At 42.1% G+C, this 107715-nt stretch overlaps 1 protein-coding gene and 1 non-coding gene across 3 annotated transcripts; one reads left to right on the top strand and one right to left on the bottom strand.

Annotated features, from left to right (window-relative positions):
- Positions 1–44926: 44926 nt before the first annotated feature.
- On the top strand, positions 44927–101056 carry OLFML2B (olfactomedin like 2B). Of its 2 annotated transcripts, none has more exons than XM_036758301.1 (8): positions 44927–45485; positions 47564–47827; positions 53409–53516; positions 79104–79280; positions 84287–84512; positions 85169–85744; positions 99400–99576; positions 100035–101056. In XM_036758301.1, exons 1-8 carry the CDS (start codon positions 45312–45314, stop codon positions 100634–100636), a joined length of 2304 nt encoding a protein of 767 aa, XP_036614196.1. In that variant the 5' UTR covers positions 44927–45311; the 3' UTR covers positions 100637–101056. The 2 variants fall into 2 exon arrangements, with proteins under 2 accessions (XP_036614196.1, XP_036614195.1); XM_036758300.1 differs by having other exon boundaries at positions 84284–84512.
- LOC118849358 lies at positions 75194–75296 on the bottom strand. The gene has a single exon (XR_005010404.1). It is a non-coding gene; the product is annotated as a small nucleolar RNA U13 (small nucleolar RNA).
- Positions 101057–107715: the final 6659 nt, after the last annotated feature.

Below are 107715 nucleotides of genomic sequence, written 5' to 3'. Positions count from 1 at the left end.
CCCTTGTCTAAATCCTTTATAATTTAAACCCTCCAGAGGCTGGACAAGAGGGAGCCATATGTCCTTTCCAGCTTGCTGTCCTCTTATGTAATAACCTAATAAATTTCTTTCTAAAACTATTTCAGATTCACAAATAATCTAGCAATTTTATTTCTAAAACTATTTCTGATTTGGGGGGGTTTGTTCTCCTGAACAACAATCTTTACAACAACCCTGGAAGGTAGATGCTACTATTATCACCCTCATTTTACAGATGAGGAAACCAGACAAAAAGGGATTATGTGACTTGCCTAGGGTCACACAACTGGTAAGTGTCTAAGGTCAAATTTGAACTCAGGTCTTCCTGACTCCAAGCTGAGTGCTGTATCTACTGTATCCACTATCTATCATCTGGATGACCAGATAAAGGGAATATTTTCATTGAACGTTAGAGCTGGAAGGAACTTTAGAAATCATGTAGTCCACAGTTGTCAAACTCTTTGCCCATAGTCTACAAACACAAAGTTCCAGTGCAGACCAAACCAGATTAATATACATTTTAATTTAATTGATTAATGTAATTTCCTGATTACAGTGGGGAAACGTTTAACAAAATAGGTAAAAAAAATACAGCATAATAATGTTAATGGGAGGTTTTCTGAGTCACTATGGAGCATCAGGGATCCTTTTTATTTAAGTTGGACATCACTACTTTAGTCTATCTCCCTCCATTTATGAGTGAAAATGGGTCCATCAGAGGTAAGAGATTTGGCCAGTGTCCCTCACCTTAGCCAGCAGCAGGTGTGAATCTAGTAACAATGGCTGACTTTTATCCAACATATAATACCTTGTGTCCTTTGACTCTCTCCACAGCCCTGTGAGAATACTCCTACAGGTAGTCTTTTCATTAGAAAAGGAAATTGGTGCTCAGAGAGGTGACTTACCCAAGAGCATAGTTAAGAAATGACAGAGGCAGGTCTCCTGAGGCCTCAGGGCTGGGCTCCAACCAAGTCTCCAGAACAATTATTAAATTTTCAGTGTGAGCATTTACACCTCAGAAATCTTACATCTGGTCTCAACGAAGTGATGGGAAAAATGTTCATTGTACAGATTAAATTTAAGTGCCTTTTTTTTTTGAAAGCCAACTGGTAAAACACTTGCTGGCACACCACTGTTCCAGATCTGGTATTTTTTCTACTGTACCCTACTTCCTGTCTTGGACCACACCAATGTCCAAATCAGCCTATGAACTACAATTAATACACCAGCTGGAAATGCCCATACATCCTTAATTATTATTAATCACTATGTAGGGGGGAATTGGAAAAGAAAATGGCAAGCCACTCCAGTATCTTTGCCAAGAAAACCACAAATGGGGTCATGGAGAGTCAGATGAGACTGAAAATGACTGAACACAAACACACATAGGAGGGAGTACACTAACTCTGGCTTGCTCTTTCAGAATCAGGCTGCTAAATCTGCCCCTGTGGACTCCAGAGTATCCTGAGGTTTGGGGGTCTTCTGATGAGTTTTGGTCCCTACCAGCTGTGTTTCACCACCTGACAAGGGTCTACAACTAGCACTCAGTTCCATTTAACCATGTCACATTGAGTCGCTTTTACAAAAGGATATTTATTCCAAAGATATAACAGGCAAATTGCTTACCATGTTAAGGAGGGAGGGAGAAAATTTGGAACTCAGAATTCTTTTAAAAATGAATGTTAAAAATTATCTTTACATGTAATTGGAAAAAATAAAATACTATTTAAAAATAATAATAATAAATCACATGTTTATTATATATTATGTGAACATATATAATATATATTTTTCTAGAAAACATTTGAAATTTTTACAACCATAATCACTGAAAATTAATTCAATGTTTATCATTATGGCCATACTTTACTATAAGCACAAAAATAAAATTTTATGAAAAACAAAACAAAAAGATGTAGCAAGAAAAAACCACAAACATTTCTTCCAATGCTTCTAGGGCATATGTACTTTCCCCTGCTCAATCTCAGGGAAGGCTTAAATTTTAATTCAATTCCTGTACAGCATTGGCCCCACCTACTTCATTATCCAAAGACTATCACCCCTGGCCAAGAGACCTTGTCTCCGTTCCTACTGGTTTGGGGTCCCAAAGGTCATTCCTGAAAGTCACTCCTTGGGTCTCAAGGCATCGATGCTGGACAAGCTGCAAAACTAACCTCTGGAAGACTAGATGCTCAGGGGTCCTCCCAACCTTCACAATTCACAAGGCTGGAGGCTCCACTCCCATCCCTGCTCTCAGGAAACAGAATGATCAACTGAGGCAGTTGTTGTGGCTGGCAAGCCTTTTGGATGCTTCTGTAGCTGCCCAGAACCAGTTACAGAAGTCCTTGCATACTCTACCATCAAGTCATGTCAATGACATGCTCTGATTCTACGTCATCTCAACTGTCTCAAATCTCAGTAGCAGGCCTGTTGGTTTCTTCTATTTGAAGAGATGCCATCTGAGACCCTTTCCACTTACACCAGACCCCCACAACAACACTTTCATCTAACCCTGATTTGTGTAGATTATTTTGTCCTACTGAACTCAAATCTTTTCACAAAGAGACAAGTTCTCTTCTCCCTCAGGCTTCATATACATTTTAGCAATTCTTTCAGGTGTCTAAGATGTTTCTTTTACTAAAATCTTTAACTCCCCTGGTATAATAACAATAATTCTTTAAGGCTTGTAAAGATCTTTAAATATATTATCTTATCTGAAGCACACAATAGTCCTATGAAGTGGGTACCATTATTATCATTCACCTTTTACAGTACAAGAGAAATAAAGTGACTTTCCCAGGGTCAAATAGCTAGCAAGTATCTGAAACTCAGGTCCTTCTGAATGGACCCTGAACGTGTCCCCTAACTCCATAGAAAAAGTCTTGATTGCCACTGTTATAAGCCTGCAAGTCTCTGCTGAGGGGATTACTTTAGGTCTAAAGCAAGCAGCCAGGCCTAGAGGGCAAATGTTTTCATCCACAGAGAGGTAGTCTTGAATTGTGGATAATGTGCTAGGCCTAAATTGAGAAAGACCTGCATTCAATCAATCTAGCCATCAATTAATATTTATTAAGCATAATAAGACAATTTTCTGGCTTAACTTTCTTATTTCCATTAATTAGCTAGGGTCTACAAAATCAAGCTGAGACATTAGCTCAGGAGTAAATGGTTAGTTTACAAATTCCACCTGTATCCCCAGTGTTTGGTGACTAGTTTACTATTTTACCTGATATAGATTTTACCCTTCTGTTACTTGGTTTTTGATATGTAAATCATTACCTTCCCCCTCTGCCTTCTGTAAAATTCCATTGTGCCTGTCTATGTAACTAAAATTTACATAAGATTGCTAAAACATTGCTCAGGGCTTGCCGATTTTTGTATACAGTCAGTCTATGCTCTGTACATACAATAAACTGGTTTTTCCACATCTCTGTTTCTTTGATGCTTATAATTGGCAATTATACTAATCAACAAATCCCCAGACAATTTCTGTCATGGCATCTACTGTGTGCTAGTCTCTGGGAATATGAAGCCAGACAAAATAATATCCCTGCTCAAGGAGCTAATAGTATAATGGGGGAGAATTCAGATCCTATCCCTGTTTCTTGACCATGACCATAGCACTTAATCTCTTTGACTATTATGGTATGGTATGTTGTGTTGTGTTATTTTATGTTATATATGTCATATTATATAATTTTCTAAGCCTTAGGACTCTTAAGGTATTGACATTTCTTCCCCAATTATAATAGCTGGCCTCAAATGTGGGAAGACCAAAGTTTAAGTTCTGACTCTTCCATATTTAAATATATTGGTTGTGCTTCCATGGGCAAGTCACTTAACATCTCCTAGTCTCAGTCTCCTTACCTGTAAACTCTCTAAGGTTGTAAATCAAGTTAAAGAAAAAAAAAATTTATGTGCCCACTATGTGCCAGGCAGCTAGGTGGCAAAGTAGATAGAGTGCTAGGCCTAGAGGCAGGAAGACCTGAGTTCAAATTCGGCCTCAGACACCAGGCAAGTCACAACCCTGTTTGCCTCAGTTTCCTCATCCATAAAATGATCTGGAGGAGAAAATAACAAACCACTCAAGAATGTTTGTGAAGAAAACCCCAAATGCAGTCACAAAGAGTCAGACACAACTGAACAACAACAACAATGTGCCAAGTGGTAGACTACAAAAAAAGACAAAAATAGTCTTTGCCTCAACACATAGACAACTAGGTAGAAACAACAAACATAGAGGTACATTGGAGATTCTCTTGGAGGGAAGCCACTAGCATTGAGGGGGAGCAGGAAAGGATTCTTATAGAAGGTGAATCTTTAGTTGAGACTTGAAGAGGGAGCCAGGGAGGCCAGCAGATAGTGACAAAGAGGGAAAGCATTCCACGGGTGCCTTTTCACTAAAAGGTACCAAGTTAGGACAGAACCACAAGGAAGCCAGTGTCACTGAATTAAAGAGTATGTGTAAAAAAGTATAAGACCATGTGGAAGGGGCTAGGATCCTGGAGGTAATGGGGAGTAGGAGAGGGATGTGGTCAGACTAGCTCTTTGGACTGATCATTTTGGTAGCTGACTAGAAGATGGACTGGAGTGGGGAGAGACTTAAGGCAGAGAGACCAACCAGAAGGCTATTTTAATTAGCCAGGCATAAGATGATAAGGGCCTGCACCTGGGTCATGACTGTGTCAGAGGAGAGAAAGCACATATCAGAGGCAAAAAATCTCTAAAACTTGGAAACATGTAGAAATGAAAGGTGAATCAGAGTGAGGAATTGAGGACGATGCCTAGGATGTCAGCATGAATTATAAATTTCAGAGAAGGTACCAACCTGTATTAATGGAGTTACTAACCTGAAATTTCACTATGGTAAGGAAATCACAGATCCAGTTATTCACCTTCAAATAGACCTGACTAACAAAGGCATATGGGCAGCTAGGTGGTACAGTGAATAGAGTGCCAGGCCTGGAGTCAGGAAGCCCTGAGTTCAAATATGACCACAGACACTAGCTGTGTGAGCCCAGGCAAATCACTTAACCTGTTTGCCTCAGCTTCCTCATTTGTAAAATGAGCTGGAGAAGGAAATGGCAAACCACTCCAGTATCTTTGTCAAGAAAACCCCAAATGGGGTCACAAAGAGTCCAACATAACTTTCTCTCTATTTATTTTAAAAACAAGTTCGTGGACCCCAGATTAAGAATCCCTGGATGAATGCTAGCCCACTCTCACAGAGAACAAAACCATAGTATTCACACTTGAGTATCCAAATGAGCCAATCAAAGCTATTCAACTTACGATGCTCTCCTAAGGACCTGAATCTCCCCCAATAGTACTATGAAATACACAGGAGCATCTAGCCTGATGTGGCTTCCCATTATAACCCCAAATCTAAATCAAGGCAGATAAGGTAGAATCATCTCATTCTTCTACTTAAAGAAGGAAGAAATGTCATTGGATGACCCTAAAAGGGGAAACTAGGGTCTCCAATGAGACAAAGGATACAAAATGCTCTGCAAACCAAGTGTTAGGTAAATGTGAGTTGTTTTTGTTGTAGATAAAAGTAGAATAAAGTTTGAATTAGTCTGAAAGGGAATTGGAGCTTTGCATGGGAGTCACTGGCTTCAAATCCTTACGCTTAAACCTAATATCTTTGTGACCAGGTCACAGGCAGGTCATTTAATGACCCCTGGGCCTTAGTTTCTTCACCAGTTAAATGAGAAGATTGGAAAAGTGGCCTCTGAGCCCCTTTCCAAGTTTTGTATTTATGATTCTCTGACAGTATAGTTAAAAAAAACACCATTTTGCAGTGTGTTCTAATCCCTCCTCTGAGTTTTACTACTTCTGTGACCTGGGGAGAGTCATCCAACCTCCTTCCTATATGACCTTGGGTGAGTCACTTAACTATGATTTAGCTAGCTAGTTAGTTAGCTTTCTGATCTATAGATCTATGATCCTAAGGCAATCAAAGCCTGAATTATTTTCATTCTTAAATTTCTCAGTTTTGTTTCCTTCTTTCCTTAAGCCTACAAGTGACCCCTACCTTCATTCTCAATGTTATCCCCACCTCACTAGGCAGTGCAAAGCTCATTTGGTGACTCTCTGGGCTAGGTTGCTGAACCCTCAGATAAGTCCTTTGCTTTATGTGACCATGCAAAATTGCCATGGTGGGACAGAATTTCTCCCTTTGGGAGTTAAGACAGTAACTAACCTCCTGGGGCCTTAGATAGTTCCCTTTAAATCTGACTCCATTTTATTTAGGCAGTTTTAAAATCTTTTGTAAGACTCGTTAATCAGGGATTCCAGGGAACTAGTCTTCCCTGTGTCTTTTCATCACTCTCCAAGAGCTCTAGATACTAGTGTGATAGCTGCCTTAGAGGGAGAATAAAAGAGGAGTCCTTTGAACCAAAGATTCTTTATTTCCTCATCTTCCATTTACTGTAATATGGGCTAAGGACTGGCTTATAACTTAGGGTATTGAGTTGGCTTGGCAGCTTCTGTTCTCTTTCGAATTTGCATAAATTGCAATAAAAATTCAGTTGAGAAATGATTAGCAAGGAATGCAGCTCGTCTCTGCAGAAACTCAATATCCTTTAGGTATGATCCTGTCCCAGGCTATTAGGGCGATTTTTTTCCAGTGCCACGAGCGCCACCTGCTGGGCATTTAATAGAGAGCAGTTGTTAACTAGAGAAGGGATTACCAGATTGGGGAAGGAAACGCTCTCCCTCCTCATCTCCATCTCCATGATTCTTTGGCTTCTTTCAAGATTCACCTTAAATATCACCATCTGCAGAGGCCTTTCTCTCACCAGGAACTCTCTACACCAATGAAATCACAAGTCTAAAAAAATCCAAGCCTACTGCTATCCTTCTACAATGAAATAATACTACTACACATTTCTATGATGTTTTTAGGATTACAAAGCACTTGTTCAATAACCCTGCTAGATAGGTTGTGCAAGTATTCTTATTCCCGTCTTATAGATGAGGAAGTGAGAGGCAATGTGGCATTGCAGATAGAGCGCTGGACTTGGAGTCAGGAACAACTGGGTTTGAATCCTGCCTCTGACCCTAACTGGCTTTGTGACCCTGGGGGACCTCTCTGAGACTCAGGGGCCTTTCTAAAGTGGCAAGAGTGGCAGCTGAGGAACAGGAAGATCAAGTGATTTGGCTTTGGCAGCTACTAAGTCCTAAAGCTGAATTTCAACCAGGTTTGTTGGCTCCAAGAGAAGGGAACAAGCGTTGATTAAGCACCTACTATATGCCAGGCACTGTGCTGAGTGCTTCTCCACTATTATCTCATTTGACATTCACAACCACCCAGTGAGGTAGGTGTAATTATTATTCCTGTTTTACAAGTAAGGAAACTGAATCAGACAGCGGCTAAGTGACTTGCCTAGAGTCGTACATTGTCTGAGGTCATATTTGAACTCAGGTCTTCCTGACTCCAGGCATTGCTTAGCTGCTTCCTGTAAGGCATGGGACACCTTCTAGTCTTAAGAAGGTTGTCTAGACCCATGGTGTCAAACTCAAATAGAGAACAGAGCCACTAATCCTTACATGAGGATTCCTGCTAACCACATATTGACTTAGTTTTAAATTTTAATATTATTTGTGTTTTATTATATTTCTGTCTTCTAGCTTTTATTTTGTCAAATGTTTCCTAATTATATTTTAATCCAGTTTGGGCTGCAGACAGGAATGCTGCTGGCTCTACTGGGCCCTGTAGGCCAAGGGTTTTACACCTCCTGCCTTGAGCACTGAGAGGTTTAGCCATTTGCCCAGTGTTGAACAGCCTGACTTAAAACCATATCTACTTGTCTTTGAAGGAATATACCATGTTGCTTCTCTTTATTTCTAACATAAAATGGTTTCCATCATGATAATATTAACATGGTTTTTGTTGTTGTTGAGTCATTTTAGTCATATCTGACTCTTCATGACCCTGTTTTGGGGTTTTCTTGGCAAAGATACGGGAGTAGTTTGCCTTTTCCTTCTCCAGCTCATTTTACTGATGAGGAAACTGAGGCAAACAGGGTTACGATGACTTGCCCAGTCAAGCAGCTAGTAAGTGTCTGAGGCCAGATATGAACTCAGAAAGATGGGTCTTCTTGACTCCAGGCCTGGCACATTATCCACTGAACCACCTAGCTTCATCAGTAGAGAGCCCAATACAATTCTCTTATATTTATAATTTTCTCTTTTAAAGTTATATTGAAAATGTCTGTTGATGAGTCATTGCCTTGAATCAAATCTTCCCTAGTATCAGTTTCAACACCATATCCTACAGGTGATCAAGTATCATTATCTATAGCTCTTCCTTAGCCCACTTGCAATTCAAAATAGGAATGCTCTCAATTAATTAATTGATCACGAAGGCTGTCATATATAGAGGCAATTCTCCTTCCCACTATCTCATCTCCAAGTGGAAACATTGGAGGCTGATTTGTATACAATGCACCAAAGACCGTTCCGACCCTATTGATTCACAATTAATCAATAAACATTTATAAATCACCTACTATGTGTCAAGCATTGGACTAAGGGCTTTACAAATATTATCTCAGTCAATAAATATGTATTAAGTACCTACTATGTACTAGCTGCTGTGCTTAGCATAAAAAGGAGACAGAAAGAGGCAAAAGACAGTCCCTGCCCTCAACAAGCTTAAAGTTGACTTTTGAACAAGGGTGTCTGACACTTCAGAGTTCTGCAAATATCACATATATAGTCATTGAAAAAGCTTGTTTTTGCTTATTAAAGTCATTTCATTTTCTCTGGAAAAAATTCTTTTCCCTCGTGAACGTACTCTGCATTTATATATTCAAGATGTCATTTCAGTTTTTTAGATTTCATAACATCAGCAGCTAAAACTCATAAAAAGCAAACAAAGCTGACAGTTCTCTTTTCTTAGCAATACTCTGAAACCCAATGATAAAAATATAGCGGATTGTATTCTGCACTTGACTTTTTTCATTTTGTGTTTTTCTATTTCTTCTACCTTAATTGTCTCTATTACTTTTACTCATATTAATTTCTGCTGCGCCAGGAGTTTTCTTTTCAAACCAATTATATATTCGTTCATTTTGAAGGGATGGGGTTTTTTTTCATTTTTCACTCATGTTATTCATTTTTTAAAAAAACTAGAGACAATAAAAATAAAGACAAATTTAAATTTAATGCTTGAAAATTATAAACAATTAACTAGTCAGTCAGTCAGTAAAGGAGTACTAATTAAAGAAGCTAGGTGGCCCAATGGTTAGGGAGCTGGGCCAGGAGTCAGGAAGACTTACCTCCCTGAGAGTTCAAATCTGGCTTCAGATACTGTGTGACCCTAGGCAAGTCATTTTAACCCTGTTTGCCTCAGTTTTCTCATCTGTAAAATGAGCTAGAGAAGGAAATGGCAAACCACTCCAATATCTTTGCCCAGAAAACCCCAGATGGGGTCACCAAGAGTCAGACATGACTGAAACAGCAACCACATGTGCCACCGCTGTACTAAGTGCTGGAAATATAAAGAAAAGCAAAAACAATTCCTGATCTCAAAAAACTTACATTCTAGTGGAGGAGGTAACATGTAAATAAGTAGGTACATAAAAACTTTCACCTAGTAAATGGAAGGCCATTTGAGAGGATGAGGCATTAGAAGCTGGAGGCCTTGGAAAGCCCTCTGGCAGATGGTAGGCTGTGAGAAGAGTCTTGAAGGAATGATTCTCTCTTCTTATACTGTAACCACCCTAGGATAGGTCCTCATAGGTAGTGGAATATCATTGTAAATGAGGAGTGTGAGGAATTCAGAGAGATGTGGGATAATATCGTAAACTGATACAAAGTGAAATAAAAAGAACCAAGAAAGGAAACAATATAATTCTCTTACTACAATTGTACAAATGAAAAGATCATAAAGGGAGGTCAGAGCGTAAGTAAATGAAAAAAACCAGTGACAGTCTGGGAGAGGAGGGAAAGATAAGGGAAAGGAACAAGAATTTATAAAACAGGCACTTTTACGAGTATCTCATTTGGTCCTCACAACCACCTGTGAGGTAGGTGCTAAGGTTATTCCCATCTTAGAGTTGAGAAAAGTGAGGTAATCTGAGTTGAAGTGATTTGCTTGAAGTCATACAATTATGTCAGAGGCTAGATTTGAACTCAGGTCTTCCTGATTCCAGGTCCAATGCTCTATCCATTGAACTCCCCACCCCCACCCCAGCTGCCTCCAGAAGAAATAACAAAAACATTCATTCATTCTCAAGACAGAGGTGCAAGGCAGCTAGGACAGGATACTGTATACACTGTCAAATATGTTCACTCTATCATGTTCTTGCTAAATTGTATCCTGTCACAAGGAAGATTCAGTTTGGAAGTGACATTGAAATGACTGATAGAAAGACAAAATTAATCAAGTAGGTGGTTTTTAGAAATCACACCACTTGGGCTCCTGGATGCATAATAAGGCCAGTCCTGCTCTCCCAGTGTTGAATAGGCATCACCTTCTCCTTTCAGCTCATTAGGGCCAACCTCTCACAGCTCAGTGACGGGTTCCCTGTAATGATTTTTTAAAGTGGAGCCAAGAGTGACCTTTTCAGCAGGTCACAAATACACAGAGGAACATACAAATGCAGAAGGAACAGAGGATGAAACTTCAGAAGCCTCGCCACTGGACACTGGACATGAGGTTTCAGTGTGGTTTAAAATAATCATGAGATATTTTTCTTTTTCATGCACAAAAAAATTGAAAACAGAATGGTATAGAAATGATGAGAGAATCAACTAAGAATGATAACATCTCTAGTATAATAAAATGGAAAGAGGCTGACATTCTAAATAGAGCCAAGGTGGTAGGATGCAAAGGGCTGGCTTGACTTGCAATCAGAAGACCTGGATTGAAGTACTGCCTATGCCACTGAGGGTATTGGATGAGCTAAGCAATGCTAGTATTAAGCTAAAGCTTAAAGGTTTATGAAGTTTTCTGTTCACCTGTGCACACACAAAAACATATACTTACGTTGAGATAGAAGATATGAGTATATGAGATGAATATATATTCATATTTCATATATAACATATAACTATTATTTATATATTATTTTGCATGTGACTCATTTATTATTTATATATTATTTCATATCATTTACATATTTTATATGTTTATTATATATCTCACATATGTATTTATTATTTCTATGTATCTGTAAGTAAGGTGGATTTTAGTGTGTGTAAGGTGGATTTTTGTTATTCTTTCTTATAGTTTAGTTCCCAGGATTCATGGCCATAACAATCTCTATTTCCCAGTCTTATGACTTGTAAACATCTCCACCGCACTTATGCAATGTTATATAATGATAAATAATATAAACGTTTGTGCTCAGAATTGTAAATATCCACTACAACTGCACAGTGAGATACAATGGTGAGATAATGTAAACTTGTGAGGCTATTGCTGGCAATATGCCTTCTTTGTCTGTTGCCCTATAAAGCAGGTGGGCACTGTTCAGTGAGTGGGGAACCCTTAGGGTTGAATGTGCAAGCTGGAATGCTGTGTGTGCCCCTCCCATCAAGACTTGGGGGGAATCTGTGTTTGCCTCGACTGGCCCCTACTGAGGCTGAAGGGGATTTAGGAGAGAGCACAAGCTGTGCCTGTTTCAATTGACCCCATCAAGACATAGGGGTGGTTGCCCCCTCTTCTTGTCGGCCCCTGTGAGAAGGTTGATTAGGGAATGCTGTAGGAGATGGTGTTCTCATCATCAGCAACCCCTCTTGAGAAAACTAGACTAGAATAAAGTAAGATTATTAACCTCTTTGAAGATGTCTTCCTGTCCTTCCTGTCTGATCAGATCAAGAGTGAGCCTGTGCTACAATATCTCATACATATTTATATCTCATTTGATCAAAAAGTCCTGTGACATTGTCTTTGTCCTTCCTATCTGACCAGGTCAAGAATGAACTTGTGCTAGCAGCCTTCCTGTGTGTTTACCTGTTTAACAATATCTCATACATATTTATACCTCCTGTGAGATAGGCATTACAGGTACCTCATGAGTTAACTATGGCTCAGAGAGCATAAAGCAGCTCATACCTGGTCGTAGAGTTATTAAATAAAAGATGGGATTTGAACCCAGGTCTTTCCTAATTCATGAGGGTACATATAGAATTTTTGTTAATCTTTCATAAGCATTTTTTTATAAGCTGTCTCTGTAAATGCTCACAGATTCGGAGCATAGATCCAGACTTTAAAAGTCATGTAGTTCAATCCTTTTTCTGTAACAATTCAATTCAATTCTATAAGCATTTATTAAGTACTTACTGAATGCCAGACAGAGTAGGTGAGACAGCCAAAGTGCAAAGAAAATAAATGACTTAAGGTTACCCAAGAAGCAGTATCAAAGTTGGGATTTTAACTCAGGTCCTCCAACTGCAAACCGAATGTTCTTTCAAAGCTTAAATTCCATGGTTCTGCTATGTTGGTTTCCACTGGGGCCCTGTTGTAGCTCGAGGTGTTAAAATCCTAGTGGTCTATGCAGAAGATAGTGTGTCTAAAGCAGAGAGTCACCTGGAGAAAAACATGTGGTCCTGGTTATGATCCTAGAGAAATAAAAGATTTCCAGGTGGGGCCAAGCTTAAGTTCAGTGGATAAGTCAAACCAAGGGGTCCTCCAACAGCAGCAGGAGTTCACAGCAGCCACCCAAAGCCAGGGAAGCCATGTCAGCACCAAGGAAAAGGCACAGGGAAGGGGAGTGCATCAATAAACAAGACAGAGACATTTGGGTCTAGTGACGTCTCTGGTGAAGGCAGCCTTGTTTTATAAAAAAGGAGACCAATAATCACTGGCATTTGCATGGCGCTTTGCATACATTGCCTGGACTGAGTCTCACAGCAGTCCTCTGAGTAATAATCCTATTATTATCTTCATTTTACAGATAAGGAAATGGAAGCTTAAGGAGGCTGTCTATCATCATGGTGTCATTAAGAAATAACCCAATCAACAAGTATTTATTGTGTAGCTGTGCTAGGTGCTGGAGATACAAGGACAAAGAATGGATCGACCCTTACTCAGAGTGAACTCATTCGAATGGGGGAGATAACAAGAACATATAAAAATAAATAAATATGTGTGTGTGTGTGTGTGTGTGTGTGTGTGTGTGTGTGTGTGTGTGTGGTTAGATCCATAGACTCATCATTTAGCTGTGTTTCTACCTAGTTCAGGCTCAAAACTGGTATCACTTCTGGCTTCTGGAGGGCCGGAGTACCAGGATCCTTGTTCCTCAGGGGATTGATTCTACCTGGCTAAAACACTCAGTCTGGATTCTGGGACTTGTGCTTTCAAGTCAGATCAGAGATTCCACTCCCTGTACCTGCAAAGGAAAAGAACAGATGAAAAGGCCAAAGAAGCAGGCCCATTTCTCAGGGCTAATATGGTCTCAGGTATAGAGGAAGGAGACCCTAGGAAAGTCACTTAACCTCTCTCTGACTTCAGCTATAAGATGGGGATAATAGTAGTACCTCTCTTCCAGGGTTGTTGTGAGGATCCAATGAGATAATATTTGTAAAGAGCCTAGCACATTGTAGGTACTTAATAAGTGTTCATTTCCTTTCTTCTTTCCTTCCAATAGAAAAAGCACCCTTCCTGCCCTCAGATAGGCCAATGGAGAATGTCTATGCATGCCCCAGTCTCTTAGAAGCAGCTCTCTACCATCTTCCACATGGATGATACATTCTTAGGTGGTCTGGGCATGTGCTAAATCTCCACCATGTTGTTCTCAAAGCTTAGGGAAGATGGGTGAGGTAGTGGTAGGAACAGCACACCATGCACCATGTATGGTATGCTGTGCAAAGATGGCTGGAGAGCAGCAGTGGTCTGAGTTAGGTTTGTTATGGTGAACTCTCACTAATAGAGATGTAAGATTGAAAGGCAAGAGCTGGAGAGCTGAATGGGAGGCAGGAAGCATGGCATGAGAATGGGAAGAGAGCAGTCCCTAGATCTGAACGAACAGAGGGAGCTTCCTAACTAGGAATTCCCCAAATCAGTGGTGTTGAACTCAAATAGAAAAGGGGGTCACTGAACTGTATACCCTGCAGGCAGCATGATGACCTAGAAAATCACATATAATGCATTCTGTCATACTTTCATTTATTTTGTTAAATATTTCCCAATGTTATTTTAATCTGGTTCAGAGTATTCTGGGCCTTCACCAATGAAAATACATGTTTGTACACATCTTTCTTCTTTTTTTTTTAAAAAAGGAACATCATTGTATGCATAAGTATGAGTTAAAATGAACCTGATGAGAAATTGTCAAGATCAGAAATGGCCCGACTCTAAGCACATCCTGTAAAGTGATGGAGGAGAAAGGTTAGTAGGCCTTTTGCTACTTGGAGAAACAAAGGAACAAAGCAGATGTGCCTCATTTTAGACAGGAGTGGCATTTAGGGCAAGGTCAGAAAACCAAAGGAATAATGTTACTTGAAAAACTCCAAGACCCATCCAGAAAAGTATATGTCTTCTCTTTCCCTTCTATAATGCTTCCAGTTTCTGGCCAGGGGACAGGAAACAATATTCTTCAAGTTTTTTTTTTCTCCAAGGGAGATTAGATGCTTTGGAAAGGTCCCCTGCAATATTCCAAAGGCCTCTGGCTGAGATAATATTTATTTCCTAGCATCATAACTCTGCTCTCTAGCCAGATGGTAAAGTACAATTAAAAAAAAACACCCGATATTGATAGCTTAGTTAAATGAAGGAGGCATGTATGGGAAAGTGGAGTCTGCTGTCTGTAGCCTAGAAAATATTCCCAGCTCATATCTTGACTCAACTTTGTCCTAGTCCATAAATCCTAGAGTTTCCATCTTTTAAATTCCTTTATAATTTATTGTCAGTACCAGTCACTGTGCCCTTCTTACATAATGCTGAATACAAAAGGGTGGCTTGATTCTTTAAGGCTTTTGTCAGCAACCTAAAGCTCAGAACAAACTGAGACTGGCAGTGACAACTCAGAAAAACAAAAAGAGCTTTTCCCCCATTTTTCTTTTCTTTTCTTTCTTTTTTCTAGCTATTTAGGGGCAGCAGGAAGATCAAAGAAGGGATAGGACTAGAGTTGATAGAATGATGTTAATGGACAGTGAATAAAAGGCTGAACCACTCAACTCTTATTTTGTTTTTCTTTAATTAAGGAGAATTCTTCAGACTGGGAAGGATAGAATAGAATGGTTTCACAGGGAGCTGAAATCCAAGATAAGTAAGAGGGCACCCAGTTGCCCCCAATGAGTTTGAGTTACCTCCCTGGGACCAACTATATCCCAGGATTCTAAAAGAACTGACAGCTGAGCTGTTGGATGAGTCTCTGAAATGTTTAGAATGGGAGAGGAGCCATAAATTCCATTATAACAGATGTTGGTAAAGAAAGAAAGAAAGAAAGAAAGAAGGAAAGAAGGAAAGAAAGAAAGAAAGAAAGAAAGAAAGAAAGAAAGAAAGAAAGAAAGAAAGAAAGGAAGGAAGGAAGGAAGGAAGGAAGGAAGGAAAGAAAAAAGAGAGAAAGAGAGAAAGAGAAAGAAAGGGAGAAAGAAAGAAAGAGAGGAAGGAAGGAAGGAAGAGGAGGGAAGGAAGGAAGGGAGGGAGGGAGGAAGAAAAAGAAGGAAGGAAGGAAAAAGGAAGGAAGGAGGGAGAGACAGAGGGAGAGAGGGAGAGAGAGACAGAGGAGAGGGAGAGGGAGAGAGAGGGAGAGAGGGAGGGATGGAGAGAGAGAGAGAGAGAGAGAGAGAGAGAGAGAGAGAGAGAGAGAGAGAGAGAAGAATTCAAACCATAAACCAGTGAACATATTCCTCAAAGCTCAGCTCAATCACCATTTGCTATGATACCCTTTTTCTGGTCACCACCGCCCTTCCTCCTCCACCCTACCCCAATTACTTTATATTTACTTTTATATATCTTAGATGAGGCAACATGGTATAGTGGGTAAAGAGTTAGTCTTGGAGACAGAAAGATCTGGGTTGAAGTCCTGCCCCTGATGCATAGTGGCTGTGTGCCCTTGGGCAAATCATTTGTAATCTCAATGACCCTGGGAGCTCTCTAAGAATAGAAGTTGCAGAGAAGGTACCAATCTTCATTATGTAGCATCTGGTACATAGAAGAAGCTTAATAAATGGTTATTGACTAAGTAAAGGAAGCTTCTCATTGGGGGTTTCTTAAACTAATATAATCACAAATCTGGTTAAAAATGTATATTTTGTATAAACTTATATGTGAACATATTTCCTCTGACAGACTAAAGCTCCTTGAGGGCTTTTTTTCCTTCTCTGTATCCCTGCACCTAATACAGTTTCCTGACACATAGTAGGTATTTAATAAATGTTTGTTGATTGATTAATTTCCTTAACAAAATTTGAAAATTTATTATTGAAGCAATGATTTGTCAACATAAAGTAAATGAAACAGTGACCACTAAGAGACAGCTTGGGCTAACCAAGAGCAAGTCATACCAGATTGACCTGATTTCCTTTTCTGGAAAGTTATTAGGGAAAAGAAATTATTAGATTGGTTGATCAGGAGACTACTGCAAAGCTTTGTGGACACCATTCAACAAATATTTTTAAGCACCTACTAAGCATAAGGTACTCTGGTAGGTGCTGGGCATTCATGAATAAAGAAAATGTCCTGTCTTCTTACATTCTATAAAGGACAATGTAACATGTGCACAGATGAGAATAGGTAGTAAGATCCCAATCCACATGTGTACTCACTAGCTGGCCACAATTTCAGATGACACAAAGCTAGTAGGGAGAGTTAATATTCCGGCTAACAGGATCAAGATCCAAAACCATTTTGACGGAATAGAACAATAGGCCAAATCTAATCAAATGAAATTGGGTAGAGATAAATGTAAAGTCCTGCAAGTAGGTTCAAAAAATAATTTTATAAGTACAAGATGGACAAAGTAGGCTAAAAATAGTTGACATGAAAAAAGATCTGGGTGGTTGGGTGGATTGCAATCTCAAACTGAGTCAACAGTGTGAATCACATGAAAAAAAATCTAGGCTGCTATATAGGCAGCCTAGATATAGGCATATGCAAGCCTACTCCGAGAGGAGAGTAAGACCCTCCTTCCTCTAGCATCTTCTTGACAAGGTACATATTCCCTAGACAAGGCCTGAATTATCCTTGTTTTCAGTTCTCATTGCCCCACTGATGAGGCCTTTGAACTATCACTGACTCAAGTTAATGGTTTCATCCATTTGAGCTGTATTTAACTTTTGGAAGTAGACTACACACAAATTCAGGGAAAACTTGAAAAAATAGCTTGGACAGAGAAACTCAGGATTATATGGATGCTTAGAGGAGAATGAGGCTTACCGTGAGGATTTTCAATTCCTTATCAGCCTTGAGATCCCTCCCCTTCAGGGGTGACCCCATCCAAGGTAGTACTATAAGTCTCAGATCAAATACAAACTCTTCAGTTTGTCATTAAAAACTCTCTTAAAAATTTTGAATTTAATGAACACCAAAAAGAGAGAGATGAAAAAGAGAGGGAGAGATGGAAAAGAGAGGCAGAGACAGAGAGAAAGAGAGAGACAGAGAGAGACAAAGAAAGACAGAGAGAGAGAGAGAGAGAGAGAGAGAGACAGAGAGATTAAGACAGAGGCAGAGAGAAAGAGAGACAGAAAGACAGAGGCAGAGAGACAGAGAGAGACTGAGACAGAGACAGAGACAGACAGACAGACAACAGAGAGACAGAGAGAATTATATGTGAAACATGAATCTCTATTATACGTAGCTTACTTTTTAAAAGTATTCAGTAAATTTAACATGTTATTTTCAAAGATGTTCTGCTTATCTGGGCTCCTCCAAACTTCCTTCTGTCCCTTTTTAAAGTTTTCAAAGGTCCTCTTTTATTTATTTTTCTATTCTCTTGGTTACATGATCACTATCTACCTCACAAATTAAAAGGGAAAACACAACCCTTGAAACTAATAAGCATACTTAAGTAAAGCCAACGTATGAATTTACCGTATCCAAAACTGTCTACTTCATCCTGCACCTGGGATCTATGACCCCTCAAGTTAAGAAGTAGGCAGCAGACTCCATCTTTGGTTCTCTGAAGGTGTGTTTGGTTAGTGCACTGATCGGAGTTCTTAAGTATTTCCAAGTAGCTTTTCTTTATGGCATCATTCTCATTATATAAAATGTTCTCCTCATTCTGCTCACTTCTCTCCATCAGTTTCTATGAGCCTCCCCAGGTTTCTCTGAAACCATCCCTTTTGTCATTTCTTAAGGTGGAATATTGCTCCATTACAGCCATGTACCATAATTTGTTCATCCATTTTCCAGCTGGTGGGCATCCATCCCTCTTAGTTTCCAGTTCTTTCAGCTTGTCATGTAAGGCCTATCACAGTTAGATTCCATTTATTATATCCAAGTTTATTTTACATCATTCCTTTTCGTGTACTCTATGTTCCAGCCAAAACTGACCCACTTGCTCCATGAACTTGACATTCCACATCCTGCTCCAATGCCACCAGACTGTTCCAAGTTCTTGGAATATACTTTCTTCTCTTCTCTACATATTGGGATCCCTGACTCCCTTCCAGGTTCAGCTCATGCCACCTCCTATGGGAAGCTTTTCTTGATGTTTCCAGTTCAGTGCTTCTCAAAAGGTGTGCAACAATACCCTGGTAGGCTGCAAAAATGTGGATGTTACTGCAGATTAAAGAAAATCGGTAAGCTACTTCATCTAATATAAATTTTACTAATTAAACATTTACAATATGGTAAGTATAATAGTTACAAAATAAACAAAACTTGCTTATTACAACATATCCACTAAATCCAAAACACGTCAGAACTTGAACTCACAAAAAACTCAAGAAACGTGGCACTGAGTATTTGCAAATTTCCCAAGACTACCCCCAAGTGTTTCAAACTCCACTGTACTCCAGCTCCTAATGGCCAAGAATACTGTGTCCTAAGCAAAAAGCTTGAGAACCATTACCCAGATCATTAATGATCAGTCCTACCTCTTATGATGATGTATTTATCCATATCTGTTTGCGTGTTCTATTCTTGCAGTAGGATCCTTAAAGGCAGGAACGTTTTATCGTGTTGTCTTTATATCTCTAACATTTAACACAATTCTTTTCCCCTAGAAGGTGCTTGATGAAGTACTTGTTGGATTAGTTTGTACTGGACTATACAGGTCCTTGTGTTAAGGCAGATAATCCTTACCACTCCAATGTCAATCCACTCCAAAGAGAAGTTTTCTTCACTCTTTATGGACCTTTGGTCTGATCACCCTGCCCATTATTTGATGTTTCATTACTGTTAGTGCTTGCATGGGAGCTAACAACACACATTCTGATGTATCCAGGGGAAGCCCTGGGTGACGACAAAAAGAGCCATTAAAATGTATTGAGATGTCCTCAAGATTGAAATCTGTCTATGTACATTCAAAACTGTGGTTCTAAGCCATGGGTTACAGTGCATTGAGACAGGTACAATGTTCAGAAGAAAGGAGGTTATGGTTTATTTTATTCTGCCTGCCTTGATTGGACCATAGGCATGCAGAAAGCAGCACATCTGACCCACATTTTACACATACTCATGATTCAGACTGCCTATAGATCATTACTTCTTGCCACCTTTTAGGAAAGATATTGACAAACTGGAGTATGCCCAGAGGAGGACAAGGATGGTGAGAAGACTGGAAAATATGCCAGATGCAGATCAAAAAAAGGAAGGGAAGAAGATTTAAGGCCAACTAGAAGATTTCAGGGGTGTGGTTTGATGGGTTTGTTTGGTGTAAGAGGGCATAAACTTTACTGCTGTTTGGCCACAGTAATAAAGGTTGGATGACTACTTATCAGGAAGGTTACCTAAGGAATTCTCAGGGCACTTTTTGTCCCTAGGACCACATAGGTCATCTTTGGGGCAAACAATAGGAAACGTACCCTAAAGGGAAAGAGCTTATCTGTGGTGGAGGCACTAAGAGAGGAAGTGAGTCAGATGGTAGCTGCCTATTTTAGCTAATTCTTATTAACTGTGCCCTAAGCCTGGATATTTTTTTCTGCTGAAAAACTGGGAGTACTTTCAGTGCCATTTGAATTCAGCACCCTGGAACAAAGCCCCATCACTTCACCCTAGTTACAACTCTGAGTAGTCCTATTGACATCCAGGTCAAACTAGATACGCAGTGAGGATCCCTTCCAGCCCTGTCATTCTGTGACAAACCTTTGGTATTAGCTTCTAGTCTTGTTTGTGAGGTGCAGCATAGGATAGCAGAAAAAGCACAGAGCTTGGAGCTATGATACATGGTCAACTTTCATCTCTAACCATGGAACAGTCATTTAAACTTTCTGGACCTCATCTGTAAAATGGGAAATAATATTTATACCACATACCCTGCATTCTTGTTGTGAGAATGTCCTTATGTAAACCTTACAAAGTTATATTAATTTATTTAATATATAATTTAATAAATAATATTTAATTAAATAATTATTTTTATATTAATTGTTATTTATGGGTCTGCAATGACTTTTTCCTTCACAACTTCTAAATGGTGTTTGGGCTAATTTGGTCTGGGGTTTGGGGTATGTCTTAGAGCTTCTTCAGTCAAGATAATGTCCACAGTGTTGAGTCACAGATTCCTTAAACATTCAAGTATTAAATTTTACATATATATATATGTACACACACACGTATATACACTCATATATGTATATGTATGCGTATATGTATATATACATACCTGCAGTAGAGAATTTACATATGTTACTGGTCAGGACCATAGGTTGGGACAAGATGGGACCAGATGTTGTCTGTGCTTCATTCCAGTTTTAATAGGAGTCTAGGACGACACTGAGGTTATGATCCTGGAAAACTGGAAGAAGGGTATTGTTGTCAACAAAAATAAGAAAGTCTAAAAAAGGATAGGTTGAAGGAGATCTTTAACCCCTCACTTTCTCTGCATGTCCAGCCTACCTCTTTTTCCTGTCAAACTCTTCAAAAATAATGTTTTTTAAGCACCTTCTTATATGCTAGCTATTGATGACAACATGCTGCTGACACTCACCACGCATGTTCCCAATGCCCTTTCAGCCACCTGCAATTCGAATTATTCAGAGATCATGGCGTTCTCTCCTGACTCACAGACATATGGACATCAGCAATTGCCAACCCACCCACCTACTTCCTCATCCCTCTGAGAATGGGCTATGCACATGTCCAGAGTATTCTTGCTCAAAATGTGAGAAGCAGACTTTCACAGACAGTTCTCTACACCAAGCTAAATCTTCACAATGGCACAATTGACTGAGAGATATGGAAAAGACCAAATGTTGCCTCAAACCAAATATTGTTGGTTTTTGATTAGGGAAAAAAACAGTATTCAACACAAGCTTTCCTCCAAGATTCCTGAAATGCTATTCCTGATTTGGCAGTCCTGGTGGACATTTTAGGGGAGCAGACCCAGGCAGAGAAGAACACAGATTTTCTCAGCTATAGCTTAGTTCAAATTTTATTAACAGACGCAATGAGGATGTTTTTCTCCTCTTTTTTTGCCTAACAAAACAGATTTTACAATTATGTAAGTTGGTAAAAGGAGAAAGGTAGGAAATCCTTTGTGGGATTTGGTATCTAGCTAACCAAAAACCAATCACAAATGAGGCAATAAAGGAATCAATTATTCCTTCTTTAAAACTTTTCATTTTTTTAAAAAATTCCAAATAACAAGTATAAAAATCTACCCCTCTCACTATCTCCCCTCCCCCTCAATGAGTAAATTTAAAAACAAAGCAAATACAAGAAATACATTCTTCAATGCATATCTACATAATCTGTCAAAACAAATTCCTTCATTAGCCATATTTGAAAATGTATATATCTTTCTGCATTTTAAGTTCACTATCTCTCAGGAGGAAAGTAGAATATTTCATCTTCATTCTTTTGAAGTCATGGCACATCATTATGCTTACCAGACTTCTCAAGTCTTTCTAAGTCTTTTTTTTTCTTTTTAATATTATTATTATTTAGTAAAATAGTTCTCTTAGTTCTGCTTCCTTTAGTCTGCATCATCAGTTCATAAAAGTCTTCCCAGTTTGCTCTACAACTGTCCGTTTCATTATTTATTGTGGCACAATAATATTCCACTACATTCACATAACACAATTTGTTTAGTCTTTCCCCAATAGAACACTTTCTTAGTTTCCATAGTTTCCAATTTTTGACTACCACAAAAAGAGCTGCTACAAGTATTTTTGTACATATAGGCCCTTTTCCTCCTTCTTGTATTTCTCTGGTAGAGATCTAATAGAGAGATCTCTAAGAGAGATCTAGTAGATCTAGGTCAAAGTGTCTATGTATGATTTAGTAACTTTATTTGCACTCTTCCAAACTGCTTTCCAGCATGGCTAGACCAATTCTCAGCTATACTTACAATACCTTAATGTGTATGTTTTGCCACAGATCATCCAATATTGAATCATTTTCCTCTTGTAATCTTTGCCTGTCTGAGAGACACGAAGTGGAATTTCAAAGTTGTTTTAATTTGCATTTCTCGAATCATCAGTGATTTAGAGAATTTTTTGTACCACAACTCTTCTTAATAAAATTAACATCATGATGGAATACTACTGTGCTGTAAGAAAAGATAAGCAGGTTGATTTTAGAAAAACATGGAAAGACTTGCATGAAATAACAAAGAGTGAAACAAGCAGAACCAAGAGAACATTGTATACAGTAACAGCAATATTATTCGAAAAGTAACTGTGAATGACTAAGCTATTCTGAGTAATATGAACATTCAAATCAACTACAAAGGACCAATGAAGGGAGATGCTATCTACCTCCAGAGAAAAAACTTATATGTATTACATGTATATATATTGTATAGTTTCACATATATATCTATGTCAAATGTTGGCTTTCTGTAACGTAGAGTTGGGAGGGACAGAGGGAAGGAGACCGCTCGGAACTCAAAATATAACAACAACAAAAAGAACCATACTAGCTGTGTGACCTTGGTTAAGTCATTTAATTTTAAGTTACAGACAAGTTGTTGATTAGCATCTGTATGAACAGAATGAATTTTCACACTGGGAGTTATCTACCATGACAATATCAGAGGCCCGGTTTTAAAAACAAAAATTACTTGGGCACTCTGTCACAAGTCCAAACCAACTTTGAGCAGGTGGTTCTCAGTCTATGAACTCTAGACATCTGGGAGCCAAGAAGTCATGGCAAGGTCATGAGGACCAGTCCTCTGTGAAGAAAACTAGACACAGTTTGAGTTAGTTCTCTCTACCCTCACCCCCCGATGGATTGATCTGAAACTCAGCTATGTTTGCCTCCTGTGATAAAATATATTTCCACCTACTGGAAAGGGTTTCTCAGACACACCAACCCAAAGTGTAAATTCTTCCTCGTTGGCCTCTTTTATCTAGGAGTCACCTTTAGCAGAAGACCAGAGGAAGCTGCACTGATGTGTACCATATACCTGCCTAGTGCTGGCAATTATTTACCTGAGCCCTATGGTTCTGACTCCATTATTCCAGACAAAGGAACCTCCTCCAGTAACACAAAGAATCCACAAATCCATATGTTCATTGAGTATTTGTAAAACAAAATAAAATTAATATCATTTGCCCTTTTAGAGCAATATTCTTTCTAAAGTGATTTGAAAACCCATTTACAAGGATTCCATACTCTCCTCTGTTCAGTATCCAAAGCCCTTCACAACTTCACTTCCTCCTACCTTTCCAGCCTTCTTACACTCTGCTCCCCATCACCTACTCTACGATCCAGTGACACTGGCTTTCTTGCTGTTGCTAGATCAAGTCACCCCATCTCTGGACTCCAGGCATTTTCAGTACCTTTTCTCAATTCCTGAAATTTTTTCCCTTCTCATCTCTACCTTCTGGCTTCCCTGGCTTTCTTTGAGTTTCATCTAAATCTTACCTTCTACATGAAGTCTTTCCTGATTCCCCCTTATTTCTAGTGACTTTCCTACATTTATTATCTCAAATTTATCCTGTATATATCTTGTTCACACATAGTCATTTTCATATTGTGTCCCCCCCATTAGACTTTGAGCTTCTTGAGAGCAGGGACTGTGTTTTGTTTTTCTTTGTATCCCCAGAGCTTAACACAATGCCTGGCACATAGTAGGTGCTTAATAAATGCTTATTGATTGACTGACTCTCCCCCTTGAGGAAGTAGGTAATTGTGTTCTGTAGCCCTTTATGACAGAATGTGAAGGTGAATGCTTTGATCTGGTGGAACAGGTTTGGAGAAGGCAAGTGAAATTAGATTGGCAATCTGGGCTTTAGTCACATCATTTAAACAAAAGCAAAAAGGTCAAGAGGATGACCATGTGTGGAAGATATTGCAGAAGAGAATCCCATGTGGGTTGGAGGCTATTGATGAGATCACAGACCGTAGGGCTTTGGGAAACATGATATAATGGGCAGGACACTGAACTAGGAGGCAGAAGTCCTGGGCTCAAGTTCTGGCCCTGACCTCTGGTGTCCTCCCCAACTCTATGATTCTATAAGCCTATGACTCCCTGGCCAACCTCATCCCACTTTACCACACGGTCTGTAGCTGGGGTTATTAAGGGAACTCTTTCCCATTGATGCCCATCAGGCCCCAAAATTGCAGTTACCACAACTGCTATAATAGGTGAATAGGTGGCATTGGTCTCTGGGAATCCTACACTAAATGGAAAGATCTCTGCTTTGGACTGAGGGGTTAGTTTCTACCCTTGACTCTTTACCTACTGATTGCTTCTTTTCCTGTCTCAGAGTCTCACCGTAGCCAAACAATATCAGTTCCTCACTTCGGCCCAAGTACTCACCAAGACACTCAGCCTTGCTGGATGGCTTTTCTATTTCCTTTGGCTCACTCTGACTCAATTTCCTCTTCTGTCAAATGGAGGGACTGGACTAATTGGTCCCTTATAGCTCTAACATTCTCTGATCCAAGTTAACTTAGGTATTGGCATATGAGTGATCTTGTTAGCCTGGCCTAGCTAGAAACCATGTATTTTGAGGACTTTTGTCAGGTCTCACCTTATCACTCTCTATCTTTGCCTATTAAAATCTAATCCTTTAAAACCTCATGAAAAGTTATCTACTCTTCCCTTCCCTTCCCTCAGGCCCCCCAATAGATCATCTCTTCCTTCTTCTTTTTGAGGACATAAAGCCATACTAGAGAGCTCCTGTTAAGAGCAATTTCTCCTCTATTGTCTATCTATAGTTCAGAATATGAAGAAATTTATAAAGATAATAGTTTCCCTTTATATCAGCTTTGAAGAAAATGTTTCACCAAATAAATTAATATTGCAAATTAGATAAGGTAATACTTCAATTACTGTAGTTAGATAGTTGGAGGTATTTAATTTAATAGAAAATTAGCTACTCTCTCTTGGATGACTCCCAACTCCATGCAGGCAGAGTCACCCTTTCCCAACTCTTCTCTTCATCAGGACCAGGAGCTGAACAGAAAATCCCTTAGCCAATTCCTTTACTCCTCCTTCACTCAGGGTTAGATAGGATCTATGACTCTGTTGGAGGGAAAAATGAGGGGGAGGAAATTTGCCTGAGATGCCTGCCTCTAAGGTAAGCATCTTCTTTTTAATTACTCTGCCTCCTTCCACCTCTTAAATCCTTTTACTCATGTCTTGGGAATGAGTAATCACCCAGATCCATGAGGTAGGTGGCCCAGTGGATAGAGTGCCAGGTCTGAAGTCAGGAAGACTCATCTTTGTGAATTCAAATCCAGCCTCAGACACTTAGTAGCTGTGTGATCCAGGACAAGTCACTTAACCCTATTTACATCAGTTTGCTCATCTGTAAAATGAACTGAAGAAGGAAATAGCAAACTATTCCAGTATCTTTGCCAAGAAAACCCCAAGTGGGGTCATGGAGACTTAGATAGGACTGAATAACAACAACAACAACAATCATCAATATCAACGAGATGTTTTCTCATTTGGCTCAGGCCCCCAGATAAGACGGAGTGATTGTGACTTAGACAGAAGGTCTGAACGTTTGTCCATTTATATACCATGGGAAATTCTCTGCTCCCTTTCTCTCTGCCTTCTTTTACCAAAAAAAAAAATCATACAACTAGGAACAGGTAGAATTGATCTTTCGTTTGGCTGGCTCTGGTACTAATTAATGCAAAAAGTAAACGATTTCAAAGAACAGAAAAACTAGATTAGACATTTACATCCTCAGACAGAAAAAGAGGGTGAAGAAGCACTTTACCAGCTGTATGCTCAGGGGAAATTTTTGCCACCTATTGGATATGCCACATGCTCTAGACTCAGCTATCCTTTCTGATGCAAGGGATGAAGATGCCAGGGGCAGGGGTGGAGCCCAGTCATGCTCAACACCGACAACGACAAACTGCCTCTCTTTACTTGATCTCTCCAATGTCCATCTTCTCTCCTTCAAGATCTAGTTTGAATTCCATTCAAATCCCCAACCTCAAAGGTCCCACTTTTACAGAGTTTTGGTAGGGGGAGCACCCTAGGGTTAGTTCATTGATATATCAACATTATCTCAAAGCTATCAATACCACCTTAGGGAGCTCTAATTTACACAACATTTTGCTGGTTTTACTGAGCATGTCTGAGCGCTGCTATTGGGACCGAGGGGCTGTGCCCCTGGTGGGCCTTCCCCAACTTAGCACACCACCTCAGGATGTGGCCTCAGTTAATTTATGAGACAATTTGTAAGTAATTTTCCTGCTCCTCTAATTTATCAGACAGTTTTGCAAATGATGTCTATGTTCCCCTTTACATTCTTACTTCCTATTATTGTCACCTTATATTGGATACTTATGCACTTACTTGCTATACTAAGTCTGCAGTTTGGGATGTGGTCAGGGGGACCAGAACAAGATAAAATTTTCAATACTAGCATTCATAACCAAAGAATACAAAGGATCAGCAAAGATAAAATGGATAATCTTTTATTACATAAAACTAAAATGTTTTTGCACAAGCAAATCCAGTACAGCTAAGATTAGAAAGGAAACAGTTAACTATCAAAAAAATCTTTGCAGAAAGTTTATCTAATAAAGGTCTAATTTCCAAATATATAAGGAATTAATTCAAATTTATAATAATAAGAGCCATTCCCCAGTTGACAAATGATTAAGAATATGAAAAACAGTTCTTGAGGGAGAAAATCCAATCCGTCTATATCTATTTGAAAAAAAAGGTCCAAATTACTAATAATTAAATGCACATAGAAAAAATGCTCCAAATTACTCATAATTAGAGAAATGCAAATGAAAAGAATTCTAAGGTTCTACCTCATACCCACCAGATTGGCAAAGGTGACAAAAAAAAGAAATGACACACTTTAGAGGGACTGAAGGAAAACAGGCACGTTGATGCGCTATTGTTGGAGCTGTGAACCATTCCAGTAAAGCAATTTGTAATGATGCGTAATACCTACTATACCACCATTAGGCCTGTACCTCAAATAGATCAAAGAAAGAGGAAAAGGTCCATACAAAAATATTTATAGCAGCTCTTTTTGTGGTGGCAAAGGACTGGAAACTTGCAAGATTTCCATTAACTGGGGAATGGCTAAATAAATTATGGCAAATGAATGTGATGAAATACTATTGCACTGTAAGAAAGGATAGTGGTGATGGTTTCAAAGATATGGAAAGACTTGTATGAAATGATACAAAGTGAAATGAGCAGAACCAGAAGAACAAGTTACTTTAATATCAGTATTACGAAAATGAACAATTTGGAAAGTATTATGAGCTCTGATCAACTAAGTATTCAGCCATGATTTAAAAGGTCTGGTAAAGAGCACTGCCCACCTCATGACAGAGAGATGATGGACTAATATGCAGAAGAAGAAAATGAATTTTTGAATGTCACCAATGTGGGAGTATGTGCTCACGTGATACAAATTCCTTCCTTCCTTCCTTTGTTCTTTTTCTTTCATTTTCCTTCCTTTCTTTTTCCTTCTTTGCTTTTCTTCTTTCTTTCCTTTCCTTCTCCCTTCTTTCCATCCGTCTCTCCTTTTTTCCTTTTTTCTTTTTTTCCTTCTTTTCCTTCCTTCTTTCCTTTCTTTCTCCCTTCCCTCCCTCCTTCCTTCCTTTCCTCCCTACCTCCCTCCTTCTCTCCCTCCCTTCCTCTTTCTTTCTTTCCTTCTTTCTTTCTTTCTTCCTTTCTTTCTTTCTTCCTTTTTTCCATCCTTCTATTCTTCCTTTGTTTCTTTCCAGGGGAAGGTTGGGAGGGAGGAAAAAATAAGTGCTTAACAAGTGAAATAAATTAAATAATAAAGTTAAATAATAATAATTTTAAAAGGAAGGTTGTATATGCTATTAGATGAAGTTCTCTGTCAGTTGGTTTTGCTTAACTATTTTCCTTTGTTGCAAGGGAGAGCTCATTGGGCATGTGTGTTAGAGATGGAGGAGACCAACAATATCTGGAAATGATTGTGATTTCAAAACTAGAGGCATCAATAAAATGTATTTTTTTAAAAACACATGGAAGAAGCTAGTAACACCTGAGCATGAATTGTTTTTATTAGATCCACAGCTGCCTGAATCCCCTGAGGGTTGGAGAAGTGGTAGGGGGTAGAAAACAAATTCCTTCCTCCACATTTTAGCCTTCTTCCAGGCTCTAACTGGGAGGTCCACATGTAGTTGCCTCCCCATTAAATTAAACACTTCCTATAATGCCTCTGGAAGAAGATGTCAACAGACACCCACTGGTTTTTCATATAGCAAGATTCTCGGTAAGTCAAGTCAGCTGTTTCTACTGACTGCTTCCCTACTGCCTATAAACATACCCATGACTCTCCACTGTCAAAAACCTTCACTTTATTCTTCTGTCCACACTGGCTATAGCCGCATATCTCTCCTGCCTAAGAGGATATCTGTAATCCATGCTTTCCACATTCTCTCCTCTTACCCTTTTAATTCTCTACACTCTGGCTTCCAACCTCAGGATTTAACTGAAACCACTCTCTGAAGTTACCAGTGATCCCTTAATTGCCACATCCAATGACCTTTTCCTTCTTGACCTCTTTCTGCCTTTGACACTAGCTAACAACCATAGGTGTCCCACAGGGCTCTGTCATGGGCCCTCTTCTCCCTCGAAACTACCTCGTTTAGTGATCTCATCAGCTCCCATGAATGTAATTATTACCTTTATGCTGAGGATTCTCAAATCTACCTATCCTGCCCTAACTTCTTTGCTCACCTCCAGTCTAGCACTTCCTACTGCCTTTCAGATGTCTCAAACTGGACCTCCATCTTAAACTCAATATGTCCAAAACAGAACTCATCCTCTTTCCCCCTAAACTCTCCTCCCCCCGCAAACTTCTTTATTACTTTTGAGGGCACCTCCACCTTCCCAGTCATCCAGGCTCACAACATAGATTATCCTGGACTCCCATCTCTCACCATCCCACCCCTAACCACCCCATATCCAAACTGTTGCCAAGGTCTTCTGCTTTCACCTTTGCAACATTCATTGAATATTTCCCATTCCTTCCTCTAATGTTGCCACCACCTTGGTACAGGCCCTCATCACCTCACTCCTGGACTACTGTAATATCCTGCTGGTTGAACAGCCTGCCTCATGTCTCACCCCACTCCAATTCATCCTCCATTTAACTGCCAAAGTGATTTTCCTAAAATGAAATTCTGACCATGTCACCTTTTTTCTTCTTTACTTCCTTTTTCTTTCATCTTTCTTCTTTCCTTCCTTTCTCTTTCCTTCTTCTTTCTTTCCTTCCTTTCTCCCTTACCTCTGTCGCTCTCTCTTTCCTTCCTTTCTTTCTTTTTTCTTTCTTTTTCCTTCTTTTCCTTCCTTCTTTCCTTCCTTTCTCCCTTCCCTCCCAGCTTCTTTCCTTTGTTCAACTCTTTCTTTCTTCTTTCTTCCCTCCCTCCCTCCCTCCTTTCCTTCTTTCTTTCCTTCCTTCCTTCCTTCTTTCCTTCCTTCCTTCCATTCTTTGTTTCTTTCTTTCAGGGGAAAGTTGGGAGGGAGGAAAATTCCGGTAAATTCCAGTGGCTCCCTCCAGAATCAAATACAAACCCCCCGTTTGACACTCAAAACCTTTCATAACCCGCACCCTCCTACACACATATCTTTCCAGTCTTCTTACGCCTTACTTCCCAACTCTGCCGCCTGGCTTTCCTGGCCTCCTTCAAGTCCCCATTAAAATCTCATCCCCTACAGGAAGCCTTTTCCAACCTCTCTTAATTGCAGTGCCTTAGCTCTCTTAATTATTTCCTATTTATCTTGTATGTAGTTTGTTTGTACATGTCTGTTCACTCTTTTCATGTCCCCAGTGCTGAACACAGTGCCTGGCTCATAGTGGGTGCTTAACAGACATTTATTGACTGACTGAAATCTCACATTCTTTGCATGCTCTGCGGATTCAAATATCACTTGCTCAACATAGAAATGACACTGGACACAAGGTGTCACTATAGTCCCAGCATGGAAAATATGAACCAGCAACAAAGCTATAAAAGGTTACAACAGTAGTCTCCAATGTAGGAGTTATAACCTGACCCCAAGGGGGTATATGATCAACCAACATCAAGGTGGAAATGTGGGTCACATCTCACTCTCCCTACAATAGCCAATAGTGGTTCTTATCTCCAACACAACCACACTTATCCCTCAGTCCTTCCCCACTCTGCCTTCTTCCTCTTCCCTGCCAGCTCTGTACATTTCCTTTTCAGACAGATGTGAATACCTTGGGGAAGTTATACCTTCGTCATTCCCTCTAGCATCCATGGAACTTACTGAGAGTGAGCACTCAAAATCTCGTTTTCTGATTGGCTTGCACAATCAAAAATGTTTCGAGACCAGTGGGTTAGAAAAGCAAAATCTCTAATCACAGTGACTTCCTAACTAGAGTGCCTCCTGGCTAACATGTTTGGTATCAGAGCAGAGACTTGTTCATAGTTCATGCTTCTGTAGTTTTCCCTTTAGACTGCTAATTTCAGCAAGGATGTATGGAGGGGGGGGGAAGCATTTATTAAGCTCTTACTATGTGCCAAGACTAGAGTCTGGTGTTTTCCTAAGTCTCTTTTGTTGGATCAAATAAGTGGCCACCTAAGCTACCTTGGTCCCATCCCTGTGCCTGAAATGCTACCACTTTAGAAACCAATTAATATTTTTCTTGGGAAATACTTTTGGTCCTACCAGACAAGAGAATCAGTTGATAGCAAGGCATTGGGGAGTTACCTGGGAGAGAGAAGATAAACAGACTCCAGTAAAGGAAAAGAAGGAGAGATGACCACCAAACTTCTGCCTGCTCCACAACTTTACCTAGGGCCAATATTTCTCTATTCTTTCTCTTTCTCATTATTTCTCTAGGCTGTCTATATCCACATTGCTGTTCTGCTATCTTGAAGGTAAAAGAAGTATTTTTCCTAAGATAGCTCTGTACCCCAAAGTGAAAGATCTCCACTGGAGGTCATTCAGGTATAGTGTCCCATGCCAGGCCACCGAAAATCCTTCCTCCTCCTGCCCTCCTCATCTCACCCCTCCTTGCCTTCATCCAACTTATGGAAAGTCCAAGTACCCAATGTTGTAAAAACATGATTCAACTTATGAAAATTCAGTTCATGGAGAGATGTTCAGAAAAATGTTTATGGAAGCTTCCCTATGCCTTTTCTAGCTAATATTTTCTAGAATGAAATTAAATTCAGCAAATACTTATTAGGCACCCACCATGTGGAAGGCACTATTTTGGGTGAGACAAGCAATCCCTGCCCTGAAGGAGTTTATATTATCTACTGGGGAGATAGAACTAGTACACAGAAAAGTAAATAGAAAGCAATTAGAGGGAGGAGGGAAAGCTAGCCATGGTGGGGTTCACAGTAGGCAGTGAAAGAGGTGGAACTCAACTTGACCCTTGAAGAATTCTAAGGGTTAGAGGTGAAAAAAGGCTCTATTCCAGGAATGGGAGTAGAGTGGGATGGTCTGAACAATGGAATGAAGATAGGAGACAGAATATTGTGTTTGGGGAATGGTTAGTAGGCCTGTTTGGCTGGAATTTACACTATGTGAATGGGAATCTTTTGAAATGCCTTGAAAGGAAACCTACGGCTAGAATAGGAAGGGTTATAAATGCTAGCCTGAAGAGTTTGTACAGGGAGCCACTAATTTCTTTAGGCAGAATGATTAATAATATTGCATTAACCTACTCATTAATACTCATAGCGAATCGCAGAAATTTCAGGCTGGAAGGGGTTATCTAGTCAGCCAAGACCCAGAAAGACAGCAGTTATCATAGATATCATAGAATTTAGGGATTCCAAAGATCATCTAGTCTGACACCTTTTTAAAGATGAGGAAACTGAGTTACAAAGAGGTAAAGTGATTTGCCAGATCATGGCACAGTCAGTACTGGAAGCCAAGTCTCCTTTTCCACTATGTAACACTTCAGAGCTGGCTTTTATGTATTTGTTTGCATTAGATTGTAGACTCCTTGAGGGCAGGGGATCTCTTTTGCCTCTTTTGTATCTCCAGTGCTTAGCCCAGGGTCACACAGTTAGTAAGTGTCTGAGTTTGGATTTGAACCCATGAAGATAAGTGTTAACTTGTCTATAGTTGCCTTAGGGTGATAGATCTTGTGTTTTGCTAATACTGTATAGGTTTTTGTGACCCTACTTTCCAAATCTATTATGGTAATTTTACTTTACAGTTCCAAAGACTAGTATTATATTTCAGCCTTAATACATTAAGACTAGTATTGTATAAGAGTTAATTGCTTATTACTTGTATTAGAGTGAGGGAGGAAGGGACAAAAGAAATGGCAATGGATGAAGAGAAGGGATGAAGGCAGTTCGTCAAGATTAGTTAAAATAATCTGAGCTGGTTTTCCAAAGTAAGGAACTAATGTTTGCAGTGGAAAGATATGACCACAAGCAGGCTGAGGACCTGGACAGTTAGAAGTATGGTGTGAAATGCTGTTGCTTTGTCATTTGTTGTCTCTTTGCTCAGATGGAGAGAACAGAGCTAGATCTCCTCATGTCTGATGTGGGACATCCCCAAGGGCTGACGGTCAGGACATTGGCTCAGCCAGGGGCTCCTTCCCTCCAGACTCACTTCTCTCCAGGCCTGTGGAGCCCTTCTCCAGAAAATGTTTCTCCCTTTTCTTGTTATGGAAGCCAACGTCTTTATGCTCTGGCAGACTGCTGCAGGATGTGCTCAGACTTCACCGGCCAACAAAAGCAAGACGCTGGATGGACTTGGCTCCCAGCACCAGTTTCCTGAAACTTCTCAGAAATGGTTCATGCCTTAGAACCATACCTCTTTAAAGTGTAGTGCCTGGAACGAAAACCCTTCCACCCTCATAAATAGTCAGGCCTGCTCTCACTCTATGCTCTTGTAAAGCACTTTCCTGATAACAATCCCCAGAGGTAAGAGAACACTTTCTCATCTCTATTATATAGATAAGGAAACTGAGCAAAAACAAGTGACTTGCCCAGGGTCATTCAGCTAATTTGTGTCAGAGCTGGTAAGTGAACCCCCTGTCACTTGATTCTAGGTTCGATGAGCTTTGTACTTTGTCTAACTACCTCTCATCAAAATAACAATCAGAAAAAGTAGAAAAAAGCAAAGAATCTCAGACTCCTAGCAGTTCACAGCAAGACAGGACTTTGAACATGGCTAATATAGAAATATGTTTTAAATGACTTACATGTGTAATGTGTATCATATTGCTTGCCTTCTCAATGGATGGGGGATGTGCTGAGGGGGAGGGAGAGGAGTTGGAATTCAAAATTTTAGAAATAAAAAATGCCACACAATTTTACAAATAATAAAAGCTAAAGTTTCCCCCCTTTTTTCTTTTTAAAAATGTTTTTATTGCTAATCATTTTATATACAAGAAAACTGAGTTGGGAGAAGTGACAATGTGCAACTAGAACTAAGACCCCAGGTCTTTAACTCCCAATCCAATAACCTTTCTTCTATGCCTTTTGTCCACGTTGGGGTTTCTTCTCTTTATTGAAAAGTGGAACATCCATCTGGCTGTCTCTGCTGAGCCTGCCCCAGACCTTTACTCTTGATTCATCCTCTTCATTTTCTTTGGCTTTAGAATGCATAGTATTTGTTTAACTGAGTTTAATTTAAATTTTTCTTAACTGCAGGCCCACGCTTTTTGAAATTCTGCTGAGTTTGGACAAGTATTAAAATAAGTTTGGGTGTATTTGCTGGTGATGAGTCCCAGGCAGCAGGAAGAAATTAGTTGATGAATTATTTTTGACAGTCCCAAAGTGGAAATTCCACATAGCTGAGGGCTGACTATTCTTCATTCACATTGAACTCTTAACAATTGGGAGCATAGGGCTTGGTTGGAATAGAAAGAAAATCAATAAGCCATAGAAAAAATTGAGGAAGGAAAAGCAGCATGGGAGGAGGCAGGGTGCCATGGAGGAAAGAAGACTGTATTTGAAGTCAAAAGTTCAGGGTTCAATTCTTGACTCTGCTGTTTGACTACGCATTTGACCTTGGGCAAGTCAAAACCTTCTGGGACCACAATGTCTGCATCTGTAAAATGAAGGTAATTGAACAAAACGATTTCCAAGGTCTCTTCTAGTTCTAAAATTGTGATACATATCAATGAGCTATGTTAGTGTTGTAACAATCTGGCTAGCAGCTGCTGTGGGGGTGAAAGATCCGCCAACAACCAGCACACAGAAAGCTGCCAACACAGGTTCTTTGATCTGCTTTACTAAGGAAAGTGACATTAAGGGGCTAACAACCTCAATTTAATTCAACATATGCATATATCATTCACTTAGCTCGGGGGAAAAAGCCAGCACCCTGAACTTCAGAGCAAATACAAACAAATTACAAACATCAACAGACAGACCTTGTCTGATTCAAATCTCAATGTGGAGTTTAACGAAGTCCGAACATCTGGGTTTACAAGCTGTGGGGCTCTTAACTACAGCTGCCCACAGTCTCCACATCAGCACACCCCCAAGAATGAGAGCCCTAAGCAAATAGCTCTGTCCTCTCTTTTTATACACTCTTTAGCCATCATCAAACATCATCTGAGAGACTAGAACTCAGGCTCTGGTCTTAACAACTCCCCTTAGGACCCTGAGGGGTTCACACCCATATAGGCTTAGCACCCAGTAGATAGGGGTTTGGGCCTGGAGCTTTGCACCTAGTAAGTCTCAATCAGAGACAATCATTTTAAAACAGTAAGAAAGTCCCAACTTAATTGATATTACAGTTAGACATTCCTCAAGCTTACAGTTGAAGGCACTGCCTGGATTGATGCACCATAGTCCAATAAAAGAAATTACTAACATTCCTCTTCTGACTCTTTAGGGTTTGTCTAAATGGGACTTCAGAAGTCAAATGGAGACCTAGACAACTGTTAAGGAATAAGGAAAATTTAGAGACCATATCATCCAGTTTACAGTTTAGCAAACAGAGTCCAAGAGATGGGAAATGACTTAGTGTGAGAGCCAGGCGTAGGACCCAAGTCTTCCGACTTCTGATTCAATCTAATTCAATTAAACATTTACTAATCACCTAATTAAGAATCCATAACTACCAAAACATGTGCCCACTTCTCAAGTCTACAAAACTTCATAAAAATATAAACTTTCTGAGGGCAAGAACTTGTTTTCATTGTGTCTATATTCCCAATGCCTGGCCTGTAGGAGCTTCTTGATACCTGAAGCAGCTGGGTCATGCAGGGGACAGAGTGTTGACTTATGAGCAGAGAGACCAATGTTCAAAGCCTCCCTCAGTCATTTATCTTCAAGAAGACTCCAAACAAGTCAATCTCTTGGTTTTAATTAACTTCATCTGCATAAAGGAGGTAATAATTGCATCTGTCTCACAGGGCTATTTCGAGAATCAAATGAGATTAATATATGTAAAATGCTATATAAACATTAGATAGCGATTATAATAATAGCAATTTGTTGTTGTTCAGTCACGTCCAACTCTTCATGACCCCATTTGGGGTTTTCTTAGCAGAGATACTGGAGTGGTTTGCCATTTCCTTTTCCAGGTCATTTTGCAGATGAGGAAGCTGAGGCAAATAGGGTTAAATGATTTACCCAGGGTCACACAGCATGTAAATGTCTGAGGCCGGATTTGAACTCAGGACTCTTCTTGACTGGCACTCTATCCACTTTACCACCTACTTGCCCAATAATAACTGTTTATTGGGCTGGATCTGCACATACATTGAGGGCATCCTTGATGAAAATACAAGAAGGGTTTTGCTTCTTAGCAGGCTTTCACAGAATGATTTTCTACAACAGACCACAGCCTCACAGTCACACAATTGACCAAAGACTGTAGAGATAGAAGATCCCACTGTATTTATTTTTACTGATCACTGATAGAACAATATTCAGCTTTAAATATTTTCCCAAGGTGCATATTAAGATTGTATGCTGGGTTGTGGGGGGGCATCTCCTGTGCCCGCAATGCAGGGGTGGGGTGGTACATAATGTCTGTGGAGAATTTTAAAACCATAAACATCATAATATATATGGAAGTTCATTCGGACAACTCTGGGATCTAGTTGCCTTGACACATGAGGACCACATGCACACCTGGCTAGATCAGTTCATCTGTTTTTTAGAGTATAAGTTTATAACGGAATTGTCCAATCTTGCTTTGGGCACAGTTTAGGTCTTGAACCCCTATGGTACTGTATACTTTGCATTTAAACAGTAGATTCAAAATAAACCATGATAGCAGAGTGATTGTAAAAATGAAGAAACAAAACTCTGGTTACTTTAGTTCTAAAGTAACCATCATTTGATGTGAGTACTTGGAGTTGTATTTGTTTTACATTTTAAAAAAATTAAATTTAAGTAAAAAAGAATGTACTTTTTACAGACATTTAAGTGTTATTAAAGTTCATTTGTGAAATGGGATTTTTATGGATCTCTACTAAACTTACCCTTGTATGTAAGAATTTTTCCAACCAGTTGTACATCTGTTGCTTCACATGAAAGAAATTTTTGAAAACTAAAATTAATAATGTTCTATCAACTTAGTGAAGATTGAGAAATCTGAATATATTGTCTATTGAACAAGATATATCAAGATTAGTTTTGACACATTCACAGAAGGGAAGGTTCAAAAACAGAAACTGTAATGTTATTATATTACAGCAATAGACCAATACGTAGTTACAATTTATTTCCTTTTTTCCCAAAAACACATTAATATAATTTAAAAGTATTAATCTATTGTTTTCCCCCTTTGCACTGTAATAGTTATCTTCATTCAACAAGAACTTACCGAGAGCATCCATCCTATGGACCTTACTCCAAACCAGAGAACTATTTCTTATTGTCTCCCTTGGAAGACACTAAGCTAGCTGATTTTCCTTATGTCTGGAATCTTAGATGTTGCCTTTTCTGAGGACAAGTGCTTCACAGAGAAGAACCAGCTGCTGTAGATGCTGATAAGGATCTGGGAAGGAAAGATTAACCAACCCTGCCCATGCTGATGGAGGAAGTCAGAGCAAGTCTGGGCTCCCAGCAGCTCTTGGCAGAAGCGGCCCTGTTGCTGAAAGCCTGGTGAGGGTGCTAGTAGAGGGAAGACATAACAGAAATAGGGACGAACCCTGAGACACCCTGAGATAAGCCACCAAAGAATACTTATACTTTGGTAAGGGATGGGTAGGTGGGAGGATATATAGCCTATGACTACAGCAACTCAGCTGGGTAGGGAGAGCTAAATCTCCTCTCCTTAGATTCTTTTCACCTGTGCAGGTTGACTTATGCAAACCTTCTCACATAGAGAATTTACCCAATGCATTGAAGTCTTTCTGCTACATCTTTTAATGTTGCGGGATTTGGGGGTGGGGTATTGCTTGTTTATTTGTTTTAGTATCAGTGCAACATTTGGGCTTGTGGATGCTGTCTTCACTGTAGCTATATGACCACTGCACCTCCTATTCTGATCATACATGACTTTGGTGATGCCTTCTACAACATTTTCCTCATGTTTGGCAGCATGCCCATTTACAAACACCATTGTCCTTTGGGCCACTGGAAATTCTTCTGATAGGGTGGTGACTCGTAATTCACTGAGAGAATATTTGTGTTAAAAAGATGCATCAAGCATCGCTGACATCATTAAAAATACCACAGAATTATAAAGATCGTCTGTGAAAGACATAGCTCCTCTAATCAATACAATGGTCTAAGACAATTCTAAGGACCCATGTTGAAATACACTCTCCACTTCTAGAGAGAGAACTGAGGAACTCTGAGTGCACATTGAAGCTCATTGTTTTTTACTGTATTTTTCTTGCTCATGTCTTTTGCAAAATGGCTAATATAGAAATATGTTTTGAATGACTTACATGTGTAACAAGTATCATATTGTTTGCCTTCTCAATGGATGGGGGATGTGCTGAGGGGAGTGAGAGGAGTTGGAATTTGAAATTTAAAAAATAAAAAATGCCACACAATTTTACAAATAATAAAAGCTGGTTTCCCCCTTTTTTCTTTTTAAAAATGTTTTATTGCTATCTTTTAAAAAGTTTTATTGACTTTTTTTGTTTTTACAATACAAAAAATTAATAATAATAATAGCTAATAGCACCTACTATGTGCCAGGTGCTGTGCCAAGTGCTTTACAAATGTTACCTCATTTGATCCTCACAACCACCCTGGGAAGGAGGTGCTCTTATTACCCCCATTTTACAGATGAGCAAACTGAGACAAACAGAGATATTATTACTGCTAGTAAATATCTGAGTTCACATTTGAACTCAAGTCTTCCTAACTCCAGGGCCAGCACTTTATCCACTATGCCCCCTAGCTACCCAGATTATGCCTATTTGATCAGAGGTCTCTTGTAACACAAAACAATTAATGAAAACTAATATACAATGACCTCATCTGTAAGTTTTTATACTTTCCAGTTTCCTTATAAGAAAATTATCCCTTGTAACAAAGAAGAAAAAAAGAAATAAAAAAGAATATAGCAAAGCCAATTAATACATCAACTGGGTCTGACCATATATACACCATAGTAGTGGGCACCATAGTGCCCAACCTTAGCAAAGAAGAGAGAGAGGTGAATTTTCTTCAGTGCCATGTTTGATCCTTATAAGCAGAGTTCGATTTTGTGAGTTTTTTTTATTAATTATTCCTTTTTACATTGTTATAGTCATTGAATACATTGGTCTTTAAAATTCTACTTACTTCAGTTTGCTTCAGTTCATATATCTCTTCCCATGTATCTCTGAATTCTTGTTTGGTGTTTCTTTCAGCTTTGTAATATTCCGTTACATTCTTGCATCACAATTTGTTTAACCATTCTCTGATAGGTAGGTATCTATTTATTCCCAATTTTTTTATCACCACAAAAAGTGCTACTGTGAAAAATTTGATGTATATAGAACTTTTCCTTTTGTCTTTGATTTCTTCAGAGTATATACCTAATACTAGTATTCTCTGAGTTAAAGGCTATATACATTTTAATTATATTTTTAGCACAATTCCAAATTGCTTTCCAGAAATTTGGGCCGATTCATGGTTTTACCAGCAATGTATGGAGGTACCTATCTTTCCATAGCCCCTCGGTCATTAACTGTTTTCATCTTTTAAAACCCTTGGACAATCTCTTTCGAATTTACTGGAGGAAGCACTATATTTTACCGAGATTTCATGTAGTCACACAGTATCATTGGCAAAAAGAAGACTCTGGACAATTTCATTCTCTGTGGTGATCCTCCATGACACTGTGAGTGGACACTTGGCAGGCACAGGCTTCCCTGTTTTAGACCTTACTTGTTATCAATACTTAGAGGATCCCAGAAGAATAAAACGTAGTATTAAAAACACAGACAAACGGAAAAGTATGTTTTTCCCTCTCACTCCTAAAGAATAGAATTAAGATTCACATAAAAGAACACCCCCCCCCAAAAGGCAGCACGGAAAGAAAGCAAACTTGAAGTCAATCTAGGTAGAATGGAGATGGGTAATTCCTGGAAATTTTGATAAAGTATTGGTAGTACACACAGATCTGTAATTTGTTGTCCTATTGTATCTGACTCTTTGTGACCCCATTTAGGGTTTTCTTGGCAAAGATACTGCAGTGGTTTGCCATTTCTTTCTCCAGCTCATTTAACAGATGAAGAAACTGAGGCAAATAGGATTAAGTGACTTACCCAGGGTCACACAGCTAGTAAGTGTCAGAGGCTGAATTTGAGCCTGAGTTCTTCCTGACCCTAGGCCCTGCACTCCATCCACTGCCCCACCTAGCTGCCCCCAAAACTGTAACAAGGGACACCAATTTCAGATAGCAGTAACAACACTTGTAATTCTTCAGCAGTGTCGAAACAAATGTTTAGCATATCATTAGCAAGAATAATTACTTAAAATATTAGCTTTTAAAGCCCTTTACTACCTGGCGCCAGCCTCTTTCCAACCTTATCATACGCTATTCAGTTCCCTAGATGCTATGGTCCACCCAACCTGGCTTTCTTGCTGTTCCTTACAAAATGGATGGCCATTGAGGTTCTTTCTAACTCTCAAATTCTACAATCTTATGATTCTGACTGCAGGCTTCTATATCCCTTTTCATTGGCTGTCCCCATGCCTATCTATCTATCTATTAGCACAGTTCAGGCTGAACTTGAGGACCTAGAGGGCAAGTGCAGCCCTCTGACTAAATCCAAGGGCTCCAGTTATGGACCTAAAGGGCCACATGTGGCCTCAAGGCTGCAGGTTCCCCACCCCGAGCTGCCTTCTCCTTCTCCCTTCAACAGCTTTCCTAGAAGTGTCCTTGAACAGGTGCTACAACCATAACTGGTTATCTTCCCACCATAAGGAGGTATCCTTTTTCCCTCCCCACAACTAGGAGCAGGCTTTAGGCTGTTTGTCCTTTACCAATTTTGTAACCCTTGGACCAGGAACAAAAATTTCTAGTTACTGCTCTGGGAGGATGGAATCTGTGGGGAAAAGTAGAAATAAATGTGCTACTTGGAGAAGGGATGGACTGGTGTTCTTTACATATCTAAAGTCATTTTGTTAGCTTAGGGAACATAAAAACAGTATTACTGGGCTTAGTTTGCTCATAAAATTACAATATTTGGACTATTTAAAGAAGTGAAGGACTTTAAAAAAATAGCTGATCTCAGGGCAGCTAGGTGGCACAGGGAGTATAGCACCAACCCTAGAGTCAGAAGAACCTGAGTTCAAATTTGACCTCAGACACTTGACATACTAGCTGTGTGACCTTGGGCAAGTCACTTAAACCCAATTGCCTTGCTTTTCCCCCTCCAAAAGAAGAAAAAAGTGAAAAATTAGCTGATCTGAAATATTAGTGGGGAGAAGCCTCTTAAATTTATGTTTAAAAAACCCCTTCAGACAAAAAAGGGTTTTCTGAAGTCCTGTCTTCCTCCCAGGACAAAGGGGCATGGTGAGAAGAAAGAAGACTTTACAAGAACAAAGGAGAAGAGAGAAGTAACAGGATTGGCAAAGCCATGTGAACTGGGTAAATAGACCACATCTTGGGCTATGCTTTTAGTAATCCCTTGCCTACTCTTTATGGCAATCCCCTGGCCTGGGTCCCACCTCTGGGCAGGTCTCTGGGAAAGGAGATGGCAGAATCATGTTGCTCTGGGGAATTTTTCTGTTGCTGTTTGATCCTGTAACTGCCAGGCAGGTGCTTTTTCTAAATTATACACCATGGTGGTGGGTCACTTCCCACTCTCCTCTCTAGTCAGCTCCCCCTCATTTACCACCCTCTCTGAACATGCAAGTCTTGATTTTCAGCAAGGGAAACTTATAGAGATGTCCAAGGAAGCCAGAAGCCTTTAAGGTGAATGGAAAGGTAAGATGATGCTTCTTTCATGGGGTCTTGAAAGACATCCCCAAGCAGAAAGGGAGTCAGCATTCCCAGCTGAGCCCTGACCCTCCTAAAGGTTTTCTTCACTCCTTAATAGGATATCACCCAAGAAGACATCTCCTCTTTTTCATCTATTAGTACTAGTCCTAACATAGTAGGAAGAAATGACCCTTCCTTTGTGATTGATGGAACTTGCCTGTAATTTTTATTGCTGTGGCAATATGAATGTAGGATTTTCATCTGGAAAGGACCTTAGAAATAACCATCCCCTTCAGTTTATAGATGTCACATGGGATGCATTGCCTTCTAGGTAGAAGGTCTGGGATTTGAACCCAGATCATCTGACTTTCAAATCCTGAAACTGAGACTCAGGGTAAGTATATGGCTTAAAAATTCTTGCAGTCCTATGTTCCACTGGAGAAAATCATTGTTAAGTTCTAAGGCTTTACTTAATTCTTCACAATAGATCCACATCCTTTGCCCTACATTATGAACTTGCTAACAGAATCACAGATTTGGAAGGGGCCATCCAGTCCAACCCCACCCTTTTACAGATGAGGAAATTGACCCAGTGACTCAGTCAGTCAACAAGCATTTATTAGCACCTACTATGTGCCAGGAGCTGTGATAAGTACTGGAAATTTTAAAAAACAAACCCCAAATCCAAAATAAAACAGAACATGACTGCTCTGAAGTGACTCCCCCAGTCAATAGCCCAACCTTACACAATTAATAACAATCTTACACAATTTGAGAAAGGACACTAAACCAGGTCTTCTGACTCCAAGCTCAATGCTATTTTCACTACTTAACTCAGTCTTTCGTAGAGGGAACCTCAGGCATCATTCTAGTTCAATGCCCGCATTTTACTGAAAATGAAGCTGACATTCAGAGAACGAAACTCAGGTCAAGAGACTTACAGAAGGTCCCTCAGTAACAATTGTCCCTAGCAATCTCCATTAGTCCATTTGGTTTTTAGCAATAGCTTCTCTGTTTGAAAGCACACACACACACACACACACACACACACACACATACACACACAATCAGTTTCATTCAACTATAGCAGCAGAGAATCTCAGAGTTGGAAAAGACCTCAAAGTCATGCTATATACAGGTATGTATGTATGTATGTATGTGTGTATGTATGTGTATATATAAATGTTTAATACAAGTATAAGAGGCATTTAGTGGGCCTTGGAGTCATGAAGGCCTTTGGTCAGGATTTGCCAATCACAGTAATTAGAGGACCAAGGGTAGCTACATGGCAAAGTGGATTGAGCACTGGGCTTGGAATCAGGAAGGCTCATCTTCGTGTATTCCAATCTACTCTTCCTAGCTGTGTGACTCTGGGCAAGATATTTAACCCTGTTTGCCTCAGTTTCCTCACCTGTAAAACGAGCTGGAGAAGGAAATGGCAAACCATTTCAGTATCTTTGCCAAGAAAACCTCATGGACAGTACTGGTGCGCTATGGTCCACAGTGTCAGGCAGAGCTGAACATGACTAAACGACAACAATAAATGAGTTGCAGAACACAAGTGACCAAATTTTCCACACCTGGAGTTCCATAAAGGATTGAAATCACAGCTTCAGAATGCATTATATATGTGCGTATATGTGCATATAGATACACATAAACACACAAACACACACAGATATGAAGAGAAAAAGAAACACCACGTATGTTTGCACATGTATCAAATATTTATTAAATTTCTATCACTCCAAGGCACTGTATCCTAATACAGTACTGGGAGTACAAATGAAAGAAACACTACCTGTTCCCAAGGAATTTACATTCTAATGGTGGAGACAAGTACATTAAAAATCTGTACAGCATAAACACCAAGTTAATAAACACAAAGTAGTTTAGAGTTTGCAGATCAGAAAAGCATTCGTATAGATACACATATAATAACAGTAACAACGGTTAATATTTATATAGCCCTATGTGCCTGGCACTGTGCTAAGCGCTTTACAGTTATTATCTCTTGATCCTCACAATAACCCTGGAAGGTGGGTGCTATTATTATTTCTGTTTTACGATAATGAAACAGATTAAGTGACTTGCCCGGGGTAACACAGTCAGCGTCTGAATTCTTATCTGCACTCAGGTCCTCCTGTCTGCCGGCCTAACGCACTATCCACATGTATGTATATGTACATACCATCCCTCTCTTTTTTTTTTTCATTGAAAATCTCAAAAGCAAGTACAGTACTTCTCCTCAGGGTGGAGGTATTTTCAGGTCATAAAGCAGAGGAGGAGGAGTTAAGTGAATCAAACTGGCTAAATTCAAACCCGGCCAGACGCATCCCCCAAGGGTAAGGTCACGAGGACAGGAGCTGGGCAAAAGGAAGGAAAATTCTGCTCCTCAGAGGCTTAGCCTGAAACATCGGGAAAATACTAAAGGCTCAGTTTGGTTCTAGGACCCGAGGAACCAGGGAATTCTCCGGGCCAATAGGGGATGAAGACGCGAACCCCGAAACTAAAGGCTCAATTTGGTTCTAGGTCCTGGGGAACTCTCCCCAGTGGGCCATGAAGACCCAGACCTCCCAGTCTTGGGGCACCCCTACACACACAGAGTGCAAAGAGAGGTGCCTCTTGGGGCATCTCGCCCGTGCGTTCCAGCCCCGAAACTGGTCCCAACTTCAGCAGAAGGAACCTAAAAGGGGGTTGGGGGAATAGACAAGTACAATGAAAAGGACCGCCCCCGCCCCCCTCCCCATACACACACTGTCTCCAGGGTGGGGTGACTCTCCTGCCCAGACCTCTTTGCCAGTTCTCTGCCCACCCACCTCCCCCTTCCTTGGTAACTAGCTGAATCCCCCAGGCAGAAGCACAATAGAGACTCCGCCCCTCCCTCTTGGCCCGGCCTCTCCCCCCTTCTCCCTCCGTCCCTCCCTCTCTCCCTGCCCCTTTTCCTCCCTCCCTCTCGTAGCCCTCCACCTCTGCCCGCACCACAAGTTTAGCCGGCTTCAGAAGCCCGCGCTGCCTCGGCCGCCGCTGCTGCCGGGTCCCCTCCCCCAGCCCAGCAGCCTGAGCTGCCTACCTTCCGGGTGGCACTTGGGGGTCTGCGCCCTTCCTGCGCCTCCCCCACCTCCCCTTCTCCGCCCGGGGACACAGCTTCCACCTGATCCCTCCCCCAGGCGGGCCCCTGCGCCTTCCCCGGATCCAGTGCGCTTCTCCACTCTGGACTGCTGCTGCCGCTCGTGCTGTAATTGTGGACTGCCCTTGGAAGGCAGGAGATGCAGAAGGGCTCTAGGGCGCACCTACCTGCTCCCCCGACCCGCACCTAACCCGAGTAGGCGCTTGGAGCCGCTATTCCCCGCCTCCAGCCAACATACCGATCTCTCTCCTTAACTCTTTCTTACCTTTCTCCCTCCCCTTTCCTCCCCCCACCCCTCCACCAGGTCCCTCAGGTGCGCTGCTCCCCCTCTTCCCGCCCCATCCCTCATGGCTAAGCAACTGATCCTGGCTTGTTGGGTTGTACTGGCTGTGACTTGGGGCCAGGCGTCCAGCCCTCCCCCCACAGGGTCCAGCGAGCCCCCAAATCTGCAGACCGAGGCACCCACGGAGGAAGAGACCCTTCAAAACGAAGCAGACAACCAGGAGAACATTTTATCTCAGGTGAGATACTGCCCCGCAGCTACCCACCTCGGCTTGTCCCAAGTGGAGATAGGACATTAAGGATTCTCCTGAGGGTGGATAGGGGTGGAGGTGGGGGCATTGCATGGGGTTTGTGAGGCAACTCTTGTTTCCCTAAGCAATAAGGTGACGACAGTTTTCATAATAGATGCTTGGGGACATAGCTCATCTTGTATCCCAAAATCAGAAAGCTCTTTCAAGTTTGTTAAAGGAAGAATAGAGAGGAGGAGGGAAGTCACACGGCATCCTGAAACAAAGGCAAAGAAATGTCTGTGCTTAAAACTATTTGCAAAGTCCAGTCCTCTCTTGCCTTTGGTGACCGAGGTGTAGTCAGAGTTGAACAGGAGACACAAGGAGTGTGCTGGGAAAGACACAGGTCACCGGACTCCCAGAGGCAGCCAACAGTGTGGTGTGAGAGACAAGGCAGAGGGAGGAGGGGAAACTGTGTGAGTGCTAAAAAGATGAGTGCGGAGTGATCAAGAAACCGAGGGTGAGATTGACAAGACGGACTCTGTGTGACTGAAAAACAGGTGGATACACAGTACATCCACAGACCACCCGTCTGTTTAAAATGTATGACAGCCAGGAAACAGGGGAATAAGTGACAGATGGACAAGTAGTGACAGCCCTCCAAGGACTAATCCTCTCTGAGCCTTTCATGCTCAGTCAAACATTCATGATGATGTGTGGGAGGTGTTCTCTTTCAAGAGAGGGTTAGCGCAGACATGGACCCCCTACCCCATGACGCTGACGATGCTGGAGCCCTAGAGCCCAACAAGCTTCTTTCTCTTTGCAAAGAAAGCTCTTAACTCCAGGTTGAAATTGATTGGCTTTCTCATCCTTACTTGAGATAACTGAATCTTAAAGCACAAGAAGTGTCAGCTATTAGTGTTATCATTCATGTAGACACACTTTGTCTCCCTGAATCCCTCCATGAGTCTAAGACATGGTCCATCTGAGATTCTGAGTGCTGTCCTCTGCAACTTTTCCAAAATCCAAACTCCCCCAATGGAAGGAATCCACTCAGAGTCTCAAAGCAGAAATCCGTCAGATTCTAGGCAAGATTTCAGGGAAAGCTACAATTTACTGTCAGCCCACAAAGACAAGCAGCTTAAGTCATCTTGAACTATAACTCCCTTTTCCACTGATCCATTCTGTATTTGACAGCATCTCTAAACCAAATATTATTATTAGAAGAAACCTAATCTTTTTAAGGAAAACATTACAAGTCTTGTTCTATTCAGACAGTTCCCTCCAGTAACATTTCCACTTGATCTAGCAGAATGCCTGCTAGGGTAGCAGGTGATTGATGACATAGTTAAAATGAAAATCTTTTCCATGCCTGGAAAGGGACATCGATTCCTGGATGTGAAGAAGACTTTGACAAAGGGAAGATGCTTAGACCAAGTCAGAGTCTACATGAGAGGAGCCAGAGAGAAGTCAGTTGCATTAGCGATTGCCTGGGGGCAAGGAATATTGAAACCAGGCCATCAAATGTTTTCCTTCCTTAGGAGGTGACAGGGGAGAAGCTCTCAAAAGGAAATATTTCACATTGTCGGAGTAGTGAGACCCAGCAGTGTATTTTCATAGCCCAGATTATGCATTCAGAGAGAGAGAGAGAGAGAGAGAGAGAGAGAGAGAGAGAGAGAGAAGGGTTTGATGGTCAGCTTTTTTCCTTCCCTGCCCTCCCCTCTGCCTTTTACCTAAATCTTATCTTTAGCTGAAGGCAAAAGCTGTAGATGGGTAGTGGGTTTCAATTATTCTTTTTTTTTTTAATGATGAAAGGCAGAGAGCCCAGGAGAAATAAACCTTCCCAAAAAACCTCTAAGAGTAGAAATCTGAGAGGCTTCAAAGAAATGTCAAAGTCACCGCTTTGTGTCATTGTGAGCTATTTACCTCAAGGTTCAGAGTTGTCTGAGGTACCTGGCTAGCTAACAGAGATGTGCAAAGTCTTTAGGAGCCCATTGACATTATCATTGAATTCTCTGTCTCTGTCTCTCTCTGTCTCTCTCTCTCTCTTTCTCCTACTTCCCTCCCTCTTTTCCTCTCTCCCCCTCTAGTTACTAGGAGACTATGATAAAGTGAAAGCTGTCACAGAAGGCTCAGATTGTCAGTGTAAGTGTGTGGTGAGACCTCTGGGAAGAGATGCCTGCCAAAGAATCAATGAAGGAACTTCACGAGCTGAAGATTTTTACACTGTGGAAACAATCACCTCTGGGCCAGCCTGCAAGTGTGCCTGTGTGGCTCCACCATCAGCCCTTAACCCCTGTGAAGGAGACTTCAGGCTGAAACAGCTGCGTGAGGCAGATGCCCGGGATTTCAAGGTATGGTCTCATCGATTTAGAACTGAGAGGACTCTTAGAAGGCATCTAGTCCGACCCACTTATTTTACATCTAAGGAAACTGGGGTCCAGCAAAGGGAAGTAACTTGCACATAGCTAGGATCCAAATCCAAGTCCTCTGATTCCAAATTCAGCTTTCTTTCCACTGCACCACAGTGTGGAAGATGTGAGCCTTTCCTTATGTCCCAGAATGGAACTTTTCACTTGGTCTGGTGCACTCAAGACTAATCAGAACTATGCTGGAGTGTGGGGTAGGGGAGGGCTATACTAGTCCAAATCTAGGCCATGAGAGCCAATTAGAAGCTACAACGAGTTTCTGAAAATGAATTGGACAAGATCAGAATTGTTTGGAAATAATGCTCTGGATAGGATGGGTGGGTGGGGAGAGAGGCAACTCCATTTTCATTGTTGTTGGCACCATTAAGGGTCAGGACTGGGGAGGTAACAAAGAACTTTGATTTCATTGTGTACAAAATTCCTAATAAGGAAACTCAACTTTACCAATGATAGCTGTTAGGAACTTAGAAGCTTGTCTGGCCTACTGCAGCTAAGTGACTTGGCCAGGTCCCTTAGGCAGTGTGCCTGAGGCAGAGGTTGAGCTATTATCTTCCTGACTGAAATGGGCTCTCCATCCACTCTTCCAGGCTGCCCTTCTTATACTTGAATATTTCCAAAGGGCCACGATTTCATGCCTCCCACAGAGGCAGATCACCACTTCTTCATCTTTAGTAAAGAGCCTGCCTGAGTTACTACGGCCAAAAAAATTCAGCACCCCGGTACCGGAGGCCAATCAGTTGGGCTCTATTCCTGTTTCTGCAGATTCTTCTATCTGGTTAAGGTCTCAGAGCTCTTCAGACTTAAAAAGCTGGTTCTCAAATAGCTGATACATAGCCCACTACTCACTTATTTGCCAGACTCATGCATGTCAGATAGAGTGCTGGGCTGGGTTTAAATCTTGCCTCTGTCATTTACTAGCTATGTAACTGTGAGCAAATCATTTAAATCTTTCTGGCCGTTTTTGGTTCCTCACGTGTATGCTGAAAAGACGTAGCTGTGAGGAATAAATGTCTCTAAAGCACTTTGAAAATCTTTAAGCTTTACATAAATGCCAGTTATCATCATCTCATCATCATCCATCACCATCAGCCTTTCTAGCTGCACAGGATCTCTCAGAGCCTACATTCCATGGGCACTCAATACCCTTCAAAGACCTAGAGTCACCTCTGTCCCACAAATGAGGTATGCCAGGACTTCAGTGGAGGATTATAGGATTTCAGAGCTCAAAAAGAACCCTAAGAAATCCTTTAGTCCAGCTCCCTAACTTTACTGATGAAGAATCTGAAACCCAGAGAAAGTGGCTTGCTCAGAATCATAGTAAATCAAAATAATAATATTAATTAATACACATAAACAAAATTAATATCAACATTATTATTGATTAACAACCATAATATAACACAACTTATTATATGTAATATGATAGTCATTAAAATTAATCATCATAATAAATCAAAATAAAACCAGGCTTTGAGCTTTGGTCTAGCTAGAGGGCCATTTAATCCAACTCACTCATTTTGCAGCCAAAAAAACTGAAGCCTAAGAAGATTAAGGTCCCCCAGGTAGGAAGCATCAGAGGCAATATTGAAGCCTAGGCTCTCTGACTCAAAAGCCAATATTCTTTCCACTGCCTCTCGTGCCTTAGACTTGTGAAACCAGAATCAAGTATAACTGGTTTGAGGAAAAACTCTCTTTAAGGGACAAATGCCTGGTTTAATGGATTAAGTGCTTGAGACTCATCCCTTCCTTGACAGTCTTCTTCTAGTACTTTAGACAATTCATTTCAGTCCAGCTAGATTTCCAGTCTCCTTTCCTAAAATGGGTGCAATAATCATGTCTTGGACTTTTGTGGACCGAAGAGGATTTTGGTCTCTTGTTACTCAAAAGGTAGTAACATGATTTTCCTCCTTCACTGGTGTTCAAGGATGATTGGATAGTTGATTATAAAACCCTTCTTGAGTCAGAAAGAAAGGAATCTGTGACTGCCCATCAAGATGAGGGCCACAGAGATTTGGTTTGTGAATTACTGCAGATCCCACTACTCAAAAGAGCTCTAAGACCTTGTCCAGATAGAAGAATCTGCAGAAACAGGAGCAGAGCCCAGGATGGGCTGGTCTTTGTGAGCTGGAAAGATGGTAGGTTGAGGAAGGAACACAGTTTATCTGTCCTTAGCACAATGACTGTCTGTTTCAAGGGATTAGATGCTCAGTGACCCATTTCTGATCCATTGGTCTGGCTCTTACCCTGGGATGGTACCTAATGAGGTTGGAAAACTGTTGAGCATTATTCTTGTACTTGGGACAACTCTCACATTTGGCCTAGAATTTTAAACTTAATTTCTCTTTTGATGTCTGCCTATTCTAAGTATGTAAATGGGCCTAAGTTCACCCTTGCACTCAGAATGTATTTCTGAATAATGGTGTTAGGACTATGCCATTATTATCAAAGATTTTAAATAAATCACAGTGTCATGATGATTCTAGCTTTCACCCATCCAGTATGGTGCTCAAACAACCTGTACCTATTTATGCAATGGCGTTTTCCCAAAACAAGCAGAAAAGTTATATAACGTTAGCACTAGATGGGACCTTGAAGCTCATCTTGTCCAAAATCTTTATTTTAAACATGAGGAAATTGAAGTCCAAGGCTTACCTATGAGATCATAGATCTAGGTACTAATAGAGCTAGATCTAGACCTCATCCAGGTCTTCTGATTCCTCATCCATAGATGATAGAATGAAGCTAAGAAAGCTGAAATCTGGAGACTCAATTTTTTTTTCTGTGATACTGCATCCACATTCTGTCCATGGATCTTCCCTTCCTGAAAATGGCAAAACCATCTCCTAGAGCTGGAAGAGGCCTTAGAGGCCATTCAGTTCAACCCCCTTATTTTTTCAGATGAGGAAACTGAGTCATAGAGGAGTAAAGTGACAAGGTCATATAGGTAGGAAGCATCAGAGGTGCTGGCTAGCTTTTCTCATTGGTCTTTAGCCATAATTTCTATTGATCAGAGGAAGCAAGCTTTCATTTTGAGTAGAAACATCCTAATGGCAAGGAAGAGAGGGTCTCATCATGGCAGTCCATGTTTCCCTAAGATGCTCAGCCATGATGACTAGAACAGAGCTGGGAGCAAGTTAGGGAGAAGAAAGTTTCCTTAAATTCTGTGCTTATCATTCTACCCCCAGCATGATTCTTCCATCGGGTACAATTTAGAAGTCATTTGGATTTTATTTCCATAGATTTATACTTGGAAAGAACCTCGAGGTCATCTAGTCCCACCCTACCATTTACAACATTCCCAATAAATACTCATCCTGGCTAAACTTAAAGACTTCCAATTATGGGAAATTCACTATCCTCCCTCCCCCCAAGGCAGCTTGTTCTATTTTTGGACAGTTCTAATTGTTAGCAAGTTTTTCCTTATGTCAAACTGAATTCAGTCTCTCTATAACTTTCACTTATTGGTCTTTGTTCTACCCTCTGGGCTAAGCAGAAGAAATCTAAGTCTTCTTTGATAAGACATCTCTTCAAACACATTAAGACTGGCACATTATATCTTACCTTATCCTGCAGAAGCCCACATTGTGTATGTCCCATCTTTAGCAAGAGACTCAGAAAACCTCTCCTCCAACCAGATCTGAACCTAGATGGAGAGGTGACTATTAGAGAAGCTAGAAGTGGGGCCTGCCTGTTTCAAGTGTCTCCCATCCCCAATCCATCCTCTTTTTAGCCACCAAAGTGATTTTTGTAAAGTACAGGTCTGATCATATCATTTCCTCTGTCCCCGCTCCCCACCCACTCAGTAAGCCCCACTGGTTCCCTATCACCTCCAGGATCAAATACAGAATATTCTATTTGGCTTTCAAAGCCCTTCTTAATCTACCATCCACCACCACCTCTCCAGTCTTTTTTTCTACAACATACTGTGGCATTGGCCAACTGGCTGTTCCATGAACAAGACACTCCATCTCTCAACTCTGGGCATTTTCTCTAGCTGTCCCCCAGGCTTTCTCTTGTAGCAGGAATGCTTTCTCTTCTCCACTCTGACTACTGACCTTTCTGGCTTCCTTTAAGTCCCATATGCTACAGGAAGCCTTTTCTAACTGCTCTTAATTCTAATGCCATCATTCTGTAAATTATTTCCTATTTATCCTGTATCTAGCTGGTTTATACATATTTGTTTACTTGTAATTTTCCCATTAGATTGTGAGCTCCCTGAAGACAGGGACTGTCTTTTGTCTCTTTTTCCCTAGTGCTTAGCACAATGCCTGGCATATAGTAAGTGCTTAATAAATGTTTAGTGACTGATTGACAGATCTATGAGCCCTCCCTTCTTGAACCTTCAGGAGAAAATAAAGCTGACTGCTTCAGAGCGTCTTCCCTTGAAGCTCTTAAGTGTGCATTAAATATTACAGAGGAGATTTCCCGATCTTGGAAGCTCCATTCATTCCTTCAATAAAAAAGTATCATAGAGTTAAAAGTGAACTTAGAGACCATCTGGTTCAGCCCAACCCTCTCATCTTACGAATGAGGAGACTGAATTCTCACCGATGTTAAGTGACTTGTTCAAAGTCACTAACACAGCTAGGAAATAGCAGAGACCAGATTAGAACACAGATTCCTTTACTCCAAATGTAATTCCTTTTCCATTATACCACAAATATTTATTGGACAGCTTTTATGTGTGAGGCATGATGGGGGATACAATAGGATTAGACACGCTGACCTCATGGAACGTACCACATTTCTGGCCTTGTGTCATTTGAGAATCATAAAAGTTGATCTTTTTTCATGTTGATCTAATGTCTCTCACAAGCTGGAGAGCTTAACAATGCTGTTGTTCTGGCTCATTTCCTTGACTTCATGGAGACTATGCTTAGGGCCTGGCTTTCTCTTCAGGGTTATGGATATTCTGCTCGTCTCAAAAGTGCTGGGAACATCTCACTCAGGGAACTGCACACTTGGCCTCCAAAGGGTTGTTGGGAACAGAAAGAAGCTTGCTCTCTGTGGTGCATCTATTTAGAAGCCTTCCCTCTTTCTAACTCATCTTCTTTTTTCTTTTAAATATTATTTTATTTTTATAGAAATTTTGTAGTATTTTTTCCAATTATGCACAAAGACAATTTTTAACATTCATCTTTAATGAAATTTTGAGTTCTGAATTTTCTCCCTTCCCCATCCCTAAGATGGCAAGCAATTAGATATAGGTTATATATGTCCAATCATGTAAAACATATTTCCGTATTAGTCATATTGTGAAAGAAGAAACAGAATAAAAGGAAAGAAAACATGAAAAAATTAAGAAAGTTATAATAGTATGCTTTGATCTGCATTCAGACTCCATAGTGCTTTCTCTGGATGCGGATACCATTCTCCATCATGAGTCCTTTGTCATTGTCTTGGATCACCGTATTGCTGAGAAGAGCTAGGTCTTTCATAGTTGACCATCACACAGTGTTTCGGTTACTGTGTACAATGTCTAACTCATCTCCGATTTGTTCCACAGCTCTCCACCATCATAGACATGCTGGAAGGGGCTTTCTATGGCCTGGATCTTTTAAAGCTTCATTCAGTCACCACAAAGTTGGTGGGACGAGTGGAGAAACTGGAGGAGGTAAGGGGGATTCTGGCTTTCTTGTCTTAAACTCAGCCAAGCGCAGTGCTGACTCAGGCTTCATCTGAGGCTGATGGCAATTGGAGCCTGGCTATGATTTGCCCTTTCCTTCAGTTTTGGGAGAGAAACACTGTCGCTCCTCATATCCTAGCAGACTAGCTCTCGTGTTCATGCTGTTGGTAACAAGGGAAGATATGGGGCAGTATGTGAAGAATTTTTTTAAACAGAGCTGTGATTTCATCAATCTAGGGAACCCCTTATAAGATACTCCCTTGATCAATGAAGATGGCCCCTTGTCTTCAACTAAGAGAGTTACCTATGGCACTGAAATGGTAAGTGACTTGTCCAGAGTCACCCTGGTAGAACTTGAATCCAGGTTTTCTGGCTAAAGACTGTCTCTCTATTTGCTATGCCATAGCTTCCTTCCATAAAAAATTATTCAATTTACATGATATATTGGGCTTTCATCAAAATGCCCCTGTGAGGGGAGATAGGACAGCTATTCTTATCCTCATTTTACAAATGAAGAAACTAAGGGCACAGAGGGTAGACTACAGTAACACAGCTATTAAATTGCAGAGGTGGCTTCTGAATACTTTGCTTTCTTTTTTTGAGGGGGGGGGAACCAATTGGGGTTCAGTGACTTGTCCAAGGTCATACAGCTAGTGTCTAAGGATGGATTTGAGCTCAGGTCCTCATGGCTTCAGGGCCAGTGCTCTATTCACTGCATCAAGGTTTCTTAATACTAAATCTTGTGTGTGTGTGTGTGTGTGTGTGTGTGTGTGTGTGTGTGTGTGTGTGTGTGTGTTCTATTACATTAAGCTACCTTTACCACTGAAAACAAACAAATAAAGCAAAAAATCACCCAGATCCTATCGGATAGAAGGAAAAGAACAAGAATTTATTAAGTGCCTAGCATGTGCCAGGCACTGGGTCAAGCCCTTTACAAATATTATCTTATTTGATCCTTACAATAACTGTGGGGTGTAGGTTGTATTATCTCTATTTTACAGTTGAGAAAGCTGAGGCAGACAGAAGTTAAAATGATTTGCCCAGCATCACACAATCAGTGTTTGAAGAGGGATCTGAACTCAGTTCTTCCTGACTCTAGGCCCTGCACTCTGTCCACTGCGCCACTTCACTTCCTTTGATAGTGGACCAGGAGCACCATTTTATTGTACTGGAAGAGATAGAACATATGAATAATTTTGATGAACGTGTAGGAGAGAGGGAAGTATGGATATTAATGGATAATTCATAGATAATAATAGTTCACTTTTCTTTATCACTTTAAGGTTTACAAATAGATTTTTGCCATGACAACCTTTTAGTGAGGGAAAGTAAGTGTTGCTACTCCCGTTTTACAGACGACCAAACTGAGGATCAGAGAATCAAAGTAACAACCTTTCCATGTCTCCATTCTCTACACTGTAAACTGAGCTGGTTGAACTCCAGGATTTCTACGTCCCTTCCCACTTTGGATTTGTGATCCCTAGGTCACGTAGCAATAGCATGGTATCTAATGCTAGCTAGCATTTATCAGTGAGATCTCACAGAGAAAGCTCTAGCCTGGATGGAGGGGGAGCTTGGGTGCCTTCTTCCACCGTTAGTGAACTGTGTGATCTTGAGAAAAGTATTTTACCTCTGACTAGCATTTTCTTTATCTGGAAAACTGTTAAGAATGGCCCAGGTATTTTTCAGAATTGCTGGAAGGACAAAAAATGAACCATCTGATAGAAAGGAATTACACTCTGTTAGGTAAATACTTATTAACGCACTTAACTGCACTGGGTTTCCCCTTGCTCTGGGATTCTTGTCCTCATCTTTCTATAAATCCCTCCAGTTCTTTTAACTGCAAGTTAAGACTTTTTACTGAATCCTTCGTCATACCGGAGAGGGGAGGATTGGCGGGGGGGGGGGGGGGGGGGGGAAGGGTCTTGATGACCTTTGACGCAGATCCTTTGGCCGTGTAAATCAAGACTTGAAGGTGATGGTGAAACATTCTAGGTAAAAAAGGCTTTGACTAAGAAACATTTCTAGCCCAATTTGATTGATTTCTTTGCCAACTCACCCTTGCACCTGGCTCCTTCATTACAAAATCAATGTTTTCTGAATCCTACTGTTTGTGTTAGGGGTCTGTTTTCAAACTCAAGTGGCCTCAGACCAATGGATAGGCTTAGAGTCCTAGCTACAATATGGACTGAGTAGGGATAGAATCACCAACAGAATGCTGTGCCCCCCCCCCACCATTTCCTTTCCTTACCTATCTGCTCCCATGCTCTAGAGGGACCACCAGAGAACACCAGATTGTTTCCTGAATTTCCTGAGCTCCTCTCTGATGCTATTGACATTAGGGAGGCTGGAATTTGTTTGGGAAGGGGAATGGCCACATTATTCTACCAGCAATGAGCCCAGACACCCACTTCACACATTGGCTACTGAAGGAATCTTCAGATAGCAAGAGCTTTTTGATACTCTACCATCTGGAACTGGATTCAAACCAGTGGCCCAGGTCCCCTTGGCCAGCCCCCTGAGCCACCCAAATTCCCAGTTCCTCTTTAAAGGAGCATTATATTACTGTTTGGGCAGGAGGACAAAGCCACTGCTTATTCATTGTCTGCCTGGCTTTTGGCATGATCCAAACAGACCACTTTCCTTTTTTTCCACTTAGCACAAGACCCACCTCTCCAGCTAGTTTGAGCATGGTTTTAAGGTCACGGCTTCAGTCTCTGAATGAGTGATAACTAGAAGGTCAGTTAGAGGCAGCTCATGGCATAAGAGCATGAGATTCAGAATCCAAGGGTGTAGGTTTGAATACCCGCTCTTCTACTTCCTGGTCGTGTGACTGTGGATAAGTCATTAGTCCTTCTTTGGACCTAATTTTCCTCATCTGTACAATGAGGGGGTAGGGATAGATCATCTTGGAGGTGCCATCTAGCTTTAAATCCCAAGATGATTGTGAGCTTAGCTATGTTGCAAAGCTAGAAAAAGTGTTGCTAATATTGACTGATCATTATACCAATTTGTTTTCTTGGCCACCATGGGGACCAGGTAGACCCATCCCCATGACATTCTCAAAGCAGAAAAAATTGAATAATTGGGAAAGGCACTTGTCTAGGTCCTACCCAATGCTTTCACATACATCATCGCATTAGATTTTCACAACAACTCTGTGAAGTAGGACCTCATTCTTCAGATAAAAGAACCAAAGCCTAGAGCCCTTAGGTGATTTATCCAACATTACCTAGCCAGTAAGGGGCAGGGGCAGGATCTGAACCCAGGTCTTCTGACCTTAAGTCAGGTGCTTGTTCTGCTTCCTGTTCTACTCTGTGTATCTAGAGGTTGCAGTAGCACAATGAAGGCTGACAGAGAGACCTGGGAGTTTAATCCCCACAGAGAGAGCTACCTCGACGCTGAGAGCCAGCCAAATGTCTCCTCACTGGGTTTGGCTGATGTCCATATGGAGCTACTATTAATTGAAAAGGCAGAGTTTTACAGAAATGAGAAAAACATCACTATTCCAGAACAGCTTGAAGGCAATTGAAGTAACATGCTGCTCTTGGATATACCTGGAGGGCTCATTTTTTAATGTTCCTTTCTCCCATGGCAAGTTCCATGGGGACTGGCTTGGATGAGTACTTGGCCAAAACTAAGTTTCCACTAGGTAATATGTGCAGTGCAATTTATATGTGTGTTATGGGGTGTATAGGAAGATATTTGAAAACTAGATGAAAAGAGAATTGTGCTCAGCTTCTTCCACACCTTTCCACACATCCATTCTCTGCGCTTAGAAGGGCCCATCTCTTTCTCTCTTCATGTACTGAAGTGGTCATGCTTCTCTTAGGCCCAGCTCAATTGATGCCTCCTCCCATTGTCCTGTCATTAATGATCTTCCACTTCATACCTTACCCAGCATCTTGGTGCTCATCTCTCTAATGTATGTATTGTGTATTATTGGGTAGTGTGTTGATCGGTTTGTACCATCTCTCCATTGGACTAAGCTCCATGTCCTTGAAGATAGGGAATAGGACTCGTCAAACTTTATATCTCTTAGAGAGCATAATGGCTTGATACAGTTAATGTTTAGTAAGTGTTTGGGGGAATAATAAAGCAAAGGAAAAAAGTGGGGCAAAATGGAGGGAAGGAAGGAAGAAAAGAAGAAAGGGGGAAAAGGGGAGGGAGGAAGGAGGAAAGAAGGGGAGGAGGGAAGGGGAGGGAGAAAGGAGAGAGGTACGGAGAAGGAAGGAAACAAGGCAGAATGGAAGTGAGGATGAAAGAAAGGAAGGAAAGGTGGAAAGATGGAGAGAGAAACAGAGAGAAAAAGGAGAACGGGCAGGAGGGGAGAGAAAGGGAAGGAAGGAGGGAGAGAAGAAGGGAAAGGAGGAAGAAAGGAAGGAAATAAGTCAGGTAGGAAGGAGGGAGGGAGGGAAGGAAGGAGAAAGGATGGAAGAAGGAGATGAAGGAAGGAAGGAGAGAAGGTTCTCTAACTAGAGTCTTTCCACAGTATGATCAGGACTATCCTTAGGAACATGCAGAGTGGCTAAATGCTTGCATTCCATGATTTCAAGGGAGTTGAGAAGGCTTCCCATGGCTGATAGCTAACATTTCACCCCAATTTTGTTCACTTGGGCCTCGACTCCTGTTAAAATGCAAGTGGGCTAAAGATTTGAGCTTTCATCAGTCATCGACTCTTCAGCTGATCCCTTCCAGAGACCAGGTTTTGCTGTGAGTAGGGAGAAGGGAGGGGAGAGCACAAAGGCACCAGGCATCTTGGCAGAGGAGCTGCTTCTTTGGAGAGAGGGAAAAGCGAGTCAGAGTAAAGAGGATAGAGGGGGTGAAGGAAAATGTCTTCTACTTCCCAACCCAGCCAGGCCAGTCCTGAATTGGTGCCTATTCCTACAGAGAGAATCTACCATTCCAATGAAAGAACATCTATTAAGTACCTACTAGACACCAGGCATTATGCTAAGAGTCTCTGTCCTCAAGGAACTTAGAGCTTATTAATTTCTCTCAAAGACCCGCTCAGATTCTGTCCCTTGTGCTTATTAAAAGATCTCTTCTTTGGCTGGTAAAAGGTTAGCTCACTATAGAGGCAGCTAGATAATACAATGGAGGAAGCCCTGGCTCTAGAATCTGAGTTCAAATTCTGCTTTAGATACTTACTAGCTGTGTGACCCTGGGCAAGACACTTAACTTCTTTCTGTCTCAGTTTTCTCATCTGTAAAAGGGAGATTATAAAAGCACCTACCTCCCAGAGTATAATGAGGATCAGTTAGGATAATATTTATAATGGGGCAACTAGGTGGCACAGTGAGTAGAGCATTGGCCCTGGAGTCAGGAGGACTCAGCCTCAGACACTTGACACATCTACTAGCTGTGTGACCTTGGGCAAGTCACTTAACCCCAATTGCCCTGCCCCCCCCCCAAAAGGATAATATTTATAAAATGCTTCACAGACCTATATAAATGCTGGCTATTATTGGCTACTATAGGAGAGGTAGAATGTGTACCCATTTATTTCAATAGCTCCCATTACAAAATAAAACCTCAAAGACCCAAAATGGTGGGGCAGCTAGATGGCATAGTAGATAGAGTGCCGGGCCTGAAGTCAGGAAGACCTGAGTTCAAATCCAGCTTGACAATTACTAGCTGTGTGACCCTGGTCAAGTCACTGAACCCTGTTTAACTTGGGTCCTCATCTGTAAAATGAGCTGAGAAGGAAATAGCAAACTCCTCCAGAATGATTGCCAAGAAAATCCCAAATGAGGTCATGAAGAGTCAAACACAATTGAAATGACTGAAGAACAACAAAGACCCAAGACATTAGGGAATCTCCTTTGGTCTTTGAATACTACTCAAAGTGGATGACTAAATGTAATGCAACGGAATTGGTGACCATTGGTTTATTCAGTGTATAGCCTGTTTGTACATGGCAGTTTGCATGTTGCCTCTTCTGTTATACTGTGAGTTCCTCAAGGTCAGGAATTGTCTTTTGCCTTTCTTTGTATCCCCGGTGTTTAGCACAGTGCCTGACACATTATTAACTGAGCATCACACACCTACAGTGTATACGCTAATACTTGAGTCAAAATAAATGAGAGAGACTATTTAACAAGAGTCCTTCCCTCCTACTCCTCCCCTCTAAACACAAGATCTCCTTGTGCTTGTGCTTGTGAGATCCATATTGAAAAAGACCCTGGAGGAAGAAAAGGACACCCAGACTCTAGATCTGGCTTCATCACTGCCTACGCCTCCTTAGCCAAATCACTTCACTCTGGGCCTCAGTTTGGTTATTTGTTAAATGAGTGGCCTGGCCTAGATGGATGGCCTCCAAGATTGTTTCCCGCTCTAACATTGTGGGAAGCCACTCTCACGAACACTGTAATTTGAGAAGTCAGATCCTTGTGAGAAATGGAAATAGTCCCCACCCAGTTAGCATATGTTTTATATTTAAATACATGTGTGTGTATGTATATATACATGCTATACATATGTGTGGATGTATACGTGTGAGTGAATGTTTATATATATGATGCTAACCCATCAAAGTAGTGCCTACAAAGCTTCTAGAACAGACAGGCTGGTATAATGCAAAGGGCTGGGACCCAGGAGATCTGAGTTCTGCTCTAGTCCTCCCACAGATTATGTGACCTTGGGTAGGTCACTTCCTTGTCCTGGGCCTCCTTTCCTCAACTGTAAAATGACAGCATAGAGCCATGGTGTCAAACTCATACAGAAATGGATTCCCTAGCCTGTATATTGACTTACAAAAGCACAAATTGACATTATCTAGTATGTATTGTATTTTTATTTTAAAAAAAAAACATTTCCTAATTATATTTTAATCCTGTTGGAGGAGTTTTGAAAGCTGCTTGGTTTGACACCCCCATGGCAGAGAATTAGATAATATCTATGGTTCTGACAGTCTCTGACTTCATGACCTAATCCATAACCACAGTGTGTCCTTGGAAAAACAGCAAGTGTTTGTGTCATCTCCATTCCTTCCTCATGTTAATGGTGCCTGGGATCCAGAGTTAAAGCTGGGAAGGATTTAGCAGACTCAGCCCTGGCTACAGCATACACTGTGTAGGCATATGGGAAGCCAGAGGCTTCCTCTTCAAGGCTTTGCTTGGCTTGTCTGGTTTTGGTCTGGAAGGCAGATCAAAGTTGTGTTTCTGGCCCTGAGGGATATGTCTTTTTTTCACTAACAAATGGAGAAATGTATCTTTCATCTGTGCAGTGCTGGCCCTGGACAAAACTGTAAAGTTGGACCATTTGTTTCAAGGTACTCAACCTCTGTCTTCTTGTTCTCTTGACCCCCTTCTAGAGAACCCTCACTGCTCTGTCTGTTCCTCCATGAAAACCTGATCTCAGGAAAGAATAGTCCATCAGTCATTTACACTGTAGTATGAATGCTGGTTGTAGGGGCATAGGATTACAGTGTTGGATATCATCTAGTCTTATCTTATTGATGACAAAACTGAGCCCTAGAAAGGTTAAAGTCAATATATTCCCTCTCTCTGGGGGGAACTTGATTTATTTTGAACTTGATTTCAAAGAGTAGAATAAAAGGCTTTATCCCCTGTTGGAAGAATTGTAGGTGCTACCGAATAGTTGGGGAAAACCCAGTGGCAGCCCTGGAAACATCCTGTGTGGGTAAATGGTGGCTCTGCTCACGCAAAGACCCAACCAAGACCAAGTCTTTGTTTTTATTTGGCTGGGAGGTGGGGGTGGGGAGGATTTGAGAAGCTGGTCATCTCTCACTCTGCTAGTCTAAGAGGAGTTCAGAGCAGCCATAATTTAGGTGTGGGGTCTGATGGACACTTGTGATTTCCAAACATTCCCCAATCCACCAACTGACAAGCGTGCATTGAGTGACTCCTCTATGCCCAGCATTGTGCTTGCTTTTGGTAGAAGGAAACAACACATATAAATAAAAGTGAATACATACAAATGAATTAGTAAGAAATTTTGGAGTCTGAGGCTCTAGTAGTTGGGGAGGATCAGAGGAGGCTTTAGAGGTAAGAGGAAGGCTAAGAGGCAGAGATGAGGAGGCCCGAGACAACAGTTCCCTTCACTGCCTCCACAGGCCTTTGCCTTGGACAAATGATTCTTAATCCAATGACGCCCAGTACAGTTGCTGGCCTTGCCACTCTACACGGGGTAGGAAAGGGGAACAAGCAATATTCATAGTGGGGAGAGCAGGAAGCAACAAATAGTAAGCCCTCACACACCATATTTCTGTCACATTGACTTTGGCACTGGTCTCCACTATGTTTGGAGCCTGGATTGATACTTTAAAATGGGAATCTTTGGCATTTAGGTCCTTCAACAAGATGGATCAAAGCTAGACTAGCGTCCTGGAGACATGATCTGGTTAAATAATATTTGCTCTTGGCTAATTTCCAATAAACATTCCATTTCTATCTCCATCTCTGTTCCAACTAATGCCCATATCTTTTCCACTCCAAGCCCCACATCTGCCCAACCTTATCCTCCATATATGCCCCCAGCCTCATGGCCCACATTTGATCCATCCCATGCACCATCTCTATCACACTCTTTGCCCCAGTTCTGCTCCAGCTTTGTGCCTTCAATCATTGTCTCATCCTTTGCCCCATCTCCACTCTATCCCATGCCCCAGGTCAGCATCCAATTGTCAGGTTCCCTTTAGCCTGAACACTGTCTAAAGGTGATTTATGCAATTTTCCTAGTAGACCAAAATGCAGGCAACTGGAATAAAATCATAAAGAAAATGGAATTATGGAATATTTGTGAATGGTTGGGAGGATGGGGGAGCAGTTACAAGAGGAAATGAAGCCATTTGGAAATAGGGAGCAATCAAAAACATGACAGAAGAGCCTTTCCAGAAAAAGAAATCATTCAGATATTAACAGAATGCGAGTGCTGTAAGAGACCTTGGGAATCACCTTGTCCAACACTTTCATTTTACAGATGAAGAAACTGAGGCTGAGAAAGGAAAACTGACTTGGTCAGAGTCTCAGGGTGACCAAGTGGTATAGGGGAAGCTAGGACCTAAGATATTTTATTCCCACTTTAGTGCTCATTCTCTTATACTTGTCCAAGCAGCATCCAAGCCAATCATGGGAAGGGCCAGCCATAGTAAAAAGGTTTATGCACCAGCAATTAGCACATGGAATGCACCAGGGCAAGGCTGGAGGACTCTCTCCCTTCTTGGTTTTCTGAATTATGCTCTCAGCTGTTTGAAGGAATTAGTGCTCTCGGTGGGTTTCCTTCTCTAGCTGCACCAGCTGTCTCCAAATGTTTTTTCTCCTTAGCCCCCCTACCAGGTGCTGTGGGCAGATGTCAACTGGCATAGGCCTCTTGGGCCCAGACACCATGGTTCTTTGGCTGTTGGGGGAGGTATTTCTAGAAAGCTAATGTTAAAAGGCAATGAGATGATCTGACAGATGCTTTATTGCAACCCGATCTGCAGTAGTTTTTAATAAGCCCACACTGAAATAAGGGGGGGATGGTCTAGAAAGCACCTAGCTCCCCTTGATTGGCTCAAATCCCCAGGCCCAGATGAATTACATCATCCCAGAGCACCAAAAGAAATGGTGGATGTGATTGCTAAGCCACAGATGATGATCTTTGAAAATTCATGAAGAAGAAGAAAGCTAGAGGATAAATGTTGTCCCAGGTTTTCAAAAAAGGGAAGAGAATGAAGTTGGAAAACTGGAAGCCAGTAATTAGTAGAAAAGTTCCAGGAGTATTTTTAGAAGGATGGTTCGTGAACATGTAGAAAAGGAAACAGTGATCACAAAAAGCCAGCCTGGCTTCATCAAGTACAAGTCATTCCAAACTAACATCTTTCTCTTTTTGACAGGGTTACCAGATCAAAGGAATACTTGATAGTTCACCTAGATTTTAACAAAGCGTTTGACAAAATATCTCATGTTATTATTGTGAGAAAAGTGGAGAGGTATGGACGAGATAAGAGTGGAATGATGTAGATGTGGAATTTGTTGCATGCTAATCCTGAAGAGTAGCCATTAATGCTTGATGTCAGCTTGGAAGGAGATTCCCAATGGAGTGCCCTAAGAATATGACTCTAGTCCTATAGGAGTTAACCTCATTAGCCTTGTTTTAGACAAAGGCATAGAATGCATACTTAGCAAATTTGCCTATAAGATACAAATCTTGGGGCATGGGTGGATAAAAAACTAGATGATAGGATTGAAAAATATTTTTATAGGTTAAAATATTGGACCAAATTTAATAAGGATAAATATAAAAGTTGTACATCTAGGTTAAGAAAATACTTTACAAGAACAAGATAGAGAAAGCATGGGTAGATAGCAGGTCATGTGAAAAAGATCTGGGGGTTTCAGTGGATTTCAAGTTCAATATAAATCAGAAAGTTAGTGAGCTCTTGGACTACATTGAAAGCAATAGTGTTGAGGAGGGGGAAAGGGAATAAGCATTTATGTGCCACGTGCTATGTGCCAAGCACTGTGCTAAGCACTTTTTAAACAACAACTCTGCAAGGTGGTTGCTGTCATCATCTCCATTTTACAGTTGAGGAAACTGAGGCACACAGAGTCTTACCGTGAGTCACTCTGCTAGGGAGTGTCTGCAGCCTGATATGAACTCAGGTCTTCCTGATTTGAGACCATTGCACTTCCTGGTGGTCCTATGGTACTATGCCTGCTCAGACCACATCCGGATTCCTGGGCTCAGTTCTGGGTATGATGCTTTAGGGATATCAGTAAGGGATAGTGTATCCAGAGAGGGACAACTAGGAAATGGAGGGCCTTGGGAGCTATGACATATGAGGATTGGTTGAAACAAATGGGAATCATGGCATCATAGATTTCAAGCTGAAAATTACCTTTATGGGTCATCTTGTTCAACCCCTTCATTTTCCATGTGAAGAAGCAATGGTTCATAAGAGCTAAGTGACTTGCTTAAGGTCACACAGCTACTAAAAAGCAGGGCTGGGATTCCAGCCCAGCTTCTCTGACTCTAAACTCAGTACACTTCCTAGTGTTTTGCCAAAGGAGAAACAACTTGGCATAGAAGACAAAGAATCACAGAATGGCCAAGTTGGCAGGGACCTCAGAGGTCACCCAGTCCAACCCCTAACCAAATAAGGATCTCTACAATGTTTGGGACAAGTTTTTGCTTGAGCCTTTTTCTAGGGATGAAAAACTCACTTTCCTCCAATGTAACCTACCCCACACTTGGGTTAGTCAAATTGTTGCAAAGTTCTTCCTCACAATAAATTTGCCTCTTTCTAATTTCCACCCTTCGGTTCTTATCATTCCCTCTGGGGCCACGTGGAACAAATGCCATTCCTCACTTCAGATGTTCTATAGCCCTTTTCTGTGCCTTGGCTTTTCTCCTCCCAACCCCCACTCCCTATTTCAGGAATGGTCTCCAACCTCACCTCTACTTCTCGGAATCCCTGTTTTCCCCCAAATATCACCTCTAGTTCCACCTTCTGCGTGAGACCCTTCCTGGTCCCCCAAGATTTTGATGCTTTCCCTTCCAGGGTTAGCTTATACCTCCTCCATGTGTTTTGTATATTCCTATCAAGGAATTTGTCATCGTCTCCATTAGAATATAAGCTAGGTGAGTGCAGGGCTGTTTTGCTTTTGTCTTTGTATCTCTAGTGTCCCACATGGTGCCTGGTATATAAAAAGTACTTATTAAATGCTTGCTTAAGAGGAGGAGGTAAAGAAGAAATGCATCCTAGTGTTTCTCAGCATTGACATCCTCTGTCATCACGGCCCAACCTTCCCTCCTCCTAACTTCATACATACAGTTAGATCTCAGCAGGCCATCTACTTTCTGCCTTGCAATCTGCTCCTGAGTCCCAAAACTTTAATTTGTTGTCCTTCCTATATGAGGAGGTTGCTACTGACTTCCTGCCAATGGAATGTTTGATTTGGACCTTCTTCTCATGTTTGTGCATGTGTATGTGTGTGTGTGTGTGTGTGTTCTCTCATCAGTTACTCTCAGTGCATTATCCACTGTGCTCTGTGTTAGAGCACATCTGGAATGTGTTGGGCCATTTATGCAGCACAGTTTCAGAGGAACATTAACAAATTTGAGAACATCAAGGAGAGTCCAAACAAGATGGCAAGGGGACTCACTAATATACCCCAGGAGTTTGGCCTAAAGGAAGAGGGGATGTTTGTCTTGGAGGATAACAACCACAACAATAAGAGCTAGCATTAATATAGCCCATTAAGATTTGCAAAAGCACCTTATATGTGTCATTTAATACATGTACAGGGGGCAGCTAGGTGGCGCAGTGAGTAGAGCATCGGCCCTGGAGTCAGGAGGACCTGAGGTCAAATCCGGCCTCAGACAATTGACACACTTACTAGCTGTGTGACCTTGGGCAAGTCACTTAACCCCAATTACCCTGCCTTCCCCTCTCCAAAAAATAAAATAAAATAAAATAAAATAAAATAAATACATGTACAACCCTGAGAGGTGAGTTCTATCACTATGTGCAGTTTACAAATAAAGAAACCGAGGCAAGCAGAAGTTAAATGACTTGCCCATGGTCATACTGTAAGCAGATGTCTAAGGCCAGATTTGAACTCAGGTCTTCCTGCTTCAGGGCCAGAGCTCTATCCTCTGCTCCATCCTACTGCCTTAAGAATATTTAAAGGGAACAATACAATCATTGTTTTCATATATTTGAAAGACAGTCAGTCCTGTAGAAGAATGATTAGACCTTTTCCATATGACTTGGCAAGAAGTTTCAGGAAAGTAGATTTGGTTTTCTAACAACTGAGTCTGTCCAACAATGGAATGCTTTTGTCTTGTGTTGGGTTCCATCATTGCAAGTGTTCAAGCAGACCCTAGATGACCCCCTGCCAGGGGAAACTATAGAGGAGGATTGGTTCAAAAAATCAGCTTCACAAGGACAAGATGGGCAAAGCATTTGTAGATTGCAATTTATATGAAAGAGAGTTGGGGGGTGAGTTGGGACTAAGCAACCTCTAAGGCACCATCCAACTAGAAGAATTTCATGTTCTTTCCCTTTTGTGTCCAAGAACACTTGGCTGGATGGTTGGCCAAGATTAGGGGTGTAGCCTGTGGCCACAAAACTGAATTTTTCCTCCGAGCAGAGCTTACTGGTCCAAATGGAGAATGAACTGGCAACTCCAACCTCATTAACACTGTACTCTAGCCAACCAAAGTAACCAGTGCCAACTTGACAGAGACATCCATTTGTGTTACTTTGCCATTTTTTCCCTTACAGAGCTTGCCTTCCTTGTCCATCCTAGATAATCTCAGAGCTAGATTAGGGTGGGGGCAGTGGGGAAAGAAACCTAAAAGTCCTCCTCCTCCATCAGTCAGGAATCTCTTCTACAGTATTCCCCCAAAGTGGTTCTCTCTGTCCCGTGACCTTAACTCTCTGGCTATGTCCTCTTCTGGTCATACTGACTGGCATTCACGGGCCCACCCTCCTGAGCCCACCCTCGCCCAGCTAATTAATGGCCTGTGTTTTATGATCCCATCCATCTCTGATATTTCCTGATGATGAGTCTAGAATTCTGCTCATCTGGAAGAGCATGCACAAACATGGTTCCCTGCCCCCACTAGCAGACACATACCCCTTTAATTCAAATCATGGTTTACTTCTCTTAGCCAGCTGTTCCAGATGTTTCAAGTTGCAAAAAAACTAGCCCATCTCTCCTCTCTCTGCCTCTTACCATGATTCCAAGTGTCTTGGCAACAGCCGGGCAACTATACCAGCCCCTGCTAAAGATGCTCTCTCTCCTTCCTCACCATAGAAAACATTGCTGGGGCTGTCCATGAGACAATCTTCACACACTGTAAATGTCAAAGTCACAGATGGGAAATGCCTGAGACATGGGGTCATGGGGTTCACCCTTCTGCCAGGGTAGGATTTAGAATTCCCCTGGGCAGGAGACTTCCTACATCTATCTGTATTAGGGAGGCCTTTGGGATAAGGGTTAGCACCAGTGTGGGGCATCTAAGTGGTACAATGGATAGAGTGCCAGCCCTGGAGTCAGGAAGACTCATCTTCCCAAGTTCAAATCCAGCCTCAGACATTTTCTGTCTGTGTGATCCTGGGCAAGTCACTTAACCCTGTTTGCCTCAGTTTCCTCATCTGTAAAATGAGCTGGAGAAAGAAATGGCAAACCACTCCAGTATCTCTGCCAAGAAAACCCCAAATGAGGTCAGAAAGAGTCAGACACAACTGAAACAACTGAATAACAATAACGTCAGTGCTCTAGGCAGAGAGCAGAAAGTGTGGCTATGTTTGTAGTGGAGAGATATCCAGCTGCCTTGGCCTTTCACACCAATGGAATGATGCCATTGACAGCCCAGTTGTTTATTCAGGCCACTTAGCAAGGGCTGGCATTCTCTTGAAGGGGTTAAACAGTACCAGTCCCCAGGGCCCTGCACCCAGCACTATGTGAGCACTGCCTAATGGCTTCTAGCTGAAGTGGTAGGGGAGAGAACAGAGGTGGATCTTTCACAAAGATCAGCTATTTTATAAAGATTGGCTGGTTGTGATTTTATAAAGCAGCACTGGCACGGGAAGGTTGAGGGACCCAGACGCCCTCAGGTTCCCTTTTCTCGCGGCCACCTTTTACATTATAGATACTTCCAAGACAAAAGGCAGGCAAATACACCAGAATCGTCATTATAAATTACATTTATGTAGCACTTCAAGGTTTAACAAAGTGCTATCCTTGCTGTGATGTAGGGGATGTGACGATCATCCCTCCCTAGACAAGAAAACTGAGGCTCACATGTAAGAGCAAGGATTCCAACTCAGGTCATCCTGACTCCAGGTACGTGCACTAGGTCACAGTGCTCTTCACCACCATAGGTGGACAACATTTCTGGCAGAGACCACGAGTGTATCATGGGACTAAAGAGAAGCAATGTCTGTGTAGGCGGCTCTGAGCAGGGCTGTGGGTTTCCAGGAACCCCGGGGACATATTAAGTGGTCAGTGACTTCCTCTACCGACCCCACAGGGGACAATGCCCTTAAGTACTGTCCTTTTCCCACTATATCTGTGCCCTTTTCCTGGCAGCCCAATTCCAAGACTCCCTCCCCATGCCAGGAAAATTCCCCCTTCCTGTATACAGCAACAAGACTCTCACTTCCTCCCTGTGAGTGTCCTCAGCCCACTCAATCACGGCTCACGTGTTGGCTGAGGGGCTCCAGGGTCCCTGGTCCAGGGTGAGGCTTCACCAACGGCCAGGTCATTGGACCATAGGAGCACAGAGCCTGAGCCGGAAGGGACCCCGAGACCTTCAAGTCCAATCCCCTTGTTTTACAAATGAGAAGGCTGAGGCCCATAAGCGATTTTCCCAAGGTCACCTACCCACGAGGTAACAGAGGTGGGCCTTGAATCCCAATCTTTTGGGTGCTCCTTTTACCCTCCTATCCCTCCAGGATGGTGCAATGTAGCAAGCACTGGATAGGTGGAGGGCGTGGCAAGATAGGGGCATTCAGAATTGTTCAGTCATTTTAGTCATGTCTGACTCTTCATGACCCCATTGGGGGTTTTCTTGGCAAAGATACTGGAGCGGTTTGTCATTTCCTTCTTCAGCTCATTTTACAGATGAAGAAACTGAGGCAAATGGTGTTAAATGACTTGCTCAGGGATACACAGCTAGTAATGTCTGAAGGCAGATTTGAACTGAGGTCTTCCTGATTCCAGGCCCTGTGCTCTATCCACTGAGCCACCTAGTGCCCCCATCAGGGAATGGCATCAGAGACATGAGGAGACCTGGGGTCTATTCCAACTGTCCCTGAGTAGTTCAATGAGTCAGAGGGGCCAATGAGAGGCCAGCTGATGAAGTGGAACGAGCGCTGGTTTTAGAGTTAAAACATCCAGGTTTTTAGGTAGGGATGTGCTAAAGCTAGGAAGAACACTGGTTGTGAGGGTCAGTTGTTAAATTTTCAGTCTGAGCATTTACATGGGAAATGGGCAGATGCTACAAATCAGTGCTTGGTTTATTGTTTCATTGGTTGTCTACACTTAAGAAAATGATGAGGGAAATGTTAATAATGCAGATTAAACTTCAAAGTGGTCATGCATACATTTTTTTCCTCAGGGAGCTGGTTGTTAAACATTTACCCCTGGTTCTAGGCCTGATTTTTTTTCCTTTTTTTTTCAATTCAATCTAAGAAAAATTTTTATATATAATTTTATTTTTTCAATTATAGGTAAAAGCAATTTTTAATATTCATTTTTTAAGATTTTGAGTTCCAAATTTTATCTCCCTCCCTACCTCCTTAAGAAGGCAGGCAATTTAATATACATTATATATACATACACAATCATTATGTTATGCAGTTAAGTGACTTGCCCAGGATCATACATTGGTAAGTATCTGAGGCCGGATTTGAACTCAGGTCCGCCTGACTCCAGGGTTAGTGCTCTATCCACTGCACCCCCTAACTGTCCCAGGCCTGGCTTTGGAAAACACTAGCCATGTGACCATAGATAAGTTCATTCCAGCTAGATGTACCCAAACAGCTCATCCCTCTGAAACTCAGTTTCCATGACTGTAAAATAGGAATAACAGTACCTGTACTGTTTGCACCACTGCTGAGTTTTTGTGTGGAAGGTGTTGACTTTAAACTATGGAGTGTGTCAGAAGTCTTGGTGCAGTTTTATGATATTAGAGATGGCTGCCCTTGCACTAATATGTTTGGGACAGCTTCTATTTCAAGGGTGAGTTGTTGTCATTAACATCTCAGAACTTGGGCTTGCCTTGCAAAATGGAGATGATAATGGTCCCAGCCACCTCTCCTAAAGGGCTGCTGTGTGGCTTAAATGACATTATAGATGAGAAAAGGCTTTGAAAAGAAATGGCGTATCCCTACCTAAAAACCTGGATCTTTTAGCTCTAAAACCAGCGAGCACTCTTTCTACTTCATCAGCCAGCCTCTCATTGCCTTCTCTGACTCACTGAACTACTCAGTGAGAGTTGGAACAGACCCCAGGTCTCCTGATGTCTCTGATGCCATTCCATGATGGGGGCAGCTAGGTGGCTCAGTGGATAGAGCACAGGGCATACAGACATGCCCACAGAACCGTAGCCTCAGAGTCAGACGGGACCTCTGAATCTATCTAGTTTAACCCATACCTCGTCAAGAAGCCCCCCAGATTCCTGACAAGTGGCCATCCAGCCGATACTTGAAGACCTTCTGAGAGAGAATAACCTCGATAACAATTGGCACGTATAGAGAGAGGGCTTTAATGTTTTCCAAGTACACAATCTGTACCATCTCAATTGAGCTTCACGACGATCTTTGAAGGCTGCCATTGCAGGAAGTCTTGTCCGCCATTTAAGAGGAGTAAACAACATTGGTGAGGACCAATCATGACTTGCCCAAGACCACTCAGTAAGTGTCAGACCCTTTTCAGGTAGCTCATTCCACTTGTGGATGGCTCTCTATTGGGAAATTACTAACACCAAGACTACAGTTGCCTCTTTGAAACTTCTACCCATCACTCCCAGTGCCACCTTCTTGGATCAAGCAGAACCACTAGAGCAGTGGGTCTTCACCTTTTTAGCTTCCTGTACCCCTTTGATGACAGTTGACCCAAGAGAACCCTTTTCAGAATAATGTAGTATATACCATTAGGGCAGTTGGGTGGTGTAATAGATAGAGTACCAGGCCTAGAATCAGGAAGACTCATCTTTCTGAGTTCAAATCTGGCCTCAGACACTTACTAGCTGTGGGACCCTGGATAAATCACTTAACACAGTTTGCCTCCTCCATTTCCTCATCTATAAAATGAGTTGGAGAAGGAAATGGCAATCCATTCCAATGTCTCTGCCAAGAATACCCCAAATAGAGTCACATGACTAAAATGACTGAACAACAACTATAACCCAGAAAAAAGCAATTGTATTGAAATAAGTATATATTTTCCCATCCAAGTTCATGGACCCCATGAAATCTATCTAGGCATTTCTCCATTAGTGGTCTGTGGGCCCCACTAAGAACTTCTACAGGTTCTTAGACCTTCTGAGGGGGTGTCTAGACCCTTTTCTATGTGACAGTTCTTTAAATGCTTGAAGACAGTACCTTTTAAAATATAATTCCTTCTGCAAAACCAGGAGTAGTGTCTTCTAAACACTCTCCCCCCAACTTAGCAAGTGTTCTACTTCTTAGACATCCCAGGAACCCTTAGACGAACCACTTGATCCATACCACCCTGGCCTCTGAGGAACTCCATGCCTCTTCCTTATCCTCACCATCCAGCTGTGCTGGACATCCATCCTTACCCTTGCCATCCAGCTGTGCTGGACAACCATGCTTATCCTCACCATCCAACCATGCCAGACATCCATCCTTACGCACACCATCCAGCTGTGCTGGACATCCATCCTTACCTGCACCATCCAGCTGTGCTGGACATCCATCCTTACCCTTAGCATCCAGCTGCATTGGACATCCTTCATATAGTGGCCAACTCAGTTCTTATCTCTTCCTAGACTCCAGGTGCCAACCACACAATATATGGAAAGATGTGGAAAGAATTAATGAAACCCACCTGGATTTCATTTGCATCTAAAGCTGCCATGTAAATCTCCAAGGGAACTATGAGGCACAGTCAGGGAACTGGGTGTGGTTTTCAACAAACTTTCCCACTGATTCTGAGCTCTGACTAAGACGATGTTTTTCTCTCTATCTCAGCTTTTCTGCCTGTGAGGAGGGTAACCACAGGAGTCTTTTATAGCCCGAGGGAAAACATGCCACAAAGTGTGGATCAATTTGAAAAATGTTTCTAAGTTCATACTGCGTGCAAGGCATTGTTCTAAGCACTGAAAATACAGAGATAAAAATGAACCAGAACTTGCTTTCGAGGAGCTTAGGGACTTGGGGAGATGGGGATGGGAATAGGACATGGGCCCAGACAAGTGCAAGGCAGAATTTGATGAGGACAAATGAGAGATCTGGGCAAAATGCACTTGGAAAGTTTGAGGAGAGGGGAAAAATCTCCTTTGGATGAGATCAGGGAAAGCTTCATGGAGGAGGTGGCACCTAAAATGATAAATAAAATTTCTGTTTGAAAGCTGAAAAAGCAAAATTGATGATGTCTCCGGTTCCCAAATGGTTGAATCAGAAGTGGCTTTTCCTAGTTCTGCATCCTTGGATTATGAATGCAGTTCGTGGTCAGGGGACCCACCAGGATTCCATGAGGCCAAATGGGAACAAGCTACTACTTCCAAGATGTTTTGGAAACTGAAGCCTCTTCTGAAACCCAGGAGTCTCAAAGGTCACCAAAGCATTTAAGCTCTGGCCAGTTAACCCCAACTTGGAATGGTGTAGAAAGGCCAGAGTGTTCTAATCCTTAATGGATAACATCCCCAGTATGCAGAGAATTCCAGCAATGGGAGAAGCTCACATTTATATCATGCAGTCCAACAAACACTTCTTATTTTTTTACAGTCACAAAGTGCTTTGCGTACATTTTTTCATTTGATCTTTACCCTATGGGGCAAACACTATTATCCAGCCAAGCACAAACGCCTTGAGGAAAGGAATTATTTTCTTTGTGTTTCTTGTACGCCCTAATGCCTACCGCCATGCCTTGTACATAGTAGGTCCTTAATTAATGTGTGTCGAATTGAATTGAATCCCCATATTACAGAGGGAAGGAAGGATGGACAGAAGGAAGGAAGGAAGGAAGGAAGGAAGGAAGGAAGGAAGGAAGGAAGGAAGGAAGGAAGGAAGGAAGGAAAGAAAGGAAGGAAAGAAAGGAGGGAGGGAGGGAGGAAGGAAGGAAGGAAGGAAGGAAGGAAGGAAGGAAGGAAGGAAGGAAAGGAAGGAAGGAAGGAAGGAAAAAAGGAAGGAAGGAAGGAAGGAAGGAAAGGAAGGAAAGAAAGGAAAGGAAGGAAGGAAAGAAGGAAGGAAAGGAAGGAAAGAAAGGAGGGAGGGAGGGAGGGAGGAAGGAAGGAAAGGAAGGAAGGAAGGAAGGAAGGAAGGAAGGAAGGAAGGAAGGAAGGAAGGAAAGAAAGGAGGGAGTGAGGGAGGGAGGAAGGAAGGAAAGAAAGGATGGAAGGAACGAAGCAAGGAAGGAAGGAAAGGAAGGAAAAATGGTGGGAGGGAGGGAGGGAGGAAGGAAGGAAGGAAGGAAGGAAGGAAGGAAGGAAGGAAGGAAGGAAAGGAAGGAAGGAAGAAAGGAAGGAAGGAACGCAAGGAAGGATGGAAGGAAGGAAGGAAGGAAGGAAGGAAAGAAGGAAGGAAAGGAAAGGAAGGAAAGAAAGGAGGGAGGGAGGAAGAAAGGAAGGAAGAAAGGAAGGAAGGAAGGAAGGAAGGAAGGAAGGAAGGAAGGAAGGAAGGGAGAGGAAGGGAGGAAGGAAGGAAAAAAGAAAGGAAGAAGGAAGGAAGGAAGGAAAGGAAGGAAAGAAGGAAAGGAGGAGGGGAGGGAAGGAGAGAAGGAAGGAAGGAAGGAAGGAAGGAAAGGAAGGAAGGAAGGAAGGAAGCAAAGGAAAGGAAGGAAGGAAGGAAGGAAGGAAGGAAGGAAGGAAGGAAGGAAGGAAGGAAGAGGAGGAAGAGGAAGGAGGAGGAAGGAAGGAAAGAAGAAGGAAGAAAGGAAGGAGGAAGGAAGGAAGGAAAGAAAGGAGGGAGGGAAGGAAGGAAGGAAGGAAGGAAGGAAGGAAGGAAGGAAGGAAGGAAGGAAGGAAGGAAGGAAGGAAGGAAAGGAAGGAAGGAAGGAAAGGAAGGAAGGAAAGGAAGGAAGGAAGGAAGGAAGGAAGGAAGGAAGGAAGGAAGGAAGGAAGGAAGGAAGGAAGGAAGGAAGGAAGAAGGAAGGAAGGAAAGGAAAGGAAGGAAGGAAAGAAGGAAGGAAGGAGGGAAGGAAGGAAGGAAGGAAGGAAGGAAGGAAGGAAGGAAGGAAGGAAGGAAGGAAGGAAGGAAAGGAAGGAAAGAAAGGAGGGAGGGAGGAAGAAAGGAAGGAAGGAAGGAAGGAAAGGAGGGAGGGAGGAAGAAATTAATTTATTATGTGCCTGCTATATGCCAGATACCATGTTAAACACTTTAAAAATATTATCTCATTTGATCCTCACAACAATCCTGGGAGGGAGATGCTCTTATTATCCCCATTTTATAGTTGAGGAAACTCAGGCAAACAAGTTAAGTGACTTGACTAGGGTCATAAAGCTAAGTAAATGTCTAAGGCTGAATTTGAACTCAGGACTTCCAGAAACCCAGGTCTTCTGACTTTTATGTACTTTCCCCTGTATGGCTCTCTGTAGCAATCTAGTTAGTTATACCAAGCGTATATGGTGAGTACTGCCCTTAGCTAGAAGCCTGTGTGAATCTGCCCCTGGGATATATTGATCTTTTAACATTTTAGGCTCTTTACATCTTGGGAATTCTTAGTTTTATAGCAGGACATAGCTTAGCACAGTGCCTGGCATGTTGTCATTTTTGTTCAGTTGTATCTGACTCTCTGTGACCCCTTTTGGGGTTTTCTTTGCAAAGATACTGGAGTGGTTTTCCATTTCCTTCTCCAGCTCATTTGAAAGATGAGGAACAGAGGGAAATAGGGTTAAGTGACTTGCCCAGGGTCACACAGCTGGTAAGTGTCTGAGGCCATATTTGAATTCAGGAAGATGAGTCTCCCTGACTCCAGACCCAGCACTCTATCCGCTGCTCCAAAAAAACTAGTTTCTTGTTCAAACAGCTGGATAATATACCTGTATATAACAGGAAAGGTTGAGGCAGTACATCTCACTCAGGTGAGTGAACACCCATTCATCACATAGATGAACCAGAAGGATCTATGTGCCTGGCACTAAATTTTTATTGAACTGAAAAAGGACACAAGCAACCATGAAGCATGTAAGTCTTTCCACTCACACCTGCTTGATCACATGTTTACAAGGTATTTTACATTCGTTAACCCGCTTTATCCTCAGCACAACCCTGCAAGGTCAGTACTCCCCACTTCATTTCACAGATGAGAAAATTGAGGTTCATCAAAATTCCCAGGGATCACAGGATCCTAGCTTTAGAGCTGGAAGGACCATAAAGGTGATTGCATGAATCCAGGCCACCCCACTCCCCATTTTACAGCCAAGTGAACTGAGGCTAGGATACCCTGTCCATTACTAAAATAAGCCTGTCAAAATCCTCCTCATCCTTCACTGCTCAAGTTTGACCTCCTCTTTGAAACATTCCCTGGCTGCCCCAACCCAAAGTGGCCCCTCTCTCCTCTGAACCTTCTACCTACTGCCTGGACTCCTCATTTGGAGCTTATCCTACATATACTGCCTGGTATCCTTATGGGTAATATTTCTATTCCCTCCCCTGCTCAGTGTTTAAAGTCTTCCAGGATGCTACTCTGTCTTAGACTACTTTGTCTCCCTCTTAACATCGAACACTGGTCCTCACCCGCAGTAGGATGCTTGCTCAAGAAACGACCACTGGTTGACATTTTTAGTGCTCTAAAAACATACGACGCCTGGAGCAAGGCTTATGTAGATCTGCCAGAAAGAGAAGTCTTTTAGGAATCATTTCAGCGAGCAATAAACAAGATTTATAATTAGCTTATGAATTAGGACCATAGAAATAATTGGGAGAAAAGACCTTGAAGATAGTTTAGCCCAGTTCTTTCATGTTGCAGATGAATAAAGTGGGGCCCAAAGAAAAAGGGGACAAGGAAACAAGCATTTATTCAGCTCTTACTATGTACATCATACAAAGCACTTTATAAATATTATCTCATTTTGTATATTACTAATATTATCTCAAGTATAATGACTTGCCCAAGGTCACACTGGGAGTAAGTACCAAGATCTGGGATTCAAATGAATGAATGAAAGCATTTATTAAGCACTTACTGTGTACTGATCCCTTTGCCAGGAATCAAGACCCCAAAACAGAGGCATTCCCTTCCCTTGAGGACTTTATATTTTAATGGGGCAGATAATATAATAAGGGAAGGATGTTTTCATCTATGGAGCAATAGGGCTGGAGAGTGTAGCCAGAGGGAAATCCATTAATGTGTGTTTTTCAAAAGTAACAGTAGTATTGATTTGATCTAAAGCAAGAGATGGAAGGGGAAGAGGAAAGGTACACGCAATGATGTTAAGGTGACAGCTAGATGACATCCAGAGACATGTGATGTGCTACATGGTCCGGTGTCTTTATGTGAAGCCAGATAGATACAGTGGGCTTTGTAAGTGTATGCTCACTCACTCCAGTTGGAATAGGTTGTACTTTCTAATGCAATCATGTGGATAAAGTGCCAAGCTTGAAATCAGGAAAACCTGGGTTCCAATCTCTCTGTAGTCATATAAAGCTATATTACTCTGGGCAAGCAAGTCAGTTAACCAGAGTCTTAGTTTCTTTATCTCTAGAATGGGAATAATGATAATACCCAATTCATAGGTTTGTTATGAGAAAAAAAATGAGATAACATGTGGAAAGTGTTCTGCAAACCGTTTTATTGTTGTTCAGTTGTGTCAGACTCCTCATGATCCCATTTGGGGTTTTCTTAGCAGAGATACTGGAGTGGTTTACCATTTCTTTCTTTGGCTCACTTAACAGATAAGGAAACTGAGGCAAACAGGGTTAAGTGACTTGCCCAGGGTCCCACAGCTAGTAAATGTCTGAGGCCAGATTTGAACTCAGGAAGATGAGTCTTTCGGACTCCAGACCCATCATTCTATCCACTGTGCCACCCAGCTGTCCATGTTCTATTAGGGTCTGCCATTGAGAAGGAAATAGCAAGTTACTCTAGTATCTTTGCCAAGAGAACCCCAAATGGGGTCAGGAAGAGTCAGACACAACTGACATTACTGAACGACAGCAACAACAGACATTGTTGGTGGTACACCATGCTGGAAGTTGGGGGCTGGCTGGGTCTGGGGCTTCAGTAGTATGGGAACACTCAGGTAGGAAATTTCTTTGCAGATAGGCAAATGAGAGAATTTGCTGGGGCACAGAGAGTTTAAGTAACTTGCTCAGAGTCACACAGCAAGTACCTGTCAGAGGTGGAATTTCAACCCAAGTTGTCCTGGATGCTAGGTCAGCTCTTTATTCACCCATGTTGTCTCTTACACTATACTGAGATATTACACATAGAACGCCTGTGAAATTATAAGGCCCTGAGTGTGTGTCGGGTTTTATTATTGGTGGTGTTGGGGGGCATCATCATTACTGTCATTGTTTGTATCACTGCCTCTCTGAATTTTAATGATTGAAATTTAAATTCAATAAACATTCAAACGCCCACTCCATTCAAAGAATTGTACTTGGTTCTGCTTCTCGAGAACTCCAACAGTTTAGTTCTCTTCAATTAATCCTCTTCCAGATAACCCTCTTTACACTGCTTAGCAAACCGCTTTTAGGGGTAAGGAAGATTTCAGGGATCCACATGACCACAGATTTCAAATAAGTGGGTTTCAAATGAGGATAATTTTCCTATAATGTTAAAAAATACAGGACTGGGTAAGAAAGACTGGGAACAAACATGGCGGGCTTTCACATGATAGAGACATAGTCCTCGCTGCATAGTTGGGAGTCAGAGCACCTGAATTTGAGTCCCAGCCCTGCTATTTCCAAGCTGTGTGACTTGAAAGCAGTCACTCTCCCCACTCCCTGACCTCCATGCTTTAGATGGAAAAAGTAATACTTAGACTATCTATTTCACATGGCTCTTATAAAAAGATCTTGTAAACCTTGAAAGAGCTTTAAAAATGTGAATTGCTTTCCATTTATTATTATAGTAAACTATGAGCAGCATAGACTTATCACTAAAGTCAATAAAAGCCCAGGTACTCTTGGAAAGTACGATCAGCATCTTTCCATTTGGGGAGGCTTCTTAGGGCAATAAGAACACTGGACTAGAAATCCAAAGAACCTACTGGCAAACTAAGGGGCATGTCTTTTGAAGCTCAGGTGGAGATCCATCCACTCCCTCTACTGCCAAAAGAGATCAGAGTATTTCATTGTCAGAATGTTTCCTTAGCTCCATCCAGCTGCCTAAGAAAAAAGTGCTAGTCCTTTCATTAAGGGTGTGCTAGTGAATGTTTGACAGTCTGGTATCTAGAAAACAAACCCCCAAAAGAGACACTTTTAAGCTTAATTTGCATTATTCATATCTTTTGCATCACTTTCTGGAGTCTAGATAATCAACAAAACAATGAATCAATTCCTGATTTGTAGCATTTGTTGAAGTAGAAATGGGCACACAAATTTTAACAATCAGCTCGCTGAGCTGGTTTGAGCTGGCTCCAGCACACCCCTACTTTCAACTCAGTGATTCTAAAGCTCAGATGGACTCTCCCTGAAAATTGTGCTTTGTAATCTGGTATCAGCATCCAGCCCAGTGCCAGAAATATAGTAGGCACCTAGATACTTGGCAACTGACTGATTTCCAAGGTTCTGCAGGAAATTTGTCCCACATTAAGGAGACAAAGAAGTAGGTGGGATTCACGCTTTGGCAGAGGGATTAGACTGATTGACCTTGGAGTCCCCTTTTCATTCTAAAGTTTTATGTGGCTCAGAGCCCCTTAACCACAGCTGTTTTCCTGTTGTCATCAGATCCTTTCAAAGGGGCCTTCTCTTTTCCACTTTCCCAGGAAGTTTCTAAAAATCTCACCAAGGAAAACGAGCAGATCAAAGAGGACATGGAAGATACTCGGAGTGAAATGAACAAAAGAGACAATGGAAACTGCTCCAGTGGCACCCCAGGTCACATTCCGGGCCTTCGGGCAGCCTTGCAGAGGGATGCTGCTGCAGCATATGCTCTCCCTGAGGTACAGCCCCACTCCACCAGACGCCTTTGACCCTTGTCCCCAAATACTAAGCCTCGACACAGTAGACAGTTGCCTGTGTGATCAGGCTTGGGGGACCCTGAAAAACCCAACTATTCAAAAACATTTCCCCACTGGTCCCTAAAATGCTGAACCAAATTCATTCCTTCAAATCCTAGCAGTGAAGATTTGGAGGCAAGTGTAAATATGTGACCTGGAGTCACTTTAAATCAGTGGCACCCACTTAGCATTTTAGTTTGAATTAGTTCATCAGACCAGCTCCATTCACTTCATTCTTGTTCATCACTTGGTTGGTAAAGCCCTGAGGGAATGAAGTAGAGAGCTGTCTGGGAAGGTTGGGAGTATAGTCTATTGCTCAGGAAGACATGTTTCATTGGGATAATGCAGTGCAAAGTCCTGGGGATCCAGGGTGGGGTCTGATTACTGAGAAAAAAGAAGGGGCCACTGAAAGATGAATAAAAAGACAGCTTCCTAATCCCTAGGAGTATGATACCACAGGAGGATTAGGGAACAAAGGAAGGAAACAAGAACATGCAATATAGATTTCCTTCAGCAGAGATGGTCACCAAGACACCGCCCAGCCCAAGCCTGCTGTGGTGTTGGGGAAGCTAAGGGGCACGTCTTTTGAAGCTCAGGTGGAGATCCGTCCACTCCATCTACTGCCAAAAGAGATCAGAGTTTTTCATTGTCAGAATGTTTCCTTAGCTCCATCCAGCTGCCTAAGGAAAAAGACTATTCCTCGTGTCTGTGAAATGTGTCTCCACATTTCTCTAGGGCTGAGTTTATGGGACTTTTTCCTTGGCCTTGATGACAAATACTGTGGTGTGTTGAGGAACCTGGATCAGATTTCTTGAGGGCAAACAGCAAACCAAATCAGATGCTCCGAACTTAAAGACTCCCCCCTTTTTTTCCTTGCTCAGCAAAGTGAAATTTCCTCCTCTCAAACCCCCATTCATCTGACTGCTGAAGTCAGCACAATCCACCAGAAGCCAGAGAAGCAGGGACAGAGGAGGGGGTGGGGGAAACAGAAGAGAAAAGGGGTGAGGGAGGCCCAGGGGTGGAGTCTTCCCTCTCATCTCAGCAGTCATCTCCCTGGCTTCGTTGGAGAGCGAAGAGGGGACAGAGGAGGTATAAGGATTTGTTTGCTTAGTTTTGAGACTGTGAAATGGCAGAGTTTCTCGGAATGTGAGCTACACTTTGTCGGGGGCTTGTCTCTAGGAAAACTTCCTTGCCCGGATGGTCATGGAGTAGATGGGAGGGGAGTAGGAGTGGAGCCAGGAATTGAAGTCATATAACAGACTGTGGGATTAATGAAGGAAAAACCACGGCTTGGTGGGGGCCGCTGCTATGCAGCCTCGTCTGTCTCCAGCAAATTCAAGGGAATTATATGTTCCTTGGTCCATCTACATGTCTGAGGAAGGGACAGGGTTCCTACCCACTCCTGTGAGCCTAGAATTAAAGATCTCTTATGGATGTTGCCACAAAGCCATGACGACTTGATTTTGCAATGTAGAAGGAAACCAGTCTCCAGCAATTACATTCACCTCATCCTCAGAACCAAGGGACTGCGGGCTAAGGCCTCTTGTCCCATGTCCAAGAGACTCCTTCTGGACGGAAAAGGAAAGAGCCTTTGGGACTTCTGGCCTAAGACCTAAAGCCTGGCAGGAAGACCAGGTCCTTCTTTTGGACTTCGGTTTATCAGTCAAGGTTGTAGGGATCAGTCCTGGCTGAGCAGCCCAGGCTGCTGGATGGGTTTGTTATTGTTGGATTTTTTTTTGCATAGACAGCTAATGGGGTGTCCATGTTGGAGGACAGAACTGCCAAAGGCACAAAGGGAGAGTTCTGACAGATCTAGGCTGTTTGGCAAGTAGCCTCTGGAACCAGAGTTGAAGGAGAATCCCCAACATCCCAGGGCCCAGAGGCATTAATATCCCCAGTCAGGGCTTTTGCATATGAACAAAGTGGAATATGAGTTGAGACATCCAGAATCTCTTTTGCCATCCTTATGAAATTTCTCATGATGGCGGGAAGAGGATGGGCTTGTGGGGTGGAGGGGGACCTAAAGTATTTCCGGGCCAAAATTTGTAGGTCAACACTAGAGAATGTGTCAAGTGGTGGGGAGGCTCTGGTCCCTGGAGACAAGGATTTTTCCCCCAAAACAGCTTTGTTCTCTGTGTGAATATCATCAGGGCTAGAATTACAAGTTTTAAAGGAGTTTGACCACTATCCCCTTGGCAAGATGTGCAGAGATTACTTTGTGGGTTAGGCTCAACTGGGATCTGCTGCTTCCTTTGTTTGCTTACTGTTCTGACCTACATCCTAGGGATAATTCTGGGCAGCTGGAGATGGAGTTGACAGGTCCCCATATCCAGAGAGCAGGACCTAAGACCTCTTACTCTGCTTTGTCTTTATCCATTCATGGTGGCCCAAAACAATTACACATAGGCTTCATGGAAGTAAAGATTTTCAGGTGTATTCAGATGACCCTTTGTGGGGCATGTGGTAGAGGAAATTCATATTTCAGGAGTGGGTAGGGCTTTATGAACTCTTAGGTCTGTTCCAACTATGAAATATTGTGCTTTTATGGTTTTTTATATGCAAAAATCCTTCCCTTCTATGAAAACGAAGTTCAGGAAAACCTGGTCCAGGGTGCTCAAACCTCTGTTCTTATAGCACTGGGTTTCAAACAGAATGGAGCTCCAGGTGTATCATGGCCTCCTTTTCAGAGATGGTGCCATTTGCAACAATTACCATTCATATAGGTGAGTGGGGTGAACGAACAAACAGGAAACAGTCCCAAATACATGGTATATATGGTAGGAGATGGCATAGAACATTGGACTAGGAGGCAGGAGGCCTAGAATCTAGGCCTGGCACCACTACTAATTTACTATGTGAACTTTAGCTAATTACTTCCCATTCTGGGACTCACTTTCCATATCAGTAAATGAGTGGGTTGGACCAGACAAAAATAAGACCCCATTAATACTTCACATTTATGTAGCAGATGTGCAATGGCAGAAATGCTGGTTTTGGAGATAAAGGAAGAAAGTAAACAAGCATTTATTAAGCGCCTATTATGTGCCAAGCACAAATATTATCTCATTTAATCCTAACAACCCTGGGAGGTAGGTGCTATGATTATCCCCATTGCATAGATGAGGAAATTGTGGCAAACAGTGGTTAAGTGACTTACCTAGGGTCACTCAGCAAGTAAGAGTCTGAGGCCACATTTAAACTCAGCCAGGCCCAGCCCTCTACTTACTATACCACATAGCAACTTAAGGGCATGAGTTTGAATCCTGACTCTGAAAGTTATTCCCTTTGGGATCTTGGCCAGGTCATAGCTTCTCTGGGCCTCAGTTTCCTCATGTGTAAGGTAAGAAGGATGGATTGGTTGACTTCAAATGGTCCAAGGTTTACAAAGCATTCACCTCACAATGACCCAATGTGGCACAAATAGAATCACCCTCATTTTTCAGATAAGGAAACTAAGGCTTAGATGACCTGGGTGAGTCATTGAACCTCTCTGGGACTCAGTTTCTTCACCCGTAAAATGAAGGGGTTGGACTAGATGACCTCTGATGTTCTTTCTAGTTCTAATTCTGTATTGTGATCTCTGAGGTCCCTGAGATCATCTGAGACTTTGAAAGCTAGGGTCCCTGACCCTTCTTGTGTCCTAGATCCCTTTGGCAATCTGATGAGGCCCAAGGACCCCTTCCCAGAATATGTTTCTGAAATGCCTAAAATAAAATGCGTGGAATTGCAAAGGAAACCAACTCTACATTGAAATATACTGTTATCAAATGGTATTTTGTCATTTAAAAAAGCAAGTTTAAGACCCTCAGGTTAAGAATCTCTCCGTTAGATAAAGTAAACCCTTACGGGGTATGTACTGGTTAATGCAAGGTCAAAGGATTTTATTTACTAAATTAGTGCTACAAGTCAAATCCTATAACAACAGATGTATTGGCCTTCATATAAACCACGCTTTTCCCCATGATCATTTTTTGTATAAAATCTGAGTATAACCTAAAACTGGTGTTATTTTTCAATGCCTACCAAATATATCTCATTTCCTTCATAGATGAGAGCTAGAGAGATGATAATAGATAGATAGATACACAGATAGATACATAGAGAGATGAAGATAGATGATAGGTAGAGAATAGAGATAGATGAGAGAGTGATAATGAAGACATAGATAGATAGATAGATAGAGAGAGAGAGAGAGAGAGAGAGAGAGAGAGAGCGCACATTTGCTAAATGCTTACTCTGAGCCATGCTCTGTGCTAAGTGTTGGAATACAAATACAAGCAAAAAGAAAGATAGACCCTGCCTTCAAGGAGCTTGCAATCTAATGGGGAAAGATAGTGCATAAAAGGAGCTGAAAAGAGTTAAGGGTAGAGAGGAAAAGTGCCAGAGTCTAGAAGGTTGGGAGTGGAACTAGGAGAGAAGTGAGCATAGTTGGCCAGGACACTACCTCAAATAGAGGTTCTGGGCAGGAACTCATCAATCGGGGGAGGGGGAGAAGTGGCCCGTATTCAAATGAATACAATAATAATTATCATTGCCCTGAAAAATCTATGTATAGCAAAAAAGATGTCCCAACCATGGACAATGAGTCTAATTTATCTTCAAGCAATGTTTGGTCCAACAAAATAAAGTGCCATTAACACGAGGTGGCTCTTCAGAATTAGTTGCAGCAAGTTTTGCCCACACATTTATTTCTACTCCATGTTGTGGTGCTCTTCTCTATGAGCCTCACTGCATTTTGTACAACCTCCTTGACTGACTTATTCTTATCCCACTCCAACCTCGTATAGAGAACTCATAATTGAGGCCAACTTTCCCTCCCATCCCACCCCTGTGGCTGCTAGAACTAAGAAGAAAATGTTCTTGATGCCCCTTTGAGCAAGCCTTCCCTTTGGCTTTGGCTTCCTCTAAAAAGTGGATTAAGTGAGCCTTTCTCTCTTCCAAAGCAGCAGTATGAAGAGCGGTTTCTGCGAGAAGAGACCGTGTCCCAACAAATCAACACCATTGATCTCCTTCCGCTTCAGCCCCCGGCTCCTCCAGAGGCCATGGCACCACGAAGGCCCCTCCAAAGGCAGATCCACCTGAGGGGTCGGCCGGCTTCCAAACCTACCATCATACGAGGCATCACCTATTACAAGGCCAAGGTCTCTGAGGAGGAGAATGACATCGAGGAGCAGCGTGAGTTGGACTTAGCAAGGTCTCCCATGGGAAAGAAAGTGGTAGAGTGGAGCCAATAGCTCATTTGGAGGGCTATGAGTAGGCTCATAAAGAGATAAACAGATTTCTTCTTAGACATAGCCCATGTTGGCTTTAATATTAATATTGTAGTCCATTCCTTACCTACTGATATTTTTTTTTGTGAGTTAACTACAAATATTCAGGAGTCTCTTTCTGATTGGCTGTATGACTTTGAACAAGTCACTTCAACTTTCTGAACCTCTATCACCTCTTCTGTAAAATGAGAGGCTTAGACTGGGTGGTCTCTTAGGTCCTTTCCAGCTCTAACATTCTGGCACTCCCTGATTCTGTGGGACCACAGGTCTCACCACATGTGGGGAGAGTTGCTCATTTTTGTGATTAGCTGAAGTTAGTTAGCAGGAGAAATGGTAGCACAGGGTAGTATGAAACCTCTAGAAAATACAATTTCTTTCTTCCTATGCATTTTCTCCTCCTTTCACCGGAAATCCCCCGAACTGTTGCCATCTCCAAGCCATAGAGGCATGTTGAGAAAAGATTCCATATTATTTCCTAAGTACTTTCTGTTCTTATGATAACCCAATTACATTGATCTACTTAATATATTACAATTGAGTCTTGTGTTGTCTCTTTGGCAGAAGATGAACTTTTCAGTGGGGAGAATTCCATGGACTTGCTCATTGAAGACCAGCTCTTGAGGCATGAAGATCTGTTGACTAGCACCACCAATAGGCCAACCACAGCGGGAGGCCTGTCTACTACTCACAGTGCTGCTGTAACCACAGACTACAGCACTCAGGCTACACCTATCAAAATGGCGGCCACTTTACTCCCACCTACAACCTTTGCTGAATCTACAGTGGGAGTCACCGAGGCCCCTTTGGCCACCTCAAGCAACCAACTCCCAGTGGTGCCTACAAGTACAGAATCCCCAGATGACATCCGTAAGGTGACTGGTGAACTGACCTCCCAGGAACCAACAACCACAGTGGCACAAACCACCATCCAGGAACCAACAGCTACAGCAACCTTTACAACAGAAGCCATGGATGGAATGGCCACAGGCACTCCCATTGCCCCACTTCCTCCCACCAGTATCAGGGTTGAGACTGAGGACTCAGTTGGGATAGACATGGCTTCTGCTGGAAAAGGCACAACTCCTTCTAGTCCTACACTAAGCCCAGAGGAAGAAGATGACATTAGGAATGTGATTGGTGAGTTGTGTCTTTCTGAGCCAGGTTAATGAACTTGATGTGGGCAGAAGTTCTGCATGTTATGTAAGAGTGGGAATTAGTTTTCATTGTTCCAGAAGGCTGTTTCTATTTAATAAATAAATGAGCCTTATCACACTAAGAGTGACAAGGTAGCTGAACTTTGAAGTTAGTAAGAAGCAATTTGGGCAATAGTTCTAAATGTTCACCAGACTCTTATTCTGAGGCTTCCTGGAGTGAGTAGACAAAAACAAGCAGAAGGCCAGTCTTGGTGGTCCATGCTTATCATCCCTGGTACTGGGGCAGCTGAGTCTGGTGGATTGTTGAGATTGGGAGTTCTGAGTTGTATGGCTAAAACCATGGGGTGTCTGTACTACTGTGGTGAGCTCCTGGGATTGGAGGGCAGTATGCCAGGCTGTTTAAACATATAAGTTTCTGTGTTTTTAAGTTTAAGTATTTAAAGTTTCTAAAGTATTTAAGTTTATGTGTTTAAGTTTCTGACTCAGGTCAGAAATAAAACAGGTCAGAGCTTCAATCTGATCAATGATAAGATTGGGCCCATAAGTGATCACTTCCTTCCTGGGTGACATAGAAATGCTCAGTCTCAAAAAACAAAAACAAACAACAACAATAACAAACTTAGGCAGAAGTAAAATTCTTGGGTTAGCAGGGGTGAGAAACCTGCAGCCTCAAGGCCACATGTGGCCCTCTAGGTCCTCAAGTGCAGCCCTTTGAATCCAAACTTCACAGAACAAATCCCCTTAATAAAAGGATTCATTCCGTAAACTTGGACTCAGTCAAAAGGCCATACTCAAGATCCTAGAAGGTCACTTGTGGCCTCAAGGCCACAGGTTCCCCACCCCTGGAGGATTATAGGCTAGATCACTGTGGTTGCAGATGAAAAAAGAGCTAGGAGATACTCCTTCATGGTAGAACAGTGTGAATTCAGCTAATTGATGTGTTTGGGTAATATTCCCATCTGGGTCTCTCTGGGCTATGTGTGTATCCCCAGAGACATATTGTGTTCTGGGCCAGGCTATGAACTACCTGAGGTTTTGAGCTCATAGAACACTAAAGGGTTGGATCTTGATTATTCTGTCACAAGATCAGAGATAGCTGTGTTATTGACAAGATATAAGCCCTTTCCTATTCTCTCTGTGCCAGAGGTTTATCAGATCCTGACTACAGGAATGTTGGATTAAAATTCTCTAAACCTTAGTATGTAGAAGCTGGAGGAATCTTTTCTTATGTAGAGGCTGGCAACTATGTGCAATGCCAGCAATCCTACTAGGTTTCTAGAATTCCACCTAGTCCCTTGTTCTTACTAAGGAATAATACCCTCTTCCTCCCTGTAATGCAACATAGACAAGCTAGGACTTAAAAGTAGAATTTTGCTAGTAGATAATAAAGGGTGGACATAATAGAAAACAGATTATGGTATGAGTTTAAACAAAGTCAGAGAATAGTAGCTCCCAAACCCTATTCATATCCTGTCTCATCCCTCTAGATGTTTAGAAAGTTGATTTTCCCCTTCCCCAAATATTCAGAATGTTGGTGGCAAATGGGTAAAAGGTTGCTAGGTAGTAACCCTCTTAGGGGGTTCAAGTGATGATATCACAATGCCAACCTGGAGTCCTCTTGTTGGTGTTAGGCTTCTCCATTGCTGCCATACTGTGTCTCTGAGATTCAGGGTCCCCACACTATCTTTCTAAGGTATGCAACACCCTGACATTGCTACCATTAACAAGATTTTCTGACATTGATTCCAATTAATGAGGTATAGCCTTGCAGGGGTTTTAACGTCTCTGTCTTCACTGTCCTAAAACCTGAAACTGCTGTCTTCAGAGGCAGACTACTTCTTGGAAATTGTTAAATATACAGATATTTTCCAGACACCATCATTCAGTAACATTATATACCTCCTACTTCGGTGTACAGGGCCAGAAGTGTGATTCTGGCTTTGAGGGATGTCGCAAATGAGATCTTGATGATGTGGACTCAAAACATTAAATAAATAAACAGAAAATTGGGGGGATTCTCCCCCCCCCACCCTGGGTTATCTGGTTTGTTGTAGGAAACTTTGGAAAGTATTTTTTTGAGTAATCATTCAGAAACACTCATCTCAGACAGATGTTTCCCACATACTGATGTTGGGTGTTGATGGATTTTTATCATCTTAATTCAACAAAACATTTGTTAAACCCTTGGTATATGAAGAATAGAAGGCAAAGTGAGATAGTGGGTAGGGGGCTGACTTTGGAGTCAGGAGGACATAGGCACCAGTCTCATCTCTGACATACACTGGTTGTGTTAAGTGGATATGGGCAAATCTCTCAATGACCCAGGCAGTTTTCCAAGGTCATGTTACAGATGAGTTGTCAGTCTGCATCAACAGAGGGAGTTTCAACACCAGAATTTCCCACATTAATAATATTACAGATACAGGCCAAAAGAAAACTATGTGAGATGCTGTGCCAAGGGATAAAAGACGAAAAGACTAACAAGACATGGTCCCTGCCCTTTCCAAGTTTATAGAGAGATAAGGGGGGGAGAGAAGGGGGAAATAAAACACTTATGCAGGCAAGTGTAACACAAAATAACACTTATTACATAGGAGAGAAATACAAAGTGCTATGAGGAACCCAAAGAGGAAGAACACTCTTCTAGCTGTCAGGATCAATGGAAGCTTCAGGGAGGAGGTGACATTTCAGCTGAATAACATTAGGTGATGGTGTGAGCAAAAGCAGAAAAAGATGGGACAGATTGAATGTGAGGGCATCCCAGCGTTAGGTGATGGTGTGAGCAAAAGCAGAGAAAGATGGTACAGATTCAGGCAACAGTGAGTATGCTAGTTTGGGAGAAGTGTAGAGCATTAGAAAAGTAAAGGGAGATAAGATTGGAGAGCTATGTTGGAACCGTGTTGTAAAAGGTCTTGAATGTCAAACTCTGGAATTAAGTATTTAGACAGTTGGCAATGGGGATTTGTGGAAGGATTTTAAGCTAAGAAGTGACATGATGTAGTTGCCTAGACTTTAGGAAGCTTAATTTGGCAGCTGTGTGAAGTATGAATTAAAAGAGGGAGAAATTAGAGGCAAAGAGACCAGAGAGAAAGTAACTGAAGTCGTTTAGGTGAGAGACAGTAAGGGTCTGGTCTGGGATGGTGGCAATGAAGATGGAAAGAAAGGGACAGATGGGAGCTAGAACTGATAGGATTCAAAAGTTGTTTGGATAGGGTAATAGACTGAGGAAGATTACTCTGAGGTATTGGGCCTGGTCAACAAGGTTATGTTAAATTACTAGCAAAAAGAAAGATAATCCTCCCTCAAGAAGCTTATATTCTAATGGGAGAAGACCACACACAGAAGGAGAGCAGAAAAGGTGGAGGGCATAGAGGAAGTGGGAAGGAACCCACGGTGGGAACAAAGTGGAAAAGTTATCGAAAGAGTCAGGAATTGAGCTGGGTTAGAGGTGAACTTGGCTGGTAGGATGAATGGTAGTGCTGTTAACTGTAATAGGAAAGTCAGAAGGAAGAGCAAGTTTCAGAGGAGGAGTTGGTATGGCAGGAGAAAGATGCTAAGTTCCATTTTGAACATGCTGAGCTTGAGGCACTGGCCGAGTATCTAGGTAAAAATATCTAACAGACAACTGGAAATGTGAATCACGAAGCTCAGAGGAGGGAGAGGTCGGGGGAAAGAGTCATTTGGAAAGTGGTAGTCCTTGACCTGTGGTGTCTTCATTTACTTCCCTGTAATCATTCATTCATTCATTTGTTCGTTCGTTCATTCCACAAGTATTTCTCTTGCACCTACCAGCATTGGGGATAGAAAGACAAAAAAGTTCATGCCTTCTAGGAGCTTACATTCTATTGAGGGGAATGAGGAGAGAGGTAGGTAAATGAATGTATCTAAATAAATAAATATGTACAAAGTGAACGCGTGCGTCCAGATAAACAACCATATCCAAAGTGAACACATGTATCCAGATAATTAACTATATACAAAGTGAATACACATATCCAAATAAATAACTATATACAAAGTGAATACACGTACCCAAATCAATAAATATATTCAAAGTGAACGCATGTATCCAGATAAAGAACTACATACAAAGTGAACACGTATATCCAGATAAATGAATACATACAAAGTGAACACACGTATCCAGATAAATGAATATATCCAAAGTGAACACACGTATCCAGATAAATGAATATATACAAAGTGAACACACGTGTCCAGATAAATGAATATATCCAAAGTGAACACACGTGTCCAGATAAATGAATATATACAAAGTGAACACGTGTATCCAAACACACGTATCCAGATAAATGAATATATACAAAGTGAACACATGTATCCAGATAACTATATACAAAGTAAACACATGTATCCAGATAAATGAACATATACAAAGTAATGTCAGGTGAGGGGAGGGCATTCAAACAACTGAGGGATCCAGAAAGGCTTCAGGGGATGGCAGTGGTGGTGCTTAAGCTGAGTCCCGTTAGAGATTCTACAAGGCAGAGGTGAGACACGAGACAATTCTAGGCACGGGTGCCATTGTGTAAGCTGAACACAGTCATGGGACCTTAAATCCTGTCACTGTTATGTACTTCCTGTGACTGTGCCCTCGAGGAGCACGCAGGCTAACAGAAGACAAACACATCATGCAAACAATCACATACAAACTAGATAAATACAGGGAAATTTGGAGGTTATCCCAGAGGAAAGGCACTTAGTTAAGGAGGACCAGGAAAGGCTTATGGTACAAGGTGGAATTTTAGTTGAGACTTGAAGGAACCAGAAGGCAGAGATGGGAAAGGAGAGAATTCCAGGCAGAGAGGGACAATGAAAAGTCTGGGAGCTGGGAGATGGAGTGTCTTGTGTGACAAACAGCAATTTTAACCCAAGAATAATCAATCTACTGTTTTGCTTGGCAGTTAAAAATGAGATGATCTGAACAGATCCCGGCTCTAACATCTGGTGATACTGCAGCTAAACTATTGAGCATGAGCCTTGACATTTTAGGACAATTAAGAATGTGTTTTTAAATGGGTCTGCTTTTAAATGGAGACACCTTATTCCAGGGATTTTAAACGTGGCTTTGTGACACTCCAGGCTCTCTCTAGTCATTCCTTTCCCTCCTCCCCCTCGATATGACAAACCTCCCAAAATAAAATAACTTTTTGCTAACTTTAGCAGCAAACATAAATTTGCACCAGAGGGTACTTTAGTCAAACAAACAATGACAGACTGGAGAAGCCATGAAAGGGTGGGAATCATCGCCTAGTTCTTACTTTGCTCTGACAACTGCCGGCAGCCCCAAACTTGGATGTGATCTGGGATGGGAATGCAGTATGCAGTCAAATCTCCCTGCCTGCCACGTGGTCAATGCCTTTGCAGTTTCTTAGACATACAAATGCTATTTTGCAGAGAGTGAGGGTGAATGGGGTTGAAGAGGAAGGATGCTTAGGGTTAAGATAACAGACTGTGCCTACCTAGTATTTGAGTTTAGTGAAGACATTTTGTTTGTCCTTAAAGAGTATAAACTTAACAGGCCCCACCTTTCCACTTTCTCTTACTAGATTGGAAGGCAGGCTGCCCTGGAGGGGGTTGTGATAGACAAGCATCCAAGTCTTCCCCTGTGCCCAGGTACCCCAGCCTGCAATTGGTGGAGGGAAGTGATACTACCACTTGCTTTGTACAGTGCCTTAGAAAACAGTAACAACGGAAAAAAAGCTGGGCCCCAAAATTTACCCTATCACCTTCCTTGAGTAACTCAATATTCAGCAATCTCTAGTCCACTCCCCCCACCCCCACACCGAATTCCATGAACACATCCCAATCTCAGCTACTGTCCGAGCTCAGTTTCAAACCCTAAAGCCAGCTCTTTGAAAACTCCTGGAAATTCAGACATCATGTAACCTAAATTTCTATAGCCTTAGAATTTAGAATATTGGGGCAGCTAAGTGGCACAGTGGATAGAGCACCAGTCCTAGGGTCAGGAGGACCTAAGTTCGAATTCAGCCTCAGACACTTACTGGCTGTGTGACGCTGGGCATATCACTTAACTCTTATTGCCTCCAAAAAAGGAAGGAAGGAAGGAAGGAAGGAAGGAAGGAAGGAAGGAAGGAAGGAAGGAAGGAAGGAAGGAAGGAAGGAAGGAAGAAACTAGACCATTGAGCTGAGATTAATAGAAATAAATTAATAAACAAATAGACAAATGAACAGATGAATGGCTAGGTTAAAAAAATACTGATGATCCTCACCTAAGAGATACTGAACTAGCTTGGTTTATTGGGATTCTGAGTCAGAAGACCTGGATGCTAATCCTGCTTTTGCCATTAACTACCTGTGTAATCCTGGAGACATAACAATTTCTGGGCCTCAGCTTTCTTGTCTGTGAAATAAGGAGATTGGAATAGATCATTTTAAAAGGCTCTTCCAGCCCCCAAATTCTGTGGTTTTGGTTTACTAGTAGAAAATAGTCTTTTCCTAGAGCTCTGAAATATTTGGCCCAGTGAATCAGTGAAGTAAAAATTAGTTTGATTCTGCCCTGAAACAACCTTTAAGAAGTGTCATCCTTTGTTTCTGTGCATGAACCCAAAATATTTTCTTCCTTTTTGGTTCCCTTGAAGATAAAAGGATGTTCTCTTCACTTTCCCAAAATGCCATTGGTTTGCTGCCAAGGACAAGAACATTGGAATGGCCCTCATTTTTCACTTTCTGGCAGGACTATCTGGGCTCCAAAGTGTTATGTTGATTCCAGTTTAGCCTAGCTTCAAACTTGAAAACAACTGACCTTCCAGCTGTCTACCAAACTTGTTCACCAAGGGGACCAGCAAATACTAGGACCTGAAGGGGGAAGTGGGAGATGGCAGTAGCTGATGGTCAGAGGAGCAGCAGGAAACCAGCACTGCCTAGAGCTGGGCTTGTGGCTCCTCTCCAGCTGTGTCAAGAAAGACAGCTCTGGGCTTGAGAGAAGAGAAAAAGAAGATTGGCTTTATGGTCCTTGTTAGTGATAAGAGGCAATCCCCATTTGTGATCTGGATGCTCTACTTTCTGGGTCATTTATACGGAACATATTACAATGTCAGAAAGGGCAAGGCAGCAAAGCTACGGGAACAAGGAAGCAGTAAATGCTGCCAATAGACCTCACCTTAGCTTCTTTCCTGCTCTGAGGTTATCTAAATGGCAATGGATAAGAAGCAGGGAAACCCAGCACCTTACGGCTGGTTTTCCTAAATTAGCCCATTTCACAGAGATGCAGAACTAAGTGCTGTGACAGAAGGGTGAATGAGACTGGGTAAGGAGGCATCTTCTAGGTGGTCTGGGGTCCCCAGTATGTCAGTGTGGGCTTCCCTTGCTCCAGTGTTTCCGGAGGGAAGACTTCTATGTTGAGCTACCCTTAAGGCTGCTCAGAGTTGTACCCCAAGGGATTGGGTGATAAAACTGTTACAAGGCCAACAACAGCTGTGACCTAGATAATATCATTTGAGATTTTCCTTATGCTTTTGACTGCATTTCTAACAGAAGTCATGGGACCCTGCCAGGGAGAAGGATTCATTAAGCAAGTCCTTCATGTGGAGAGCGATGTGGAAAGTCTGCCCAGGTCATCCCAGGGAGCCACAACTCAGAGCTCCCTCAAAGTTTCTTGTTGCCAAATCCAGTGAACTTTTCTCAAGTTCTTGATTTCTCTGCAGCACCTAATACTATTGACTGCTTGGATACCCTTTTCCGCCTTCTGGGTTTTTATATTTCTCTCTCCTGGTTCTCCTCTTGTCTCCACTCTCCTTTTTAGTCCTTTTTGCTGATTTATTGCCAGTGTCATGCCCCTTAGCCATGGGTATACTCCAAGGTTCTGTCCTGGGTCATCTTCTCTTCTCTCTCTCAGTTGGTGACCTGATTGCCCTTTCCTACCATGAATGGAATTATCTCATCTATGCAGATGACTCTCAAATCTTTTTAGCTACCATTTCTCTCCTGAGTTCCAGCCCCACATCATCAACAAAATGCCTATTGGACACTTCAAACAGGGTGCTCTGCAGATATCCCAATATGTCCAAAACAGAGCTCATCATGTCCCCCTGCCCCCCGCCCAAACCGACTCTTTCTTTGAACTTCCATATTTCTGTCCAAGGCATTGCCATATTGCCAGTTTCCTAGGTTTACAACTTTGGCATGACTTCTCTTTCTCTCTCATCCCATCTTTCCAAGAAGTTGCCAAATCTTGTCATTCCTACCTCTGTAATCCCTGCTGTATTCCCCTCTTCTCTCTACTCACGCAAACTACCATCCTAGTTTAGTTCATCATCTCCTGAGCTTCCTTGCTGAGGTCTCTCCTCACTCTGGTCCATCCTACACAGAGCTGCCAGGTTTGACCATGCTACTTCCCCAATAAGTAAATGCCAATAGCTCCCTGTTACCTAGATTATAAAATATCAACTCCTCTGATTGGCATTTAAAACCATTAACAAGCTGGCCCCAAACTACCTCTCCAACCTTATTACCCATTTACTTCTCTATCCCCATTCTATGGTCCAGGCAAATTGGCATCCTTGTGATTCTTTACACATGACACTAGATCTCCTGACTCTTTGCCCTTGCATTAAGCTTGGAATGCATTCCCTTCTCACTGTCACCTCCATCGTTTACTTCATGATTCAGCTGAAGCACCGTCTTGTAGAGGGAACCCTCCTACCATCTTCCCAACTCCAAAGTGCCCTCTCTCCCAAAATTACCATGTGTTTGTGTATAGTCTATGTATACTTATCTGGGTGTATATTATTTCTCCTCCTCCCCAACCTCAATCCCACCCCTGGGAGAATATAAGTTCTGTGAGTTCAAGAACTTTATTTTTTTAACTAATTTTTTTCATTAAATGAAAATTTGCTGTTTCTCACTTCCACCTCCCTCCCTCTGCCCCCATTGAGAAAACAAGAAAAACAAAGCCCTTTCCAAACATATATAGTCAAGCAAAATAAATTCCCACATTGACTCAGTCCAAAAAGATATGTCTCAGTCTAGCTCAGTGACTTTTCTCCCTTTGTTTTTGCATCCCCACCACCTGGCCTAGTGCCTGGCATATAGCAGTTGGTTAATAAATGCTTGACTGACTGGAACAGATGAAGAAACTCCTAGAGGCATTCTGGGACCATAGGGCCACCCTTCCTTCTAAACCGTGAACACTGGGAGAGAAGAAAGCGGTGGATATTCCTTTGCTTGGGCATGGATGAGGAGGCCTGTGCATCCCTGGCACAGAGACTGGGCAGAGCTTTGAGGGGTGTGGGGATGGTGTGCAAACATTGCAAAGTTTGAGCAAATTGTTGATTGGCAGCAAAGACCCTTCCAAGTGCCAGAGAGTGAGATATTTTCCATCAAACTCTGAAGCCTATGTCTAGCCAGGGACTCAATTTTATTGTTACAATGGATGAGCTCAGTTGTAAGAGAATGAGTTGCTGGCCTTTGTACGAATCCCCTGCCTAGTTCCTGTTTATTTCTAAAAGGCAGAATCACAACTGCCTTAGCCTGACTTGGACCTGACAAACCTCCCACAGAGTTGTTTACACACTGGGCTTTGCACATAGCTACTGAGCCTGGTTGGAAAAAACATGGAGGTTAAAGTAGGGGTGGGGGGATGAAGGAGGGAGCCAGAAGGTGCGGTTTGACAGCGTGCCGTCCAGTCAACAACAAGTATTTATTAAGCACCTACTATGTCAGGCACTGTGCTAAGTACTGGGATTACAAAGAAGGGCAAAAGACAGTCCAGGCCTTCAAGAAGCTTACAATCTAATGAAGGAAACAACATCCAAAGGATAACATATAAACAAGATAAATGCAGGAAACTGGAGTTAATCCACAGAGGGAAGGCAACCTCCAGAAAGGCTTCTTGTAGAAGGTGGGGTTTTAGGTGAGACTGAAAGGGAGCCACAATGCTAAGAGTCAGACACAAGGAGGGAGGAAATTCCATGTCTGGGGGACAGCCAGTAGCTGATAAAGTGCAGGATTTGGGGTCAGAAAGACGTCATTCAAATCCTACCTCTGACATTTCCTAAGTGTATGACCTTGGACAAGTCACTTAACCTCCATTTCTTCATCTGTAAAGAGTGAGGAGATAAAAAAAAGTTTGGTTGTTATGAGGCTCAAATAAGATAATGAATGGATGTAAACATTTTTATACAGGGTTTTCCAAAGGTCTTGATGCAGCTTTAATCTTTAATAGCTTTCCAAATGCTTGGGAAACATTAATAGCTTAAAACTGGCCTAACCCTAGAGGGCTACTCCTGCTGTTGGTCCTGGCTCTACAAGCACCAGGCTTGGGAAAGAGGCTGACAGGACTGCAGGCCTGGCGATCATAGAGCTGGAATGGAAAGAAGGCTAGCCTCCAAGCTGCTCCACACCCCCAGGGTGGATGGGGATGGCCAGCTTTGCACAATTGGGCTTTCGGGGCCTGGAATTTAAAGTGACTTGCTGGGGACCATAGAGTGCCCCGAAGGAACACATCACGCGGCTCTGCCATGGCTGACCTGATACTACCGGGTCACTTTTGTCACAGACAAGCACACCTTCGGGCCGTTCTTTTCATCTCCAGGATGTTAGGGGAGGCCGGGGCTGCCAGTGTTGCGTCTCTGGAAAGAACATCTAAGCTGGGGACAAAAGATTTTGCTACAGGCCTGTAGAAGATGTGGCTATTAAGTCTTGGGCCTATTTTTTATCTTCACCAAAGATAGCAAGACAGGACTATTCAAAAGAGCATTAACCCTTCCTAAGCACTGGAAGGGAGGAAACAAGCATTTACTAATCACCTACTGTGTGATCAGCTCTGTGCTGATCATTGACCCTTACAACCACGGTATGAGGTAGGTGCTATTTTATCCTCTTTGTATAGTTGAGGAATCTGAAGTTGACAGATGTTAAGTGACTTGCGCAGGGTCACACAGCTAATAAGCGTCTAAGGCAGGATTTGAATTCAAGTCTTTCTGACGCCAGGTCCAGTTACATCTACATTGGAAGACCACCATGTAAGCTTGGGCAGCTAAACATTGATTCCAGCAAGGCTGCCCTTACTTAGAGGTAGTAGGTGGCACACTGGATAGAGCACTGGACCTGGAGTCAGAATGTCCTGAGTTCAAATCTTACCTTAGACACTTAGCTGTGTGACCCTGGGCAAGTCACTTAACCTCTGTCTGCCTCAGTTTCCTATCTCTAAAATGTCAATAATAATATTATCTAACCCCTAGGATTATTGTTAGGATCAACTGAGATAGTATTTGTAGACCACTTTGCAAACCTTGCTAGCTCTTATTATTAGACTGTGTTTGGAGCTCCTTCTGAAATGATTCATCATGGGATCATAGATTTCGAGCTGGGAGGGACATTAAGGATCATCTTGTCCAAGCGCTCTATTTTACAGATGAGGATGCTGAGGCCCAGACAGGGGTCATGATTTGCTTGAGGCCACATCGATAGTGAGTGACAGGGGTGCTTGGGTCCTCAGGCTCCAAAGCTAGCACCATCACCACGGGGTCACGCTGCCTCCAGTCACCCCTCACTGGGGACCCTGAACTGGTTTTGCCAATAGGATCACTGACGCATTTCACTAGACTTGGCTCTGAATGGCTTTGGACTCTTTGTAAAAATCAGATCCACCCTCAGAGCACAAATCTTTGTCTTGCTTGTGGGCATTTTGGAGAACCACCCTATAGGCTCCAAAGGAACTCTCAGATGAGTTTCCCAAAAGTTTGGATCGTTGCCCGGAAAAGAGAGTACACAGTAAAGGGGGTTACGCTCATTTGTGTAAGTAGATTGTGGCTTTTACTAAATCAATCACATGGCTTGACTTCATACAGCAAGCTGATCCTCAGACCGCCAAATGCCCACACCCAGCCCTGCCACCAGACCCACTTCAGGGCATAGCCCCTTCCTGACTCTGGCATCTGACCTTGGCTCCCACTAGGCCTTCAGCTTATCTCTGCTTCCAATTTTTCCTGGCATCTGGTCTTGCCTGGTGCCTTCACTGCCCTCGTTAACTGTCCCATTCACTCTCCCAGAACCATGTATGGAGGACAGAGAAATTGTATAGTCTCTGGGAAGCACTTTACCCTTAATTCTAATCAATAGTCGATATTGTGCCTCTCCCCCACCCCCACCCCAAACACAGCTTCTTCCTTCCAGTGACCAGCCTAGGGTTCTGCTATGAAGTGAGCACATGTGGCCGCACTGGCACAAATTTGGGGCACAATTATTTTCCTTGTCCCTCCATTAGGAGTGGCTGAGCATTTCAATGGAGGCTGCTCAAATAGATCAGTCAAGTGGTAGGATTCAATCAACACCCCGCAAATAGCTGTCTAGTCCCTGCAAATTGTTACCAGTCTACAAAGCTGTTAACACCATGTTCAAAGTGGGAATGTGTTTTGGTTGACTGTGCATTTTATTATGAGAGTTTTGTTTTTCTTTGTCTTTTCCCAGTAGGTCAGGGAAAGAAAATAAATGCTTATTAATTGAAATTGAAATTTTAAAAAACCACCAAAGGTCCTTACTTCCTAAAACTCATAAGCTTAAGTTGATCCTTTCTTCCCTCCCTTCTTCCTCTTCCCTCTCCTCCTCTTTCTCTTCCTCTTCCCTTTCCTTTTCCTCTTCCTCTTTTCCCTCCTCTCTCCTCTTCCTCCTCCTCCTTTTCTTCTTTTTTTCCCTCCTCCTCCTCTTCCCTTTCTAAGCTGAAGTGCTATGGCTGTGGAGGGCCAATCAAGTTGAAGTCACCAACATAGTTTGGTTTGGGAGACACTGGGCAAGACCAGATGTCTCTCCTCTGATAAAAGTCTGACACAGCTCCTATTGGGTAACCTTTAAATTCCTTTGAACTATCATTCAAAGCCTTCTACAAACTTGGTCCCTTACCTCACCTTTTCAACCTTGTCACATTACCCTCCTCCATGTATTCCATAGTCTGACGAAACTAGAGTATTATCTGCTCAATTTCTCCCTGTGCTTTGAAGCCCAACTCAAACGCTGCCTCCTTCATAAAGTCTTCTCCATCCACTATGTCAGAGGCCTCACATAGAATTTTCTTTTGCATGGCTGTATTACATTTACATAACAATGTGTAATGTATTCATACATATTTGTGTCTCAACCCCCATTAGAACAAATGAAAGCTGAAGACAGGGTCTGTGTCTTATCTAAGCCTAACATCTTCCCCAGGACCTAGCACTGCGCTCTGCACACAGTAGACATTTAATCAATATTTGAGGTGAATTGAAAAGTCCCTTTCAATTCTGGGATTCTGTGACTTGAGTTCTAAAAGGGCAGGAACTATGTGTCCTACAGCAACCCTGAACACAGGGTCCAGGGTTCCTGCCCAGCTGTATGAAAGGAGTAGATAAAATACCTCGAGGGAGTAGATTTCTCCCCCACCATCCACAAGTAATTCTGTCCACCATGGTCTCTAGGCAGTCCTGCACTGTTTCCAGTAGGCAACATATCCATGTTTATTAATTAGGCAATGATGGGAAGCCTCAAGGCTTTGCTCAACAGAAGCCTTGTGGAATGGTCTGCCTCATGGAATGGTCAGCCTCCTTTGTTGCTTCTGGGCTGAGTGTTCCTCAGATGAGGTCAATTCACTGTTTGCTCAAAAATCTTCTTCATCTTTCACAGGAAGGTGCAAAGACACTCTCTCCACAATCACAGGTCCCACTACTCAGAACACTTATGGGAGGAATGAAGGGGCTTGGATGAAAGATCCCCTGGCCAAGGATGAGCGAATTTATGTTACTAATTATTACTATGGCAATACTCTGGTGGAGTTTCGGAACTTGGATAACTTTAAACAAGGTATGTGCACTAGGCTGCCCTAGGTGCCACACTTGATGGAGGGCCCAGCACCCTCTTTAGTTCAGACCGTGGCTTAGTCAGAGAATAGAACATACAGAGAGGTCAGGAGGGTTCTTTAGCCTGACCACGTGGGTGAGTGTTATGGATTCCTTCAGGATTGGGGCAAGGCGAGATGTACTTTAGGTATCAGTGCCTCTCTGGGTAAGAAAGAGCTTAGGAGGGGTTGGTGACAAAGATACAAAGTTGGTATGTGCCTGGTCAGGTACTTTGGGTTCCTACATCCCTGAGAGTTGTAAGTTTCTTACCATGGTTCTGATCTAGGCTCCGCAGGAGACATGGGAGGGTAATACGGCGGGGAGGGGGAGAAGCCTTGTTTCTCCTATGTGATCATCCTTCCTCCCCTTTGACTTGATCATGTCTTTTCCTTAATAACCACCTCTTCATGCCGTCACTTACAGGTCGTTGGAGCAACTCCTACAAACTCCCATACAGCTGGATCGGCACGGGCCATGTTGTGTACAACGGGGCCTTTTACTATAATCGCGCCTTTACCCGTAATATCATCAAGTACGACTTGAAACAACGCTATGTGGCCGCGTGGGCGATGCTCCATGACGTAGCCTATGAGGAGGCCACACCATTTAGATGGCGGGGCCACTCGGACGTGGACTTCGCGGTGGATGAGAACGGTCTGTGGCTTATCTACCCAGCTCTCGATGACGAGGGCTTCAGCCAGGAGGTCATTGTCCTTAGTAAGCTCAACTCTGTGGACCTGAGCACACAGAAGGAGACCACTTGGAGGACTGGCCTCCGGCGGAACTTCTATGGGAACTGTTTTGTTATCTGTGGTGTACTCTATGCTGTGGACAGCTATAACCAGCGCAATGCCAACATCTCCTATGCCTTTGACACCCACACCAATACCCAAATAGTACCGAGATTACTCTTTGAGAACGAATATTCCTATACCACCCAGATAGACTACAACCCCAAAGATCGCCTACTCTATGCCTGGGACAATGGCCACCAAGTCACCTACCATGTGATCTTTGCCTACTGATACCTCCTCCTATGCAAGTTGGGGCAGTAAAGGGGCCACTAGCACCTTTGTGTGTGTGTTTGTGTGTACGTGTGTGTTTGTATGTGCGTGTGTGCCTTAAAGATTATTATTATTTGTACAAATTTGTGCAAAGAGTGAAATGACAGTTTGGGTCTTTTTCTTAACATGGATTGTAGATCAATCCCTACATGTGCTGGTCTCTTCTTCTATTTTTTTTTTAGTGCAAATGTGCAGTTCTATTTGACCAGTAACCACTCTTCCTCTAACCCTAACCCCTCCATCCCCCATTTCTTATTCCCAGATTGTAAAAACAGAGATTTCTTCATTAGGTGATACAACCCATCTGGATCAGGCAAGCAGAGAGGAAGAGAGAGGTTCGAGTGGAGAAAAAAAAAACTAGATATATAAAGAATGCTTTTTTTTAACCATGATGACTTAAGATTGTGTTTTAAAAAGTTTAAAAAAAATCCAACCTGCAACAAATACTTTTTTAATAAAAAAGAAATAAAAAATAAACCCCGAAATTGATTTTTTCTCTTTATGTGGCTGTAGCTGGCTGTGGATGTCTGTGCAATTGTAGATTGCCTTAGTAAGGGAAGTAGTTGTGGTTCTGCTTGATTGCCCTTTTTTGGGCAAAATCATTACCTACACATTGGATGCCTTGAGCATAACAAGAGTCTACACTGAAGATTTCTCTGTTGGGGGCCATTTGAAAAGAAATGCCAGCCCCACCCCCAGATTTTTGGTACCTTCCCCTTGGCGTTGTCTTGGTGTTACACACATGAGTTTTCTCTCTCCCTGAGATTTTGCTTTGGTAGGTACCCAGGCAAGAACTCCGCCTTTTACCTTCGGAGGAAATTGCTAGTACTGAAACAAGAAGGTTAAGGGAAACGTTTAAATAGCAGGGAAATGCTAGAGCCCCCCTTTCTCGTGCACAAAATTCTCCTTCTTAAACAGTTTTGGGGAAAACATTAGCCAGAAAAGTTGAGATTGACCTGTAACAGAGGATGGAAGGCAGAGACATAGGATGACAGGAGGCCTACTATGGGACTGCCCTACTGACCTTGCATCCTGTAGAGGAAGCAATCGGATACTCTCTGTACCCTGCCTGGTCCTCCCTGCCTCTCAAGTAGTGACTTTTCTACTGAATGCAGGATAGTATCCACTTTATTCCTCTACATTCACTGGCCAGAGCCCCATCTTATCAGCTGCTTGTTTGTACATATGGTCAAGAAATAAATACCCACGTGACTTTGCCTTGGGCCTTTTTGTCTGGTTTGGACTTGCCTGAGTGGCCAAAATAGCTATCATAACAAGTTATGTTAATATAGGAAACTTTATAGTCCCAAAGAGCTTTTCATATGTTATCTCACAACCTTTTCAATTCCACTCAACTCATTTCCAATTTAATAAGCATGTACTGAGCAACTACTATGTGCCAGCTGCTATGTTGCATGATGGGGATACAACTTAGCCTTCAAGGAGTATATGTTCTACTTGGGGAAAACAATGAGTACACAAACAAGTAAAAAATTGAATACAAAGCAATTTTTTTTGTGTGTGTGGGGGCTGCACTGGGGCTCTCCTACAGAAGGTAGCACTTTGAAGGAAGCTAGGGATTGCAAGAAGCAGGGCAGAAAAGAAGAGGGAGAGTGTTGCAGACATGGGGATGGGGGCACCTGCATAACAAGATAGAGAGGAAATGAGAGATGGAATGTCACAGAAAAGGAACAGGAATCAGGACAGTTTGGCTGAAAGACAGAGTCCATGAGGGGAAGGAATGTGTAAGCACTCTGAAAAGAGAGGTTGGAGTTTGGGAAGGCTTTCAATGACAGTGTTCCCACAATCTGCACAATTCAGGTATTAATACTTTCAATGTAGAGATGGACAAACTGGAGCTCCAAGAGGATGAATTGCCCTAACTCATACAGTTATCACATTGAACGTAGGCCTGCTGAGCTCCAAGAGAATGTGTTAGGTACTGCTGTAGGTACTTCTGAGGCATGATGGGAGCAGAGGTCTGGGTGACTAACACAGTTAGAGAATGAGGCTGGAGGTATAATTCCAGAGTGAAGGTTGCCAGTTTAGGTCCTCCTTTCCAGCCAGGATTGGGAGAGCCCAAAATTAATTCTGTCTCGGTGGCAGTTTGGTTGAGTTAGTATCAATAAAATAATGTGAGTTGATGCTGTTAATGTCTATCGAGTTTGGAAACCTTGGCAGAGACCCAGGCATCCATGGCCGGTCGACCCTCCCCTCCTGGCCTACCACTTCTTTCACCCTTACAGGCAGAGTCTCTCAAAAGGAATTGAGAAATATTTTCAGAGCTGGGCTACAGTGAGGAGGAGAAATGAAATTAAACCTTGTCAAAATCAAATGTTGCTTTTACTAGACTTTTTTAAAGAGAAAGAGAAAAGAAAACAAGTGTGAAGTTGAGGAATTGGGGACACATCAGGGCCATTCAATCCTTCTCAAATTTCCCGACCACCAGAATTTCTCCCAAGGACCCCTTTCTTTTCCTGGCTGCCTACTTCTACCTAGAGGTGGTACTTTTAGATCAAAATAAAGATGAGGAGGATCGGCAGGACACGTGTTCTACTTGCAGAGCCTAGATGAATCAGCAACACCTCTAAGTCACCAGCTCACGACTTTAGCTACCTTTAACCCCGGAAGCTTCATTCATTCATTCAACAAACATTTTATCCTCATAGGCATGTGTGTAGGTTCCAAAGACATAATGTATATAATGTACTTTTAAAATGTAACCTAAATATTAGTATTTAATTAATATTTGATGAATGAAAACTCTACATTGATCCCCAAAGAGGAAAACAAAATTAAAAGCCAAATCTGTGTCCTTGGGGGCTTGGAAGTTGTGTCGGCCTTCAGCAAATGAAGGTCACTGACCATGCTGCTTTTGACTTTAATGGAGCTATTCCCAAACAGCACCTGTGCTTTGCCTTGAGATGTCTTCCTGTACACGGAAACTCAGAGGGAAGGATCTTTACACTCACTGAGGTGGGATAGATCATGTCCTCTTGCCTATGGGGGAGAAAAGACTTGGGCCTCTGAGTGGTGGAGATGAACTGAAATTAATAGTTCCAAATGTGTCTAGAAGGAAAGTGATGTGGCCCAAATGGAGACTTCTGGATACAGCACAGGATGGTTGGCAAAGCCATATGATGATTGGGCTCTTAGGTTCAAGCTTTCAGAGTCTTTGTAGGTTTTCAAGTCCACCTCATCCCACCAGTTATAGTAGAGGGAATCTAGAATCAAAGACACCTCTGATTCCATAGATAGTAACTGACAGAGTCCAGACCCAAACCTGGGTCTCTTCACTACAAATCCTGAGTTCTTTTTCAAGGTTTGAATTTACTACTGGATCACTTGAAAATTTCTGAAGGATTGCCCAAAATCTTCTCAAGTTTCAGTAGTAATGTTGTAGAGGAAAGAATGTTAGACTCAGGATCAGGAGAAAACTAGGTTTGGATCCCACTTGTGTGATTCATCTTAATAGTTGTGTGATCATAGACAAGTCTCAACTTCTGGAAGCCTCAGTTTTCTCATCTATAAAATGGAGTTGACAAAACATGAGTGGTTTGAGTTGTTATTACCACTAAGAATTCCCTGCCAAGTCCATGAAGGTAATGAATCTAGAAGCCTAGACAGGGAGTGAACTGAGTGTGTGAGAAACTTGTTTAAAGCCAGCAGGGTGAGGAAAAGAACAAAGCATCAGTGACTAACAATTGATCTCATGAAAAGCATCAGTATGAAATGGCATTCTCTATGGCAGTGTCGTGGTAGGCACAGCCTATGCTTGCTTAGTTTGGCTGTGGACCTGGATGTAATTAACTGTTCATGGGATCAAAGATTTAGAGTTGAAAGAGACCTAAGAGGCCTAATTAAGATCCCATTAGATCTTGACCATCATTCAACATGTCAATTACCTTTCCTGGTCTTGTGTCATCTATTCAGTTGACAAACATGCCACGTGTGGACAAAGGTCCATGTCACTGATTACCAAAGACCTTACTGGCTACTCCACTAGAGACTTCTCTCCAAATTGTTATTCATTTTTCAGATGTGTCTGTCTCTTTGTGGCCCCATTTGGGGTTTTCTTGGCAAAGATACTGGAGTAGTTTGCCATTTCCTTCTCCAGTTCATTTTATAGTGGAAATGAGGCAACCAGGATTAAATGACTTGCCCATCTAGTAAGCATCTGAGGCTAGATTTAAATTCATGAAGAAGAGCCTTCCTGATATCAACCCATTAATGATTAATCTTTGAATATGGTCCTTCAACTAGTTCGCATCCATCTATTTTCATCGAAGTCCAGTGAAAGGCAAAAGTCAAGACATTATTCATCCTCTTCAAGAATGAAAAATGAACAACATCCATCTATTTTACTATCGTATACCCAACATCTCTCTATTTTAACCCCAAGAACAACAGAAGATATGAAAACTAGGGTGGTTTAAGTAACATATCAGAAACCAGACACTGCCAGGGAAACATATGCTAACCAGGCTTTTAATTGGGGGAAGGAGGGGGACTCCCAGCAGGAATCAGAGACACCAAAGGGCCATCAACAACCTGACAGGTCTCCTGAATCACTGAAACGAATATGGCTGATTGCTTTCACTGGCCTGAAGCCTACAGACAATGAGAAAAGTGTGATCCCTTATCAGGCCAGAAAGTTAATGTGAAATATGACCCTGTTGGAGTTCTGCTGAGTGTAGACAACACATTCAATAGTTATCCTATTCATTCCATCCTTTTGAGTTGCAGAATCATATTTCACTGAGACATTCTTCCCTCTGACAGTGTTCCTCCTCACTTCTAGTGTATTAAAAAATTCTCATGAAAACGAGTGTGGTAGAAAGCCTTTCCATTCTGTACCTTCCAACCATCCGTGACACCTCCTACAGTAGTGGGAATACAAGTGGGCCCTCAGTAAAGCCATACTATCCAACCATTTGTTTCAGGAGTCCCAGGGAGAGGAAGAAACACAGCCCTGAGCTGTATTGAAGAATCAATACCTTCCGCAGCAGATAGGGAGAAACATGAGTTGGAATGGATAAAGGAGACCCCCAATGAACCACGGGGCCAAAACACCTACTCATACTTCATCATGAAAACCTGCCAGAACAAGTCCAAGAAGCACCCAGGCTCCCTTTTCAATTTCTCATAGTTCTCTATAAAGTGTTGGAGTGATGGAAGACCATGTCCACAAAAGAAGTCAATGTTTGAAGACCTGGCAAAAAGTAACAAAGCTTTATATGAGGAAGAAGATGGAAAAACTGCATCCTCCTGAAGGTGATAAGAAAAGAACTCTCAACAGCCCTAAAAGACCACTATTGGCATTTCTTCTAGGCCCATTTCTTGGATATACTAAGATACTAAAAGGCCTATGCTTTGAAGAGTGGCCAAAGATAACCTTATGAACAGAAAAGCAGCTAAGCCAAAGGAGAATTATGAAGGAGATATTGTGGCATGCTGTATCAAGGGTAAGGATGGTGTAGGAAAGAAGGGCCCTGATAGGCCAACCGGATCAAAGAAGAATGAACCAAATGAGGAAGAGGAGGAGGTAAGTGGAAAGTAAAGGAATATCCTGATGTAAGGATTGTATTGGTAATTAATGTGGGACTTTTTTTTTTTACTGTTTTAGAATGCTAAATTAAGTGTCTTTGATTGAGTCTTACTAGGTGCAAAACCCCAGGCTAGTTAGCAAACTAGTTCACTAGTTTGAGAAAGGCAGGAAGCCCCCAGGGCTCTAAGGGGAGTTTCTAAGACCAGAGCCAATAGTAGACACCTAAGTTCTGGTCCCTCAGATGACATTTGATGATGTCTAAAGACTGTATAAAAAGAGAGAACAGAGTTGTTTGCTTGGAGCTCTCACTCTTGGAGGAGTGTTGATGTGGAGACTCTGGGCTGCTGTCACTAAGAGCCCTCTGGCTTGTGAATCCAGATGTTGATAGTTTCTTGGTAACTATGAGTTGTGATCTGGTCTGTTTATATTGTGTATGTTTGTAATTTGTTTGTACTTGCTCTGAAGTTCAGGTTGCTGGTTTTTCCTCCTGAACTAAGTGAGTTTATATGTATATGGATCAAAGTAAGATTGTTAACCCCTTAACATTGCTTTCCTTAGTAACGCAGATTAAAAGAACCTGTGCCAGCAGCATTCTAGGTGTTGGGCTTGTGTTGGTCTTTCACCCCCACAGCAGCTGCTAGCCAAATTTGTTACTACAGGGGTGTGCGCGCGCGCGCGTGTGTGTGTGTGTGTGTGTGTGTGTGTGTGTGAAAGCTGAAAGCCTGAAGTACACCCTGAAAGATGTTTTGCTAAGAATGAGAACTCAAGTGGAGATCCAAATCTATTTAGAACAGACTGTTTATAAAATAACTTTACTATACTCAGAGATCCCATTTCCATCCTCCCATCTCAGAGAATAAAGGCTAAAGAAAAAATAATGGAAAAGAAAAAAGAAAACTGCTTTGGAATGGAATTGTCCTGTGTTGTTTTCAATGTGACCTCAGCTGAGCTCTCTGTTCCTGGAGTATGGCCTGGACAGAGCATCTCCAGGAAAGTCTACTGAGCCCAGGGGAACCAGATTCTAGCCAATGGCAGCAGCAGTGCCAGCATGCAGCTGGGACTGTCTGGTGAGCTTCCCAGATTGGAACAATGGACTCTGCTCCAGTTCAGAGAAGCAGGGGAGCTTCAGGTGGAGGGACAGTGAGCAGGACAGGCAGTGATCAAGCAAGAAGGAGAGGCAGGAAGTGGAAGATTCCCTCCCACTGGGACCACTCAGCTTTCTGTGCAATCCAAAGCAAGCCATTCTATCTCTTGATAGACCTAGATTCCTATACCTGTGACGAGAATCACAGGACCATAGCACATTAGATTTGGACAAGATCATCTAGCCTGACCCATTATTTTATAGGCAAAGAAACAGAGACCTTAAAGGGATTAAGCAACTTGTCCAAAGTCATATAGAGAGTAAATGGCAGAGCCAGGACTCATGACTCTAGAGAAGAGTTATAGTATAACCATAAGTCTGTTTGTCTAAATCTTCTTTCCTGAGAGC

This window comes from Trichosurus vulpecula, chromosome 4 (genome assembly GCF_011100635.1).
Source record: "Trichosurus vulpecula isolate mTriVul1 chromosome 4, mTriVul1.pri, whole genome shotgun sequence".
Classification (NCBI taxonomy): domain Eukaryota; kingdom Metazoa; phylum Chordata; class Mammalia; order Diprotodontia; family Phalangeridae; genus Trichosurus; species Trichosurus vulpecula.
The sequence above is the reverse complement of the archived record's forward strand: the minus strand, read 5'-3'. Positions and strand labels throughout refer to the sequence as shown.

Bases quoted from the DNA above. Each gene is read 5' to 3' on its own strand.
- OLFML2B (XM_036758300.1), top strand. From the start codon at position 45,312: ATGGCTAAGCAACTGATCCTGGCTTGTTGGGTTGTACTGGCTGTGACT. The intron at 47,828-53,408 runs GTATGGTCTCAT...TTTGTTCCACAG, and splicing joins CAGATGCCCGGGATTTCAAG to CTCTCCACCATCATAGACAT. The intron at 53,517-79,103 runs GTAAGGGGGATT...CCACTTTCCCAG, and splicing joins GAGTGGAGAAACTGGAGGAG to GAAGTTTCTAAAAATCTCAC.